General features: G+C 41.5%; 3 protein-coding genes across 4 annotated transcripts; 1 reads left to right on the top strand and 2 right to left on the bottom strand.

The window, feature by feature from the left end:
- Window positions 1-28,565: 28,565 nt before the first annotated feature.
- dntt (deoxynucleotidyltransferase, terminal) lies at window positions 28,566-109,241 on the bottom strand (the record flags this gene model as incomplete). Its single annotated transcript, XM_080036463.1, has 11 exons — window positions 28,566-28,652; window positions 60,806-60,889; window positions 61,346-61,594; window positions 69,685-69,787; window positions 77,828-77,960; window positions 80,540-80,663; window positions 80,866-80,937; window positions 85,112-85,282; window positions 99,707-99,808; window positions 103,733-103,907; window positions 109,048-109,241. The coding sequence occupies 11 exons, from the start codon at window positions 109,239-109,241 to the stop codon at window positions 28,566-28,568; spliced, it is 1,494 nt and encodes a 497-aa protein (XP_079892589.1).
- A 5,775-nt stretch (window positions 109,242-115,016) lies between these two features.
- blnk (B cell linker) lies at window positions 115,017-135,646 on the top strand. 2 transcript variants are annotated; one of them, XM_080036534.1, is made up of 23 exons: window positions 115,017-115,040; window positions 122,628-122,674; window positions 125,841-125,906; window positions 126,511-126,557; window positions 127,818-127,858; window positions 128,393-128,510; window positions 128,791-128,894; window positions 129,070-129,136; window positions 129,221-129,301; window positions 130,217-130,242; window positions 130,332-130,360; window positions 130,470-130,532; window positions 130,680-130,707; window positions 130,820-130,871; window positions 131,052-131,112; window positions 131,215-131,242; window positions 131,398-131,428; window positions 131,832-131,907; window positions 132,086-132,114; window positions 132,528-132,583; window positions 132,680-132,763; window positions 133,020-133,175; window positions 134,717-135,646. In XM_080036534.1, exons 2-23 carry the CDS (start codon window positions 122,646-122,648, stop codon window positions 134,831-134,833), a joined length of 1,389 nt encoding a protein of 462 aa, XP_079892660.1. In that variant the 5' UTR covers window positions 115,017-115,040; window positions 122,628-122,645; the 3' UTR covers window positions 134,834-135,646. The 2 variants fall into 2 exon arrangements, with proteins under 2 accessions (XP_079892660.1, XP_079892659.1); XM_080036533.1 differs by lacking the exons at window positions 115,017-115,040; window positions 122,628-122,674 and adding an exon at window positions 125,338-125,440.
- A 124-nt stretch (window positions 135,647-135,770) lies between these two features.
- On the bottom strand, window positions 135,771-141,958 carry znf518a (zinc finger protein 518A). Its single transcript, XM_080036532.1, has 3 exons — window positions 141,911-141,958; window positions 138,775-140,970; window positions 135,771-137,727 (listed from the first exon to the last, which is right to left on the bottom strand). The coding sequence occupies exons 2-3, from the start codon at window positions 140,954-140,956 to the stop codon at window positions 137,096-137,098; spliced, it is 2,814 nt and encodes a 937-aa protein (XP_079892658.1). The 5' UTR covers window positions 140,957-140,970; window positions 141,911-141,958; the 3' UTR covers window positions 135,771-137,095.
- Window positions 141,959-144,179: the final 2,221 nt, after the last annotated feature.

The raw sequence follows: 144,179 nt of genomic DNA, 5'->3' as shown, positions 1-144,179 counted from the left end.
AACAAAGATAGTTGGTGTACAGAAAAAAAATATTAAGGGACCAAGACAACGAAACCTCGAGGGACGCCAGTTGTGAGTGGACAGGGTTGTGACACAGATCCTCTACAAGTTCCCCGGTAGGTGCATTCTCTGAGGTCAAAGTGTAGAGTGCAGAGCCATGAGACACCCAGACCCTGGAGGGAATATGGAAATAAAGATCTGGTGATTCACAGTGTCAAACACAGCAGAAAGGTCCAGAAGGATGACCGCGGAGGAGAGAGAGGCTGCTCTACACGTGTGAGGTCGCTCAGTGATAGCAAAGAGGGCAGTGTCAATTGAACCTTAAAACCAGACTGGTTATGAGTACAATTAGTTCCAGTATAAACCATGAATTATAATATATTGGGAAAGAAAACTGCATTAGGGCCATTTCTTGACCTGTCTATTTTTAGGTTACAGTTTTAACAATCTGCTGTCTTCACATTTATTCTAAAACACTTCTAGCCATAAGCTGCCAATATTGCACAAAAAGTAGCTTAAATAAAGTGTATGATACTCCACCGTGACTTGACTGCACACTGACACACAAGCACACACGCTAAACAACAGGTTCCTGGGTTCCTGCATTTTTTAATTTTTCCCCGAGAAACAGGAGATGGCTTTGGCAAGAACTTGTGATAAATCCCAGGTAACTCGATCCCTGGTTCAACCCTGGCAAACAGGCTGCTTATAGACAGGCAAGGGTGGATGGACGGATACTTGGTGTCAGGAAGTCATCCTTTGAACCTAATTGGGCCCAAAAATCCCAGAAAAATGAGTGACAGCTGCTGTACAGTCGTGCCCCGGGGAACAGCTCGGGCAGAAAGCAACCTAGAAATGAGCCTTATTATCATTCATCACAGAAGTAGATACAGTAAGTAATCATGTGGTGGCGTCGCAATGCCTGAGCTGCTGCATTATTTACGAGTCCACCATGAGGTTCGGTAGTGGCTGTGTTTGTACACTCATGTGTGATTCATGTTTCTGCTAGTCACAGTAGTTCTGTCTTCATAAGGCGGACAGTTAACATGGAAATGGAGCTGATGGATTAATGGAATCATATCTTTTAACAGACTTTGTTCATCATGAAATCGACAGATTAAACTAATCTTAAAAATGTATTGAATGTAATGGAGACTAATAATATCACACTTATCTGTATTCACTGTGTGTAATATAAAGTTAATGTTTGATAATTGCATCACTACATGCCATCTGTTATTTCTCGTGGAAGTCAAAAGGGGTTATGAAATTCTTAGGCGAAATCATTCACACTTTAACTAACTACCTTGTAATCCACAAAAGCCTTGACTTGCTACAGCTCTTTTCAGACATGATACGTTTAGCCGGCAGAGGTGGGCTGATGTAATCATTACCAGAGCATGTCTGCAATTTCAGTCCCATCTGAATCTGCCATGGCATGTCATTTTTATGGACTGTTCAGTTAAATCGCTGTCCTCTCTTTACAACTTCTTCATGAAATCCAGCGGGAAAATAACCTGAGGAACTGTGAGTCCAGTTCAAACTGACGTCTAAGATTGTCTGTCAAATACTGGGTCATTTCCTTTGACAATGCACTCCTCCCGTATGGTACTGGACCATCTGCTCCACTGCAATTGGCAGCAGGGTTCAGGCCAAAAGAGAGTGCTGACCCCAAGTCTCGGATGTGACATTCTCTCAGCTTGTCATCCTCTGCAAATTGGACTTCTGATGTGCTGTTAACTGCTATTGTCCGGCAAACTCCAAATACGGGTAAAAGGTCTGTAAATACTTTAAGCAGCTGACAAAACTGAAGTTGTGTCTGGACATTTGAATGTGTGCATGTCATAAAAGTGGAATGTAATATCAATGAAAGGCCTATTATGTTTTCAATCTGTTTTCCCCCATTTGTACACTGGGAAGCGTACGCTCAGAAGAAAAATAATCACTTTAGGAATTGAAATGAGAATGTGATGGTAATTTGAATCATTCAAAGCAAACACGGGACCTTTCAGATGTGTTTAAGCTATTTACTCTCACAATGTGTGTTGCACAACATACTGTATGAATCTTCAGTAAACAGACATGCATGCTTACCAAACACACCATTACTTGCCATCTCCTTGCCTTAATTTGAGCCGTCATGGAGAGGCTCAGAAGCAGCCTAACAAATAGCTGTAAACAGTGTAATGCCTGTCAGCTTGAGAGCCAAATATGTGATTATTCCACTTACAAAGCATACTGCTGTTGTTGTAATTAAAGTCATAATAGACAGTGACTGCTGGAGAGGCCTTCCTGTCACGCATTAAGATCAGATAAATACACTGAGAGACAGCGCTGAAGAGGTTGGTGTTGTTTGTCAGTGTCTCTTCTGGGATGTCTGTGCTGGCAGTGAGAGAATTACAACAATTCTCCATATTACTGTCATACATGTTTATAATGCATGCTTTCATGCAATAAATGCATATCTTTGGTAAGGTCTTTTGTTGGGTATGTGCAGTGTTTTGTCCACTTTTATCTGTAAAAAATGCACTGACACGAAATACTTCCAATAAATCGAGGTAGCGATATAAATGTAATTTTTAGGAGACGGGGGTGATTGATGGTGAATTTTGCACAAAGCTTATAACATTCCCATTATCAATTGCGACCACACCAACCTCCGTATTTGACCTTGTCTTCCAAATATGATAACATCTACTTTATTGCTTTTACAGCACAACAACTAATGAGGAACGTCTGTTTTGTTCTTCCTCGAGTGCAGACAAAGCTAAAGTTCCCAGAATGTTTCATATTGGCATTGGAAAGTCTCAGTCTAGAATAGAATAGAATAGAATAGAATAGAATAGAATAGAATAGAATAGAATAGAATAGAATAGAATAGAATAGAATAGAATAGAATAGAATTTATTTTGGTTGGTTTTGCTCTGGTCCTATTTGTTTAGTAGACCTTAAGGTATATCCAATGTTTTATTATGAGACTTATGTCATCTCTGACTATTAAACATCAGGTTTATAAACCCAACCTCTGAGCAGGATGACCTTTTAAAGGGTCACATCCCTGTATCCAAAAGGTATCATTATGAAGAAGGGAAAAAAAGATAAATGATGTCCTCCAACCTATAATGACATTCAAAAAGCTCACCAATAATGGATGGCAAACATTAAAGCAGCAATTATCAGTCAGATGACTAAGTGCAATATGCAAGGGCAGTTTATTGTTATGAACCCACAGAGACCTTCTCCCAACTCTTCAGTTCCCCTGTTTCATTATGGCGTATATTTAATATTCCAGTCTAATAAGGGGCTTGCAGCGCTGAGAGTCTTATGTCATCTCTGACTGATAACGTTTTTTTTTAACATATCCATACCATCCGTCCTTTAATGTACTTCACACTAGAACACTTTTCTTTATTTGTGCAACGTTCTTTTTGCATAATTGCGTTGTTTATTTTATGAAATCTATTTTTTTAACATCAGCAGCCTAATGTAAACTTTTTCAAACTTGTTTTTCAACCTTTTATTTATACAGGTATATCCCATTGAGACCGAAGACTCTTTTGCAAGGGAGACCTGTTTTCCTTTCCCACGTTACCATTCACACACACATTCATACACCGATAGCAGGCTAACTAAAACATTCACACGAGGCAAGGTGGGTGAAGTGTCTTGCCCAAGTACACAACAACTATGACACAGGTGGCAGGGCGGGGATCGAACCTCCAACTCTTTGATGAGCGGCCGACCCGCTCTACCAACTGAGCCACAGTCGCCTCCTGTTTGACAAGGCCAAAACGTTTACAAAGTTTACATTAGGCTACAGTCAAGTACGGCAGCCAATTGTAATATGCCCAAACCAGATGTAACATATTCATCCAATTATATATACTAGCAACTTCTGGAACAGGATCTATGTAGTTTTACCTTTACATCGTGCTGCAAAGTCAACTCGATGTAAATTTCAATATCATGCTGTGTCTACGAAAGCTTGGGACCGTCCCTGTGCTCATGCCTTGATTACATTTTACAGCGTCATTATGACAGTACACTGAGTGAGACGGGTATCTACAGAGCTTTATGAACCTGATAAATGAAATACTTGGCAAATGGCTTACTAATGGCTCAGGACACACTAATTGCTTATCACACAAGATGACACAAAACATGATCGGATCATCTGATGAATGAAACTACAGTCCAATCTCCACTGACCTTTTACTACTTTAAACCTAAGAAGAAGAAAATATGCACACTGTTATTCCATGGTGTGTTTTAGGTGGTGGTAGATTATTATTAGATCCAGTTGAATTGAACTGACCTTCAAGTTATTAAACTTTATCGACAGTTCTCCCCGGTAATTTATTTATCCGCGGCAGTGTGCACACCGCTAGGAGCAGAGGCGTGGGGGTATCTGGGATAAATATTTGACTTTCTGAGTTTACACTGAGGATTATGAGTTTGAGAGACCAATCTGCGTGCGAGGCCTTGTCCTCCTCTGCCCCCCGGTTCTGCCCATAAAGCCACAAGCTTTCCTGACAATCCATCACTCTACCTCTCCGTGTGAGCTCCTATTTTAATAAACATGAACGTATAAATATACATCTGCATCCCTGAGATGTCATATTCACTGGGTGTATGTTCAAAGTGTGTGTCTGCGAGGTAAGACAGTAACATGAGAGTGGTTTTATTAACACACAAGAGGCAGATACTTGACATTCATTAGCACAGACACCACAGCAATATTAATTGGATACATGTAATCCCGGAGGAATCAGCCTGCATTAGCTCACCGGTTGTAAGTTGATGTTCACACAGTTGCAAATAAGTCTTTGCATATTGAGAGTGCTAAAGTATATCATGCTTTAAGTTAAAGCTGGGGTGGAGGATTTGGGGAGAAAATGGCAGTTGGGCTAGAGATTCGAATCCAAATACCTCAACCGCTCCACTTGTTCTCTTTGGTCCCTCCCCTATGGTCCCTCCCTGAAACGCTCTACACCAACAAAGTTGTGACAAAGTGAATAGACAGTCTCAACAGCCAATAAGAACAGAGAATCGGAGACTCGCTCTGATTGGTCAAAGTGTACAGCTCATGTTACCTTCAATCAGAAATCATATACCCCAGCTCTAAGTACAACGTAAAATCAGCACCATTGCTCTGTCTTTATTTTCCCATGTAGAAATTAATATATTGGACTTGAGAATACAGTTTTACAAAACAATCCCATTATGTCCACTTCTAGGAATTGTTTTTGGTTTAAAACTCTCATAAATAAATATTTCTTAAATTCAATCAGTTCCCTCCCTTGCAGCCTCAGTGCAATGTAAAAACTCCATCAGTCACAAGTTGCCATGATTCACCTAAGTGGACCCCCAGAAAGGTCAGGTGTTGCATTCATGTATGAATATTTGACAACTTAATTACAAAACCTCAACACGCAGAAATGCAAAAAGAAAATATATTTTACCCCCAATTTGCTGAGGCATTCGTGACCTCATTTTAATTGTATGGGCATTTTGTGAACTTGCCCTCTCTGCCCATTAACTTCTAGCCCTAGTCATAGGTCTTTAAACATCAGGTTTATAAACCCAATCTCTGAGCAGGATGACCTTTTAAAGGGTCACATCCCTGTATCCAAAAGGTATCATTATGAAGAAGGGAAAAAAAGATAAATGATGTCCTCCAACCTATAATGACATTCAAAAAGCTCACCAATAATGGATGGCAAACATTAAAGCAGCAATTATCAGTCAGATGACTATGTGTTTTGTGCAAGGGCAGTTTATTGTTCTGAACCCACAGAGACCTTCTCCCAACTCTTCAGTTCTGCTAGCTACACGTTGAATGTTGTCCTAACTGTTTTGATTGTACAGCCCGTAACTTCATTGTTTAGGTCTAGAATTAGTATCCCCATAAGAAATCCTGATAAAACCCATCTAACACGAAATGCCCAGCACAAAACAGCAGACAGGCAAAGTTAGCCACGAGCTGATGAACATCAGATATTACAGTCAGGAGTTAGTGGAGAGCAAAAACTGACGGACATAAAATGAATAGGGCTCAACAGTGCAGTTCCGGAAGTAAAAATCCCATTAATTTTTTACATTGTGGATTTGATTATTAGCCACAATATCAAAACCATCCAAGGCAGACTTACCGCGAGCTACCAGAGTGTAAAACAAGTTAACACAAGTTAACAGTGCTCATTTGCACTTGAACCAAAATTCAACTGACATAAAAAATACAAAGAAGTCTTCTGGAAAGATAAGACCACAACTATCAACTTTGGCAAATTAACCATTTTTGTGCAGAAAAATTATCCCGTTTGCCCTCTCAGGAAGGATACAAGGTCTTCAATGTACATGCTGTTCTAATGTGCAGAGTGCTGTTTATTATTAATATAATGACCCGTCATCAGACATGCGTTGCTGATGGTTTTATAGACTTGATCGCTCCATCAAGTAATTAAGTCAGAGCTTTTTGTATGGGCAGAGATCGTTATTTTAAGTGTCTTACTGTCTTTATAAAGTGTCTTGTTAAATGTTTCCTTATCACCAGACCGCCGAGTCCCGCTGTGTGTTGTTTTGGGTTCGTCTCAACCGCCGAGCGTAAAGGCAGCATTATTATAACAGCTGAAGAACTAGAGTAAACACAGCGGGCCTTAAGGCAGCAGTCAAGAATTCCTTTTTTTCTTTGCTTTATGCTGCTCTCGCCTTTTTATCACTTTCCCATTTTTTATTAGCCCCTAGGCCTACATACATGTTAATTCTCACACATTTTATGTTCAAGTCCAAGTGATGGGCAATTCTGGTGCCGACTAGTAAGACAGCGGACGTTTAAACGTTTAACAGTCAGGATCGCCGTCTGAGCGCTTGCTTGTGCTCTTGCTCGTGCGCGTGTCGTTTGACGAAATGGAAACTTTATAATTGTTGCAAGTGGCCGCATTGTCGCCTTTTCGCGTGAAATACAACCAAACTTCAGAGCACTTCTGCCTCGACGCGATGTTTGCTGCGTTCTGAAGCAAAACAAAGCAGCGCGGGTGTCGGAACCGATAAGCAGAATCGTTAAGCAGGCATGCTGACGATTCCAAGGAATTGATTCACTGGGCACCGGTTCTGAAGAAGAACCTGTTCTCAATTCCCATTCCTACTGTCATCAAGCTTTTGAGTTAATACTGCGGGTCAATGGTTGATAGACATAATACATTTGGAACCTGTTTCAGGACATTAAAGCCTCTAATGTGGCTTCTCGACTGCTGAGCTTTAAAAGTTTGAACTTGTTTTAGAAAAATGCCTGTTAAAAGCTGTTAACTCTCAAAATGTATACTCATGGTTGTTATATAGATGAAGAGGATAAATAAAGGTAAAAGCATTGTGTTTAGAAATACATTCTTGTCATTTCATGTATCATCAAAGCGTTCAATAAAAACTATTTGGCAGTCCGTTCTCTATGTTTTCTCCAGTGGCCTTGTTATCCACACACTCAACACTTTTAACAATATCCTCCACCCAAAAAAACTGTGACAGCGGTAAATGCAATCCACAGCGACGTCAGTGGAAGGACTGTTGTCATATTTGAATGCCATAAAAACATTTTTTTAAATTGGATGGGATATAAAATAATATAGTTGCCAAAAATATCAATATAAAAACAGCTCAATCCGTACTATGGTACAGTACTTATAGATGTGCTGTCTTGCTCTCCACCTCTGATCAAATGTTCCCTGGACTGTGTGCATCTGAACTAGGGGCAAACTGGACCTGTAGCCCTGGCAGAGAGTATAGATTACAAATGACTGGATTTTCTCTGCAGGATGCGGTCATAAAAAAAATACTAGTTTTCATTGGCTGTGGGTATCAACTGGGGAGGCCTGTCTTCTCCGATGATCAATAACAATATAACATGTCTGCTCTCCCCCGCTCTTAATAATGAGCCTCAAACAGAGCCAAATTCTCATTTTGTTTTGCGCTGAAAGAATAACAAGGTTGTTAACTACAAAGGTTACATTGATTAATATCCATTCTTGCCCATCAATGGATGAGTAATTCTTGGTAATGGAACATGCTTTGCTCAAATAATCGATCTTGGTTCATGGAGGTGGTGGGAAGAAAAATAACTGGCTGATATCAGAGAAATAAATTAGAGGACAAGCGCAAGGAGGAATGAGCTCCTGCCTTTAAAGGATATCTTCACTGGATGAGGTAGAAACAGAAATAACATGACAGAAAAAAATATGTACAGTATAGACACTTTGTATACAGTTTATATACAGAAGTCATGCATTTACAGTAGATACTTTCTGCCAAAACCTGCAATAAATCTTCACAACTAAATTCCTGCTTGTGGACAAATTCATAATGACTCATTTGAATTGTTGCCAGAAGTAATTATACATTTTGACGATGATGCATTGCTGTACCTTCAGATAAACCCCTCTACCACGCATTTTGTTTCAGCTGTATACATGAGGCATATTTATGAAACATTCTTTTTTGGCTTCCGTGTGGCACCCTTCCTGAGGTGAGCGGGAGATGCCATTCTGATCATCTAATCCCCACCTCCCTCCTCCCCCCCCCCGCTCTGTACGCCGCGCCTGCCTATCTCTGTGACTGAGGCAGACACCGGCGCAGGGCCAGATGGTGTGTGTTACACTTGTTTGGCTGTCATGCGACGGTTATTTATACGCCACGGAGGCAGCAGCAAGCAGCAGCGGGCCCCCTCGACGAAAGCTTTTGTTTCAGACCTTGAGGAGGAGAGAGGAGACGACAAAAACAAATGTTCCCTATTAGATTATCACCTCAGCCCCTGTGGAAGTACTCTCTCCTCCTGCATTGTGTGTGGATAGAAGTTATGCCGGCGTGGGTGTGCCCCCCCTTCCCCGCATTGCTGGCAGCTACAGAAAACATTGGTCTGATATGCCTCTATCGCTGGTATTAGCACAGGAAAGAGGCCATGGATCATATTAATGCCACCTCGTGTACAGGAAGCCCCGAGTGGCAGATCGATGATACATATCCCCAGGTAACGCGCGACACCTACCTGACTCATATATACACGCAGTCCTGGCTACATTCCTGCCTTTTTAACTCTGACTGACACACACACACACACACACACACACACACACACACACACACACACGCACACACACACACACAAACTCAATAAACTGTGAGAAAAAGCAATATCTCTCTTGAAGGCAGAGGAATATGATTAAAGCTTCCGAGCTGCCGTTATCATCCCATGAGCCGTTAACAGCGAGCAAAATGAAGCAAAGTGAATTACCTCCAGCTGTCACCATGTATGCCTGCAGACCGGGAGTCGAGGGCCTGTACTGTTCAAAGCATTGTTGGGGCTCATAATGACAGAAAAAAGTCAAGTAAAGCACATTGGGCCTTTGTAAAATAAACCTTGTTCTTCTGCTGAAGAGTTTCCACCAATGTTTTCATTGTTTTCAATTCGAACTAACAGTTTTACACAGGGTGTTTTCAAAGCACGAATTGTGCTAACATATTGACATAGAACAAATGTGGCCATAACCACCAACACCAGTGCAGAAAAGATTTACTTCACACACCATTATTTCTCAGATAATGGCTAGTGTTTTCATTTACAGATTACTTCCAATCACTTCACTTTCTGGTCTGGTCTATAAATTGTATTAACTCTATGGAAATGTGAATTGTTCTGGATTTCGTAATGATACACCCACTAATTCATTGTTTTACCCGGCCTTTTACCTTATTAGCAACAAGCATTGTTTAATTTAGTTTGGCCATGCTTGGTGACGTTTTACCTCTAACCCTAACCCTTTGGACACCAGCTTTGAATTTACAGACTAGGCATTACCCCAGGGTTTCCTACAAGTTCCTACAAGTTGGAATTTCTTGCTACCTCATGAAGGCACCTCAACCACCTCAACTGGCTCCTTTCAGCACAAACAGCAGCGTCTCTGTTCTGAGCTCCCTCTGGATGTCTGAGCTCCTTACCTTATCTCTTAGGCTGAGCTCAGCCCCCCTAAGGAGGAAACTTATTTCTGCAACTTGCGTCTCTGATCTCTTTCTTTTGCTACTTTTCTTCACTACCCCAAAGCTCATGAACATAGGAGAGGGTTGGAACGTATAGTTAGACGGGTAAATTGAAAGCTTTGCCTTCGGGCTAAGCTTTCTCTTCACCACAACAGTATTTTCCAACACCGACATTTCTGCTGATGCCGCACCAATCTGCCTGTCGATCTCATTCTCAATTTTACCTACACTTCTCGAACAAGACCCCAAGCTACTCCTTCATCTGGGGCAGCATCTAACTCCCAACCCAGAGGGATTCATACATTGTTTTCTGACAGAGAACCGTTGGCCTCAGACTTGGAGGTGAAAACTTTCATCCTGACTGCTTCACAATTGACTGCTGACCCCCTCAGTGTCTGCTGAAGGTCACAAGTCTGGGGAAGCCAACTTTGTAATTTACAAAGAGCAAGGAAGCAATTCTGAGGTCCCTGAACTGGACACTCTCCTCCCCATCTGCTGCGCCTCGAGATCCTGTCCAAGAAAATCACAAATGTAATCGATGACAAGGGATAACTCTGTCGGAGTCCAACACCCACTGACAAAGTGTTGGGGTTTTTGCCAGGAATATGGACCTAATGTAACTATCACTTCAGTTATCAAAGAATAGCGTGTAGCCGTGGCCCTGGTATCCCAAACTCCCCAGCATCCCCCACAAACTCCCTATGGTACAGCCTTCTAAACCAACGAAACATACAAAGACTAGATAAGCAAACTCGATGAGTGCTTAAAGCTGTAAAAGTTAGAATCTGGTCCACTGTTTTCTAAAACAGGATGGAATCCACATTGCTGCTAAAAACTGCTTGTGTTGGAGTGCACAATGATGTCTGCCTCTGGGCCCCTGTCTTTTGGGGACCCGTCCACAGCCCGCCAAACAACTGTAATACCAGGCTTGGCCACTGAGCACTGCTGGTTTAGGGAAGTATAGGCGCTGCTCCTGGGGGCCTGTTTACAGCTCACGTCTTTATTCTCCTTCCGTAGTTGTTGTTCTTCTGCAGCATTGAATGCTATTCGGCATCCGGGTCAGAGCCCCGAGCGAGGATACTATAGAGTATGCACAGACCGCCTAGGCCAGTCACAATCCGACCGTATACATGCAGAAGTAGCTTGGCTCCCAATCCCTTTATCTGGGTGTGTTAGCTTGACTTTGAGAAATTCAATTTAATATGATTTCAGTGGGACCAACATGGTTACATGTATTTTAACAGGTCCGGTTCCAGTCAGACGTACACAATATATCGATTTTCTCTAACATCATGGAAACGTGCTGGGTAAGTAAGATCTGGGTGTTCCATTCTACACACTGAAATGTCTGTACCACATGCTTCCTGTGATGTGTTGTTCCGCATGAAAAAAGACAGCAATTTAAGATGAAACCTTTTAGTAATTTCCGACCTGCCATTTGCTCAGTTAATCCCATTATCGGTTATCTTGGTTGGTATGTCCAGTGTGCACTCTACGTGATGGTGTTGAAATATTGCAGAGAGAGAGAGAGAAAGAGAGAGAGAGAGATTTTGAAATCCTTCAAAGATAACATTACATCTCTCCATCATAGAACAAATTGTCAGCTCTAGCTGCTACACTAGTCGTTAGCAGCAATGAAAAGAGAGGACACTCTGCAAAAAAGAAGGAAAATTAGATGGAATGGATTTGAAGAGTAAGGTGTGAGCAGAAGACTGATTGCAACTGGCTGGCTGATCTCTGTCGGTCTCCCTGTTTGATTGCAGCCTTTCACTATGCCATGGACAGTTTACTGTGTCAAACCTCGGGAAGCATTAGCATAAGAAGTAGTGTCTGAACAAATACAAATACAAAGGCTCTAATGCCAGTGAGCTCTCACGTGAATGGCAATATAACGTGTTGATAAATTGAGTCAAATAAATGAGGAAGGGGACTCATAGTGTGCCAGACTGACAATGAAAGATGTCTAGGGATTCACCCAGTGATAACATCCGACGAGCAATCATCTAGAGTGACACAATGAGTGCTTATGAAAAAAACAGGTCACATGATGTAACTGCTTTACTTTTCAGTTAAATGTGTAATAATCTAGTTTCCACTGTGTTGTGCTTCCCAAAGGAAAGACCATATGAGTTGTCCCAAATCCATATTAAGTTATGAGTACTTCTCAGCAGGTTTTGAGTTAAAGTTTATGTTCAGACAAGGAAAGTGGCTGAATTAGATATACTACAAATGTCAGTTTGCATACTAAACGCTTGATTTGTTAGTGCGCTTGTTGCAAATTATTGTTCCAAAATTCAGATCTCAAAATAAGTTGACGATTCACACCGGCTGTATATTTGACAGGTGCTGGTAAGGCAGCTCAAGGTGATTTTGAAAGGTTGATATTTTAAGAACAAAAAAATAGTACATATATTGATTTCTTATTGACTAATGGCATAAACTGTATTATATAAATATTACTATATAGTGCATGTGTATCTCATATTATTAGAATGTCATGGTAAAGCTATTAGTTCCTGTAATATAATTCAAACAGTGAAAGTTCCATTAATTCTTGATTCATTTGACATAAAGTGAAATATTCCAGGATTTGTTTTGTTTCATTTTGTGGATTACGGTTAACAGCTTGTGAAAAACAAAATATTTTGAAAGGCAGGTTCATTCAACCACTCAATACTTGGTCGGGGATCCTATTTTGCATGAACTATTGTATTAATGTATATGTCATGGATGTGATCCGCTGAAGCGTTATGAAGCCCAGGTTGCTTTGATAGCAGCCTTCAGCTCGTCTGTATTGTTGGGTCTGGTGTGTCTCATCTTCCTTGTGATAATAGCCCATAGAATGTCTGTGGGTTTCAGGTCAGGAGAGTTGTCTGTCCAATACCATGGTCGGACAACCAGTTACTAGTGGTTTTGGTACAGTGGGCAGGTGCCAAGTCTTGCTGAAAAAGTACATCGTCATCTCAATAAAGCTTGTCAGTAAACAGAAGCATGCAGTGCTCTAAAATCTCGGCTGAGTTGACTTGGGCCAGCCAACACTCCTGACCTGAACCCCATAGAGAAGCTATGTCAAGAGGAAGATGAGACACACCAGACCCAACAATTCAGATGAGCTGACGACTACTATCAAAGCAAAGCATGGGCTTAATAACACTGCTGACAGTGTAACAGGCTGATGTCACATTAATGCAATAATTCATGAAAATAAGATCCCAGACCAAGTATTGAGTGGAGGAATGAATATACTTTTCAAAAGGTCGACATTTCCTGTTTCATCAATTATATTTGTGATTGGCAATATGGAATATTCTAATATTTTGAGATGCTGGATTTTCATGAAATCAGGAAAATTAAAACAAAGAAGTCCTGAAATATATCACTTCATGTCTCATGAATCTAGAATATATGAAACATTCACTTTTTGGATTAAATTACAGAAAATGTTTTACTTTTCCATGATATGATAATAATATTTATTTATTTATTTTATTTATTTTTATTTAACTTTTATTTATCCTCGAGAGACCAATGAGGGGTGACCCTCATTTACAATTGCGTCGAGTTCAAACAAATTCAAAGGAAAAACAACAATACATAAACAATATTCAATGCAAATTCATCAAATGCACAACAACAGGTGAAGAGAAAAACAATTGAAACATTTACACAGTGGTGAAGAGTGGCAGCAATTAAAATGAAATGGGCAGCTGTATGTTGTTAGTATGTAAAATGAGTGGGACACATGATTTCTATGACACATGTTGTTGTGCCAGGTTTAAAGTCCTGTGCATTGACATTATGACACTACACCATAAAATGTGTGTATAACATTACACTGAATTTAAGTAAATGAAACATATTTCTTCAGTTTTCAGGCACTTTGGGATTATTTAGTTTCAAGTCTGATATATCAGAGTTTTTCCTTAAACATATCAGGGGATCTAAGATCATAGGGTGTTTTAGTCTTGACTTGACTTTCAGAAAAATTCCGATTTGTAATTATGACTTAGAAGTTGATGTGAACACTGTTTAAAAGTTGGAAATTCTCCGTAGGGTGGCAAGGCTCACCCTTAGATCTCAGACATCAGGGAGCTTAGAGTAGAAACCCGTAATTACGATAACTCCAATATGACAGGCTATTAGTATTCGTCTTCTGTTACTGTTTCCCCCCAATGTACAGTGTTGTATTTTGCACTAACATTGCACCAAAGTCAGAGGTTTGGGGGAGGTAGGGATATGAGTCTTCTGTCATGTATTTAAAAACTACTATATACTACTTACTATTACTGCATGAGTATGGCGAAATAAGAAAACGAGCGCTGGCCAACTGCATAGTTCCTAATTTGTGTTGGTTTTGGTAGTGGCCAGAGTATGTGCAGGTACACACTGTATGCTTTGAGCCTATATGTTGCTCTATGTTTTGTAACGTATGCATACTTATATAGGGTGCATCATTGTATTGACAGTTGACTTCAGAGGCCTGAGGGGGTTCAGGTTTATGTGGATTGACACCGATTCATACCTCTCAAACTCAGCATGTTAAATGAGAGCTCTTCTTGCTCCCTTGTTCTTGCATTTATGAATTGAATGAAGTACTGTTCCAGGTCAAAAATAGTAACTTGCTGTCTATCACCTAAGTCAACAAATATTATTCTACAACAAAAGAAAAACACATAAGGCGATAGTACACAGTCGTAAAAACAACTTTATGGACAGAAAAATATCCCCGGTTCATATTCAACAGTCCCTTCTTTACAACATATGTCGATATTCCCCCTCCCTCATCCATGAAATCTTTTCAAAAATTCTTCCAATTAAAAAAACAAGAGCAGGTTGACATTGCCTTCCAAAACAATCCATATGTGAGAGGATATTTTACATACTGTATAGGTACTACATCAAATTAATGCAAATGTTGCTTTTGTGTCTGCTCCATGTCTAAGTATCACGCATATGTTGTATGAACAGAATACCCCCCAGATGGTGGCTTTTCATTTGAAGGAAAATTCCAAGTGTTTGCGATCAAGCTGGCCATGACAACTTCATGAGGACATATCTCATTGTTTGGATTGCAGACTTTTCCACTGCCAGCAGGTGGTCAGAAATGACAGTACTGCTTTAAAGGCGTTACCATGTTTGAAAGAAAGAAACTAGTGCTTACTGTTGCTAGGAGACAGCCTGCCAACAGATGTCTCTTGTGTCAAAGTTGGACCCTTTTTACATCAAACCATCCACCACCCTCTGAGGATGTGTGGTGATAAATGCTTACATGCAACATATGTTAGATTACGCATAGCGAAAAGATTAAATAGCCGTTTAAATAGTGTTTGACTGAACGAGCATTGCTTTTTGTCTACTTCTGTTTTGGTAAGGACACTGTCTGTCTTACTATTTGTGATGAAGAGGGGATGGCGCTTCACAAGGGATTAATAGCAATTTTAAGCTTGAGTAAAAAATCAAAAGGATGCAATTATTATCGTGGAAATGAAACACTTTTACATTAATTGGAAAAATCCAAGCTGTTACCGTTCTGTGCTCTGCAGTAATCCATCAGATTTCACACCTAATGTCAGTCGATGGAGCAAAAATGGAATATTAACTGAAGAAAGGCCACCAATCATTTTAACAAAGGTTTACACTGAATACCCCAAAAAGGTAGCACTCCACAAAAAAGAAATGTAAGATGCTCACTTTTGAAAAAGGTGTACGCTTATCCAAAGAGGTTAAATGAAACACTTTACTGGACTACTGTCAACGTGCACTCAGAGATTGATGGTTGCCCGGCACTTAAATGTTTTGCTCAACCCATGGGGAGGGCATGTGGCTTGGCCCTGGAGGGTGGCCAGACGTGGGTGTTTATTCAGCATGAAATGAGGTGAGACCTAAAAATACATGGGGGTCGATGGGGGGGGGGGGAGGGTGGTGGTATGGGGGGGCGAGTGCTGGACGGAGGTTAAATGGTTGGTCCCTCATTCAAAGAACCACAGAATGAACAGCGCCGCCTCATTAGCGGCCTGATATGGAAGCAGGTCCATCTGGAATAACAGGCAGAGGAACCAAGACTCACAGCACATGAGAGAGAACGAGAGAGAGAGAGAGAGAGAGAGAGAGAGAGAGAGAGAGAGAGAGAGAGAGAGAGAGAGAAAGAAAGAGGGAACAGGGGGGTTGGTTGGAAATATATAAAATATTAACAGACACGCAAACAGACAACGATAAAGAGAAGCACAAACAATGTCAAAGTCAGGCATACAAATACACACAGCACAGTTTAAGACACGGATACACCATCCCACACTGAATTTTTTTGTTTTTGTTTTCTCAACTTGACTCACTCTTGTCATCTTGTTTCTTTGACTGAGCCAAGTTTGTCAAAATACAGTAAAGTGTCACGTCTACTACACTCAAAGAAACGGTTGATCTGAAATATATGTTTGTTTGTCTTAATTTGTCAAATAATCTGAAATAAAAAGGATAATTTAAGAGAACTATAAAATATCTTGGGTGAACTTAGATTATGTTTTTACAACTGGGAATCAAGTTGGCTCAGGATAAAATAATAATTATTTTCGGCTTATATTACAAAGTAACTTAAGTTTACATAAAAAAATGTTTCCAACTTATATTACCAAGTTAGTCTCGCACAGCCAGACCAAACTACAGCTAGAAGTAGTATGGTCTGGAACAAATATCGTTTCGAGTATAGTGGGAAAACTGGTCTGGCCTGTTTTCATTTCTTTCAACAAATCACAATCGTCTTGGGTGGCGCGAAACCCAGGATCGCTGCAACACATCCTTTCAAAATAGTACAATTTGGTGCCGACCATGGACCTATTATAAAAAGGTGCCTACCGAAACCGTTGATTACATGTGCCGTGCATGAGTGTGCACGTGTGTGTGCAGCAACATTATGAGCTGGATACTGTGAAACACAAACGCGCACTTTCTGTAGTCTCCCGTTCTGAGAGGAGCATGAACGGTAGGCTACAGCGGGGAAAAGGAAGGGGAGGAGTTTGAGTGTGCGCTACTTTGGCTCTTGCAGTTTTGTGTTTCGCCGTCTGCTCCGGTTTCATTCATGTCCCGCATACAACACTCTCTGATTGTCGAGGTGTTATAAGACGTATAGCCAATCAACACGCTGATGCGACTCAATGTCCAGCCCACAACACAATGCTAACTAATGTCCTGCTGTTGATTGAATGGATTATTGTAAGTTTTCTTTCTTCTGTCTGTCTTCAAGTTGAAGTCGGTTCACTTTGTTGTTACGGCCAATGAGTTCACTCAGCATGATACCACTAGTCCAGCACACACACACACACACACACACACAGATATGCAACAACATTTTCTCATAGATTTACTGCATTTGTCCACCTTACTTTCTCTGAAAATGTCATATTGTTTACTTCTGTTCAACCAATACAGTTGTGTCTGCAGGGTGTTGTAGGATGTCAGGTTTGTGATCCAAAGTCAAGTGAGTATATAGAGAGTATGAGTAAGCCTTGTTGCATCTTTAACATTTTAGCCCAGGAGACTGAGCAATTCCATATGTTTATAGCTGTAACATAACATAGAAAGACTAAAATGCAGTCTGACACATGCAATAACTTACCCAGCGGGCTCTGTCGTGCAATAGGACCGATGTGTTTTGTGCTGTACTCAGGTTGATCGGTTACCCAACCAAAGTCAGATTCAATTTGTAATCCATGTATATTTTAAAATCCCCACAGGGGAATGCATTAAATATGAATAGTATATATACAGTATGTGTACACACGCTTCTCTCTGAGTGTTAGAGAGTGGTCTTGTTTGCATTGGGAATATGCAAAACATCTCCCAAGTAAACATGTGGAAAGTTTGTGAGCATTGCTGCATATTGCTGCACTTTGTCAAGTTGGGGCACTCTGGCTCCGTAATGCATTGTGTAATGTATTAGTATATATTATTAAGGCCCTACTCAACTGGTAAACACCCATATCGCTCGAACTTAGTTTGAACCACAGGCTTCCTGCAATACATTTTCTGGGGCCTATTTCAGGAAGCAGGGTTGACAAACTCTGAGTTCAACCCTGCACTCTGAGTTGATCAACTCGGAGCTGAGCAACTCTGGGTTATCAGTTTCAGAACAGCGGGTCAGCGTTGGGTCAGTCAACTCTGATCCCGGAATTCCACTGGCACGCAACCAGTAATACTTATTGTTTTTGGTTATATTATAGGCCTACAAGACAGAACAAAGATGAGCACTCTAATAACAAACAACAACATGAACAATGACAATGGAAACTAAAGATAGGGCTGTAGTGGTATCAAATACAGACAATAAAACAAAAGAAAAAATAAACAAGATATGGTGCTCTGGAATTATTGGAATTGGGTAGAGAAGAAAATGAATAAATGCTCTTGACCGTAATTATATTACTGTTTCTGTTGGGCTACAAATTAAACAATTGCCCTTCTGCTGCTGTTGCCAGACTGCAGAGTAGTAGCAGGAGAAGGAGCCGGTATTGGATCCATCCATTAAACCAGCGCCGGCAGCAACAAGGGGATTTTTATCATCTTGTTGCTGACCTGCGACTGGACAGTCAATGTCATCAAAAATATTTCAGGATGAGTGCTGAAGAACTGGACGAGCTTCTGTCACTCATTGGCCAAGACCTCACCAGACAGTCGACAAACTACAGGGCTGATATCGAACCAAAGCAGAGACTGGCTGTTGCCCTTGGATGAGCTTGACATTTTATACAAAATAAATCTCTGACCACAAGCATAAGAGATTGTTTAATTAAAAAAAAATTATGAGAATGAAAATACAAATATGTAACCACAGCAAACATAAACAATTAATCTTGAAAATACAAAGGGGGGAGGAGGATATGGTTATAACACATGTTGGTTTAGGTTGTGAAAAGTTTAAAAAGTAAGCAAAAACAGGACGCAACATGCAATATGCTTCAAAAAAGAGGTTTATTCTTTCCAGAACAATAACTTAAAGCCATTTATTTTTTAGTGTTGTCCTTGTAAACAGGATGTGTTGTATCATAAATAATTATGTAGTTTTCCATCTCGATGATCAGCTTCTCCTCGTCTATTGTTTTCACCTCGCGAGACCTGTTGACTGCAGGCTCCCCCCATTTAACGTTTGGTTGATGTAGTTAAGAGAAATACTGTCGCCAACACGGAGTGTCTTATTTTGAAAATGTACCAGATGTTTTATTGTTTAGTCAGCGTCTGTGTTCCTGTCTCTCTCGATGTGTTCCGTTCTAAAGTGATGCGGCGAGCTCCGGCTGCAGCGTAAAGTGACAACAAACTCAGAGTAGGTCAAACCACCTAGCAAGCAGGTTAGACTCACCGCTTATGTTGCCACAGTAACAGACTCTGAGTTGTGCTGAACCTGCTTCCTGAAATGGAAAACCCAGAGTTTCCAGTAACTCAGAACGAACAAACTCTGAGTTGCCTCAAAAGCCGCTTCCTGAAACAGGCCCCTGCTCTCTAGACACGCGTCTAGCCTAACCCTGATGACATCACTGGAGTTTCACACTTGAAGAAGCTTCTCCAGGACCACGGAAGACATTATGCAACCGATTTCACAGGCTGAGTACTACTTTACTTGACCTAAATCTTGATTGAGGTCAAGTAAAGTTCCTTACAAAAATGTTTAATCATAAATAGACACATCCAGGTGAGCTTGTAGGCTAACTCCATTGGTCACACACAAATTGTTAATATTACTCCTCCTGTGGATTGAAATATACAACTGTCAAGAAAAGCTAATTCCATCATGGCTGCACCATTTAACAAAGAACATCTCAAGGTATTCTTTTTCATTGAGCGTTTTTGTTGATTGTTTCTGTTAACAAAACTTTGTTTCCTTATAGATTCTATAATATTTTAATGCTTAAACATTCAGCACACCACCGGCTGTGAAGACATCATCATGGGACATCACTTTGAGAACATGAAAGATGACGCCTTTGTGTGTAATATCGGGGAATTTTGGTTGTCTCTTACTGGTCAAGAAAATGTCCTATTGGGAACACTGTGGGCCTTGTGTCAGTGAACTCTTCACCCAACTGCACTAAATGAGCAATAAAGGGAAATAGAGAGGGGTTTCTTGAGTTTTGCCTTTGCCTTTTGTTGTTCATGAATTATTACATCCTGTAAGAGCATGTCTTGAGGTTTTGTACACACCCACAAATGTATACGCACACACATCTTTGTCCTATAAAGCTTCTGATATTCTGTTCATTCTTTGTCTCAATCATGTATGCTATGCATGTGTTGTTCCCTTGCTATAGCTGTGGCAAGTCAAAATCTATTCTGACATTGAAACTGCCTGACTCAGATTCTTCATTGAAACACTGGGGTTTTAATACATGAGCTATTTGAATTTCACTAACAGTTTCAATGAGGGGAGACAACCGAGAATAGTTCATCTATTCAAGTCACAGTGACCTTTTGCGGTTACAAAACTTCCGCCTGATTGCTTTATTGCTTGTTTGTGGAGAGGGCACAAGCAGTAGAGAGTGAGAAGAAATGTCTGGTGAAAGTGAACAAAAAGTAGAGTAGTTATGACAAATGGGAGCCTGAAAATGTATGTTGTGGTGTCTTTGTTCAAGGCAAATATAACAGGAATTATAATTATAAATGAATTGAATCAATAACACGATGCTCCTCATAGTTACAGTCAGGGACATAGATGTAGATTTTCACACTTTAAGTCACACACCATCAATGTGCTGTAGCTCCGTAGCTATTCCCCTCCACATGCTGTCTTTGTAATCATTATCCTTGTTGTTGTTTTCTCCCCGTTATCAAATAGAGCCGAATGCTGGGACTCAAAGGAGATGAGACGATCTGCCACGTTGAAGGTTGTATCTGTGACATTGTCAGCAACGCGCGTTTTGATTGGTCGGATATCTGAAAAATATCCTATATCGCGCAACGTAACTGATATGGAAGCTTGCATTGATTATATATATACGTTGAAAAATTGTTATTAAAAAAAAGGTGCAGTCTGTGAATCTGGAGAACGCTTGTTGTCAAAATCAGTTTGTCAAAATCAGTGAATATCTCCTCATGATCTGCTACTTGCATGTACTGTGTGTGCACTGAAAACAAATCTGGCGTTAATACACAGCCTATAGGCTCTGTTAACAAGTGTGTAAAACAAAGGGTATGTTAACAAAGGGGTCCCAACACGTAGCTAGCAAAAAAATTAAGACAGTATACTTAAAAAGGACAATTAGACACATGGACAGACTCACATGTGCACGTAGAAGTACATGCAAGCATTCAGACACACTGGTACAGACTTACTTGTTTGCACAGACAGCAGGAAGCTGAGAGCAGGAAGCTGAGGGAGTGTGAATGTGTTGCAGCAGATGGCTCATCTCCTCCTCCTTCTCCTCTCTTCTTCTCTCTCGTTACTCAGCCACCTGTGGAGGAGGACAGAGACTCTCCCACACTGTCCGCCCTCCCCAAAACCAGGGCTGTAGGTCATTTATCAGGGAAGGATGGGGTCACCTCATATCAACATTTGTGCTTTTTCCTGGCCACACACAGGTTCCACACATATCGCTCTGTACCCGTCAGACCAAATGAGTCTGAACGTCACAGTGACACGGAGAAGGTTGTTTGTGTTTGCGAGCAAATGATCCCCAAGATCTACTTCACGCAAATCTTCAATTTGATTTATATATTTTCTCTCCAGTGGAAGTTAAAAAATATATTCTTTCCATGATATGTATTATCTAAACGTTTATGTAATTTGCCGTTGTGTATGCCATGTGAGAAATGTCTCATCCTTCTCAAGACCCGACGTGATCTGAGCAAAAGCAGATCTTTGCAGAACTCGTGGGTGGTGACAGGGTCAAGATGAGAATTATTTTATTTTCTTTCAAATCCTTGAAAAGTCTTTTTTTCCTATATTCGTGGCAGACGCCTCCTCTCTTCTCTCTCTCTCTCTCCCTTTGTTTCAGAGCCCACCACACAGACACGCCATCGGCTTCACTTCTCTCCGGCTGAGTTGACGTTGTGACAGGCCTTGAGAGGCAAGGATACACAGTGTGTCCTTATTCTGTCACCTTACCCCCATTGGCTTTGAATGGGCCCCAACACATGCATTCAAACCCCTACAGCACAGCCAATAAATCACTGTCTTCCCGCCGGATACAAAGCGAGCAAAAAGTTTGCTCAAGGAGCTTGGCTCAGACATTATCAGTTGTCTGGTCCTGATCTATTTTAGGTCCTCTCCTTTTTCTAGACGCTGGCATGTCTGACATGAAAGGATAGACATGACGGTGAACTCTGTGATGTTCTATGGGCTGTCAGCTTACTCTTTCGGCATTTTCGTTTCACACAGATTCTTGCTTGCTCTCACCTCCGAGGAACGTGCCTACGCAATTATTCAAATTACACACTTAGTCGCTCATTGTTCGTGGTGACCTTTTGTCGCGTAACTGAGTGGAAAGTGACACTTCATATTCCGTCTCGATCCTCTGGAGAGACGCTATGGCTGATGCATGGTTCCCCTGGGAACGCGTGTCCTCCCTCAATGAGACACCCATTAATCTTTGAGCACTTCATATCAATGCACACCGCGCGTCAACATATCACAGCTCTTTCAATCACCCTCGTGATATCGGCACTGACAAACTGACAGAGCTGCGTAATGACCTCACGTCACTTCACATTGGAATGTATCTGTTGGTTGAATTACAATACAACAAGCCTCAATAGTCCCTTTGTAGTTGATTTATGTACAGTATGTTTGTCGGAATTTTTATTCTCTTACAAATTTCTATCTCTTTGTACTTGATTTTGAATTTCTTTTTGGTCATTTTATTATCTCTTCAGGATTATTTTGCATTTGTTTGTAGTTGTTTTGTGTGTTTGTGGTTATTTTCTATCTCCATGTGGTCACTTTGCAATACTTAGTTGTTCTTTTTTGACCATTTGTGATACATTTTCATCCGTTTGTGGTCATTTCACAACTCTTCTTGGCAGGCCTGTTCAGTATTGCGTAGCTTGATTGTGATTTAGTGCACATGCTTTCTTCAAAAGGTCAGGAGTGAAGCTGTGTTGCCAGACTGAGAATGAGTGAGACCTGGCTGGCACATACCATCAAGTTGTCAATATGAAGCTTCTCGGCCATGATGGATCTGGCTGAGTTAAAAGAATGGTTGTCAAGACTGCAAATGATTGAAAGCTTAAGGCACAAACATGGCACTGAGAGAAAACTGGAGGAATGAAAATGATTGCATAGGTAGAAATGAAAACTGATTGGATGGCAAAATGCTCTCTTTTTTCACAGAAAATCAAGCACTTTTATGTAAATTCTTGCAAGCGATTTTTCATATATTCACATCTGTCATCTCAGTCAAACCTCAGACATCGTGCATGCAAAAAGAAAAAAGGGAGTGTTTTCCAGACAGCCAAAGGCGATGATTTGCATAGAAAATGGCCACATGTGATTGGCTGAAAGTGATGGATAAACAAATAAGTTAGAGCAGAGGCTTTAGAGTTGGATCCAAGCAAAGACAATTCAACAAAGTGAGTTTGAAAAACGGACAGGAATGAGGTAATGGAAGTCATTGCTTCAGCTAGATAAGATAGCTGTTGCAGTTGCTGATTACTGCTAAGCACTCCCCTGAAACTCTGTGTTTTATGTTGAGGTCTTTTATTGTTTGTTTTTACTACCTGGTCCAGAGATTTGCAGTCAGACTATCAGCACAGTATTGTATGTGTGCACTTATGTCTCTGCTTCTTTCTTATAACACACACACACACACACACACACAGGCGGAAGTAGTTTTATTGTTCGAGCATGCTTTTTTTTGTATTTTATGATTTTAGTTTTAGTACTGGCTGTGTCGTTTTTAAAGTCCCATAGGCTCTATTCTTTACCCAGGTGGCGTTGTCAGGCATTTTACTGTTTTATTTAAACAGTACTTTTAACTGTATTTAAACTTTTACATTTGAATAGGTCATTTCATTTCTAAAGTCGCACATTGTTACGTTTTACCTGGTGCACCTTGGGTGTTGCAACTCCAGCCCGTTATACAGACTGGTATCAAGTTGCAGGGATTGCCAACTTAAAAGTGTGGGGCAAGGCAGAACTAGTTTTATTGTTCAAGTATAATTGTGTTTCTAGTTTTGTATGAGAGCTTCGAGCTCTCTCGTTTCCTGACTATTTTATGCCTTCATCAAGGTCGTTGTCACATCCTGATTGGAGGGAAAATGCGCCCAGCTGCTCCCAACTTCAATTAAGGAACCAGGCTCCACAGTTCACCACAGGTGATTAGAATCTCAGGCCAATCACTTCCGGAGCCAGCCATACTGAACACGCAAAACATGCAACACAAAATAAGACAATACCCAGAAAATGCTACAACACACGCACAGAGCAAGATTGTGAAACACTCACTTTTTTCTATTTGTATTTCATAATATAAAGCTTTCCTAAAACAGGACTTATAACATTTGGCGTTTAAGCGTAATTGATTATGCCCAGTCAGGGTGGCATTAAGCTAATACCAGCAGTTGTTCAGACAGTGATCTAGCTTGGCAAATATTTGCATTGTATAACATGAATTAATTAAGTACCACAAATTAATCATCATCATAGCTACAGTGTCCTATTACATTACAGCCATCAAAAAGACCTAGCAAAGCTTAACATCATAAAACAATGCCCATAAAGAGTGGAGAATGTCCCTCATCGTCTCCTGATGATTTGACCGAGGAAGTGAGGCCAAGTGAGTTCATATAGTGGCAATCATCTCTAGCAGTTTCAACTGAAATAAGCTTAGCAACTAGTATGTCAGACTATGAGCAGGTCAATAGGCTAATATCATTCCTGTGGGCTCCACACTTGTAGAGGGCTCTCTCCTTGTAGCAGATAGTGAGTGAGAAGATATAATATAGAGGGTGATGGGAGTGAAGAGAGCCAGGATAATGAAAGCTCCTACAAAGGGGAGAAGGGTGATGATAGGACATGCACTGTATTTTGAGAGAGGCATGTTGTAATGTGGTGAGATTTCAAACTGTGCTGACCTAAGCACATATCGCAGATTATTATTAGGTTTGAATGTGTGTGAGCTGTTCATTAGTGACTGCCCTTATATGACAGATTCAGAGTTTTCTGCTGCTTGGAAGTAACATTTTGAATGCAGGACTTTTATGCCTCGTTTCCACCGAGTAGAGCGGGTCGGGTCGGAGCGGCTCAGAGCGGGACAGCTCTTAAGAATCTCGGTGGTGTTTCCACCGCCGACTCTACCCTTACTGGTAGGGCGGGGTTTAGGCTGGACTGCGATAGCCGCCGCCAGAATATGGGTCAAACTATCGGGCTGTGGAACAACTGTGGTCAAACCAGTGGTCTCTCGTTTTTGCTTGCCCAAACTGGCCGCTTATGTATGTATTACCCCCCGTGTTGTGAGCGTATTACGCTGGTAAATTTATGCACTGAGACTGATCAGTGCAAGTCGACAGAGACAGTGAGCGACCCACTCTGCTTGGTGGAAACGAGGCATTACTTGTAATAAGAGTATTTTTACATTGTGGTATCAGTACTTTTCTCGTTATTAAACAACTTGAGAAATTGCCAGATAACCAGCTCAATCATCCCCTTCTTCTCACTCTTTCGATATCCATTCAAATATCCAAAGATTTGTTTTGGACCTTTGTTAATATTGTTTAATATTAGAAGCACAATTTAGCAAACACCTGAACAATTGTATGAACCCTGTTCCATCCATACCTACATCTACACCTGTGGTTTCACACATCCCACACACTAAAAGTTAAAGTATGTTATTCTAAAAGTCTTGAAGGTACTTTCCAGATGAATTTCCTGTACTACAGTTAATGATCACCTGAGTTCATTGGACTAAAGGGTCCACCAGTACAATTAGTTGTATTGTCAGGCATTCACAGCCATCTCCTACTATAGTCAGATAAAGTAACTATAAGGAAAGGAAGGGCTCATGAACTAATCTGTGATACCACGGTAATGTATTGCTCCCAAAGGGAATGAAATGGAGGCCTTTGGCGCCGAATGTGTTAGCACACTACACTTAATTATTTGCTTTTCCGCTACACAAACAGTTTTAAGACTCTTCTAAGACCAAAAAAAACAACAATGTGTGAATTCTTAAACTGAGCGCTACAGCCTTTAATCTCTTTACCCTGGTGAATATTTAATGTGAGAGTCGAGAGAGATCCCATTCGCACTTGGAAAACAAGTGGGGGGAAAAGACGTGCAGCACAAATGCAAATGTATTGAGGTCAGCTCGATTGTTTCTTCGTTTTATTACTCTGGAGATATGTATTTATTTATTTTTTTTGGTAGGAATTCATTAAGTGAAACACATTAGATAAACCCAGGAGACCGGGGTGCCACAGCTTGCGACATCATTTTGACACCGGGACTCCGTTTTAGAGAGAAAGACATGAGGCCAAGTGCAGGACTGTTCTACTTAAAGATCTTTAAATAGGGTGATTCACTAAAACACCGTGCTCTCATCTGTCTCTGCTCTCGTTGAGGCACCGTGGGACAAAGCGTGGAGGCTGAGCATCATGGTAAAGTGGGTTTGGGTGCAGACAGGTCGGGTCATCACTGGAGGAATGGGTCAGACACTTGACCCACATCGCCCCCATGGGAATCAATACAAGTGTATTTATCAGTGTATGGATCATTGTCCTACAGAAGCCGGTGTACATTTTGAAAAACAAGGACACAAATCTAAATAAAAAGGCATGCCATCATACATAAAACATGAGCCCGAGTTAAACCAATAAGATAATGGATGTTTTATGCACTGGAGCCGGAGTTGCTCTGAATGCCAATAGCCCATCATCCATACGGTGAGTGGACTCATTTACCTTCCGTCTGAATTCTTTCATGATTTCCCGGTGCAGCCAATTGCGTCTAATTTTCAATGCCGAGCATCTGGGGAGAAGAAGTATTCATTTTGGGACAAAAGGCGGAGACTAAACTATGGCACTTTGAGGAAGCGGCATGCCGGCTAAATGATCTCCAGTGGACGCGGTCTTTGAATGGAGGCTAAATAGCGACGTGGTAAGCGCTCCTCTATCTGAAGCTCATTAACCGCCTCTCATTCCCCCCGGCGACCTGGCTCAGCTTCACGTCCTACACTTTGCTGCCAGGAGGAGGGTGATTACAACATTTTGCTCGACAAAAGGCTCCCGTCCCCCTCCGTCTATCTCAATCGTTTCCTGTCTCCCTCTCTCCAGCACACTGCAAAAAATTCAGAATCCTACCAAGTTTACTGGTCCAATTTCTAGTCGAAATAGCTCATGATGATGCTTAAAGGTGGAGTCAGTCAGTGCGTTTACATGCAGACTCATAATCGGGTAAATAAACGAATAAGACTTCAACAGGACTTGTAAAATGCATGTAAACACCTTTACCCGATCTACTTTGCACATAAATCGGCACATTAACGGACAAGCGATGTCGGATAAGAACTCCTAGATAACTCGTTCATAGTCGGCATTCTACCTGCATGTATACAGGCATCGGATATCGCATATCGGAGTTTGCGTTCTGCGTTTGCTCGAGAATCACTGCCGGGGATTTCACAATGAAGTGGAAGGAGACGACATGATAAATAGTAGGGTTGTTGCCGGAAGGGAACTGGACGTGGCTCTAAAACCACTTGTCGAAAGGGCTACAGTGCCACCTAGCATAGTGGAGACAGCCATGCATCGGACATTTATCGAATATTTGAAAGGCCATGTATACTCAGACAAGTGACACGATCTGTTCGAGTGGCAAGTTCGGTATATGTGATAATCCAATCCAGTTGTCCCATGGAAACGCACTGAGTTCTGGAGAACGCTTGTTGTCAAACTCACTTTTTGACCAAATCTGTAAAAATGTCCTCCCGATCCCCTTCCAATGGCTGATTTTGACAAAAACATAATCACCTAACATTACAGGCTTATCAGGATACATAACACTTCCTGATACTAGTAAAACATACCTCAGAATGAGTTTTCCCAGCTAATTTGAAGATATCTTCTATCTCTAAAGACTTCAATAGTGCATCTTATTTGAATACATCTTATCAAATGAATTAACACTTCTTCTATTGCCAGATTTATTTTACTTATTACATGTAACATACACCTTGCTTTGCTGGCTGTTTTACTTATTTTCGAACAGGCCTTTTTTTTCCAGTGCAGCAACTCACAGAAACCCAAGGCAATTGAATTCACACTGACTGATTTGTGTTTGTGTGCCTGCCGGTGATTACAACACTTAGAGACAAGAAACGCCTCAAATGGTATAGGAGAGTGTTTACTCTTTTTACTGCTTTGTCTAAGAAACACTCAGCAGAAAGATGAGTCATATGCACCAGCGTGTAATCCAGACGAACAACAAAAACAACAACGGAACAAAACTGTATGGAATTCCAAAGCTGTTTGAAAGTGAATCACAGGAGAGCCGCAGAATGGCAAGCAGATGGGATAAACAGCGATGTATGCACAGGGTATCATCCAGCCAGGGAGGAGAGCAGGCCTTATGCGTTCCTCTGCCAAGGCTCAATGTACTCCAGACCCAGATGGGCAAAGATGTCCTTTTCAGTCGTAGCTGCCAGGAACTCTTTCTACAGAGAGGACAAACAAACGAGAAAGTCAGACAACTTCTTCAGACATGTGCAGGAATTTGTCTCCTCCTCTGTCACCAGAGCAGACCCATGAATTTTTTATTTTAAGTTTCACTATCACCTGAAAATAGGGTTGCACCCGAACGTAAATTCTTGGCGGAAACCGAAAATAATGAAACACTTGGCTGAAGACAGATTCCCCCCCCCCCCCCCCCCCCTATTTTCACCTATTCGGCCGAAGACCGAAAGTGCCAGTTTTGCTATTTCTGGCCGAATAATTTCAGTGGCTGAACAATACCTGAAAATGTCCTTGCCATGTGCTCCCAGCTCTAGCTGTCCTATCTCCACTACAAGCTGTCAATATCAATCTAGGGTTTTATATTCGGCCAGTTTGTGCCATGCACGCTCAAAACATGCCGTGGCTCTGCAGATTTACATTTGAGGGGTTCCACCACCCATCCAACCCATAAACACTCTAACCTTGCTCTAAGTGATTGCACCGTTCGGCAGATGAGTACTTTCCCTGACAAATCATGACAGGGCTATTAACTGCTAGCCGTCTACCCACGCCAAGCAATGGTCTATGTCTCTGTGCGAGCACTGACGAGGCCTGACTCACCTTGGGAGCGAGACAGCCCGGAGAGAGAGAGAGAGAGAGAGAGGGCTGTGATTCTGACACATGCCGGCCTCCAGTGCTAAAGTGGACTTGACACGTTGCGAAGCGATGGCAGCCAAACCAAGAGCACGTCAGCTCCCACTGCCAGCTGAGATAACCGAGAGCAGCTAGTAGGCCGCCAGCAGAGGTGAAAACACTACAAGCCACGTCTCCTAGCATCCTGCCTTGTTATTTATAATTCAAATGGCAGGTTAGCCGTGCGGCGGGGAGGTTTGGGTGAATGAAGGCTTCATATGTTCACATCAGGCTTCATTGATTTATCTTTAAAGCCTCATTCAAGGATGACCTGATTAGATTTTGAAAGTCATAGGTCTGAGGTCAATGGTACTGTGACCTGATGCCTCATGAACGTTATATCTCAAGAACCCTTTTTGCTTCAGAGTGTTGACTCTGACTCAAAGATGAACTGATTAGGTTTTGGAGGCAAAGGTAATTGCAACTTTACATATTGTGAAGTTCCAGTGACTTTGTATCATATTGTATCATTTGGGAGCATTACCTTCTTTATAGCATTGACTTCCACCGCTGTACTTTCACCATTCTACAAGTGTATGCCTAGCGGAGGCATTTAACCACCAGGCGGTAATTCTAGTTGAAATTTTTTTTATGGCATTAATACAATTTATATTTTGATATACAGGTTATGTGCATGCTTTGCTATTACTGTGTATTACGATGAGAAGTATAATATTGCCATGGTAAACTACTGAATTGCAGACAACACTTGATGACTTTTTATACTTAAAGGAGCTGTAAGCGGAATGGTTCTTTTAGCTAACTTCCTGTCAGTTACTGCAGTTAGCAGTCCCCTCGCTCGTCCCTACATCACCACATTAATGCACTGCAGTCTTCGAGCAGCAAGTTATCTAGCATCATCTCAGATCCATAAGTGTGATAAAACATGATAAAAACCATCAAAACAGACATTGGGAAGGATTTTTACCTGCTCCACCATTGTAGGCGCATAAACATTCACCCATGTGTCGCTCTGGCGTGCACCGGCAGTGAGACCATGAGTGAGACGGGTGCGGACGGGTGTCGGTTTGTAGCGTTCTCTCTTGTGATTGGATACATTTTCGGGATACTACATAAAGTTTAATTGCTCATTACATGCAGAGCAGCTGACTAAGAGATTGGCTTTATGAAACGCGCACATCGTGTAAGTGATTACTGTATGAATAAAGAGTGATTTAACATATATTAATATAAATAAACCGCTTACTTCACCTTTAAGAAAACACCTAAACATAATGAGGTAATATGGGAGGTCAAAAGTTGCAAATGGTGTCTTTCTTTGATTTTCCTGTGATTTATGAGCAGTTTTATGGGAGTCTATTGTGATGTATGTCATTGGCACCGCAATCTCTGAAAGGAGCATTAAGCAGATTCTGGCGTTTGTGTGTGATGTTTTTGAGGAGAATTGTGTAAACTATCTGGTTCAAAGAGTAAAACTTTATAATCGTTCCCGAATGTAATTACTCATCACATCCAGTGGACTCTGACACAAGAAGAATATTTGAGGTTAATACTGTTTCTAACTCTTTTCTCCTTGCACACAAAAACATGTAAGCAGTGCTGTCCAGAGAAATATCATCCCTCTTTTACAAAGAACAGTGTATTGTTGGTGAAAAGCTATTATATTTGAGGAAAGCTACCCCAAGACCTTTTTAAGTTGTCCACCACTGCCTGTATTTTTACTGTTCTCATAACCCTAAGCCCATGTATTGCTCCAACTCATGCAATGCAGACACACATCGCCGAGAATGTATGATGCGGTAAGCTATACTGTATTAACCATACAGGTGATGAAAAAAAGGGGAGGCAGGGATGGTAGGAGGGATGAAAGAAAACAGCAAAGAAACAAGTCTGCCGGACAAGGCTGGTGATTTGGAGTAAATCCGCATTCCCTACAACAAGGGCCAGGGCTTATTGTTCCCGAGCAACACAGTAGATCCAATTTAAGGGGGAAAACAGTGCACAGATGAGATTCTCAACATTACCAATTTAGCCCTGGATCGAGGGTCTCTCTCTCTCTCTCTCTCTCTCTCTCTCTCTCTCTCTCTCTCTCTCTCTCTCTCTCTCTCTCTCTCTCTCTCTCTCTCTCTCTCTCTCTCTCTCTCTCTCTCTCTCTCTCTCTCTCTCTCTCTCTCTCTCTCTCTCTCGGCTTCTCTGTCCACTTTCCTCAATTCCCTACAATCCTTACATGCCCCTCAGGGACAGAGACACTGCTTTATTTACTTTGTGGGCTCTCTGAGAGATATATCCACCGACCTAATGTACTTCTGAGTTCTCCCCCTTTGGGCATTCACAGGAAACCTATACCTGCAATGGCAAAAGCAGCGTTTATTCCTGACCTTCTTTGGTTTTCTTTTTGTTGGCATATCACTGGGAGCTTAAGAGTTTAAGAACAGTGCAGGGGTTAATTAGTGGGAGAGGTTTTCTGTATGAGGCACTTAGGTCCTAAGGGCAACACACGCCAGAATGGGAGCAAGCGGCGTGTGTTACTTTGGAGCCAGTGTCCTTGACTTAATAAGCCGCTTATCAGCTACATGTTTCTCTGTCCGACGCATAATGACATCCCTGGTGGAACGTGAACACATATCAGTTCCCCTCACAAACATCTGCCCCTTCTCTGCTGCCCGTCATCCTCTCTCTGCCACCCGGCCCCACTGCTTGATGGATGGGGCGGATGGACATGGCTGCCTGCCCAGCTCTGGCCCAGCTCAACTCACACATCAAAGAGAGAGAGAGAGAGAGAGAGAGAGAGAGAGAGAGAGAGAGAGAGAGAGAGAGAGAGAGAGAGAGAGAGAGAGAGAGAGAAAACCTGGACAGAAACATGGAGGAAGCTCGGTAAAAACCCAAATGAGCATAAACCCCAGAAAAACAAACAACAACTTAATATATAATGGTCTGTAATGATCATTGTGAGTCACTTACACTCATAGCTCCTCACATGAAGTCTTCTGAGTTGAAATGAATGAATGTCCTGCTGAGTGTGAACTAATCTCATAAAATGAACATAAAATGTGTTTGCACAAAAGCCTCAGTGAGTGTTGTCAACTCGTTTTCAGCGCTGACTGTCTGCTTGAACACAAGAGCAATGACCATATGTGCTAAGAACACAAGTGTCTTTTTTCCCCTGGTATAAAGAAAAGTTGCAAATGAATCTTCTCTATGCATGAATGAAAAACTTGTTGTTTGAAGGTTTACACCAAGTATGACAGACTTCTACTGTACTTTGAGAAGCTGGGTGTTGTTTTGTGTGGAAAGTGTAAATACTGCTATAGCCATGGGCCTCAAGTGGTGAAGACACATTTTCCTTGCACATGGGAACAAAACGCTGTAGGCCTACCAAAGTGGCTTCATTTGTCCTTACTCCAAAAGTAACCTGATTTCAAAGCCTGATTGGACGATTCCCACCCAAATGCACAACTGGGAATAATAGTTAAATGTTCTTGTAAAATCTTTATGTGGACACAAAATATACCTTTCACTATTTTAAATAAACTAGATTTTTTTTCTGTTCAAATGTACATAGTTGTACATATTTTCTACTAATGTTACAGCCAGGAGGGTTTCATGTACACCTGAGCCCGGAACTGACATTCAGCTATAACGTTGTATTGTCGAGGCAGATCAGGAATGACACTAATATTCCCAGAACTTGTCTGAAATAATTCCTCTTGCCATCCATCTCAATGCGGATCAACATACAGTCAGAGCCATTAGAACTGCTTGGCTATTTGTTAAAAGAGAAATAAATGACCTTGAATACTTTGAACAAGAAAACAAAGTTTACTTTGGCAGCAAAGGGATCTTTGTGTTTTTCTAGTTGAACTACCTTAAAAAGGTGCTCAAATTAGTGAAGAGCCCACAGAGTTTCCCTCAGCCCTACAGAGGCCTTTAGCTTCTTTTAGTTAATTATCATGTCCTACAAATATATTGCTGTGGCTCAGTATCCCTGCTCTTATCAACCACCATTTCCAGCCACAGCAGGCAGCTTATAAATAAGCTTTCTCCAATAATGCTGCATTATACAGCTAAAAGACACTATTAGACAAGGTCAGGAATCGTTGAAAAAAAAAGACTGAATATTGTGCTTAGACTCAACAGGTGGCCAGTCACATGACTCCAATTAAATAGAGATGTTGCTCTATTTCTGCATGGTGTGTAAAAGGCAACTGTTTGCTAACATGCTCACAGAACACTATACGTTGATAATATATCCTAATGTTTAATAGCTTGTTGTGCTGCCCCCTAGTGACCAAAAACAGATGAACGCAGACATAACATTTTTTACACTGTAGGTCGTGATTAACGAACCCAGCGTCCACTGACAATCACAGATGGCTTTTTTATATTTATACGGATTGTTGGCAGTTTACCGTATCCACGTTCGTTGACAGAATGTTGGCTTGACAATGTTAACTGTTAGTGAGTTTACAATCTAAACATGAGACTAAAAAACAGTATGTGAATGAATGATATTTTACAAACTGCAAACATATATGTTTTAGACAGGAGAGTGAACTCTTTAGAAAACCCAGTGCCTGCTAAGTCTGCTAAGGGAAGCAGGCTATAGGTCATGCGCAAAAGTATGCAAACCCAAGCTGAAATCTAGGCAAATTCCCTTGTACAAACTCTCTGGTAGGAAAATGTGTCTGCACAAAAGCCTCAGTGAGTGTTGTCAACTCATGTTCAGCGCTGTCTGTCTGCTTGAGCACAGGAGGAGCAATGACCATGTACTAAGAACACGAGTAGTATCGAGGTCAGGCACATGCAAATAAAGCTTTCGGAAGCACCACTTTCAACACGTATTTTTTCAATCAGTGTGAATAACATATTCAGATTGAAGTGTCTTATGTAAAAGGACATCCAGCTTTGTATAAAAGGTCCTGTGGACATTTCAGTCGGAGAAGGCAGAAAGAAATGTTATTCAAATCTTCTCTTTAGCCTCTTTATATTGTTTGGACTCTCTGCTTCTCACTGACAGGTAGAAATAGATTACTTTAATGCGAGTAGATCGGGGGTAAAAAAAAAATCCTTTGATTGCTTTTAAGTCTATTTGTCTTTATTGCAGCACAAAGGAAAAGGCTGAAATTGGCAAAAAAAGAGTGGGAAGTGGATTATGCCCCTGTGTCTTGCTCCTGCACACCCACACTTCCCCTGCGCTCCTGTCTGCCAGAGCTCGGTTCACAGGACAGCCGGAGCCCACCAAAGAGGGCACAGACACCTCACTAATCACAGCAGCAATTAGCGCAAGCATCATAAAGCAGCGCTGCCTATAAAACAGCTATCGAGTTTAGTGTTATCGCCATTACCTATCCTTTCCCCAGCTTGCTAATCAGCCCATGCACTGGGCAGAGAGGCACATACGGGTTGCGAATAAGGAAATCCTAAACAGTAACAATGGAATCCTCACTCCACTTCCCCCGACGCTATGGCTCTCTGCTCCCGCGGAGGAGTAAACATTTGCGAATCAACGTTGTTTAGTTGATTAGGCGGCCCAAAGGCAACGCACGCATACAGCTACCAGTCTGTGAGAGCGCTGTAATAAATCATATTTATATTTTTCCAGTGTCCTCGTAATGTTGCCAAAGCAGGTCTCTGACACTTCTCAATACATGCACACGTTTGCATATCATTGTCATTGAACAAAGGAATTGGAATAAAGCAAAGACAATTTATGATCTATTTCTCCAGTATGTTATGATGCTTGTTAAAGACATGGCAAAATTACATGTTACTTGTTAGCACATCACTTGTTAGTTCACACACCTATTTTTGTTTGTGATACTATGCAGTATATTAATTAATATTAATTAAAGTGCCTTCAAATGTTCTGTCCATAGTACAGATGGATATAAAGCCAATATACTTCAGTTCACTTCACAAGCAAGAATATGTTACCTTTAAAAGAAGAAACAACACAATAACTCTCTCACATTATGAAAAGTAGAATTCATGAGCAATAGAACTAGCCGTTCCTCAGTTCATTTCTTCCTATTCTAACTTGCTCTAGTAGTGACATATTGTGTCTAATGTTAGCTACGGTTAAAATAAAAAACCTAAGATATATGTTGCTGTATGTATGTATGAAAGACATCACAGAGTCAGTCTCATGCTACTGTTATGTAACAATCTATGTATTTATTTATCATTCCCAACAATTACCACATGCGGCCACAGTCAGCAAACGTTTCATACTATTGCTTTAAAGTCGGCTAACTTGATTTACATTAAACTATTATTGCCATGATACATAAACCAAATATGATCAATCCAATCATTTGTAATATTTTCTATATACACTCATCAAATGAAGTTTGGAAATAGGTGTTGGGTCGATCATTTCTTGGTTAGTTGTGATCGGTTTATATCATGTCCCAAACCATTGGAAAAATCTTGTTCATTTCCCTGTACAATGATGTCCCATTTGTCATGCTCACACATTTGTGGTATGAGCAGCCGGTTATGTGGCCGGGTCCCAAATTGAACGTGCCAATTTTGACATTATCAGTGCTCAACAGAACAACCAACTCTCTATAAGTAACAGGGAATAAACAAGAAATATTGGATTTTTTACACTTTTTTCATTGAACAAACAGCAATTAAGAGCCTCAGGGTCTGGCGGAAGAAACATGTGAATATTCTTGTTCATTCCTTGTGTTACTGATAGAGAGTTGGCCGTCTGTTGAGCACAGATAATGGCAAATTTGGCACATTTGGTTTGGGACCCACCCAAATAATATCAGCTGTGCCGCTCATCCCACTAATGCATGATCATTACAAATGGAACATCGTAAAGGGGAATAAACAGGATCTACAATTGTATAAATGTACAGGTCACATATAACTGAGACAGGATCTTCAGTTCCAAACACAAATCCCGCAATCAATTTGACAAGTTTATATATTCTAATACATTTGATTGTCTGACCACACTCAGCCGTGTGTGTGCGCTGAAACAAATCGGGTATTAATACACTGCCTAGGCTCTGTAAACGGGAAGTAAACAAACGGTATGTAAACACAGGGGTCCCACCCTAATTAGCAAAATGCCAGTTTACAGAGCATAGGCTGTGCTAACACTACATTTGCTTTCAGCGCATACATAGTACAGGTATCGTGAGGAGATATTCACCGATTTTAAGAAACCAGCATCCTGCACAACAGCTGACTCCACCTTGACCAATGGGTTTGATTAGCATGTTGTGTGTGTACTGTATATGTACTTTCTACACAACCATAACTGCAGTAAAGACGACAGTAACAAATGTTTTCATTGTGGAGGTAATGGAGATGGATGACTTGACATTTTCAACAAGAACAGTGAAAACCAACAAACTCCATCAACGTCCGTCTGTAGAGAGTTATGAGCACGTCAAACCACAGTAAATCAATCTACCATTATCGCTCCACACAAGAGACACATAGCATAACAATGTATGCATTTAAATGCATTACTTCAGGTTGAATTCCAGAAAGGACAGGTACCGTACTAAAGAAAGCCAATTTTTAAGTCGATCCAGTCACTTAATTAGTATTATTATTATTCCCCCTGACATTTGTTCTTGCAAGGTGTGTATTTGTTGCCCTCTACTTTTAATTTGCTTTTATGAAGTTCATTATACTGAAGTCTGGAGGCATCCTGTGAACCTGGAAAGTGCGAGTGTGCCGCAGTCGTATGAAGTTCTCTCTAATCTGTGGAGCCTGTAATTGTAGCTCGACTCTTCCTCATACGGACCCAAACAGAACACTCTTCTAATGATAACAATAAATTAACTTTTCTCTGCTCCACTGAAGCCCATACATAATTAATTGGTTTGTTGAAGAGGGGGGCTGGTTTTGCATGACCAATACACTTCCTGCTCCAGACAGCGTGATCGGATGCTGCTGCCTCAGCACTCCTTTTCATTCCGCTCAATTAAAGCGGCACATTGGCAAAATATGAGCTTTGTTTGGGCATTTAGACGACACATTTTCATACTGATCTGAGGGCACCATATTCAGAGTCATTCGACCGGTCGCACCACTTGAGGAGCAGCAGATCATGGGTTCAGGCAGGCATATACTTTGCCTGAAGGTTATAAAGGCAGGCAGAAAAATATTTTTACACAGTCACATTTGTTAATAAAAAAAGCTGACAGTACATATATTTGTTCTGCTTTCATGAATATAATATATGAATCTGGATTGAAGTCATCAGAACGCCTTTGGAATTCAGCTTAATTCATTAATAAAAACTAAATGACCAGAATCCTTTGGTTAGTTTTCAGACTAATGTCTGCTTGCAGTGGGCATCTGCAAGGTTGCCAGCTGGACCAGGTAAACTGCGAAGATTTCATGTTTCATGTGTGTAAGAATCTAATTAAGAATTTTTACATTCGGCATTTTGACAGATGTCCTGTGCAATAATGAATCTCCTATTGGGAAACCAAGGTTGCATTTTTTGTGTGAAAGCCCTGGAATGTGTGCATACAGAGAGACCCGGTCTGAGTTTCATGGCAGCAAAGAAAGCAGTCATGTTCTGTGCTATTTTCATGGCTTTACTAGGCAGTGCCCCGATCCTAAAACTTCTAAATAAAAGACATTTCTCATTCTTACTGCTTCATCCCAGCTGGCTGTGTTTCTAATGATTGTCATCCAACACGTAACTGCCAACATTCGTCATGATGCGCAGTGTTAAAGGGCTGGCAAATGCCATCGCTCTTTTTTCTGTATCATTGAACATGGGAAAATGGTTCTCTTTGGATCCTTGGGACATGTAACAAAAATGTGCTGTCTCCTCCTACGGCAATTTAATTTCAAGGTGCCATATATTTACTTCAGGGTCCCATTGGGAGAGGCTTTAGTGGCACACAATCCTTTGTGGTGGATTCTTTGCTCCGAAATGTTCTCTCCATCACTATACATGTCGGAGTGCAGTCGCTCAGAAACTGGTTTTAAAGGGAATGAAAAGAAGTTATCTGATGTGTCGTGACTCATGTCAGAGCCTTCGCTGGCTGATGAATGCATTGCTCCTAATCACACCCAGTTTTTAACACAGTGTCAGTGTGGCCAGAAGGTGACAAAATCTGTTGCCACATCCTGTGTTCCTGCAACATTGCAAACCTCTAGGCCTAGATGAACAGCAGCTTCTTATCTCTGCCTTGCCCTCTCATATTTTTTTTCATAACGAAACAGTTTGTTCTGCAAACAAGAAAATGCATCACCTCTGTGCGGGTGGGCTTGACAAGCGTTAAGAATAGCTCATGCCCATCCTTTCATGAACTTGGCACAGGCTGAGTCACGTACTGCATGGTATGACATCAGATAAACCTACAAGGAATATGATTGCTTCTGTTCTACAGTAGGGAATTGCAGATCGTTTTGTTGATTTAATTATTTTCATTTAGTCCAGGTTATACATATGTATAACTGTCTATATAGTACATCTGTGCCTCTGGCTATATAGGCTGGTCCCTTTTCAACACCTAAGCGATTGCATCACTATATACATACACTTCAGTAGCTACACATCTGTAAGTCAACGCATCCCCTTTCATAGCACTATGACATTTGGCACCTATTCTGTGTGTCTTCAACTTGTTTACACATTTATGCTGTTGCTGATTTGACCTGTTAAGTTTTGTTAGAAACCATACTTTATGTACATTTGGGATGGTCTCACTTTCTTTAAGTAGAGGCCCATACAGTATGCTTCCAATAGGACAGCTAGAGGACGCTGATGTGTGTTGATTTCTATCAAAGGTGGAAAGGTTAACCACATGCATTTGTCAAACAAATGAGTTACTCTGCATCCCTGAAGACTTTTCTCTTTAAAACAGCAGCACACTGGTTGGAAAAACATTGGATGAAGCACAAATCTCATCTTTGTATGGTTTGTCCTAGTGTGTGGGAATTCATTTTAAGTATGCAATTGTCTAATGTCTTTAAGATGGGGAAATAGTATAGATAGTATATAAAATAGCAAACACTACAACTGCAATTATCACTAACTGTATTCACAATGAGTGTTTCCTGCTCTGGAAATAAGTTGAAGAGGACGTCACACTGGAAAACCTCCTTGCATGAGCCACACAATGTTGATTCATGTTTGATTGGAAGAGTTTTCTATTGCTATATTCGCATTAGCAGCAATAAAAACAAGACTCTGGCACTGCATTCCAATTTGCTCCGTGCAGTAGGGAGTCTGTGGGGGCGAAGTCATTGACAATTATAGTAATTTGCAAAAACTCAATGTTTCCAACCATTTGCACTTTCTTTATCCCTCATGATCTCTTCTGATTACCAATTGAAATGACTTTTGCAAAGACCCACTGTTAAGACTTGTTAACAGCATTTTCCAAACAAAGCTTGTAATTCCAATGTCAAGCCTGACATTATGTGAATGTTTTCAGTTTGGTCGCACAAATGTGACTGCTTTGTAACAATATGGTTACATTTAGAAACATTTCTTATAAATGTTTTCTGTCCTCTATCGAGACACACACATCTCGCTACGGTCTGCACAGCTCTGGTCAGAGTTCAACAACTCTGTTCCAAGCACCACAGACATGGCTTTAAAATAACTGGTTAGTTTTCAAAATGTATACGTCTGGTTAAATATCCCAACTTTGTTAAAAAGCAATGCATCCAATAGGAAAGCCAGACCAATACAATACACGCACTGCTTATAGTATAAAGTTATCACGCCATGATTGTTTCTTTGGCTTTTTACTGACTTTTATTAAGATTTCAACCAACAAATCCCATCTGAGCTGACAACAGTACAGGTGAGCTCCACTGTTAAAAGCTACTGTTGCGTTCAGTGAAAAAGATGATTCAGTATAATCGTTTCAGTTTGAGGAGAGATTTGTTCATGCATGTCCCGCAGAGCTCTTGCAACATGACCCGCTCTCCTTCTCCCTGGTATTCTACAGTCCAACCAGCCATGCCTTTTTAGAGGGCACGGCAGTACAGAGACCACAGGATATAAGCCGGAAGCATCCTAATGATTGTTCAGTCGAGTGTCGCTGTAAATAAATCATGGTGCAAACTGAAACGGGAGCCCCCACAAAGGCCGTGTCAATTAATGTTTACACGACAAGCGGACGTGGCCCAACACCGGGGCCTTCCTTTAACCTTCTGCCGTTCACTTTCATCAATAATGGAGTGGGATCTGTCTCCCGAGTGAGTGGACGCCCTGGGTCAGCCCAATCCAATCCCCATTCAGCCCCCACCTCCTAGACCCACTTCTGCAAACGCCCATAATGTTCCCTTCTGTGTCCTCTTCTTCCATCTCACAAGTTCACAGAGTCAACTAATTTCTTCTCTCCGCACTGCAATTCCAGGAAAAGTGATTGCAGGAGGGGTTCCTAATAGCCAGCAAAGGATTTTCGTTTTTCTAGTCATGCAAAACACACACTCAATAGAATCTATAAATAGTACTTCCTTTTTTATTTCATTTTCATCTATCCATTAAGCTCTGTTAACCAGGAACTGTGTGTGTGGGTGGATGGGAAGATGGTAAAGTGTAAGGCAGAGGTGCAGCGGAAATGGGGACGATTATAAAAGAGGGGACAGGGGGGGGAATGAGGGTATGGCAGAATTCAAGAACAGTATCGCGAGAGACAATATTCATGCAATTATCCTAGATGTTCCTTTCTTTTTATAGCAATGTTCTTTCCTCTAAATGTGTCCATCACTCTTTCTTTTCCCCCCATTCATAGCCGGTAAATACCTGGTCTGTTCTTCAACAATCCCATATTCCCTGCTCTATCTTTACCTGGTGGTACAGCCTCGTCAGGGGTAATAGTCTGCAGGAATGGGCGAAAAAAAAACCTCCTTGTCTCTATCTGTGTCACACTATCTTTGGTTCTCTATCCCCACTTTTTGCATTCAAATAGAACATGCCCACACTCTTAAACCTGCACTATAGGCAACATTTTTTTTATTGAAACATTATACTCCTGTCAATATAAATCACAAATCTCTCAGCAGAAAGGGTCCCCTTCCCTGTGAGGTTGTAGATTTTTCCTATTTGCCCCAGTAAAACTGTGGTGTCAGGCATGAATAGACTCTTCTCCGCCTAAAGAAAGTGATGAATTGAAACATAAGACGTACAAGTGCAAGCCATTTGCCAAACAGCCGTGAGAAGCACTCAATCCACAGCGAGGGGAAGTCAGCACTTTTTTATTTTTATTTCTTTTTTTTTCTTCTATTTTATCCCATTGTGGATGACATTTTACATGACATTTGAACAATTTCAGTTTAAAAGCCATAATGTAACTGGCCAGATGCAGCATCATTATTGTTCATTTATTATTTTCTTTGTAATTATGAAGCCTTTTGTAGTAATATATTGTTTGGTTTTCCTTTATAATACATAAGTTTCCAATCAGTGAATAAATATGTTTAATTTGCCAACATTCATGGTACCAAAAAGATGACTCCTGCTCGGATAAAATATAAAACCAGGGACTTTTCCTCCAGAGCCACCATGATGCAGACATTTTTGGTTTTAATGAAATGTCTCTACAACATTTGGATAGACTACCATGGCATTTAGTACATAATATTCAGGCTATGAATCTGTAGGACTTTGGTGACCCTATTTTCACTTAAAGCAGCTACGAGTAACATTTAAATATCTTTTAAACAGCCTCATGTTTCCTCTGATAGTCATAAATTACCTTTAACAGCAAACAAGACCATCAGTGCAAAGAAAGACGTTTTTATATAGTTTTTATTACTGCTTTTGGTCTGGTCGCACACCCAGTCCGATTTTCGGTTTACGCGTGCAGGCTCTATGGTCACATCGTATTGGTCGCAGAATTCAGTGTGGTGCAGCAACGCGATTTTAGAAGCCTATCCCACCAGGTGAGGGAAGGGGAGCGGGAGCCTTATTTGAGACAGTTATTTGTCATCATAATGACTGATAACGGGGCTGAACCATCAAAGAAAAAGAGAATGCAATGAAGAAAAGCTAAAAGGGAGAGTGATAAAGGCTACGGGCGGGAGGAGGACGTTGCCAAGCAACATATACACAATGTCACGGGAGCGAACTAGACTGCAGTGTTTACTCCTGAGCGGTACTAAAACAAAGTTTGCTTTGCTTCACCATCATCAGATCACCATCATTCATCTGAAATAGTCATTATTTACAACAACATAAACACATTACCTCATCGTGATCCATACTAACTCCCGTCTCTCGTTCATTCGCTTTCTGTGAGGACACAGAGTCTTTCAGCTCCGTGAGACTAGTTAGGTGACACTGCTGCATCAACTCATTGCAATCAGGTGGGTGTGGCAGTGACTGGCATTAGTTGATGCGGTGTCACTAACCACTGTCACGGAGCCGAAAAGAGTCCGTGCTCTCACACTTTCAACACATGGACATTTCATTTCATTTCATTTATTGTTTATTTAGCAGGGACAGTGCACAATATACAATTGAGCCAGATTATAGCCACATGGCTCATTTTCGTCTGTAGTCCCTGGACAGGAATTGGTGTTAAGCTAAAAAACAAAAAGGATTAAAATGAATAATAATACAAGAATTTGATAATACAATTAAAAGGTGCCCAATGTGCAAATATAGGCTCACAATATTGCATGACCAAGAAGGCATATCTAGTTAAAAGAATACACCAAAACAAGATGTATAATAAAGTAAACATAAAACACCAAACATGAGATAAATGACTAAAAATGTTCACATCGCTGCCTTGTTTTTAGCCATTTCTTGAGACCTGATTTAAAACTACTGAGTGTGTTGCTTTGCCTAATACCTACAGGAATACTGTTCCATAGCCCTGTTGTTTTTACAGAAAAGGCACTTTGACCAAAAGTGGTCCTTCTAAACACACTTAATGAGTCCCCTCTAGATGATGCTCTTGTGTTGTTTTCTGCTCTACTCAGACTCACAAATTTCTTAAGTGGGGGGGGAGCAAGATCATTTACAATTTAAAAAAATAAACAGCAGTTTGAAAAAGAAATAAAATTGTCCAGACTAAATAAACCATACTTCTGTATGATGGGACAGTGATGGTATAAATTAGATTTTTTGTCCAGAATTTTAAGAGCCTTTTTATAGGATTTGCGAATCAGTGACAGGGCAGTTGTATTTGCTTGGGACCAGGTGGTCAAGCAATATGAGATGTGAGTTAAAAAATCATTGAGTGGAAGTAAAGTTTCGCTGCCTCTGTGGTCAACTGATTCCTTATTATCTTAAAATGTACGAGGTTCATTTTAACTCGACCATTGACCTTTTTAATATGTTTTTTAAAACTTAAATGGGAGTCAACAATGACCCCTAAGTATTTAAAATCCTCTACTACCTTGAGCCTTTCTCCCTTAACAAATATGTCTGGCTCTTGAGTGGTCTTTTTGCGTATAGTGAAATACATGCAAACTGTTTTTGACGTATTAAGTGTCAAACAAGAATTATCCAACCAGTCCGCTATCTTACTCAATGCTGCATTGAGTTTGTATGCTGCGTGTTGTTTTGTTTTTGCATATGCGTATATCACTGTGTCATCAGCATACATTTGAATGTTTACATCAGGACAAACTAAGGGAAGATCATTTATATACATACTGAACAATAGAGGGCCCAAAATGGAACCCTGGGGAACCCCTATTGAGCATGTATTTTCAGTGGACAGTATATCATTAATTCTGGTGCAATTCTTCCTACCTGATAGATATGATGAAAACCATTTAATTGTGTCAGTAGAGATGTTATGTGAAGACAGTTTAGAAACTAAAACATTATGGTTTACAGTGTCAAAGCTTTTTTCAAATCCAGGAAAATTGCTCCAACTACTCCACCCTTATCTAAATTGGATTTCAATTCTTCCACAAAGTAGCAAAGAGCAGTATCTGTGGAGTGATTTGCCCTGAATCCAAATTGCATTGCATGCAGGGGAGCATGGCACAAATTAAGATGTTTGGTGAGTTGTTGTGTGACAACCCTCTCAGCTACCTTAGAAATAATAGGGAGAATACTTATAGGCCTGTAGTTTGCCACGTCAGTTGTCTCCCCGGCTTTGAAAATCGGAATTATCACTGCTGTTTTCCAAGCATCAGGAAACAGGCACTGTTTGATGGACATGTTTACAAGATGCGTAATGGGTTCGCAAAGCGCATTTGCATTATTCTTAAACGAGGAGGAATCAAAACCATAAATATCTTGGGCCTTAGACCCTTTAAGATTAGTTAAAATTGTATATATCTCTTCTTCATTTACCTCTTGAAGATTAAAAACTGGATGTTCATAGTTAAGTGTGGAGATAAGTACATTCCGATGACCAAAAGTTTTTGCTAATTGCTCAACTGACTCCTTAAAGAAGGTGTTAAAAGCCAGTGCAATTTCTCTATCATCACTTGAGATACTTCCATTAATATTTAGCTCAAGTGCATGGTTTCCTTTTGGCTGTTTTCTGGCCATTGTATTAAGGTGTTTCCATATCTGTTGGCCATTACCTCTTGCCTGGTTAATAAGGCCAATGAAATAGTTTGCTTTAGATTTCCGGAGCATGCTTGTTACTTTATTCCTCAGCCCTTTAAATATCCTATAATCACTATTCAATTTACTTTTTAGGGCAGTTTTAAGTGCATGATCCCTTTTCCTCATTAGGCTCCATAACTCATCATTTAACCAAGGTAGATTAGCTTTTTTATGCCCATGTATACATTTCTTAACGAATGTATCCTTCACACCACTAATAATGCTAGAGAAGAGTGTGCACTTGTCATTTGCACTATATTGCGCGGCGCCCTAACCATTTGACACTCGCACGCCTGGCACGAGCTAGAAAACAGCTTTACGACAGCGGGCGTCGGAAAAATACTACCACTTTTGGTGGCCGCCAACGGACAAAGTTGCTCGTAGTGGCCTTAACACCATTCCACCAACAGGTTAGCACTTTTATTTATCAAGTGAAATATACCAACATTTTCTGGCTCACTTGGAACAGAACAGGATGTATCTACTGGGAACTATGAATGCTATAACCAGCCCTGAATTTATCACTTGTGGCACACTCTCTGGGTCAGTGGCTGTCAGTTGGGTTTCATGCTATTTAGCACATCTTAACATGCTAACATGCTAAACTAAGCTAGTGGACATTGTAGATATATCTGCTTAACATCAGATAGTACAGCTTTATAGAGACACTATCATGGCTGTGCACTCTTAGCCTCGTTAAGGTCTCTGCTATTTTCTGATGTATGTGTATTACTGAAAAGTCCAATAGAATATTTTGGAACATTCCTGACCACAACTCAGTTAAACGCTAAATGTGTCTCCTATAATAAAAAATCTAGCGAAATACCTGAAAAATGAATAAAGACTATCCTCATACCAAACAAATGAAGCTGTAAACGCAATGCTGGTGGACCACTTATTAAGTGGCACTGAATGTCCATGCTTACTCTTATCATTGTGCACCATTATTGCAGGGGCCCTCCCACTCCACATTCTCATCAAAGTCCCTTAATTGTTTCCCTGACCTCAATGTGGAACGACCTAATCACATGGCAACTGTATCCCTGAATTGAATGTCCATATTTGCATTGTTCACCTGTCAGAGGGGCATCATTACTTGGGTGGATGGAGCGGACAGGCTTCATCTTCAAGGGGAGGGAGGACACAAGAAGGGTCCCCACACAATTGTGCTCATGAATATCTTGATTGTTCACATGGAAAGACATGTGGCCAACTGATTTATTTTCCAGGTGGCTTACACAAACTATTGCTTGAGTTTTGCTGAAGTCAAATTTGACAATGTTCCTGAAAGAAATATATTAAATAATTAATCAATGTATTACATTTGAAGTCTATCTATATTTGTCCTTTATCAAACACATCCTTTATTTGCCTAGGATGATTTTTAATTGTTTTGGTCAAAAACAACAGTAAAGCCTAAAATGCTTAGTCCTGACTAACGATCGGTCAGAAGACCTCAGGATTGGAATGAGTTTTCACTGGAGCAAACACCTTCCTATTACAGTCAATGCATGCTGTCACCGTATAATCCATCATACATCCACACTGATTTACCTGTCTGCAATCATACAGTAACAGCCTTTCCAGATCAACTCAGGGACATAGCAGAGAAAACGTCCAAACTGGCGTGATCAAAGCAAATCCCTGGAGTGAAAACATCCTTGAACCCTTTTTGACTGACACTAAAAGAGTAAAAGGGAAACGGGAAATGGGCATGTGTTTTTGGCAGACCAATAAACTCCTGTCACCTGTAATGCTGAGTGGCAGCTACTTCAGAGGAAAACAGGCGTTTTTTAATCAGAATGAATGCAAGAAAAAAATCTTGGACAGGGAATATACAGAGAGCTTCCAGTCACGTAGAGGAGATCAAGATAATGGCATCTACGCGCAGACTGGAGACACATGACTCAAAGATAAGAACTAAGGCCAAAGTACAGCGATAAATGATCAAACCAGGCATTTTCAGATGTGTTCAGGGATTGTATGGGCTTGAATGATAACTAAAATAAAAGTGGTGCTGTTCTCTTTAACAAGCTACTGCAGAAGTGGTTTTAATCACAGCCTTAGTTTTCCAATGGTAGTGCTATCTTGGAAAGTACACAAATACCTCATTTACACCTTGTAATGTAATCTGGGCCTGGATATACTATCCAGATAATTACCAATCTAATGGTATTTGCTGTTATCTGTATTGATTACATTATAATATAGATGAACACTGCGCAAGGCAAGTGAAAAGGTGAAACAGGGGTCATTAAAGATAAACAGTGGTACACGTTACACATATTTTTCTTAGAAAGGTTATTTGGTTCTTTAACTAACATTCTAGCCATTCCCCAATATAGCCATTATACCTTGAAGAAAGTTACGTTTAGATGTGATGTGATGTTGATGTGTGATTGTCATTGCAGTAAATAAGTCTCAAATCCATTTTTCTCATGTGTGGATTGTATGATAAGCACTGTGTGACCAGATAAAAGAGAATGGTGTTCAGCGACACTTATGACCTCTTTTGGCCCAGACATCTATACTGCCACACAGCAAGACAGTCACTCAGAAAGGAACCTGGTGTGTCCCATTGTTTAAACCAATTATTCAGACATCATAAGTTGATAGGTGGATGCTATAGCCTACAGTTGCTTGATTCAAGTTCATCCCAAGGTGTGCAAGGGATTAACACCATGGGATGGGATTGTGGTGGCCGGGTCAAATTGGTTGCTGTATCCCACAACTATATTGTGATGTTATCTCACTTCTTTTAAGCTGAGACATACGAAAGCTATCACGTTGATCTCCCAAGGACAGCCACCCACATATCCACTCTACAGTGTTGTGACACTCTGACAAACCTTTTTGGCACAAACAATCAAGTCTTTATCTGGAAGTTCCGGCTTTAAACCCATTCACAGTAGTCTTTTGTTTACTAGTGTGTGGCAGTTGCAGACATTGTAGCAGGTATGAGGTATCTTAGAAACACATGCAAATGGTAAAAAAGGGCTCACTTATTGTCCACGGTTGGGTTTAATTTACCAACAATGCTAAGCTAAATTCAAAGGCTTGCTCACATGCTCACGATGGCAATGCTAACATGCTGATGATTAACAGGTGTAATGTTTATGATGTTCACCTTCTTATTTTGGCATGCTAACATTAGCTGATTGGTACTAAACACAAAGCACAGCTGGGGCTGTTGGAATGTCAGTTTTGCAGTGGTGTAGATATTTAACTCAGTACAAAAAATGTCAACTTCATAGTGGTACAACACAGTATTTCAACCATACCAAAGGCTAAAGAAAAGTGAAGGTATCCAAAAACTTTAAATAAATGTAACACCAACAAAGGTGAACACTATCTATGACAGAGAAAAGTTCAATACAAAGAATGCTTTCAGCTGTGAACAAACTAAAAGCTCTCAGTTCAACAACTGCACAGCCAATCTTTCATCCACATGAGCTTTTCACTCCACTGCTGGCCGGATCCGTGCCTGTTTCCAATGTGTGTCTCCACACATGAATGCATGAATGCACATGTTTGCAATATTCAAGATGGTTCAATTTTCAAAATCCTATTTACAAATCCGAAATGAATCTGGTAATCTGTCATTTTCCTGTCCTTATCTCACGGCTAGGTGTGAGCTTATCTTGGACTTTAGGACAAGGTGCTATGAGGGAAATGGGGAGCAGATGGCCTGTGAATATGAGATATGTTGAGATTCTTTATATCCTGCTGTCTGATTCCAGCTTAAGGAGCCACTTCTCAGCGCTGCTCTGTGAGATTTCTTGCTGCATCATATTGGTGTATTTTTTATAACTGCCCGTTTCTTTTCTTTGACAGTGCTGTCACATCACCGTCCAATGTTTTTGTGAGTTTCTTGTTGGCGCCAAGGATGATAATCGCCAATTTTCTGATATATGACCAGGAGTTGGGGACCTACTATGTTATTACCCAAGATGACGTGTCTACCTGTAGTGATGACATTGTTACCCACAGTGATGACATTTCTTTCGACAGTGGTAATGTTTGCACCCACAGTGATTCTCTTCTCTACCCATGGTGAGGATATGTCCAGCAAACATTATGAGAGTTTTAGATTACACCCCATGGCAATGATGATCCCCGTCCTCCCACCTGTGTCATAGTTGTTGTGTCCTTGGGCAAGACACTTAACCCACCTTGCCTTGTGTGAATGTCGATAGTTAGCCTGCTATCGGTGTACGAATGTGTGTGTGAATGGTAACGTGGGAAAGGAAAACAGGTCTCCCTTGCAAAAGAGTCTTCGGTCTCAATGGGATATACCTGTATAAATAAAGGTTTAAAAAAAATGGCGTGTTTTTTGCTAAATTGATGACTTGTAGTATTAAAGCTATAGTGCGTATCTTATGTCGCTCCCATGAGGAATTCTGAGTAATTACAGAAACACAGTTGGCGTATCTATATGAAGTAAGCCTTCGGTAATCTCACATGGATGTTGTGCCTTTTACTGTACATCCAGGTTTTTTCTTAGCAGTAGAATCAACAACTGAAAAAAAATGTTGGTACTTCTTGAGATTTTTCTGAGCTCCTGCACCAGCTTCAGAGAGGCGACACCAGTTTGTATATGCTGCCATACTGAGAATTATAAAGAGAGTTTTGTGGAGCTGATAAACTATGTTTTAATTAATTTGGCAATAGCTTGTATGTAACCGACGTTCATGAAAAAATTACCCACAATAGCTTGAGGTTTCTCCTCAGAACAGTGATGTATGTATACTGACTGAAACACTATGAATTGCTTTTATAAAGACTCGTAACATTGGCATGCCCTTCAAACTTGAGGGGGCAACTTCAAGTTTTTTCAAGATTTGATGGCTTTAGAAAATAGCTTTTTCAACCATCCCAGAAACCCTTCTCCATGGACAGGGTATTTGGTTTCTTATAAGGCTAGAGCAGCGCAGTTTAGAGTGTGAGTTGGGAATAACCATGTCAAATCATTAATATAATATGACTTGACTTCATTGGACTAAATATATCAGTTAATGATAGCTCCAGAAATAACTTCCCTGTTAATGTGACATGAGTACCACGTGAGTGCCTTTTGCCATGCTTGTGACGTGGCAATGTCGGTTTGTCCATTGGTTCAGACTGAAGTATCTATCTAACATCTATGGATTACCATGAAATTTAGTGCAGACATCCCTGGTCCCCCAGAGGGTGAATATCATCAATATGACGCTGGTGATCCCCTGACTTCTCTTCTAGCCCCATCAACAGGTCAAACTTTTCCTTTGTCCTGTGAAATGTCTCAATATCTACTGAATCAACTGCATTGATTCATGACATTTGGTTCAGATATTTGTGTCCAACTCAGGATGAATTGGAAGTTACTTTTTATTTACTACCATCACCAGGTTCAGTTAGTCCAGCTATTTGCTCTGTGACCAAATGCCTGCTAAACTAATGCAATTCCAATCGACCATAGCCTTGCATAGTGCTGATCCATAATATGATCTAATCAATACAGACACAGAGCAGATGACAGCAAATAGCATTAGATATAAACATGCTCACGTGCTTAACTGAGATGATAAACATGGTACAGTATATTATACCTGGTTAGATCCAGCATCTTAGAATTGTCACTGAATGTATTCGCATGCTGTCAAAAGCATTTAGCTCACAGCCATGCTGTGCTGAAGTACAGCCTGAAGGCAACAAGCATGCTGAAGTTGTTGTTGTTACCTGTTTAATGCACATCTAATAAGTGTTAGCTTTTGTTGTCTTTAGCTCTCATTAACCAACAATTTTGCAGCACTGAAATGAGACACTAAAAAATGGACATACTGACCTACATGTTGATATGTCTCCATTCAAATGACACCAACAAGCTTAAAGTCAGCGCTTCTGGAGAATGTTTGTTGTCAGGTTCACTTTTTGTCAAAACTAGTCAATATTTCCTTACGGTCCACCACTACCTGTCCATACCGTGTGTGCACTGTAAAACAAAATCCAGTGTTAATACAGAACATGGGCTATGTAAACAGGCATGTTGCTAGCTACAGTGGCCCCACTTTGTTTTAATGTGCTTTGTTTACATAACAGTTTACATAGCCTAGACTATGTATCAACACCAACATTTTATTTCGGGAACCCACACAGTCTGGACAGGTAGCAGATCGTTAGAGGTATTCACTAGTTTTGACAGAAAGGGATTTTGACAACAAACATTATCCAGAGCCCATCATTTATTCAGACCTCAAAATCTAATCTCAGATCAAAATGATTCTATTTTATCTAGTAAAATAATTTATCTGACGATTTAGAAAGCAGTACGGTGATGAGCTGTGTCCGCACATAAAACCTCTGGCTAGCAGTGATCTGATCGCCACTACACCTTGAACATCCTATCCACAGACTGAATTTTGATTCAAGGCATCAATGAGCTAAAGACCTAGGCTGCAACACCCACACACATGAACTAACTAACCTTTATACTCCATGCTGCACAAAGTTCTAGACCAATTTATGTGTTAAAAGCAAAAGGGAGCAAAATCCAATAATGAGTGCAAATCCACCACCAACACACAGCAACTTTAAATCAATTTATGTTCCTGAAAATAGAACGCCCAGTGAAGCAATTAGCACTGTAATGTTGCTGGCATGCTCCACTTCCGCCACAATAATAAACAGTGTCTATGCTTCCACCAGTGTGCCAAATGAAATGCTACAGTACATATTGTTTGTACAAATGAAACACTAGGGAAAACATAAGCATTCCCTCTCACTTCCTTGCCTACACTAAGTCATATTTTATATGAATAGTATGAGGATAAAGAGCAGAAAATGGGTCTGTGGCTTATTTTAGCAATGTGATCCTTGCACTCCTTGCTTTTGGTTGCTTCAAAATGTGGGCAAAGAACAGCAATCATTTGAGTTTTTTTTTGTCTTGCTTCATTATAAGCATGCCTTGGATTAAACCTGCTTGCCAAGGGTTTATAATGGGAAACGGAAATGAACATGAAGTAGCATGAAATTGATGCATGCTTTTAATCGGTATGGTATCATATTTGTTATACCATAATCACTGGCAGCTGGTGGTTAGGATGCTATAGCTTCTGTGTGAAATATGTCAGTCTCATTTATCCTGGAGAATGGTGCGACAGCCTGAGAACGAGAATTGTATGTGATTAAATAAGTGTGTGCTTTAGAGCCTGTGTGTGTGTGCATAATTGTGTCTGTGCATAGAAGTGTATTCGCTTCAATTATCAATTGTCCTGTCCATTCCCATGGAGTTGTATTTTTCTAAACCATGTAGTGTCTACATATCACCACCATAAAAAGAGTATTTTTACCATTGCACCAAATACAAATCCATTAACTTGGGTTGAAAGCTTGGAGCCGTGCACACACACTGAGCACTGAACGAACTGGATCAACTTCTGACCTTGAAACAAGAAAAAACATCACAGTGTGTCCCTGTGCGTTCAAACGCCGCTACACACCAGCTCTATTCATCTACTTCTGTTAATTAAAATTCATAAGAACAGACGTGTGGGCAAGGTCAAGAAGAAATGTTCGCACATGTGAATGGTACGTGAACCACCGCCCCACCCAACACCTACTCCAGACATCGCTCCATTTAGAAACGGCATATTTCCCCTGCCCTCCCAGCTTGCCGTCGGGATATTTAGAGGACAGAGACCGCAGACTTCCTCGGCTCACTTGTCTGTCAAAACTCTATGCTCAGGTATGTGTGTGTGTATGTGTGTCTGTGTGTGTGTGTCCTACAGTATGTGACGTCCTGAGGGGGTCCCTGTGCCGTCATCCGCTAAATTAAAGCTCTCCTCCCCTTCCTTTTGCTCTCTGAGAGGGGCCTCCCTCCACTTGCAAACACACTGCCTGTGTGAGCAGCATAGCCAGCCAACCAGTCAGTCAACCAGTCTCAAACGGCCGATCCCCAAAGCCCAGCGCAATTGCCCTGTTATTGTCCACTCATCCACTGCACAGAGGATGGAGGAGGTTGGGGTGTGTAGGGGGGGGTGTCGAAAAAGCTGTGAGCGCTCTACATCCAAGATATCCTAATTTGACAGTGAGCTTGCTTATAAAGCATTAAATTCTGCTTTTGCCTTTGTTATGTGGACAGAGAGAGAGAGAGAGGAGGTAGTGGTACTGGAAACACAGAACTATCTGCAGAGAGCAAACTGGGGAATGAGGTTTTAATAGTTATGTATTTCAATTGCTTTTAAATGACTCTCCCGTGGACCTTCATCCTACTGTGTGCCCAAGTGTGTGAACAAAAGCTCCAACAGATTTGCCCTTTTTTATACACATAAAAAAATGAATTATTATTTTACTCGATCCCAATGAAAATACACTTTATGTGCGGCTTTAATTACAAAAAGATTGGATATATCCAAACACCTATGATGGAAAATCATGTAATCTTACATTATAGCATAAAATAATTTTCAATTTAGTTTTTAATAATATTGTAAGGTCAGATGAGAACTATATTGAATAACTAAATATAGATTAAAAAGAAATATCCATCCAATCTGTTAAGGTATGGGCCTGCAATAATTCTTCACCTTTACTCCTACTCATAAACTTGCGTACTGCTCCTGTTACATTGCTTCAGAGTAGATGAGTGCAGTACAGAAACAGAGGTGTAAAAAAATATTGTATTTTCTTATGAATATGTATCATCTGAAGCCAAATGTATTGTTCTGACTGGAGTTATAGTAGCCTATTAATTGCCTTCAACTAGAACATTTGATGTAATGTTAAATCACCTTCTATAAGAAGTGCAAACACCAGGCTGAAGCTGGCATTGTTTTTGTTTGTATTCACATTTTATGTAATCGCACTTGTCAATGGGGTACTACATTCTCCTCATTAGATGATTTCTCACAAGTTTAATACATAAAGGCCCTTATTGCTTTGATATAAGTTGTTCTTGTATTACTCATTAGGAAAATGTAACTTTTTATTGAAGTCTTCAGTAGAACATAGTATTCTAAGCAACCTACAGTCCTACAAGTTTCTTCTTGTTAACAACTGATAATAAACTGGCAGTACGTTACTTATACAACATTTGGTAACTGGAACACCACATCAGTGGGGGGGGGGGGTGTAGATCCAGAGGGGTGTGAGGTCAGGAATATGAAGGGTCCTCTCATATCAGTAACAGTGCTTCAGGACCTAATCCAGGAGATCTATGCCCACAGCCTTTTGACCAGGACCTCATTAATCACACTGCTACACATGACATAGAGTAATTACCCTCTGAGAGAGACACATACTGGTCTGATACACCCACAGTATATCACACACTTTATTGCACACCGTACGCAAAAGTATGCATAACTTGGCAGAACAAACGACATCGGATTGCATTTACATGAACACATTTTTTTAACAGGTGTACTTCAATTTGCAGCTTGGGAAAACCTGCGCTGCACCGGTGAGTATTGGCACACACACACACACACACACACACACACACACACACACACACACACACACACACACACACACACACACAGTTTCAAGGGTAGATCTTGCCACACATAGAGGGGTGTGTTAGGCAGGTCATGGATCCCTCCTGCCCAGAGAGGGAGTCAGTCTGTCTAGGCATGATGAAATCCTCCACCTGTCCTCATTCATCAAACCCACTACACATATTAATTATCACAAACCTTCAGACTTACAGCAGAGGACACACACTCACACACACTTATACACACGGAGCCCCTCCCCCCTCCCCCCCTCACCCCCCCAAGTGAACAGCATTGCCTTACACCTACACTTCAGGTAAAATTCAACTGTGGAGGCCAGATACTGATGCTGCTTGTAAATGCCTCTGGCACTACAAGTCAGTGGAGTATTTCTAGAGGACGCCTGGATGTCAGTAATTGCTAGCAGGGCGTCCCCCAACCCAAAGCTGAGTGGAGGTGGACTCATATCGATCACAAGGGTGCAAAGGTTTTCCTCTTTTCAATCTGGCATTTAGTACATTTCAGTTAACGGAGACCAATTACAAGTAAACCCAACTGATAATACAAATGTATTTTGGGGCAGGAACCTTCCCAGGGCACCCACGGGAACCAAGATATGAATTTGGTTCCTGGTCCACAAAATGTTCATGCATCAGGGTCGGTACATCCTGATTACCCACAAACTGTGATAATGGAGGTCATTTTCATATGACATTTTGACATGACATAGTAAGAATGAAACAGGTGTAATATAAAAATAAAGTATGGCTGATTTCCAATTAGATGGTTCAGTTCCAGGGTCCCGGTCGTAGTGCGTGCAAGCTCACTGGCACACTGTCACGACTTACTGGCACACTCGAATAGTACAGAGCCATGTTAATGTTATCAGTAAAAACCTTTGCTCTTTTGGCTGCTGGGGAAAAGTCATATTGGTCTACTCATCATACAGTAGACAAACATTGCCAGTATGGCTAGGAGGTGGAAATAGAGCTTCTACTTATCACTATTTTCATTGTCGATGACAAAGTATCATTACATAATGACAATTGGACAATGTGTTGCCAAATGACCATGTGACATCAACGTGACCATTTGAGAGGAGTTCCTTGCAACAAGAATTATCACCGGACTCTGCAGCTCCCCTAGGCTTTGCGAAGCTTTAATAGTGAGTCTTAGGGGGCTTTCACACCTAATAGTCCGCACCAAGATCTGAACCAAGGGCTATTTTTGAATCCCCTGAATATATTTGATCAGTTTTTTGGTTTCACGTTGCAGTTTTGCCAGCACACTAAAGAACTTACCATGACATACATACCCACGTCCTGTGGGTATGTTTATCACTTACATGGGCTGTATCCTCCTCTGCTGGACATTGATTGGTTCGTAGATGGACTTGTGTCTGACGCCTGCGTTTTTATTCGGCTGTATAGTATTCATCAATTTGAATGAATGAATTAAGAAACATTTATAAATAGGTTCATTTCCTGCAGCGCTGTTTATTTCATGCAGCCGGCCAGACAACGCACGACTCATGCTTTGGCTACAATTGAATTAAAAAAAATCGCCCGTCTCCCTACAGCAACCCCCCGCCCCCGCTCCTACAGTTCCCCCGTCAGCGGCTCATTTCTCCTCTTTGTGACTGGAGATAGCCAGCCAGGACTATGCCCTCACACTGGACACTGACCGAACCATGGTTCAGTATAATCCAGATGGAGACCACCTCTTTAGGTCGGACCAAGGTCCGCCTGTTTAGATCAAATGGAAAAGTAAGAAAGTCCAGACCAAACAAGGTAGGTGTGAAAGCCCCCTTAGCTCATTGTTACACTGTCCACACACAACTTTCAGCATTGATTTCAGTTGCATAAGGCAGACTGTTTGCAGCCAAAACCTCTAAAAAAGTAACTGTCCACTGCCTGAAGAGCAAAAGAAAGCAGACAGACAGTTAGTGGTGATCATCACGACTCAGACATTTCTGCTGAAAGAGAGAAGTTATCAGACTTACATTCAGGGGCCCGAAAAACGCAAAACCAAAGGAATGATAATGATGCTCCATAATAGCTTGATGTGTAAATGAGTAACTTGTTCACAAGTCTGAAGGAATAACATGTGATATGAATGTGTCAATGATGTGTCTCTTCGTGCGGCACCAAAGTGGCAGAAAGCTTTGCTAGTATGAAACAAACTAAGTTTAGAATCTCAATATGGCTGAGTTTTTCTTTGGATGAACTAAACACTGTGCTGCTTGGCCCATATGCTCAACGTGGGTTATGGTCTGTTCATTTTGTTATGCGGCAGGCTTCATGAGCACCAGGAACTCCCAGCTGTCAACACACATCTCCTGATACCCATAAAGCTTTATGTTGTGGGGTCATTCCCCGTAATTGGTTTGGATTGTTTTCCCACTGTGGACCAGATTCTGCACTTTTAGCAATTTCACCGCTGTTGCTTTGGTGACACCTGCGTTCAAATGACATCATTTTCACCTGTTCCAGCAAAATTATTTACAGTAAATGCCTCCAACATGTTTGGGTTGTGCATGAAGTCACTGTGTCTGTGTGTGACAGTTGTCCAACCCCTCCCACAGCGATTCCAGGATTTCCCCTGAGCCTTGCCTTAATTGGGAGGAGATCATTAGCTTGAGTACGGCTCTCTAATCTTTTTTTAAGCATTTTATAATAAGATGGAGACCAGCTTGTTTCCGTCGAGAGCCTCTTTAAAGCCCACAAGATTAAAGTCCTCTAAATGACCGCCTTTGGTCCTTTAGCTGGGATGTCTCCCCCTTTAATCAGACATCAGTCCTCATCACTCCCATGTCTCTGTGACACCAGTTAGCACATGAGCAGCGCCCGATCTCCCCCAAAACCACCAGGCCAATTAAAAGGGACACGGAAAAAGATGAAAGTGCCATTATCGCGCCGTCCCTCAGCCATACGTCCAAGCAATTAACGGACAGTGAGCGCGGTCAGAAATGGGGTGACGCTTCTCCTCTTCTAACACTCCAGTCAGCGCTATGTGCAGGCAGTGACAGCACAGACAGCGGGAGAAGTTAATTGATCTTTATTACGTTAATTAGGGCTCTGATGTGGCGCGGGGAATGAAGGACGGGTCTCACTGTTGTGCCCTTTAATCGGAGTGTACCCCATTAAGCTTTTCTGCTGACCTTGAAACTAGCCAGGGAAGTGCTGGCGCTGCTTAAGTGAGCGAGTGCGAGTGCATTAATAATTTCACTGCCCTGTTAAAGCTATAGTGCGTAACTTTTTCATATAATCGAATGTCGGATACAATTCAAGCCATCGGCAAACGAGTAGACACAAAGTTGATAAAGCCTATCAGCTCGACAAAACTATCTCTGTATGTCCCAGTATGGCAGCATGTACAAACTGGTGTCACCCCGTGACATGTGGTGCAGGAGCTCAAGAAGTGCCCACGAATTATTTCAGTTGTTGATTCTACAGCTAAGAAAAAGCCTGGACGTATACAGCAGAAGGTATAAAATACATGCGCGAACACCGGATGTTTACCTAATGTAGATGCGCTGACAGTCTTGTTAGAATTCCTCATAGGGACACACTATAGCTTTAAGTGAGCGAGTGAGCTTGCTTAAATAGTTTCACTGATTTCCAAGAGACAAAGCACTCGATGTATACCTTCTGAACTCATCAGGCTCAAAACAAACCCGTGCTTTGGTTTTTCGTAGGAATGAGCGTGAATCTCGTGTGTGATTTTGTCCCTGTCCACTCCAGTGCACGCATGGCTGCACTGTCAGCGAGCCTCTGCCTCTGCACCCCTCTGCATTTAAATAAACACCATCTTGAGTTGGCTGCTTTGTGTATAATATCTGTCAGATAGCTGCCACCCAGTGATCCTGGAGACTCTGACCCCTGTCCCCTTGGGGAGCGGCTGACGGGACATTGCGGTGACAGGGTGTCTCCCACTCTCGATCGGTGCGCTGATATGCCTTACACCCCTTGTCCCGCTTCGCTCGCAACTCAAAACGCCTTGCCGCTCCGACTTATGCATTGGAAATGAGCATGGGGCTGCTTTACAGGAGGCAATGAATAGTCGCGGGGATGTAGGATAAACATTGGCTTTTTCGGAGAGGCCTGTCACAAAGATTGATGGTTCCCTGGATTATTTGTTGTTTTCTCATCGGTACTATAAACTTTTCCCTGCTGAATAATTGAGTCTTTCAGCTGAAGAGTCCCGTCAATCCTTTTCCTTCTTTTTTTTTTAGTTTACACTCACACACTTGTGCCTTCAGGGGTGTGTGTACCTCACCATCTGACAGCAGTACATCAGAGAGCAGTGTGCATAAAAGAAAGCTGAGGTGGTGACAAATGACTTGGATCTAATAGAAAGACGGCTCGTATAGCTTTACTGATCGACACGTTTCAAACAACCTGTTCGTTTGGTTTCAGTTAACTTAATCCTAATTGCATTACGCGCCACTTCTTTCTCACCTCTCGCTGTCTGCGTGGAAAATATAGAAATCGCTGTCATCTGTCACCTCTCAGCTCATCACACCTGTTATCAAAACTGATTGTCACATGTGGAAAATGACTTTCTCTGCGGGACTAGATTCAACACGAGCCATGATTGAAGGTCTGACTTTATCATACGATACCAATTATGGCAGTCTATCTTCACTACAGAAGGTGTTAAAACCACTGTGTGACATTTGAATTATGTGATGAAAGCACGCTTCCCCACTGTTTTGCCCACTTTTGAAGCCAATTTAGCACAAGATACCAACGAAGACAATGTGTTTCCACACAAACCTAAGTAGCTGTTGCGTTGTAGGCAAGTAAAGAGATAATTGTTTTTTTAAATTGCACGAGTTATGCTGTAAATAGATTTGTCTCTCTTTTCCCTGTGTGCCTTTATGTCGCTGTGTAAGAGAAGATGGTGGTTTATTTCATTCGGAAGTGTGTGAGTGCACCTTTAACTCCCTAATGTAATTAGCTTTAAGTTAACAAGCTTGAGCTCACCAATATTAAAACAGGAGGATGTGTGTTGTTCACTTAGCTCGCCCTGGTGTAGTCATGTTTACGGTGCATTCGTCAGCTGTGAGTGTGTGCGGTGGACCATGGCACGGCGTCAAGCCCACCAAAACCCTCCCACCAAGCTCTCTGCTATAATTAAAAATGGTTGTCCTCACTCCAGTTTTACAGTTATGCTCGCTCAAAATGGCAACACATATTGCCCTGAATAATTTGAGATAATTTGTCAAAAGTGTTTTCATGCTGTGGTGTTCCAAAAAACCTTAAAGGACTGAGGCTTTGGCAGTGATTCAATATCCAGAGTCATATGTCCACACACTCAGGGGAGATGTCTGTGACTAAACATAGTGGAAAACACTGATCTGGATTCTCTCTTTAGTTTATCAACAGTTGAAGAAGAGATTGTGATTTTAAAGTATAAAATTGAGATTTGATAAAATGGTAGTCAGATATACAGTAGGCTGCCCTTAGCCTGGAAATCCAGACCCATATCTAGAACGATATAGGGTCTGGCCATGATCAATAGACCTTTTCAACTCAAGGGGCGGCACCTAGGCATGCATTTCAAATACCACTGCACGCAATTGGATAGCACTATTACCAATCAGAGCAATGAACAAGGTGACATATTAAGCCCTGTTCGATTAGCAAACAGCGTTAACTGGTAAATTATACTTTTGCCGTGGTCGGTCGGCAAAACAGAACATTCCTCTTTCTTGCTAATGAAAGATTTGAAAGCCGTCTTTCAAATCGTTAAGTGTCGAGGCCAAAGCCGCCTCAAACTCAAACAACATAACCGCAGCCATCTCTGTTGTTTCTTATCACGGCTTCGACGGCGCATGTTCAGCACTGTCGGCATCCGGTTACGTCCGCCCCAGAGCACCATACATAGGGCTCTGTCCCGGCCAAATCAGATAGAACCAATTGAAACGTAGCTCAGAATGTTCTGACATATTTAATGAGCTTCAATGGAGCATGCCAAACATGTATTCTCAGCAAAAGCATTTGGGTAAATATTCTGCTTGTATGGTGAGCTGTTTATATATAATGCATTTTCTTTTGTTTGTCTTTTGCTCAAAATATCAGAGTTTAAAAGGTATTAGGCATATGGATGGAAAGCAGTGAAGTGGAGCATGCTGCAGAAATCATTGCAATGGTTCATAAGGATGTGTTGATACTTTTTCTCTTGTGTGAAAAACTTGCAGCTCGGAGAGAATTTAAAACACGAGTCAACCGCAGACACTACTCTCTGTGAATGACTAAATTGCTAAATTGCCGCATTTTGAAAACATTTTAAACGGAAATCTCATCTCAAGTGATTTTGTCCCTGTGTTGAAGTATGTCACACTGGAGAAATGATTTGAATCAATTCTAGCATACCATATTGTGGCTCAACCCTAGCATCATATACATAAATATATCTTCCTACTTTGCATGTTATCCGCTCGACAAAAAAAAAAAAAACTTTCCAGTTGGGGAGAATCTATTGTTGCACCATGAAGTACCTTGGTTTTGTCGTACAGGGCGTGATTGTCCAGAAGCATCCGCCGCTCCATTCGAGCAAACCTCCTTAGATCTCTCCCAAACTGCTGTGGAAGAAAGAATCAATAGTCTGAAACCAGATATCTGTTTGCTTGTCTGATCTATGGCCCTGAAAGGAAATAGTGATGTCTGAATGCATTTTTTTTTTGTTCCCTAAGGACTGAATACCTATTCATCCCACAAGAAAAAAGGTATTTTATATCAGAAATGACTGTTATTTGTATATAATATCGGATGCTTGCTGCCTGCATATGACTTGACTTTGTGTTCATTATTCATACCTTTAGAGTTTATTTGGACTCTTAATGAAAAAAAGACCTTGACCTTGACATAATTCCAGTGTCTCACCATTATTTTTATTGTATGATGTTGGTAGACATAACAATTCCTTTATTCATGAAATAGGATTAAAAAAAAATAAATAAATGTTTTTAAGCCATGGATTCTACATACAACTACTGATCAACTTTATACCATTGTATGCCATTGTTAATCATTCATACCCTGGAGCCGGACCAGCCCAGGAGAGCAAATGCATAGCGGTCCATCGGCGGTGACACCAGGTCCATGCGCACTGCCCTCCAGCCCCTGCTGTCCCCCTGGGCCACGTGGAGACCCCCTTCCACCTGGCTGTCATCCAGGCGCAGAATCAGGAAGCACTTTGCAAAGTGGTCCATGGCGTCATAGCTGTGGTTGGGGAGCCTCGCCATATCAAAGGTAGAGGCCTGGTATTCACAATAGAGCATTATGCCCTGGGGAAGAGAGAGACGTATAAAGTATTGTTGCATATGAGAAACCCATTAGTGTTTAATAGATGAAGACGAGCTTCTTTATAAAGTGCCGGCTTCTGCTATCAGCTGTGTATGTTTGTCATGCAAACCAGTCCATAACCATGGTTTGTAACAATTAGGCTACATACTGTATAAACCTTAAGGCTAGACACTGCAAGTGTATAGGGTAACATTTTTAATATATTTAAGAGAAATAAACATACTCAAACAGACAAGGTTTAGTCAAATAAACACCTTAATGTATACTTTGGACCTTATGTTTAGTATGAAGGAAGACATGTTATAGAAGCTAAATAGGCAGAAATCTCAAAACTGGCCAGTGCATGGAAAACTGATATTTTTGCATTCAGGGTTTCACCTTGTATCCACTAAACGTTTACCAATTTAAATAGTGAAAAGCTTTTTGGCATGTGTTTTGGCGTGTGAGACTATAAGGAGGACAGCCAATATGTTTTCTTGGTCACCTTTTATCTTGAGCCCAGACTTCTGAGATAGAGCCAAAAAGACCTGATGCTCTTTGAATCTTGGGACCAGAGCCTGGCTCATAGAAGATTAAAAGAGCTGGGGTATAATCTGTACGGAAGGTGTTGACCGGCCTAAAATGTTTCAAATTGACTCTATTTGTCAGATCCAAAGCTAAAACCAGAGTAAAGAGGCCACATTTGAAGCGTCTAATTTCTTTGAATTGAAATGTCTTTACAAAAAGGACTCAGTTGCTGTGATACTGCTCAAGTTTTAAAGCTAGATCAAAAAGCATGTACACATATGATATGAACAAATGCTTCCGTAATAACCTTCAGAACAGCACAAGTACAAATGAACAAATACAGCCAACTGTTTCATTTAATTTCAATGCAAAACCATTTTTCCAAGCAGCAAGACGTTTTGATGAGATTCAGTTAACATCTGCCACAAAGGGATGTTGTTATTTAATATTTTTTTGTAAGAAAAAGCTTTTACTGGAAGAATGGGTTGAATGTCAGTGGAGCAATGATTGCCAGTCCAGCAGGTAAGGACGACTCCTGCTCCCACTGTCTGACCCAGACTTAAGCCTTAAAGTACACCAGAGTCACTTCATTCTGATAGTTGACAGGTAGTTTGAGAGCCCAGCAATAGATAAAACCAGACTCTTATTTGAAACCTACTAACAACTATGTGATCATTTGTAGGCCAATGCTGTAATAAAATGCAGCAGGAGCTATCACAGAGCACACCTCCCTGTTTCTGGATTCATCATAAACTAATTTCATATCTCAACAGTTTCAGGGCTGTGGAAACATGACTGCAATTCTCCCAAAATATTATTTATTTCCATGAGCACTGAAACTTTTCTCGAAAGCCGGATTCATCTTAATCTTGGAGATAAAAATGGCGGCTTAGATACAGCCTGGTGGGTATTAAAAATGGCTGAGTTAAGAGTTATGTGTTGAAATAGTGAATGGAGGGAATGAGGGGATTTTGTGAAGAAGATGTGTAGTGGATGGACCTGATTTGTACTGCAGGTTTGATTGTTTAAGTCTTTTGAAACATTGTGCCCATCTTTCGACACATTTCCACTTCTGTACACATGATTTACATAACCATTCTAGTACTGTCACTGTGAGCATGTTATCACTCTGACATTAGCACCTACACCTATAGTTCAACCTAGCGTAAATCTATGTATTGATAAAAAAATCAAGAGCCAAGTCATCTTGACTGATTAAATTAAGCTTGAAAGACAGTAAGTTTTGCCATGGCTTAGAATAGAGGTAGCCATGGGGATATACGGATGCCAGTAACAGGACATGGACCACTGTGTGAACATCTGCTCAGACTTCTCATCAGTGTGCCTGCAGTGGTGAATAACGGGGGGTGGCTGAGTGTGAGATCACATTGAGAGATGAGCCTGCAGCCGCCCGTATTAGATGGCTGAAGCCCATTCCCTGATAAAATTGATCCACTCCTTAGATAATGGAAATCTCTGCCAAGTAATATGTCAGTGTGTCGCAGAGAGAGGGGCCGCTGATGACAAGCAAAGCTGTGAGTGTAGACAACTGAGGAATTGAGCGAGTGCAAGACAGTTGGAGAATGAAGTGTTCAACCCGTTAGAGAAAGTACGAAACAGGTGGACAAAGGAGACGGAAAAGGAGAGCGAGAAAACTGACAGAGAGTCAGTGAATTGATTTCCTCCGGGCCTCGCCCTGCTGGCTGATTATGCCTCTCCTCCCTGGATGCAGGAGCGTTAAGGCGATTAAGATTACAAATTGTCAATTTAATTCCAGTGGCCCGGTCGTAATTGTTGGGATACGGGCTCCCCACTCGCCGGCAATAAATCTGCCGCGCTCTCCTTAAAGAGCAATAATTGTGGGAGCGGGTGCAGCAAGCAGCCACTCAAGCTGCCCAGCCAATGACCGGGGTTAATCACAAAACCATTAAACACCTAGTTGTCAGCATAGTGGGAGCCAAACAGTTCCTGCGCGATCATGGAAATGCACAAAAGGTATCAGATGAGGACAGTTTCTTTTCAAAGGAGGGGATGCTGAGTGAGAAAGACCAGTGGTGAGGATCCATAGGTTGGGATGGTGAGTGACACATGGGTAGACCTAAGACAAACTGTCTAGCTGTTCCTCCTCTAATTATCTTCTGGGGTGGGCTCATTAGTCATGCAACTGCAGGCAGAAAAAATCCTGATGTCACCCTTTCGCTGCACCCCTGGACCGCTCTCCCTCTGCAATTACAGATAACCATTCACCTTCCAATGATAGGCAGGGAGAGGGAGCCTTTAAAAGTTCCCTATATGTTCAGTAATAGCTACGCTTTCAATGATAGCTTAGCTAAAGGCAGTGGCAGTTCCCACTTAGATAATGAGGCCAGAATGACAGCATAAAAAGCACTTAAACACTGACTAATCTGAAATTAAATTCCCCGCGAGCCACACACTTGAGACACGGCATGGGAGAAGGTCTGGAACCCTCATCTCATCCATGGGGCCCCGAATGTAGGGCGCTGCTTAGTCTGGCTTAGATAGCTCTGAATCATTCTGATGCCTTCTGAGAGAAGTGTTAATGAGTTATGGTGAGGAAAATCAATGTTTATTCAAGCACTGGTTAATTTTGAGAATTGTGTCTATTTTGCTTCCATAGCGTGTCTTCTTTTATACTAGTATAAATCGAGGTGTTTTTTTGTATAACTATTTTTTTCAGAAACAAAGTACCTGAATATGGATGCCCATCGTTGGATAAGGTTTGCGGCCCTCCTGCCTACACTCACACTGCAGCCGCCCAGCCACCTCTCAGTCCCCCCCCCCCCCCCCATTCTGTCTGACACACATATGCTCAGAAATCCGCCATAAGGGCAGGATGTCATGATGTCCCCCCCTGCCTCAGCATCGCCGGGGGCTATTTAGCCCAATAGCGCTCTGTAATAATCTCCCACGCAGCAGGTAATGTCAGCGAGCATCTGAGAGTATAGGAGCTTATTCCACCACAACTGTTTACAGAGGGAATTACAGAGGAGGACAGCGGGAAGATAATCTTTTCCCCATGAAGCTTCGCCTCTGAGCGCAGGAGAAAAAAAAGAGTCAAGAGAACATGACTTCTGAAATTGTGATCTAAAAACTGAGCGTTTAGTTTTTTCTATTTGACAATTTGCTCTGTGTTGTTTTTCTTGATAGAGTGATAGTGGTCTCGGCAGCGGGAGCAGCCATCTACCGCTACATCCAGGAGAAACATGATGTTTTCAGGGATGCCACGCTCTCTAATCTAATCTCTCTCATTCTCTCTGACTCACAGAAGGAGACTTCAAAAACCTGCAGATTACAGCGTGTTAGCCAGAAACAGTTTGAACCGCACTTTGACTTTGATTACCGAGCTTCGCCGCAGCCAACGAGAAAGATTGCTGAAATTAAAGTGCAGCAGTTCGTCTGTCTGAATATATGTGGCAGTCAACGTAGCCCTTCAGTGCTGAGATTTTATTTAGATTTAAAGTGAAAAACTCGGTGTGACTGCAAAATAACCTGAGGCGTACGGGCCAGCTCTGCCTAAACCACTTATTCAGCCAGAGGGGGGAAACTCTCCGATCCCTAACCGCATTGACTCGGGCCAAATGTGAAAAACTAAAGCCTGAGCTGAATGACATTATAATGGTGGCAAATGCATACAGAGCTCAGCCTTGGGTAAGCAACACTTATGCAGTATTCAGAGACAGAGATGATGGATGGATGGAGGATGAAACATGGCCGCTCTCTCCGGCTCTCCGTTGCCATTACCGGGGCCAAGCTGAATCTCATCTGTCTGCGGCTGAAGCTGGTGGCTGACCTTGCCTCTGCCCCCAAGTTATGCTTTCAGAATATCGGCACGAGGAAGTGTGTGTGTGTGTGTGTGTGTGTGTGTGTGTGTGTGTGTGTGTGTGTGTGCGTGCGTGCGTGCGTGCGTGCGTGCGTGCGTGCGTGCGTGCGTGCGTGCGTGCGTGCGTGCGTGCGTGCGTGCGTGCGTGCGTGCGTGCGTGCGTGCGTGCGTGCGTGCGTGTGCGTGCGTGCGTGCGTGTGTGCGAAGGAAGGATGCTAGAGGAAAAATGATGAACCCGTTTTTACAAGGACATTTCCAGATAGATGTATTTTTAACTCCCTGCAGGCTGAAGAGGGTTGGGGAGGTTGTGGTTTGGGGGGGTGGTGGGGGGGTTTACAGGGACTGCCCATGATATTAGGCCGGAGTGAAGACACGTGGGCCCCCGCGGGCTTGATTGCAGATGACAAGGTTACACGACTTAGAGCCAACCTCTGCTACCGCCACTTAATCACTGTCTCCTGTGTCCTCGTCCCTGAAGACCGGTCCCCTCTGCATCCCCAATTCCATCCAGCCCGCTGAGTGAAAGAAAGCATCCCGCTCTCATCACACTGTCCCAAATTCATAAGCTCCTAAAGCCTTTTTTACACCTGCCCAGCCCGCCTAATTCACTGTCTCACATCCACACTTTTTCATTTATATTTATAGCAAACATCTATGAGGCCCCCCCCCCCTCAAATAATATCCTTAGAAGCAGGTAGGAGCAAGTAGGAGATAATTATGGTCAGGATGGAAGGCTGAAAAAGGGGAGGCATGCGGAGGTGTGGATGGAAAAGGGGACGGAGGGATTTATTTTCTTAAACCTGGTGATGACAAAAAGAAAGTAGCAGACAGCTAAACGAAGTGAGAGCATTTATCTGAAGGGGGAAAAAAAGTTTTTTTGACAAAAGAAAAAGTCCTTGAATGTCAGGTGCTTTACTTTTTTCTTTCTTTGACAGAGATATTGTTGTCAATGTGTTTGCAATGGCCTTTGGAGATCCAGCTCGGCTTTTCTTTTGTAGTGTTGGGGCTCGAGTCTCTTCATGACGTTGGTTAGCACTCTAACTTTACAGACATTTCTCCAAGGTAAAGCTGCACTGTTAGCAGAAATAATCTCATTGCTAACCTTGTCTTTTTGCATCTGCATATTTCTCCCATACGACCATCTTTAACGGACATTATCAAATTAGTTTTTTTCAATACGCTGAACCAAAAATCTCAACTTCTAAAGCACCTACGTCAAGTAAACTTTCCATAACCATTCTTTGCAATATTCTGAGGGTTATTACAGACGGATGTGTTCATCTGTTGTTAATTGTCTGATTTATGATACTGTTTGTTCTTAAAAACATGAGTAAAATGTATTGTTCAGACCTGTACATAGTGTTCTTTGATTTATAAAATGAAAAAGGGGCTCCTTCCCAAATCTGTTCTGTAAAAAATTTACAAATGTACAAAGATTTTTACAACTTCTAGATTTTTGGTCTTTACAGAGATGCAAATGTAAACATATAAGATATTGGAAAATATGTTCTATAATATTGGCCTATTCACCTGCAGTTTCTCAACTTAAAGGATTGGTTAAAGATTTGATTTAAGCTGTCAACTGTAACTATATATATATATATATATATATATATATATATATATATATATATATATATATATATACAGTATATATATATATATATATATATATATATATATCAATTGAAGGGAGTTCATGGCTGCTGTCATCATTCCTCTCAACCATAGAAACCCTGACATAGGCCAGCAGCACATACTGTATTTGATTTGCAGACGCGGCGCCTTTGCCAGATGACATGGAGCCTGTTGGGGTTAAACCTTAATGCCAGACGACCCTGTTTGACCCCTGCACTGGAACACATTCTTTTGAAGAAATATCTGAGTCAGGCTGCTGAAGACTCATCCTACCTTCGGCTTAGCTTTACAATGACTTCTTACACAAAGAATCATTTTTCCCCAAAGTCCCACATCAATAGCCACTCTACAAAGGTTCAAGGCCAGTACCGAGAGGAGAAATGACCCAGAACTATTTCAATGTATGGGCCACAGTCATAGGAAATATTGTGAATTTTGAACATATTTGAAAAAAACAGCTCTCAGCTTTGAGTAAATGCATTTCCAGATGAGGTAATGCAATGTGCAGTGGAAGTGTAGTTGAATAGACATTCTAGAACCGTCTCTTATGTTATTCGTTCCACTTGTGCTTTTCCTGGCATGACAATAGAACAATTCTGATCGCTCATCTGTCTGCGGCAGAAGCTGGTGGCTGACCTTGCCTCTACCCCCACGTTATGCTTTCAGAATATCGGCACAAGAAAGTGTGTGTGTGTGGGTGTCTGTCTGTCTGTCTGTCTGTCTGTCTGTCTGTCTGTCTGTCTGTCTGTCTGTCTGTCTGTCTGTCTGTCTGTCTGTCTGTGTCTGTGTGTGTGTGTGTGTGTGTGTGTGTGTGTGTGTGCGCATGTGTTTTCGTGTCTGTGTGTGTTATATTTGCTAGCCACGTTAAATACAAAATAGGCAAAAGTGTTATTGATATTTGCTTTCTCAATTAACGTCCTTAAAGCCGGAAGAGGTCAAAACCAATAGGTGTTCATTTAAGCATGCTGGAATTTTTGTTTGTGATTACGACCTCATGTTTACGTATATTGAGTTTTAATTGGACACTTCTGGTGCATGTTGATATCTGCAACATTACTGTGATTTTTAGCGGCAAATAATTGTCCTCATTTGAGAAGACGATAATTAAAACATCATGCGTATGTAAACAAAGCCTGTAATTAACATTATCTGGCTCTCTCTCTCTCTCTCTCTCTCCATTGTAACTCTCACTCACATATTTATTCGCTATTCTCACTTACCACTGACTTTCCTTTTGCCTTAATCAGCTGCTATTTGTCTGTCTCTCTTTCACTCTTCCACATTCATCCACTCTCCTTCTCCTCTCCTCTCTACCACCTGTCTTTTTTTGGCCCATTTTACATTAAAGGAACCATTTTCTATTAAGAGGACTCCATAGTCGCTGATAGTCCTTGAAAAGCACCAGGCAGAAGTTCTTGAGGTAGCCTGCTAAATTGTACGATTTCTCTTTTACTTGATTCGCTCACCTTTTTTCACAATAACTTTTCCATTAAAGGCAACTAAATTGGTGGAACTTCAGAGCGCCATTACCTCTAAGTTACTCTAACTGTGTCTCTCTGCTGTAAGTATCCAGAGACACAGTTCTGAATCATGGAAAAGTGCCTTCCATAGCACAGCAGCCAGAAAGATGTCCTCCAGACAAGTGGAACTGCACATTATATTCACATCTCACAGTGACCTTGGTTATGAATTTAAAGCTCCCATATTATACACTTTTCGGTACTATTATACACCATATTATATGGTCTTAGTGGTCCCTAATACGTTTTTCTTTAATTGTTTGCTGAAAAAAAGAAAGGGGGAGAGTGATAAAAGGAGAGATTGTTATTTTTTTTATATTTTGGCAGTCTCTAGGCACACCGTGGACCCATGGATATGTTAGAACACATTTAAAAAGTGCATTTAGCATAATATGTGACCTTTAAGACCAACTTATGGATTCATGAGTTGTTGTTTTTTCATCACATTTCTAAGTAGTGCCATCAATTCCAAATTCCATAACATAACATGTCATATCCTTCCACAGCCATCTCCTCCACTTTGTCATTCATTCATTAAATGTATTAATGGGAAAAACACACTTACATTGTTGGTCAGTGCGTCAATAATGTTGGGCAGCAGAGTCTCCTGCTTCTGCTGCTCAGGTGTGGTTATGATGAAATCCACGTCATGGCCAAACTCCTTCCCCCTGGAGATGAAGACATAGCACTAGTTACCTCACACACCGTGTCGAGGAAATAATGAGAAGCATTATCTTTGAGTCACAGCCCCCTAACTGATGAAGAGGGAACATGGCAGACGGCGCTATAAAAAGCACAGGCCTTTACTAATGGCACAGACTTTCTTTCATTTTTCATTATTAAAACAAATAACTAAGCAAAGTATAAAAGCACATTGTTTTGTTTGTCTCAGCTGTCAGAGCCTTTAGCTTTTATGAGTATCATCATTTTCTACTTGGAATCAGTGTCATAAGGCAGACCCATATGGAGCCTGACTGTGCTTACACAATGCATTATTTTCTCCGTCAGCACAAGCGTCGGCATAGCGGTGTTTCACTGGTGTAAGTCATTATAGGAGGATCGGGCAGGAACAGATGCAACGAAAGGCTCAGCATCAAATCCCCCTGCGCGTGCATGTCTGCTTCTAAAGGCATATCAAAGCCTTTTCACACCGCTCCTGTTATTCAGGACAGTGGTGACTCCATCTCTGAAGATGCAGCTTGAGATAATTGATGTCTATCTATTGACTATCTATCAGTAGCCCCCTTTCACACCGCCTGGATGATAAAGACTTGGGGAAAGCATTTTGTGGTTTCAGGATATACATTTTTTATGTTACAATAAGAAAACATATATTATCTCTTGAATTCATGTTGTACAGAGTCTTTACATGTTAAATTAAGGCTGGTTATATTGTGCCACCTTGACATACCCTCCCTGAATATGACCTAAATATGTTTGCTAAATTGCAATTTCACTGTTCAATTTGACAGCAAAGGTTAGGCAGCTATTAAGAAAAGCTAAAGCAATGTGTGCCCTGTCGGTTAGCGTGTTACAGCTACAGCAGATTTTGTTTTTACTTTACTACCACAGATTACATTAGGCCTATGTACAACAGGTAAATAATAATAATAATAATAATAATACATTTCATTTGGAGGCGCATTTCAAGACTCTCAAGGTCGCCGTACATTTAAAAACATAGATTATAAAAAGCAAGGCAGGTACACAAATAGATTTAAAAACTATTTAAAACAAGTAGACAATGGGTGATGTGGTGATGAGAAAGGGAAGGTCAGGGGGGGGGGCATGCAGATTTGAAGAGGTGGGTTTTGAGTTTGGATTTCAACAGGGATATGGAGTCAGTGTTGCGGATGTCGGGGGGTAGTGCATTCCAGAGCAGGGGAGCAGAGCGGCTGAAGGCTCTGCTCCCCATCGTGGTGAGACGGGCAGAGGGGACAGTGAGGTGAACAGAGGAGGAGGAGCGGAGTGCACGGGAGGGAGTGGCGATTTGGATGAGGTCTGTTAGGTATGTGGGTGCAAGGTTATGGATGGTTTTGAAGGTGTAGAGGAGGACCTTTGAATTGAATGCGGAATTGAACCGGGAGCCAATGAAGCTGGTGAAGGACAGCGGTGATGTGGTGAGAGGAGGGGGTTCTGGTAATGATTCTTGCTGCTGAGTTTTGGACCAGTTGCAGTTTGTGGAGGGTTTTTTGGGGGAGACCGAAGAGGAGGGAGTTGCAGTAGTCGAGCCTTGATGTGACCAGACTGTGGACAAGGATGGTGGCAGTGTGGGGGGTAAGGGACGGGCGAAGGCGGTTGATGTTTCGAAGGTGGAAGTAGTCAGTCCAGGTAATGTTATTGATGTGGGGTTGAAATGATAGTGTGGTGTCGAGGATGACACCCAGACTCTTAACCTGGGGGGAGGGGGAAACAGTGGAGTCCTCAATGGTGACAGAAAAGCTGTCGGTTTTAGGTAGAACTCATGTAGAACCAAAAGGACAGTGCAGTAGCTGACCCGGCCCTGTGAGTAGCCATATGTCACCGAGCTCCACCAACCTCCTAAACCTTTTTAGTTGCTTTAGTACACTACTTGTAACCCACAAAGCAGAAACTCTTGATTTTACCAATACAGGTTTAGTTGCAAAAACACCATGACTTTCATGAAATGGAAATTCAATAAACATTGTGCGCACAGGGGACACCAGCTGTCCTTGAAAGCACATGTGTGTATGTATGTTTGTGCTGTGAAGGTCACCAGAGGAGCTGATTTGATTAGCTTTTACTGATGCCCTGGAGCTTCGGCTTCACCTGCTGATAATGTATTCCTCCTACTCGCATAATATTCATCCTGCTGCAGCCAGGCTCTCCAGATTCATCCAGGCGGGGCCACAGCTGCATGTGCACCTCCAGTCAACACAATTACAAAACCAGTTGGCCACACCCACATGCGTCTACCCTGTGAGCTTCTGAGGGTATGTGTATCTGTTTAAAGATACTGGGGAAATACAGTAATGCATGTTGCTTTCAGTATTTTAGGAAAGTCACAAAGGTTCAAATGATCAAAGAAAAGACGACACATGGAGAAAATGGTGGCCTAAAGGCCCGGACACACCGGCCCGATAATCGCCGAGTCGGAGAGTCTGGAGGGGGCGGGGACACAAATCTGTTTGGTGTGTGCCATGAAATCGGTCGTCGTAGATGTCGTCGGGCTTCTTTTGAGCCGATTGAACATGTGGCGGGCAGTCTTTCAGTTGGAGCGATTTGATTGGTGGAGGGCTAGCGAATCAGTGAAGCCCGGAAGTGAGGCGGGTAGCACAAACAGCTAACAACAGCTAGCCATTGTTTTAATGTGTTTGTTTGTTTGTTTGTTTGTTTCGTTCAGCGAGTACTCACATGCATTAACCCTTGTTGACTGCTCGACACTCTCTGCTAAAAATGGTGCTCTTTATGGTCCATAAATATAAATACGTATTTCTATCTATGTTTATGGTCTAGAGAGCTTTCCCATCATTTCCGGCTTCCGTATTTTTTTGGGCCACAATACAGATTAGCGCCGCCTGCTGTTATGGAGACATTACGTCCCGCGCAAGCGCAGAGCGTACGGAAAGTCAGCAGTCGGCTCGGTGTGTTCTTGGCACTTTTTTGGCCGCGACGGGAAGACTGGAGCTGCCTGAATCGGCAGTCTCCATTTTCGGGTAGTCGGACCGGTGTGTCCTGGCCTTAAAACATAGTGATGAACTCAACAGAATTGAAAAAATCTTTAAATATGAGATTGGATGCCTTGTTCTGTGTGTGAGTCCGACTGGCCTACTATGAAAGTGAGAACAATGCAGACACTAACATACTGCAAACACCATCCTCAAAGCCTGAAACTTCATCCTACCAGCCTGTGATCCACTTCAGTTGGCTAACGACTATAGCTGCTAGAAGGCCAGGCATCACTTAAACTGATCTATCGCCCCAACACCCACTGACAGACACTCACCAACCTTTGTGTGGAACAGTGAGCAAAATCATTCGGATTTTAACTGCAAAGCAAAGTGACAACAAAAGTCAGGAGGTTGATACTGTATGTCTCTATGGTCTCCAAGGTCTCCAATAGAGTTACCCAAGGCATTTCAACATGAATGGTCAGGGTTAGAGGCAGAGAGCATGTGCCTCTGTGGCATCAACAGAAGAAGTTCCTGGCTTACAGGTTCACTCAGTAGATGCTACCTTATGCTGGGCTCACACTAGAGGACTTTTACAGTAAAAGACTTTGAAAAGACTGAAGACTGAAACCCTCTTACATAAAGACAATCAACTCACACCTGAAGACAACTAGTCATTAGTTTTCAGTCACAGAGTGGGATTTTGAAAAGACACAGGGTCTCATATTGCAAGACTACAACTAGATTCCTTTTTAGATTAATATTATTTCCGCAAACGCGATAGTGATTATTTAATTAAAAAAAGGTTAATTCAATATTCCGAGTGGGGGACTTCCTTTAGTTATTTGACCATCTTTATTTGCTGATTTCGTCCCCCAATAACTTTAACTCCTAACCCTGTATTTGACGGTAAAGTGTTAAGGTTGCGCGGCTGTCAGCCTGGTTCTCCCACCGAGGCTTCAAGGAAAAAGTGTCCGAAATAAGTGCCTGCACAGGCGGACACAGGTTGCGACTAATGCCGCTCCTCCTTTGTCGTGCTTGGTGCATGTGAGAGTGTGACAGTGTTTACGTAATTTCGCTTTACACCAAACGACTGAGATTATGTGCGCGCTCCACAACTCCAGCACGACTTCTGTGATTTCAGTCCAACATTGGAAGATTGTCTGCGACTGTCAAATCGCGTGAAAAGTTGTGTAGTGTAAGCCCAGCATTAGTCGCAGTTATCTCATCTGAACTGCAACTGTATGTAATTCATCCTATTTGTAAAATAACAGAGAGATGTGGGGAGGACTCACAATTACACTTGTGTTTCTATACTCAGCGTTATTCATGTTGGCCTATGTGTGAATAGCTGACACTCCTCTAATGAGTGGACTGGTAGCACACAGCTGTTTAAGACTGCATCCCCGAATCCCATCTGCTGAATTAGCAACTTTCCCCCCGAAACTTTTGCTTTTCCAAAGCTCCTAATTGGCAACACTGAGATTTCCGCAACACTTCTAGCTCGACGGGGGCACTGTAGTTGTGTGAATCTCACGGCTGGCCTCTGCTGCGCCGGCAAAACTCGCTGGAGTGCACTGCATAAATGTGTGCCATGAATAGCAACAACAACAAAAAAAGAAAAGGAGGAGATCATCAGCGTAAATTCAGTTTACCTCCAATCAGGGCTTAAAAACAACCTGATTCCGGATGTGTGTGTGTGTGTGTGTGTGTGTGTGTGTGTGTGTGTGTGTGTGTGTGTGTGTGTGTGTGTGTGTGTGTGTGTGTGTGTGTGTGTGTGTGTGTGTGTGTGTGTGTGTGTGTGTGTGTGTGTGTGTGTGTGTGTATCTTGATGGGCTGAAGTGAAAATTGGTGGTTCTTGGAGGAGAAGACACTGTGGCATATTATACTTTTCAGCCGTTCCCTGATTGCATTGGGGCATTAGTAACCTTTGTGTCGGTTCTGTGAAGATACCTCCTCTAGTTAAACCCCATTCAGCAGAAAAAGTATATAACAGCATGTCAGGCACATTCTCTCGCCTTAGCAAATGAGGAGTGTTAGTATTGTGATTCTATCAGCTCCTCTTCTTCTTCTTTACCTCTAATAGTGCATCTTCAGAGCCCTGTTTGCGTTCAGAATTAGGAATACACTGCTACTCAGCTTGTCAGATCCTGCTGAAAATCTAAACTTTGTATGATGGACTGTCAACATTCTATCCTCAGCAACTCCGCCGGAGTTTATTTTCAATTCAGTGCAACACGGTGTAAAGCAGTTAACTATTTGTATGGCGTGAGAATAAATGCTCAATTATTAATTCCATCTGCACAAAAGCCTATGAAATATACATGGTTATTTACAAATGTGCGGACGACAGGGTGACATGTATAAATAATCCAGATGTGGGAAGTGTGGCTGCGGCTGCAAGTATCCAGTAATGCTGGACGTAGAGAGAGAGCCCAGTTGAAAGCGGCCGGTTTCGTGCACACTTTCACGCTAACCCAGAAAAAACAAGGTAGTAATAAGGCAGATATTTCATTAAAAAAAGTTAAAAAGCAGTAAATGCGAAGTGTACGTGGGCTATTCCTCAAGATCAGACAGCTTGTTTTGCCCTATCCGCCTGTAAGCTGATAATGGAGTTGGTTTTAAAAAATGGTGACACCCTGAACCAAACCGATAAGGATAACTTATCTCGGTTGTTGTTGGAGGGGAAACAATGCAGCGGGACTCAGCCCCTGTTGTAGGGTTTTAGGAGCAGACACCAGTGGCTCACTCATCAGTCTCATTCCAGACCATCTGATGTTAAATAAGATCCACAGCGGGGACTTGCTGGCTTCACACTGAAATGAATACTTGCACTCCTCTGACACTGCTCGAGTCTTTCACACGCAGCGATGCAAGACGCTTTCAAGCCTAATCTATTTCTAATCCTCCCCTCCGAACAAAAAGGAGCTGGGAGTCTTCACCCGCCTACAGCAGCTGTCCTTTCAATAAGGCTAATGTCAGTGGCATCAACAAATCCTCTCCACGCTGTTTTCCCTCTGAAGTGAATGACAGCTGGAGTTTGCAGGAGCACGGCACTTATTCTGTGCAACTTTTGGGAGCCAAGGTGGTGCGTGTGTTTGTGTATGTTATACAGAGATATGAAAGAATATCTATTTAAGAGGACGTATATAGTGTACGCACGCTTCGATTTTTGACAAGGGCTATCGACTGGAAAGATGAAGCAAACGAGAGTCTCTCTCACAGACATCACGCTGAAAAATTATAGGTCATTCAATCAAGCTTTGACAGGACTTGAGAAAGGAATATTTTCAAATATGTCCCACTGAAGATAATTAGTTGGTTATTAGTAATGCTGCTGGCCTCTTAAAGAGCATACGCCTTCCTGCTGTGTTTGAACCATGTCTGGAGAATCTGCTTTTCTTTGGACAAGATAAATGTAAATGACTTACTTACAGACAGATAATGTACAAGTCATCGCTTTTCAATTACGGCTCTGCATGATTCCAATTAGGGCCTCACGTAATCCTCCCCACGCATGCACCGAATATGAGATGAACTAAACGGGTTCTATAAATCCCTTTGAGTTTGGAGCCATAAAAGCTCTCTAAAAGGCCCCCTCTACGCTTTGCAGCAGACTCCTCGCCCATAAATCCTGCACCGTTCCTCCCCTTCATTCTTGATGCTAACTATCCATGATGCGCTAATCACTTTCCTCATCTCCTTTAGCACATTTTCCCCTTGAGGAACAGTTATTTACATAATCAGATAACGTTCCAGATGTCATTTATCCTTTTGAAGATAAGTGATTTTGAATTTCCTTTTTTTTTTTTCTCTCGAACAGTTTGATGCTATCTTTATTTAGTTGAGTTGGGAACCCATAGCGACCGAGACAAATCAAATATACGCCCAGCTCAACGCACTCAAGGTGTACTATGCAGTTTCAGAGCAGAGGGGTCTGTTTACATTTGCAGAGCCTGCAGTAAGTTGACAAAACATATTTTCACTTTGTGTTATTCTCAGCATGGAATAATTATATCGTCATAAATCAGAACTAAATTATTTTGAAGCCCCTGAAACCAGACATATTATTAGAAAAATCTTCTTTTTTTTAAACCCTGTGGGCCCTGCTGCTCTGAACAATGACAGTGAGACTGTCAGGTAGCTTTCTAACTTTAAACAATGTTCCAGACACCCAATTTTCCTGTGTGGAAAGTTTGTTTATTTGGTTATGAGAATATATCTTAGAAAATGTTCACTTCTCTGACACACTCAAAGTTACTTGGTGCACCTTTAAAGCAAGACTTTCATCAATGAACGTTTTGTGGGGAAACATGTTAGAATATAACAATCACTCCTAAGGTTACGAGAAAAAAAACTGTCCCCTGTCCACATGTGATGTTTCTATATTTAATACCATCAGTTAAGCGTCGCCAGCTAGGTCACCCCTGTTGAGAAGCAAGCGCCTTTCCTGTGCTGCCAGAATGCTTTTCCATTATTTACCGCGCAAACCACTGGTCATGAACTGAATTTTTATAACACCACAGAGCGGAGTGCTCCACTCTTACTCCGGCAGAAAGCACAGCACATAAAAAAAGAGCAGCACAAAGAGGTGACGATGGCAGGATGAGGCACCCATTGTGTGCAAATAGTTGGTAGCTTTACAAGAGCACGCACTGTGCCCTCTGAGATTGTACACCTAATGCATTTCAACATCTTGACGTAAAGGCCATGCTATGTTGGGAATGGGATGGGCACTAAAGGTTCTTTTTTTTATGATGAAGAACAAAGAGGTTGTGATCATGTGCTGTCAAACCAGCATATCTGCTCTATAAATTCATCAGCCGTGGGATGCATTTTAGCACCAGCAGCCCTAATGCTTCCACCCACACGCTGTTAATGTTTTGTGTGACAGTAGTGAGAAAAAAGGATTAGGTTTCAAGCAGGCCTCTTTAGACGTTTCTAATCTATTTGCATTCCCCTGTGCACAACCAAAACAAGGTTAACGGTAGTGAAAAAGTAATGGGAAAAATGCCTGATAGGGAGCGCTGTTTCAACTACCACATCAACACTGAAAGGAGCAGACAAGTCTTGTACCTGCGAAAGCCACCTGTCAGTGCAAGTACGGCGTCCGGCGCGATCGCATGGACAGCTTCGTCAATAATGTTCCTCAGGGCTCGGGCTTCTGCTTTGCTGACAGCCCTGGAGATGTCTCCATAATACAGGAAGCCTGCAGGGAAAAGACCACGTGGTTATTAGTCTGGCAGCAAGCCATCAATCAAGCCCATTTGCTCTGGGGAAACTGGGCAGTCAGGCTGAATTAAAAGTGAGGTAAAATGTGATATGTTCCGCTGGCTGAGAGAAAGCGGCAAGCGGAGCACGCCTGCTGCTGAAGACACAAGAGGATTACAGCCACTGTACAGTATAAACTGGGACAATTTATCATTGATGGATTGATGGGTAACTTGTTGATTTCATGCGTCTCACTTTGGATTTTTTATTTTTTCTGTGCTAAAGAAAACGTAGTTATTCTCATTTCCCTACCTATAGAACAGACGGTGCTACACCGTCAAGTAAATACTTAAATTATTTATTTATTCCTGTACTGTACTGCAATACAATAAATGGGATAGCCTGTTTATCTGCTCAATTCAGAGGTTCACAGTGCAGTGGCGAGATCGGGGTTCAAATACATTTTCCATTTCAAAAACCCGCTCTACTTCTCTGCCTGGTGCGGAGACTGCAGTGTTCCTGATGATCGATTATGACCAGTTTGATGACGATGTCTGTCGCCATAACACATTATCGGAATGAGATTCAAACTGAATGGGAACCTGCGAGCAGTGTGATAGAATGTTTTGAATGACCACCTCATGCAGTGCTACGGTAGATGCATCCAGCCGAGATGCAGAGAAGCAGAAGAAGCAGTGAAATGATGCACACAAATGAAAAGCTGCATATCAGTATTTCCCTTTGGGACATTAAACCGCGTACATTAAATGCTCCGTGGGATTTCTATCAACGACAGCAATTGAGGCTGATGCTATCTACATGTTTGGATGCATCCTGTGTTGCTGTATTTGTGTTCACTCAGCTATTTCTTTCAGACTGGAGCGTCGCTTTACCACGGGGAATAACCACTGCATATGTGCACTAAACTGTAACTTGCTGTATTGAACATACTTCAGTTTCCATCCCGTTTTTGGAATGTCTCTGAGGTTTGCAATATCAGTCTGATGCCTAGTCCACCACTTTAGAACAGATTGAAACACATATCTAATAGATTGCCATAACGCTTTCAAAGACTTTCAGGGTTTTACAGAAGATTAAATGGTTAAAAAATTCTGGTACATTAATGACATTTCTAAACATCTATTTGACAGATGCAATTGCGGTGCTCCATTCACTGTCTTTGTGGATTTCTGAGGTTTCAACAAGAACCATCATCATGACGAAATACCTTCAAAGCCAATGACGATCACATCAGCCCGTGCTGTTCTTCAGTCCGAATTAGCAATTTCTTCTATAGTTGAGATTTCTCAATGAATTGATGGACCAGCCAACAGAACGGCATCGCGATCCCTAAAGCTACGCCTGGCATGGCTAAAAAACAGACTGCATCTCTTACATCCCTGAAGCTTATTTTGTAAATCCTGGCTTGTCCAACTCCAGCAATTATATCACAACATCTCAACATGGGGATCTTTCTGCTCAGAGCACTCGAGCAAACTTTGTAAGACGGCCTCAAACATCTCTTAAATCTTTCATGTTCCCAACATGATAAACCTTTTTGATATTCGGTTGGACGAAGATCTTTATTCCAACATCACTCTCTGGACAGATACTTTTTATGTAAAAAAAAAAAACTGCAAAAGATCAAAAAGAATTTGAACCTCAATGTTTATCCAACAGTTTTGGCTTCTATTACCAGGGGCGTTACATCATCAAAGAGCTGCTAGCATGGCTGTAGGCCATTACTTCTTCAAATATGTTCAAGTGCCAAATTCGTTTAGGACTGGTTAGGACTTCAGAAAATGTCCATAGACCTAAAAACCTCAAATCTAACAGGCAAATCCATCTGTAAGTAGATTAAAACACCAAAAGCAATGCACGAATCCCCACAGAAATATGAACTGAAAATCTTCCTTAAAAAAACATACCACTAACGTCAAACACACCCTAAAGGCCTTTGCACACCAGGCATGTTTTATTTGTGCGATTAATTTGCCTGTTAACAATTTCTATCAAGTTGCATATCAGCCACATTAATTCGCTGATATGAAATTGCAGCACTTATTTAGGATGTTGCTTCGGGTTGTGAGACGCGTCAAAATTCACATTCCAAATGATTCGCTTTTTCGTGACGTGTACTCCCGTCGCTCCCGGTGTGCAATGGCCTTAACTCTGCCATTGTAAGTAAGCAACCTCTCGTTGCCTTTGCCTTGATGGTGTTCCCTGCCCGGCTGATTGATGAGAGCCCATAGTAATTCTACAGCAAGCGTTCCCCTTCACAGTCACCATCCATTGATTTTTATTAAAAATACCCCTGCTGCCTTTTCCATTGTGTTTCCACTCTAAACTCCCTGCTGATCTCACTTTAGAGAAAACACATTACATCAGGAGCCTCACATAAGGAGCCTGCTATGGGACCAGAGAGGACAGAATTAATCCCAAATGGCATGCAGCCCCCACCGCCCCACCCCAGGAGAAATGTAACGATTGGGTCTTTGAGCCTTTCCGGGAAGCAAATTGGACTTGGTATTTGCAGTGTATAATTTGTGAAGTGGTAGGGTGGAGACTGTGTGTTACCGCTCTGTTGCATCCGGTTGAGATGAATGCCGGGGTCTGCCAGAATGTCTCCTAGCGAGCGCAGGCCTCGGCGGTACCACTTCTCAGCTGTCTTAGGTCCAACCCCAAACACACTTGTGAACAGCTGGCAGGAAACGAGGTAAGGACGTAATCAAGAAGACATGCACTGAAATGACAGGCTCTTCGCAGAAAGGCTTTAGCATTCAAAGTGTTTTTGAAGAGATCTGTGTCCTTAAGAGAAAATAACTTTCACAGGCAATTTAGAAAAAAGAGATGAAATGGAGACAGCGATGGAATGTTTGAGTCGTCGTTTTTCTTCTACTGACCTTGAGCGTTTGATACCTTTCGTCGGAGAGTACTTTCTCGGCTTCCATCGAACGGCCATATTGAAGGATGTCCTGAAAAAGATAGAAAGGGAGAAACACTGTTGGTGTGTGAGGGGACATTCCCCTCTGGTTTCTGTTATATCAGCAATTAACAAATGGCCCCAAATTGCTGCCCATTGGGAGAAAGTTTCCACTTAGAAATGGGTGCTCCGCGTGTCCTCAATTCCATTTCTGCTCAAGTAATAACGACTTTGTTGTTGTAAAACCTGGGATTAATACCGCTCTTTATGGCATTCATAAAAAAAAAACAAGGTAATGTTTTCCCCGGCTTCCATTGTTCGCTTCTGAAACAACTTTTGTTCTGCATTTAATTGTGTGCTCAGCACAGCTCCAATAATTAGCTTGTCACATTTGAACCGTCTTCATTTTACGAAGGCATTAAAATCAGGCAGCGGTTATCTGGTCAATTTCGGGCCATTGTACAGGAGAAAACAGTAAACGTTATTAGTGTTAAAGATGAGCCTGTGCGTTTGTGTTTTACAAGAAAAATGTTGGTTTCTTTTTAGGCTTGTGCATGAAGCGATTAGGCTACGTCTAGTGTCAATGAACCAGTGTGAATATAAGATCCACATTGTGAGTACAGCGCAAGTTTAAATCAGCCTTCACTGCTCAACGGTGCATCCACCCGTTCACCTCTGCTTTTCAAGCCTCAAGCTAAGGCCAACCTCAAACGCAAAAGATAATGCTTCAACACACTCCGTGCTTCGGGACACACATACACAAACACACACACACACACACACAGTAAACACATACTGACTATTCATCCCCCGACTCTGCCTCAGTGCTCCCAGACTTTCATGTCAGTAGGTTTATATCTTTCTCCCACTTTAGATGTTCAGTCGGTAGAGAGCGGTTGGGTCGCCGCTGACAAAAGTGTCACTCCGATGTTCACGGGCACATCAAGCGTTTTGTTTTTACTCTGTTTGGTTTCACTTTGGTTTGCGTGTCATGTCATTTTCTTGTTTTGAGCCTCGGTCTTTTTTTCTTTTATTTTTTAAGAGACAGCCTAGCGGGGGGAAGATAAGCCTTACCGCTGGTGTAGGTCTGAATCGTGTAGGGATAACAGCAGGGAGAGGGTCATTCACACGGCGGTCTAATTTTGTCTCCCGGGACATTATTTGTTATTTTGTTTAATGAGTCTTGCCTTGGCGCCGACAGCTTTGACAGATTCTTGAACTTGCCCTGAGACCTGTCGGGTGTATGTTAGGTTTAATGTGTCAGAGAGTTGGACTGCAGGGCTCACCCTGATCTCCTACGGGGACTCTGTGTCCTCTCAAAGCAAACATTTTCTCGACACTTTCCCTGACAACTTGCCACGATGTCTGCCCCGAGCACGACTCTAGGTGAGGGGATGATTGCCAAGTGGCCCGATAGTGCTTTTTCCCTCCCCAGACGAGATAAATTGGTGCGACATCTGTATGTGGGTGTGTGTGTGTGTGTGTGTGTGTGTGTGTGTGTGTGTGTGTGTGTGTGTGTGTGTGTGTGTGTGTGTGTGTGTGTGTGTGTGTGTGTGTGTGTGTGTGTGTGTGTGTGTGTGAGTGTGTCTGTGTGTGTGTGTGTGTGTGTGTGTGTGTGTGTGTGTGTGTGCGTGTGTGTGTGTGTGTGTGTGTGTGTGTGTGTGTGTGTGTGTGTGTGTGTGTGTTTTCTCAGCCGTGAAGCAAGCTTTTGCTAGCGTGTCTGTGTGGAAATTACAAACCCTTTTTTTGACATCTTTTTTCGAAAAAAGATTGAACTCGACGTGATCGGATTTTTGCAACCTTCAATAACTCAGCAAATGTGTTGTGCAAAGTGAAACTCAAAACTTAGATGTGAACAAATGAACAGTGTTCTTGTGATGATGGGTAATGTTAGAAGACGAGAGATTCAGTTACATAATTCCTGACCGCAAACTAACAAAGTACAAAATCAGTATGAACTGAGGAACTAAAAGTTTATATGTTGCTCTTTCAAGCTCGTGGTGAGTGTAAAATGTATGGTAATAATTATGTAGTTTACTGCCGAGTAATAATTGCCGAATTTCCCATTTGTGCAAACTTTGAAGAAGACCCCTCCGAGCATTCATGAGATATTGTATTCACAATATGCGATGTCACAGTGATCTTGACTTTTTACCTACATTTAATGAGTTTAACCGCTAATCAAAGTGTGGGTTTGTTACAAATGTGAATAAATAACCTCAAAAGCATATTCTTGAAATATCGCATTCATAAGGCATGAGGCCACAGTGACCTTGACCTTTGACATTTGACCTAAGTATAATCAGTTCATCTTTGAATTAGAGTTCAAGAGTTGGCATCTGTGCAAAGTTTGAAGAAATTAAAGCTTTCATGAGATATTGAGCTCACAAGAATGGACTGGATGAATACACTGCCAGATCACCATATTTAGAGACAAACTGCTTTTGTATATTTTTCCTAAATCATCTGTGGTGCCAAGTCCATTGGTCCTGAATAAGGATGTACATTTTTTTGACAAGCAAGTGGAAACACTTAGTTTAATTTGAAGACATTCAGCATGCAGCAGGGCGATTTCTGAGGGACTGACTCCAAATAAACTACAGAGCCCATTGTATTAATTATCATGTCGCCCAGTGCAACAATGTGGCTCACGGATGTGTTATTAATAGTTTTGGGACAATAATGTAGCTTTGTGGCATTAAGACGTGCTGTGGTCTTGGAAAAGAAGTAACTCTGTTCCAGAAGGGTGAAATTATTGGCCTGCATAAAACAAAGAAAACTACTCAGGAGAAGATGAAACTACTAAAATCATGTTAAGACCTGTCCAACGCATTATTCAAATAATGGATAGATAGCGGTGAACCGTCATCTTTGAGGAAGAAATGGTGGTTCGGAAAAGGGTTAGGGGGGCAGTATACAGTATGATTTGGGGTTGATTCAGTTGCTCAGGTTTAGGCTCAGCAACCTCATGTGCCATAAATCGTATCAAAATGGGTTACGGCGAATATGTGCCTTAATCAAAGCTAAAGATGGTCCAACAATATATTTGAGTGTGTGACTTGTTTTTGGGCCGGACAGTGTATATCAGCAGACAGTACTAAGTAGGATCACTGATCTGTTAGTTTTGGTTATATAACGGGATTTGTTGACTTAAAAAAATATTGTATTGGTGAAGCCAAGATGGTTTTAAGCTTCTGGGACACAGACCAGCAGCAGGGACGTGGAACATTTAGTCAAGAAACTAAAAATAATATTTTTTTATATGCTTTGACATTTTATTTTAACTACAGCTCTACAGCACCTCGGTTCTCCAAAGTGTTTAGAAGACTGACACTTTCCCTTCAAGGCAGCCTGTGATTTGAGGTTATTTCACAACAGTATGGAAATGAAGTTCAAGAGAACGAGAGTTGCATGCTGCGAGAGCTAATCCATCACAGTAAGCGTTGCATTATTTATTACGTGCACACAGACCGATTTGAAAACTCTCCTTGTCTGAGAATTTGCGAGTCAGCTCCTGAAAACTTTGTACTGACGAGCTGTGTTGTCAGGAAAACAAATCCAGGAGACGAAAAAAGGAGTGGTCGTGGACGTTTTGAAGAATGTAGTGCTTTGAAGCATTCAAATGTTTGCTGGCCTTTTTCATTTTGTATGGTTACCCAAAATTAAAGAGTGTTGATTCATGCCACTCCCAATACATAAAACAGATGGACTGGCTGAGGGGTGAGTCCATATAGTCGACAATCGACAATTTGATGAAAAGAGCCCGATTCGAGTGCGAATCTCACTGTCTAATAGTCCCAAAAAGTGCAAAAGGACTTGGTTTCTCCCATTTAATCATGTTAGATCGCCTATTGTGCTACAAATATAAGCCTATTTCACTGTTCATACAATTTTGAAAATAACTCATGAACTTTTTTGATCAATCTCCTTAATGTGCGTGAATGGTAGACTAAGTTACCATAAAATACCGTAAATGATTGCTAAATCAAGAAGACAAGCTGTAATGGGGCGTTTCAGTCCCTTTGTCTGGTCCGAGAAAAAAAAAATGTAATCCAATGTCGTAAATAAGAAAATGGATCAATGAGCAGAAAAAAAGAAACCTGATTTGACTATTGCTCGACTTAAAGTCAAAACTTGAGCAATTAAGATTCGACTATGAAAATTCTCAGTCTGGGACACCCCTAGACTGGCTGTTAGCTTGACTCTGAGTGGACTCTGGGCCTTACCTCGATGACTGCCTTACTGTGCTTCCCCAGACAGGGCAGGTCCTCAGTGGCCTGGAGGCTCTGCAGTGTCCAGGGCAGGCTCTTCAGGACTGATGCAGCCCTCCTGAAGGCCAGGCATGGACCCTCCAACTGCTTCAATTCATAGCTCTCTGCCAACACTTCCAATGCATCCTAGAGGGACAGGACGGCACAGACAAGTCAAGGGAAAGGAGAAGAACATAGGAGAAAGGATAAGATTGAGAAAAAAATACAGATTTCACACTGCAAGGTATTGTTTAGGGAAGGCGTATTGCAAAAATCATCGACGATTTAAAGCATTCTAAGTGTTTGGAGCTAGTTTGCTTCCATAACATGTCTTCTTTCGTTCTTCATTATAAACAGGTCTCTGTATATTTTTCAGATACAACCATCTATAACTGCCATGATCGCAACATCAGGTTTTTTACAATACTCTAAACCAAGAATCTCAACTTGTAAAGCACTTACTGTACATCCACTTAACTTTCCCCAATCATTCCTAGCACTTTTCTGAGGGTTAGCACAGAAGGATTTGTACATATGTTGTTGATTGTCTGATTTATGATACATTTTGTTCTTTAAAACCTGCTTTGAAATTAATTCTTAAGACCTGTACACATGTACATTTCTAAATGAAAAAACCACTGTATCGCAAATCTGTTCTGTAAAAGCTTTGGAAATACGTTGTAAAATTGAAATAAAGATTTTAACTCTGGCTATATCCAACGTCTACATTTTTAGTTTTTAAAAAGATGCACATTTACGCATAATTAGTTCCCAAATGTTGCATATTTATTCAAACATATCTTTTTTTAAATAACACAAAAATAATAAGTTTAATGTAAGTAATCAACTGGCAAAGTGTTTTATGATGATTTCTTTAAGTTAATTTTTTTTTCCCTATTTACCTGCAGTGTTTCACCTTACAAATCCCAGGAAAAAAATTGAGGCCAAGCAAAGATGTTCATTCACATGTGAGAAGAAGGGAGCTCCCTACAGTGCCTTCCTCCTTCCTTTATCCCTCCTCTTTGGACCCCTGTCCCTGTCACTGTATAGTAGGACATGCTGCATGTTGGCTCTCTTCTGGGTGAGTGGACAGACACATTAGAGGCTGGCCGACACCAGACACAGACCCGTCATTTTCCACTTGTTCACAATGGGCCCCCCTGAGGGGGCGGCTTTGACTTTCCCATTACAAAGGCAACATGTTCAAACACTCAAATAGGCTGCATTCAGGATCAAGCAATGAATGCATCCTCTGTAGAGCGTACAGAGAGCACACACTTCAGCCAGCTCACACAAGTTGTATTATTTAAAGCCGCTGTAATTTTATATTAATTATGGAATGAAATAACTACATATAGGTGAAGGGGGTCGCTAGTATTGAGAAACCGATAGATCAATAGACCAATAGAGCCTACAGCCATGCTAGCAGCGTTGTGACTGAGGCTGTAATTAGGTAAAGAGTGGTGCTTTGAGCTAAATGCTAAGGTGCATACATGTTTTTGGTCATAAATGTTGATCTTATGATGGTTGACCTCAACGCTTTGATATGAATGTCTGTAGTCCTACATGAGTTTATCCATAAATCTAAGTGTGGTTGAGATGTGAACCAAAGTGGACTTAATAACAGATCGACCTCTGGTATCAAATGTTTCGCCAAAAAATTCAAAATAGCTGAGTGGGTGAAAGTGAGTGTGGCCTTTATTCAAATATTCCAACACGTTGAGTGTTTTGTCAATGTGGTGGCGCTATCCTCACCAAATCCTAATCATTTCTCAGTCCAAAGCTTAACCCTCCACTTCACTTAATGTGTTCTGTAATGCTTTGATTTCTTATGCCTTGTTTCCACCGAGCATAGCGGCTCGGGACGGCTTGGACCGGGATAGCTCGGTTACGCTAAATCTGGCTGGCGTCACCACCGCCGACACTACCCTGTAGGGTTGATACCGGACGGTGATAGCCGCCAGAATATGGGTCAGAGTATCGGGTTGTGGAACGACTGCAGTCAAGTAAGCCCTCTCTTGTTTTGGCTTGGTCAAACCAGCCGCTCCGCTGACTACACACAGCGTTTTAACGTGGGAATGATTATTTCGACCAATCAACGGACTGCAGTGTGTAGCTCCACTCTTTCAGAAGGGTTGGTACCCCAACGGAGGAGTACCAAAAATAGGAGCAGCTCAGCTCGCTTATGTTGGGACCCTACCCAACTTTTGGCAATGGAAATGCAAATAAAAGCGGGCTGAGCCGAACCGAGCCGCTCCGCTCGGTGGAAACAAGGCTAATCCCAGTAACCACCACATAAACTGACTTACATTTTTAAATGTCAGCGGTAAAAGAACAAAACTTTTTGAAACAACTTCACTGTCACACTTTCTGATATTGGCATGCAGCTGAACATTTGGCAACGTGTTTTTTCCCACTGCTGCTGTGATGAGCTACTGTAGCGGAACCAAGTGGAGGAAAACATGTCACTGCAGGAGAGAGCTGGATCAACAGCACAGCCATTCATTTGCCAAACAGGTAATATTTGTATGTGAGCTGTGACCAAATGAGATTGCAGATTGCTGCCTGAATGTGTCAGAGAGGGAATGGCTCGGAGCAGTGAGGAATAAAGAGCGGCAGGTGGGTTTTGTGCCTGATAATATGAGAACTCCTATTATTTCTAATAGGCAGCACTTTCCTGAAGGAAAAAAGAATAGATAGTTCTTTATAGAAGCACTGGTAATGGTCCTAAAAACTTCAGATCAATGGTGTATGTGAACATTTATTCAAAAAAACAACTCAAAAAAGATTATGATACAATTATCAAATTTTCTCTCATTTATCGAGGCTCATAACACAACATGCTAATGTCTCACTGAATGGAAACCCCTCAGAGTGTTCCTCTCACCAAAGCCACACATTTTGTGTTATGTGTTTTTTTTTTTATGAGGAAAAGGAGATAATTGCGTTGTCGTTTTGGGGAGGTTGCGGTGCCATCTCACTATGTAGCTTTAATTTGATGTGTTCTCACAGATTTTATTATAAGCTTCGATGGAGAAACTGCTAAAGTACCTCGTCACTTATCTTTTTTTTTAGAAAACCTGACAAAAATCCTCTACCTTTGCTCTGCTTTCTTTCTTCAAATTCTGTTAATTGATGTGGATTAGTGTGTCCGATCTGTTCATTTATGTCACGATAAATGATGGCTAAATCAATCAATCAATCAATCAAACTTTATTTATAGAGCACTTTTCATACAAGTCAATGTAACACAAAGTGCTAAACACCTTGCTAAGCTGCTGCATAGAAAATGCTGATGCATCTGTAAAGTCTGGCACCTGATCTCATATCTGTATCGTTTGAAATATATTAACCAATACGGCTGCCAACACTGGCCCCCGGAAGAGTTCTTATACAGTTATCTCACAGTTTACAGGTGAAACTATGACTGAGAGCATTTTAGGGGGCAACAACTGTGAGCACTGTTTTAAGTACAGTAAAGACTGGTCGCAGGTGCTACCCATAACCTTTTGCCACTATGGCGCCATAGTAGACGATGTTTGAGATAACAATTTATTTTAATGGTACATGAATCATCATGAATTCTATACTACATTCATGTTGTACTTCATGAACTATCGGTAATTCACTAGGATTAATGGTATCTCATGCATGACTTAACACAGGAACACTACATTAATTAATACATAAGTTAAAGGGACTCTTACCGATCCTGCAATTGAGAACTACAGCACTATCATACCATCCCGCCTCCCTCCAATAGTTGAGAATGCGCAATACAGAAGCAGACGTCAAACAGACAGGTCTGTTGGCCAATCAAATCGTTCGGTCCGAATAATATCATTGGTTGAAGTTTTCACAAAATATTATGAGATTGAAATCATTGTTTGTTTTTACTCCTGGTGGGTCTGTCTTGCATTTTAGAGTGTCATTACCTTATTAATACCATTTTAACCTAATCCAAAAAAAGTGTAAAAATGCAACAAAGGTAAGGGTAGCTTTAAGGTATGTTAATCATCATGATCTTATTATTACTGATGATCATGTCTGACTAGTCACAGAAATGGTGTTTTTTTCTTTTAAATACAAGTGTTGAAATCATGATGAACTAAGCATTCATTTCTCATGACTTCACGTTTGTGGCCCTTCAAATAAAATGGTGACATGGTTGGTCTTATTCAAACCATTTAATTGAATTCAAGGTCACCGCTATCTCAAGGTCACCACTTTATAACGTGATGACCTTGAAATACTAGGTCACCACTTTATTTGAAGGGCCACAAACTTGATGAAGTCATGGAAGGTTAATGCTTAGTTCATCATGATTTCAACACTTGGCATATAACAACACACATGTGTATTGGTGTGACTAGTCAGACATGATCATCAGTTATAACTCAATTATAATGGTGAATCACATACTTAAGCTAACACACATTAACTCAGGCATGAATTCATAATGATGCATGTACCATTAATATAAAGTGTTATCATGTTTGATATGCCTGCTCATTGCAATGTAAAGTAAACCTTTGAATTTGATTCAACATTAATAACAACAATATTGCTTTGTGACTCTCTCTAAAACCTCAGAGAGCACAAGGAGTGTAGAACATAGTCTGTAATAACTCGTGACATTTGGGTCAGCATTTCATATTATGGTATTTCTGGCATGGTGCTGTGATTTAACCTTTATGTGATGCATAATTCAGTTGTGTTTAAGAGGGAGACAATAATAGAAAAACACATCTGTGAAATCGTATATACGGCTGAGAGAGGCGGCAGGGCACAGCGCCTGAAAAGACAATAACTGGAAGCCACTACTTCTGCCGAAAAAAAAAACAATTCAAAATTCAGGACCTGGTGTGTGGATGCAGCCCCAGTGTGACCATGCAGAGCTCGGGACAGAGTGTGGGCCATACTCCTGCCTCCGTTTCCCCCTCTCTCTCCTCCAGCCAAACCCTGCTGTTCTGAGGTCAGTGCACCGCCCGCAGCTCAGTGAGCAAGCTAAACTTTAGCCCAGCTCACCCAGAGAGACGCACTGACCCCTTTACTACATGGAATGAGAACCACCCTTTATATCCCAGCAAACACACACACACACACACACACACACACACACACAGAGCTGGACTCTCCCCACAGCATGTGACAAATAGAGGAATGAAGCTTGTAATTGGATCGGTGACAGGCCACGCTTGTGTTGTTGTGCAAGTGTTTTAAGCTTGCGGGATGTGTTGCAGGCAGTTTGTCTTTTGGCTTGTCTTGCATTGTTGTTTTTTCAGCCCAAAATTACCTCTTCCTTTAAGGAGGTTTATACACAACGGTTTACACACGCTCGCTGGTTTAACAGCTGTAAACCATGGGTATACGCCGGTACTTAGTGCAAATTCGCTGGACGCTGTGCTAAATCGGAGCAGATTGCGGGCTCTATTTTGCCGCAATTCATGGAGCTATCAGCGTGCGCAATCCATTCTTAGTGGATGTGGCCCATAGTCATTACATCAACTATGTCAGGGTTGTGCTATCAGCGGCCAAAACATTATTACGTTAAGTGTAACTCCTGGGAGCCAAGAAGTGAATTTTCATAAATGATGGTGGTCATTTTCTTTAGATCAGATCATTTCTCGATACTAGTTGAGTTGCATAATTGCAATATTGCTTGTTGTTGCTAAAACCACACTCAAGCTGAACACTCAATTATAATTATCTAACGATTAGAAGACCTTCCACGCAGACACAGTCGGTCTGTCAACTGTCATGTTGTCGTAGCAGCCACACGGAGTCGGCGCTGCGGGCACAGAAAGCCACCCTGTATATATGTGTTCATCTAATTAATGAGGAGTTAAGGCTGGTGGGGGAAGTTGGTACGCGAGGGGACGTTGATGTAGCACCCCGATTTACCCCCCACCACCGGATATCACGGACATGCCTGTGAGTCATGTTCGCACATCAGCCCGCCTAGCTGCATGGGCACAAAGAAAAACCATGAAAGGAGGTCAGAGAACCCGCTGAGAAGAGGTTTAACACCATTACCAGCCAGGAGATGGATTTTTATCTATCAGACATATCTAATGATGAAGTAGGCTAAAGGCGACATAATCCATTTAACTCAGTTGGAGTAAGGTATTTGCTCAACTTGCTTTCAACAAAAGCATTCGAATGGAGGTTGAAGAGGCATTCTTCAAGTTGAATCTAGCAATTTGTTTGTCATGACAAAAGCATTAAACTTTTTTTTAAATTCAATTCAACCCTTTAACCCAAAATAGAACTGAGAAAGCACCCTGTTGTTGTTTGAACCATTTTGGATCTACTTTATTTGTTAGCTCTCTAAGTTGTAAATGTTATCTCCACTGGATGGAAGGAATCAATTTGATGCATTTAAGGTCCAGTACGCCCATACGCCCATCACCCATCTCCTCATCCGTGGCCTCGCTCCTGATATATCGGCCTGATGTTGAAAGGAGACATATTCAGGATGTTAGCCTTTGCATCTCTCTCTCTCTCTCTCTCTCTCTCTCTCTCTCTCTCTCTCTCTTCTCTCTCTCTCTCTCTCTCTCTCTCTCTCTCTCTCACTAAAAGTGTGTGTGTGTTTATTTGTTTGTTTGTTTTTATGTGTGTATGCGTGTGTTGCCATCAGAGAAGAGGCATTCGATGCTGTGTGTCAATCATCCGAGACACAAATGTCAATTTCTGTGTCGTCGTATACGGCAGGCTTATGGTGAACGTATGACAGCTGAAGACTCATGGCTAAGCCGATTAAAAAAAAAGGGTGCAAGAGACAGAGAGTGTGTGTGCGTGTGTGTGTGTGTGTGTGTGTGTGTGTGTGTGTGTGTGTGTGTGTGTGTGTGTGTGTGTGTGTGTGTGTGTGTGCGTTTGTGCGTTTGTGCGTGCATGTGTGTGTGTGTGTGTGTGTGTGTGTGTGTGTGTGTGTGTGTGTGTGTGTGTGTGCGGCACAAAAGCGATGTGGATTTTCCCAGTCACAGCGTGAGCAAGACAGCACGAGACGAAATGAAAAACACAGTAGGTATGGGCATGCAGGGGGTGGGAGTTAGTCATGAAACAGGGCAGGGAGAAGTGATATGAGTTGTGAGAGGAAGGCAGAGATAGTGATGGATAAAGAGGGAGTAAGGGATGAATAAATCAATAGTGCATGGCTTGTAGAATGAAAGGCTGGTTGCTACCTCTGTGTGATTGACACCTCACTGGGGTGCTGTTGCTGAGAGGATGCTCATCCCTTCTTCCTGATCCTCACACCTCTCCACACCACCTACTTCCTCCTCCCACTCCCTTCCTTCCTGAAAATCTTCCTAGGTTGTTTGCTGCGCTTCCTCTCTCTCTCACACACACACACACAAACACACACACAAACACACACACACACACACACACAAACACGCAGTGCTCATACAATCACATACACACAAATGAACGCCCCCGGGGAACTTGCGTCACTACATTGTCATCATTGGCAAACAATCCGGCTGGGTTGGTACAAAGAAGTTGATTTTTATTGTTTGTTCTTGGGTGAGACTGCAACAGCAAGCAAGGTTTTTTTTCCATTAGAGGTGTCCCTCACATACAAATACACAAACGCGTTATATGTGTGCCTCTTCATCTACTCGTAATAGTACACGTCGCCGAAGGAGTTGACACAAATTTGATTAAAGTGGCTACGAGGAACTTTTCAGTATTTTTAATTGTTCCCTGATGATCATAAATGACCCTTACTGCAAACAATACCATCAGTGCAAAGAAAGCAGTTTTTATATAGTTTTTATTAATTGCCTTTGGTCTGGTCGGACATCCAGTCCAATTTACGGCTTGCGCATGCAGGCTCTATAGTAACATATTCGTATGGCTCGCAGATTTCAGTGTAGCGCAGCAACGCAATTTGAGTAGCCTATCCCTCCAGGTAAGGGAAGGGGACAGTTATTTGTCGTCATAATGGCTGATACCGGGGCCAGGACCATCAAAGAATAAACGAAAATTCAATAAAGAACAACTAAAAGCTAAAAGGGAGAGTGATAGACAGGCAAAAACAAGAGTTATCCTCTGTCAGGCTTTCACCAAGCGGAGAGAATTACGGGATCGTAAAAGCTTCAATATCGACCCTGAATTGGCCCTCTTCCTACTAGGCAGGTTTGTCATATGTCAGTTTAATTCGATGTTTAAGCAATATCACACTCGAGGTCGCAGTGTTGTCTCTCTATATCAGCTGCTGTGATTTGGTCATAGGTACGAGTGCCGAAGACAAACACAGCAGCGCTGATATAGCGACAACATTGCGACCTCGAGTGTGATACTGTTTTTATACAGCAGTTGTACAACTTAAATTCATAAGTTAACTTTAAAAATTGATCTTTGATAATTTTAGAATGTGTTGGCTTCCGCCATCACAAATAGTCCGGCTACAGTAGTCGGAGCGGAGGGCATTGCCAAGCAACATGTAAACAACTTAACAGGAGTGAACTAGTCATGCAGTGTTTACTCCTAGGTGAACGAACGGCACTAACACAAAGTTAACTTTGCTTCATCATCATCAAATGACCATTATTTACCTGAAATAATCATAAAAACATAAACACATAACCTCATCGTGATCCATCCTGCCGTCTCTCGTTCATCCACTTTCTGTGAGGGCAAGGAATCGTTCAGCTCTGTGAGAATAGTTAGTTGACACTGCATCAACTCATTGCAATCAGGTGTGTGTGGCACTGACTGGCATTGAGTTGATGCAGTGTCACTAACCACTCTCACAGAGCTGAAAAGATTCTGTGCCCTCAAAACTTTCAACATGACATGGCCTATATTGCGTCCTAATCGTTTGACACTGGCACCAGCCGGCACGCGGTAGAAAAGAGCTTTACGACAGCTGGCGTCCTAAAAATTTGGTCCAAAGGGGCCGCTAGTTTACAAAGTTCCTCGTAGCACCTTTAAGCCTATAAGCTCCATAAAACTCTCTCTGTATTTCTCAGTATGGCAGCATTTACAAACTGTCGCCACCTAACACAGGCGCAATAGTATATAAAAATCACAATATATTTATATACTATATACAGTCATATGAAAAAGTTTGGGAACCCCTCTCAGCCGGCATTATAATTGACTCTGCTTTCACAAAAAATATATAAAAGTGGTATGTCTTTAATTTACCAGGAACAGCTAAGTACTGGGATGTTTTCCAAACAAAGATTTTTTGAAAAGCAGTATTTGGTTGTATGAAATAAAATAAAATGTGAAAAACTGGCTGTGCAAAAATATAGGAACCCTTGTGGTTTTGTTGATTTTAATGCCTGTAACAGCATGTAAAACTGAGGACTTTAAACACAAAGTTGGTTGGATTATGTTGTTAAGCCTTGAACCTCATAGAAATGTCTGTTTAATCATGAGAAAATGTATTTTAGGTGCCTAAATGCAAGTTGCACTTCTCTTTGACTCTCTGCTGAAGTGAGACAGAATGGGATCATCAAAACAGCTCCCAAAATATCTGAAAAACAAAGATTGTTCATTGTCATGGTTTAGGGGAAGGCTACAAGAAGCTTTCCCAAAGGTTTCAATTGTCAATTTCGACTGTAGGGAACGTTGTCAGGTAATGGAAGGACACAGGCACAGTGGCAGTTAAACCCAGGCATGGCAGACCAAGAAAAAAACAGGAGCGGCATAGGTGGAGGATTGTGAGAATGGTTGCACACAACCCACAGATCACCTCCAAAGACCTGCAAGAACATCTGGCTGCAGATTGTGTATCTGTACATCGTTCAACAATTCAGCGCAATTTGCACCAAAACATCTGCTTTTTATAAAGACCAAATAACTTATTTTTTGTCTCATCAGTCCAAAGCATTTTCTTCCAATATGAATCTGGCTTGTCTAAATGAGCTTTTGCATACTCCATGCAACTGTATCTGTGGCGTGGGCGCAGAAAGGGCTTCCTTCTCATCACCTGGCCATACAGATGTTTTGGTGCAAATTGCACTGATTTGTTGAACCATGTACAGATACACAATCTGCAGCCAGATGTTCTTGCAGGTCTTTGGAGGTGATCTTTGGGTTGTGTGCAACCATTCTCACAATCCGCCGCATATGCCGCTCTTGTACTTTTCTTGGTCTGCTAGACCTGGGTTTAACTGCAACTGTGCCTGTGTCCTTCCATTCCCTGACAACGTTCCTTACAGTAGAAATTGACAATTGAAACCTTTGGGAAAGCTTCTTGTAGCCTTCCCCTAAACCATGATAATGAATAATCTTTGTTTTTAAGATCGTTTGGGAGCAGTTTTGATGATCCCATTCTGTCTCACTTCAGCAGAGAGTCAAAGAGAAGTGCAACTTGCATTTAGGCACCTAAAATACATTTTCTCATGATTAAACAGACATTTCTATGAGGTTCAAGGCTTAACAACATAATCCAACCAACTTTGTGTTTAAATTCATCAGTTTTACATGCTGTTACAGGCATTAAAATCAACAAAACCACAAGGGTACCCATATTTTTGCACAGCCAGTTTTTCACATTTTATTTTATTTCATACAACCAAATACTGCTTTTCAAAAAATCTTTGTTTGGAAAACATCCCAGTACTTAGCTGTTCCTGGTAAATTAAAGACATACCACCTTTATATATTTTTTGTGAAAGCAGAGTCAATTATAATGCCGGCTGAGAGGGGTTCCCAAACTTTTTCATATGATTGTATATAATACATATACTGTATATGTATGCATGTTGCTTGGTTTCTGCTTTTAAGTCCAGTATATCTATCCACACTCTCTTCCAATGTCAGTGTTAGCTGTTAGAGCAGCTGCCTTGCTAAATGTAGCTGTATTTTTGTAGGAGCTGCTTTGTTGGTACCGGGATTATTACACACACTGTGATGTGTGAAGGAAATACACTTTTTTGTCTGTTCTTTTTTGTGTGACTCATCTAAGCCACTGTTCTTGTAAAGTAATGAAAAACTGGAGTCAAGAGAGCTTCATTTAATTGAGCTGAGAGATTCCAATTTGACTGACTGACCTTTTTTCTTTTGCCATGTATGGGAAAAATAATGATCCTTCAGTTCTTACAGATTGGTTATAACGGATAGTTTAAGGTCCCCTGTTATGGGAGTTATGCAAATCTGTATTCAAATTCACTAGAGTGCACCAGTTGGAAATTGTACTGGTAGAAAATTGAAGCTGGATTCTTTATCTTGAATCACATTATGTTCAGTACCAGCTGTTGCCTTGCATGTTATGTATATACAAAGCTTTGGAACGTATATAAATATCCAATCACTGTGAACCTACTTCCACAGTGGGGTCCATATTGTATGAGTCAGGTGCAAAAGTTGGATCGGCAGGGTCTTTTTTTTTTTTTTTTTTTTTTTCTCTCAAAAATGTTAAGGATGGCCAAATGAGTAATGAAAAAAAATGACTTTTGAAGACAAACTCATATGGTTTTGGTTGCTAGGTGACAGTGGCACCAGCTGGCCATGGAACCCAGCAGTGCATGGACCCAAAATAAATATTGCTTTGCCATATTCTGGTGGAGTCTATGAATACATTGCCACATAGCAGCTCAGAAATGAACTGAATGTGAATTTGTAACAGAGTGTTTTTGCTGTGAGTTTGCTGTGTACCAACATCCTTTCTTGATCTCCCTGTTCACTGCTGCCTTTAAGCTTCTCCTCCGACACCACTCATCACTGCAATGCTGTCAAACCACATCTGATTTGCTAATGAGTGTGAATGCACTTTTGAAGCGCATGTTATTGATGTAATAATGAAGGAGCGCTGGTAATCCATATATGGCCGCTTGCCAAGACTGTGACATGTGAGTTCACGACAAGGAAACCCACCAACTAACTGGCAGTATAATTGCAGTATATCTGAAGATTCCTATTTATATACATTACCTACAGTCACATTTCCAATAACCTTTTTTATTATACGGGTAAATCCCATTGAGACCGGAGACTCTTTTTAAGGGAGACTTGTTCCCATTCCCACGTTACCATTCAAACACAATAATACACCCGTAGCAGGCTAACTATCGGTAGCAATTTAGGGTTCAGTGTCTTGCTCAGTCACAGACAGACACGTGGCCGGGGGACGGGGGATCGAACCAACGACTCTGTAGTTGAGGGTCGACCGCCCTACCCCCTATGCCACAGCCGCCCAATAACTGAGATTGAGTAAATATTCCGCCAAAAAGCTTTTGTTTATAGAATAACTATTTTTGTTTCCATCTGTTATTATTTGCCTCATGAATGTCGAAGAAATCGAGTAAAATATCAACCTTTTTCCAGATACACACAAGCACACACTGTACAAACATTCACAAGCATTCACAATATTCACATACTGTACACAAATCAAAACACATACAAGATGCATTTACTCCTGTATGCCCTCAAAAGCTTTTTCTTAACCTATGTATTCTCCTTGGGATTGCGAATTTCAAGGCAAGGCACAGTAATGATTGTGCCCTGCAATCAAGCAGACAGTGGGACAGGTCAAGGATAGCTTTACTATTGTGGATCAATAGCTGGCCCCTCATTAGCTCTGTCTGCTACAACACCGCAGATCATATCCAGTGTCTGCTGCTGAGCATTTCTTAACAGGGACTTGGTTTGCAGTCAAAGGACGAGAAGGCAAGACATTTATTTGATTATTATTTCTGTGTAACTGACACATTTCAAATAAGTGGATTCCGTCTGCTTCAGTGGAATGTTTTACCTGTGGCTTTCCCAAGACCACATAGAGAACAACCCTTTTTACCCTATTATCAGAGAGTCTTCTTAGAATTGGATTTTATGTGAGGATAATGAGTTGATCATGGGGATTGGGAAATTGAGTGGGATTGCTAATTATGGAGTTAATGCTGTGGAACGAAACAGGGGATAGTGAGCGGCAGCTCTCCCAAGGTGAGAGCTGTGTGGGTGTGCACATCTGTACGAGTCCGTCCATGAGGATAACACATGCATGCGGGCGCACGTTGTTGAATTTCCGTATGCGGGTGTTCCACTGTTATGTACATTTACCGTGACTGGGAGGGAAATAAAAACATTATGAAACAGATGCCTCACAGGCCCCAGGTAAGCTGTGCTTTCTAGGTCTTATGGAAACTCATCAGCAGGAATCCAATCTCCCACACAAGCACACGCATATGTTTGCCAGTCACTTCACAGCGACCTCCAATTTCTTATTTTGTGCCAAAAATGTGCAATAATACACCAAGACAGTGGCACAGAGAAGGCAAAATGAAAGAGTCCACAAATATTTACAGCATGTTTTTTGGAACAATTGGTAATTTTCTTTATGTCACAGCAGTCCTATTAATCTTACAAGTAATTATTATTATTATTATTATTATTATTATTATTATTATTATTATTATTATTATTATTATTATTATTATTATTATTATTATATATTTTTTTTTTTTTTTTTTTTTTTTTTAGATTAATTGTTTACTCTATTGAGCGTCTGAAAAAATGTCCCAGGGGCCAAAACATGGTCTTCAAGTTGGCTTATATTTTTCAACACACATTTTAGAATCCAAAGATATGCCATTGACAGTAATTAAAAAAGGGGCAGCCTCATATTTGTGAAGCTCATAACATGATTAATCATTTATCAAAAATTAGGTGTAATTGATGTAGTTCTTAATGTTTTCTACTTTACGTCAACTAATTATTTTTCCACTGTGGTTTGTCTGGTTAAAGCTATAGTCCGTAACTTTTTCATATAAGTGCCAAACGAGTTGACACCAAGTTGACTAAGCCTATCAGCTCCACAAGACTCTCTCTTTATTTCTCGGTATGGCAGCATTAACAAACTGGTGTCGTCGTCCCCCCCCCCCCCCCCCCCCCCCCCCCACCGCTGAGAAAAAACCTGGACGTACAGGGGAAGGTATAAAATCCATGCGCGGTCACTAAAGGCTTACCTCATGTAGATGCACAAACAGTGTTGTCGTAATTACTCAGAATTCCTCATGGGGGCGACAGAAGTGACGTACTATAGCTTTAACACATTTGGCCGCATGTCAATTCTGCCTTGTTCCTATTTTCTGACTTGTTTCTCACTCTGCACCTGTGGCCATTATCTGAACTCTTCATCATTTCCCCTTTCATTCCACTCTCATCAACACTTAAACCCATCAGCCGACGAAGCACTTCCCTATTCTAACCTGAGCGCCCCTCCCTCACTGCCCACCAGATGGCAGAAGGACTGATCCATCACTGTTTGTGAAGAGTGTCACGTTGGGCACGCCTATCCTGGCATATCGCGCGGTGCCTGGGGTGTGTCCCCTGTGCCAGGGATGGTAAGGCATGTCAGCTGTTGTGCCTCCAGCGTGCCGCAGCTGCAGATGCTTCCCATTTGCAGGTTAATATATTGGGGGGAAGAGTTGTGTCAAAGCGCCGGTGAGTGAAGCAAGCAAGCCAGCCATCCAATTAAAGCCGAACAGATTAGTGCAGGCTTTTTCTACAACGCAAGGTCAGAGTGACAGCCCCCAGGTTGGTGCGCGAAACATTTACAAAGCGCAAGTAGTTGTGTGTCCATGAGTGGGTTGGGGTTTACAATGTTCTTACTGTGAAAATCCTGTTGTTGTTTTCTGTGGTTGTCCGTCTCTGGCAGGCGTATGGGGAGATGCTGGCCACAGGAGGGGGTGTAGAAACTTCTGGCAATGTTTCCTGTGTACAAAGATTTAAAAAAAGAGACACAGATGAACTCACACATTGGCTACACAAACACTCACACACTGTATCCCCTTTGTTCCTGAGCGTTTTGCACATGGTTAAAAGGCTAAATGTGACTAAGGCTAAATGTGACTAAGGCTACTTCTGACTATAGCACAGAGCCAAGAGTTCAAATTGAATTACTTAAGCAATGTAGCCGTTTGCCTTGGAGAAGTTATTTTTACGACTGTGCGTCTCCAGGGCAACGGGGGCTAATGACACTCATCTCACAGTCTGGTGGCATCCAAATCCATTACACTACCTAACCCGTGGCATTACAAATCTGCGTGCCATCATCCAATTTGCCTCCTGTAAATTGCCTTTTCATTCTACGAAGAACCGGTTCCCCCCATTTGTAATGTATGCGTCGAAAGGATTACCAAAGTAATGTTAATATTCATGCAGACAATTAGACGTCACAAAAGGGAACATGGTGTCCTCAATATTTCCCATGGATTGAGTTGGAGAATGATACGGGGAAGGGAAGAAAAGGAGAGGAAGATGGAGAGATTGTCCCAATGCCCACAGTGTTGACTGGGACCAAACTTGGAGAAGGAAAAGGGTGTTGGGGTGTGTGTGTGTGTGTGTGGGGGGTGGGGGAGGGTGGGGGGTCTCAAAAAGATAATGAAAAGAGCTACCAGCTCCTCACACTGCTGGGCTGAATCAATCAGAAAGGGATGCAAAAAGAAAAAAATATGTTCATCATTTATTCTCTGCCAGCCAGGAGCCTTTCCCGTTCGAATCACTTATGAATATATTTCACGGCACACTTTTTCTGCCAATCAAAAGTATAAACTATCATAGAAATTCCCCAACTGAGGCGCTCGTGGTGTAGGTGTTAGAGCGCTCCCCCCCCCCCCCCCCCCACCCCCCCTCATAGAGGCTCAGTCCTCAACGTAGCAGGCACGTGTTGGAACACCCCCCCCCCCACACACACACACACACACACACAAAAAAAATTATTCCCCAACTGCCCTTTTCATAAATACAACAGAGGGTTCTTTTCCATAACTTCTTTTTACCGCCTCCGCTGCAGTTTGTTTAATCCAATATGGGACTGTGGGTCCATGGAGACAAGCGTGTGTGTGCATCAGCATGCAGAGGTTGGTTTTCCCCCCCATCTGTGCTCTGTTATTACACAGGCCTTTAACTGTGTGGAAGGTAAAGCTCTCAGACTGATCTCAGAGGCAGCGTTTCTCCCTCCTGGCCTTGTCCCCAGTGTCCTCTCCACCTTTAGCTGTGTGGCTCAGATGTAACTAAGCTAATGTGTGGAGTCGGCACGCTGCACCATGCCATCTGCTGGAATGAATAGGCATGTTAGCATCGAAGGACCTTTTCCCCACTCACGTGCACCTCCTCTGAACCGTAAAGACACTTCCATGATGTTCCTGAATCCATGTTAACGCCTGTCACAAAGTGCACTCTCAGGTGGGCTGAGGATACCTGTCAAGTCTAGGGTCACAGAGGTTCCAGAGGCTCTTAAGGGAGGCTGCTTTCCCCTACACCCACACCCCTATCTCCTCCTCCATAGAATAAGACTTTTATGTAGTCTTCAGGTTGATGTAATCTTATGTTGTGCTTATTTTTTTATATAATTTTTTTCTTAATGTTTTTTATTATGCAATTGTATTAGTGTCAAACTGTTTTAAAGCTAAAGTAGGTAACTTTTGTTGCCCCCATTGATTTTACTCCTTCTGCTGTACCACCAGGGTTTTTTTTCTCAGCAGTAGAACCAACAACTGAAACATTTCTTGGGGACTTCTCCGGAATTTTTTCAGAGCACCTGCGCCAGTTTCGGGGTGGGGGGAGGGGGGGGGGGGGTCGCCACCAGTTTGTAAACCATACAAACCATACTGAGAAATAGAGACTTTTGTGGAGCTGATAGGCTCAATCAACTGTGTCAACTCATTTGGCAATGGCTTGAATGTCACCAACATTCATTCATATGAAAAGTTTACGCACTGTAGCTTTAAGTAAAGTTTTATTTTTGGTATTGTATTATTGTTGTAATGTTTATTATTATCATCATTGTTATTGTTGCTGTTTGTTATTCTTTTATCATTTTAATTACTCGTATCTTATTGCTTTGCATGCATTTGTCTCCACATCCATTGCATGTGACTTCTCTGAAAGGTGCTATATAAATACACTTTGATTGATTAATGGGTTGATAGATGCCCAGCCCACCTGTCTCCTTTCTAGGGAAGGCAGACATGTTCACAAGCAAGATGCCAACTAAATTCCTGGCAATTATTTCCATTTGCGCTCTTTTCAAGCTATTAGTCTTTAACACCTCACTGCTTAAATATGCTTAAACAGCTTATATGACAGTCAGCAACTAATGTTACATTATAGATACAAATATTACATTTCAACGGGTTTAATACTTGAGAAAATGCCTCCCTGACTTGCCGTAGAATATTTATATGAGCGTAAAATACGTCGCCTTTTCACACTATCAAAAAGAGCTGCAGGCAAATGCCCAAGAAGTATCCTGTTCGGGGGAATATTTTATCCCTACACGGTGGCTCCTTAAATGGATTTATGACTCATAAAAACAAACTACTGCATGCGCCGCCACGCGCGTAAAGGCCACCGAGCGTTTCCTCGTTCGCTTCAGAGGGGAATCACAAAACAAGGGGAGAAGTTGGCGTTTCCTGGGGAGATGGGTCAATAAATGTCAGCATGGCATCATTAGCCCCCGTCACTTAATGGTTTCATGCGGCAAGGAGTGTGTGCCATTGCATGTGCCACACTCTCTTAGAACAAGACAAAAAGCATTTATTTATTTATTTATTTATTTATTTATTTATTTATTTATTTATTTATTTATTTATTTATTTATTTATTTATTTATTTATTTATTTATTTATTTATTTATTTATTTATTTATTTATTTATTTATTTATTTATTTATTTTTATGGAGGCACAAAAGCAGTGAATGTCAGTGTGACCGTCAAAAGAGGAGTCAGCGATTCTGGACACACTGTCAAAATCACTTGTCTGGTTTTAATACAGCCCAGGCTCTGTAAACTGGTATGTTGCTAGCTACGGTGGGTCACCATTGTTTACATACCCTTTGTCTACATACCAGATTTAAGAACCTTTTTTTTTTCAGAGCATTCAATGTACGGACAGGTAGCGGATCATGTGTAGATCTACCCTGGCTTTGACAAAAAGTGATTTTGACAACAAGCATTCTCCAGAATGGCTGACTTCACCTTTCACGCCGTCATAGGCTCCACAGGCTTAGGAGCAAAACATAGATGGAGCTTGGCAAACGTGACTTCAGGAGTCAAGGGTTTCCATATTTATTTATCCTGGATCCATATGCTGCTAAGCCAAAGCCCATCATAACAAGCTCCACAAGGGGGAATGTTTCCGTGTGTATTCAGTCTGTGAGCTGCCCTGAGCTCCTGCCATCCAGCTGATGGGTCTGTTTGACAGGTGAAGAGTGGTGATACGAGCAGAGGCAGAGGGAACTTAGATGTGTTGTCTTAAGTGTGAGCTCCCTGTCTGGAGCTTGACATTGTAGATTTGCAGGGAGGAGAAGAAGAAGCTCTCCACGTCCCTGTTAGTACTGTAGAAGGAAAGCCTTTTTTACTGATTTCCATACCTAAAAATCACCACCGGATGTAGAAGGTCATTCAGATATTTTTCAGCATGCTGCAGCTGACGTTGGGACATCATAAACATGTTTTCTGTCATACTCAATAGCAGGGACGTATTGGTAGTTGAACGCAGCCTATGTTTCTATTCTCTTCAGTATTTATGTTCTCCTGTGGTAACATACTCGATCTTAGAGCCATGTAGTGCTCAACCTATACTGTATGTATCTTGACATTTCTGTGCGTTGCGACACACACACACACACTAACCTGAATGCGGTGTCTGGTCTCCACATCAACTGGCCTCCCCTCTCTCATACTGTCAGTGAACCAGCTGATGTCCAACATGTGTACGTTGCGTAGAATTTTAGGAGTGCACTGCTTTAGCCACTGCCACACCGATGGAGCCTGGATGTCCTCCGAGACCACGTGAGTGACCTCGTCGCTGTAGAGGAAAAAGGAGGGGGGTCATGATTCAGTTCATGGTTTGATTCCATCCTGCCAGAGCTCGTGAGCAGTGGTAATGTGATAGTTGATTCAGTCTAAAACTGAGTGAAAGTACTAACAGTTGAAAGCTTCTTTGTAGGAACCAAACTAATCGTTGCAATGGAATTGTTGCAACAAGGCACTCTCAGTTTAAAAACACAAATATTTCACATTACAAATAGCCAATGCAAAATTTAAATTATGAATATTCAGTGCACATCCTTATGATGTCATAAGGGGAGAAGCCACACACCTCATTGCCAACCTAATTTAGCACTCAACCTGTGATAAGCACACACCCAGATTACCCTAAATCTAACTGGCAGTTTGATTCAAAGGGGGCTTTTTGGAAGGTGGGGCTTAAAGGGAAAGGCCCTAAAACAGAGTGTTTCAGAAAGAGGCTGAAAATAGGAGGTTCAACAATGGCACTGTGAGAAATATAAAGGTTCTTTTGTACAGTACACCATGAAAGCAGTTTTTAGTAAAAACCCAAATGACAATGTTGAACCTGAAAATTGACATAAAAGGTCACCTTCAATACAAAAAAATGTGCAGACAAGAGCCTGTATTCATGGATTACACGGATTCCCAGAATACTTTGAATCGTTTTATTGAAATATTCCCTTCAGTGCTTGATGTAACAAAAAATAACTCTCCTGCCTTGGTCTCAGTGGCCTTTGGAGATCGCAGAGGTTCAAGTGAAGCTTTTTGAAATGCTGCTCAGATCCCGGCATCACGGTCTCGCCCGTGCTGTTCTGGGATCAGCACTGGGGAAACAACAATCAGCTCCGGCCCTCAGAGCTTTCCCTCACACTGTTTGAAAGCTGAACCCATTCAAGCAATGCCTCCCCACAGCTCCACAGAGACTTTCTCAACAGACTTTTTATCATCGCCTCCTCCCCTCTGCATCCTGCCACCGAGTCTAACTAACATACCCAATCAGGGCGCCCAGCCGTGCATGATTACCCTCCTCAGCATGCTCCTCCTCCTCCACTCTCATGCCGTGGCTAAATCAATGGATAGACTCCTTAAGAGATGGCCCAGCAGAGCCCAGGCTGAGGCCTAATTGGCCAAATCACTGGCGAAACTAATCCTCTGTCTATCTGCTCGGCATACCAGTACGGCCACAGAAGGTCCGTGTTTCAAATAAAAACCCTTTCCAGCTCAAAGGCATGGACAAAATACCCATTGGAGGCATTTAAAGGAGAACAGCAGTGATCACCAAAAGCTTAAAGTCATTTGCAGTGAACAGTTGTAATAGAGATTTGGCTCTTAGGGTTGATTTCCCTCTAAAATCACAAGAGGTTGAGTCGCTATGTTGGAAGATTGAAGACGGTAAAGGGGGAAAAAAAACTCTCTCCACGTGCCATGTTTACCTAGATTAAATCCAACCCCCTGAATTTGGATCCTTATTTTATGCGTAGCCGCACAGAATGTAGAACAGAAGATTGACATGCAAATGAGCAAGAACACAAAACCCAGCAACAGATTGTGCTTCCCAGAAACAGTGGGACCGAGCCCAGACAAAAGGACGGGCTAAAGTCAACGGGCTTTGATATGGAGAACTCTCCCCAGTCGTCTCTCTGTGCCTCTGTTCATGTCAGCAGCTTCCCTCACATTCTTTCAGTCAAAACCAACAGGCAGATCAAAGAATACAGTTTGTCCATAACAGATTTTTTTTTTACCATGGCAACATTTGCTTTTATAGTAACAGCCACTCCCATGAGAGATCTTCAATGACATATACATTACCATTATCAGCAGGACATTTTTACTTTTGCAACTCACTCAAGAAAATACTATTAGAACATTTGATTTTTTTGTTCAGTGTATTGTATTTTTTTTTTAAATAATGGCTGTTAAAGATGGTTGTTTAGGAGAAATATATAGACTCAAACAGACAAGGTTTAGTAAAATTAACCACTTAATGCACATGTTGTACATTTTTATAAAATCTAAAGAATTGACCAGTGCTTGGAAAAACAATGTTTTTGCCTGCAGTGTCTGGCATTACAGTTTTAATTTGTATTGCTAACCCACAGTGGGCACAACTGGAGCTAAACGTTCAAAAGTCTAACTACAGTCTGGACAGCAGCGGTTCATATGGACCAAACTGTATCTCTTAAGTGAAAACAGTTTTCAAAACTCTACACACTTATCCCATGGCTTAACCACAGCCTGCACAACACTGCGGATTTCCAGCACTTTGTTCAAATGCTAACACATTGCTGTCAAAAGACACATTCAAAACAGAATGGATTTCAGCCTGGTGCATTTCAAACAGTGCAGATGGCAATTTCTACTGAAACACTAAGAAGGGTGTATTGTTTTAGACTTGTTGGATAATATATACTTTACAGTATATCTGGGAAACTGAGAAATACTTTTTGTGTGGAAATGGACCAATGAAGACAGGTTGTTGGAGGGAGAAGAGTGGCAGGGAGAGTGTGAATACTTGGAGGAAGACCTATAAGACATAGAGCTGTATTTTCTGAAGAAATACAGGAAGGGCTACACAGAGACCCTGTTGTGAATTATGGTGTCTCTGAGAGAGGCAGAGTTGAGGGTGCAACCCAATCTGCAAAGATCTAAAGTTGCATCTGTAATGCAAATTTTTCACCGAACAAACAGGTGAGAGTTGCATCCTTACAGAAAATGACAACATTACAGGAATTGATTTTTGTATTGCAATTATAGAATATTTACGCAGATCTATACTAAAAGTTTTACGGTAAATTATATATTTACAATAGGACCCAAAGGCTGCACCCAGCAGGAGGAAGAGGAAGGATATTTTCAGATTAGCATTCACAGGGAAATGCTATTGATGCAATAAAACAAAGAGATTACTGTAAAGATAGTGTGCTGGCTGATAATGATACGTATATTTGGAAAAGTTATAAATAACATTTCAAATATAAAAAAATAGTGTTACAAAATACAGATACTCATAAGAAAGAATATAACTCTTTTCTTTCTAACCTTAACGTTACTTATGGACCCAGATGGTATTGTAAAAAATTGGTATTGTGTCATGTCAACAGTAATTTATTGATGGTCCCTAAGTCGACTCACTCCAAGGCCCCCAAGCCCCAAGCTGAGGGTGGGGAGGTGAACTTGAAACTTACTTCAGCGCGGCCATTCTTGAAAGAGCGTTTATTGCAGCTCATCAATCAGCCAGGACAAACAAGTCGATATTTGGATCCATGTCCATGTGCATCAGACATGAAATTAGGTCGAGGGGAGACTGGTGTGTTTTGTGTGTGTGTGTATGCGTGTGTGTGTGTGTGTGTGTGTGTGTGTGTGTGTGTGTGTGTGTGTGTGTGTGTGTGTGTGTATGTGTGTGTGTGTGTGTGTGTGTGTGTGTGTGTGTGTGTGCATGTCTGTGTGTGCATTTCTGTGTGTGTATGTGTGTGCACTTTCCTTTATGTCCAGCGGAATGCACACTGTGTTTCAGACCATATGCTCAAGGCAATGTACCTATAAGACCACAGACACAGGAGGTGTTGCTATCGAACTGCAGCTGATATCAGTTGTGTCGGCTTGCAGAATTAATGTCAGTTTGAGGCAGGCACGCTCTACTTCCTGTCGTTGGTTTCAAACAATTATATCAAGCCAAGTGTAACCGTAGGAGCGCTCAAGCTGCGTTTCTGGGAATGCTGCCATGGCCAAGCCGGCGAGCGGCTGGCATGCACACTTAAACGCGCATTTAAACACTCACATACACACACACACACACACACACCCTGTGTTGGTTATACTATGACCGTGAGGACCTTGAATTTACCTAAATCACATACTAACTTTTTTTTTTTAAATTAAACTTAAGGGTACTTAAATTTGGAAAAACTCAAATCGATTTTTGCAAAAGTTAGAGGCAGAGCAAGTCAAACACAACTTCTCACCATAGAAGCTCAAAGTCTGAATTTGAGCTGCCCAGTCCCCCTGAAAAACAAAGCCGGCTTTTGAAAATGGAAGGTTGCATCAACAGTATCCCTAGGCGTCAAAGGAACCTGACTTTGTAGCCTTGTGGGTTTCACGCAGAGGGCCTCTGCTGTGTTCACAGTTTGCGATTTAAAAGATACTTTCAATTACTGACCGAAGAAAGAAAGACGGCACGCTGCTTCTGTAATTATCGCACAATAGATGAATCATCATCGCAAGCTCAGAAGCTCCCAGAACATGTCTCCTTGCAGTGTGTTTCAAAGAAAGAACAAAAAAAAACATTTGCCAAACTCATTAAAAAAGTTTGTGTTTGCTCTCTTATCTTTCTGCCAGTGTTTCAAGTCTTCTCACTCTGCCAACCAAATGTAGCAGGGTTAGCCAATTTCTTCCCCTTCCTAAACGTATTTATGTAGGCACTGTGAGTTATGGCTCACGGGGGATAAATCCACTAAGGTGTAGGGCAGACAGGATGGATGCCCCACACTTGCCCATTAAGTATTCATGAGACAATAGTGGCCCTCTAATTAGTTAATTGGACCATAGCTTTTCAAAGAAATCGTGTTTTTGAATGGCACAAAGTCATAGTGACTATTTCAACAGCGTTCTTCTCTTTACGATAATGTCAGTTTAAAGGTGGAGTCAGCAAATCTGGAGAATGCTTGTCAAAATCGATTTCTGTCACACATACGTACAAGTAAGCGATCGTGAGGAGATATTCACTGAGTTTGACAAAAAGCATTCTCCAGAATTGTCGACTCCGTTAACTGCCTGATCTGTCTTTTTTCTTAAAAAATCTTAGGCCTGAAGGTTGGAATTCAAGATGCTGCACAAAGAATGATGATTGATGAGCTGGGCTGCTAGACAGTGAAACCATGCTCCACAAGGCCTTTAAATAGTATTGGGACCTTCCATTTCATCAGGGTTACAATAGAGGCCGCCAAAGCCAAACCCACAAGGTCAAAACACTCTGGATGGATCATAAGCGAACACATCCCAGAAAATACTCCAACAGTCATCTGGCATCCCTCTGAGCTCAAAGTTATAGCGCGTTCCCCTGAGCTTCACATTATTGGGAAAAGCTTTTAGGGGGCACAGAGAGAGCCTTGTGTAGCCACTCAGTGAACAACAAAATGGAAAACTATTTTCTTTCCAACCTGAGGACGTCTTCCACAATAAAGCCCTTGGACCTGGCCAGCTGGGTCAGAAAGCTTCTCCTGCTGTGGCCCATCTTCCTCTCCACCAGGTACATCCTGACATCCTCAAACTTCACCCCCTCACGCCCGGGTACCACGGCTTCCGCTGGCCTCGACCTCTTCCTCACACCAGGCACAGCAGCAGCATGCAACATCTCTTTTCTTCTGCAACTCTAGGAATTTCTGAAGCATTTTTTGGTTTGTTGTGCACCACTTATATTTCCATCCAGGAATAACACCCACTTTGGCAATGCCACAGTTTTTTGTTTTGTTATTGACAGTTGTGGCTGTTTGTTTATGACAGTGTGTCAGTTAGAGAAGGGTTGGTGAGAGTTGGGCAGACAGGAAAAGCCTCTGGCAACAGGTGTTGAAGATTTGGTGTTTACCATGAAACCACCTGCCAAGATTGAATGATTGATGATGGGAGAAAATAAAGATAAAAACACACTTTTGGCATGGCATCCCATCACTTCCAGTAAAAAAGTTGCTCTGCAAACACATGCTAAATAGAGGAAGTAAACACTTCACCGATTCCAGTTTCTTCTAAAAGCTAAAGTACAACACTTATGTCGCCCCCATGAGGAATTCTGAGTAAATACAACAACACTGTCTTAATAGACCCCAGGTGTATTGGCTGAAGCTGTGATGTAGCAATCAATACACACTGTATGTGTATGTGTTTTTGTCTGCACAGATAACTGGCACAACAAAGCCTCCACCCTGAAACATGAATAATTTTCAGAAAATCCTTATTGAGCAGACTTTAGGGCAGATAAGCCTGGGAGATATTGAGGAAATATTTCCATGATGCAATATTCCTCCTAAAATGGAATCAGTTCATGGTCAGTGAATAATGAATAGCCGAGTGGATCGTTGATCTCATTTGTTAACGTAGCAAGAAAGGTATATAAATGGCCTCTGAGAAGATGCATATGAATAAATGCTTCTGTAGGCATGCCAATGTGCCGGAGGTATTGCAGAAGTATTAGACTCCTAAAAATAGAAAATAATAGGAAGTTATTAACCCATGCTTCAGCTATTTGCATAAAATCCTCTTTTAGCGAGCAATTACAACAACACTGTCGACACATCTATGAGGTAAGCCTTCGTGATCTCGCACGGATTTTATACCTTCTGCTGGCCATGCCAGCTTTGAAAACAAAGCCGGTGAGTGTTGACGGACGTGGGCGCACGGAGCAAAACCGTAAGACAACGCACGCACAGCCAGTGGAATTCCGGAGTCAGGGGACTGACACCAGTTTGTAAACTATGCCATACTGAGAAATACAGAGAGAGTTTTGTGGAGCTGATAGGCTTATTCAACTTTGGGTCAACTCGTTTGCCGATGGCTTGAACGTAACCGACATTCATTTATGTGGGAAAAGTTATGCACTATAGCTTTAAGAAAGCTGCTCAAAAGTTTCCACGCACTTGTAGAACTCCACTCTCTTGGCCGAAGTAGAAGCCTCACTCCTGGGATACGCCTGAATTCCGGTCACCTCAGAAACCCCTCACAGCTGTCCTGCCATTTCCGCTCGGTCTCGCCACTCACCGTCTTATTATGTCCGCACCAAGTCTGCACCATCTGCTCCACCGCTTTAATTAGCTCAACGCCTCCAACCAGAGCTTTTGTGGGCCATTTCCCCTGAGGTCCCACTATAGCTCACACTCGGCCCATGCACACACACGAGTACTGTACTGTATATGAAAGCCACTGATGATAAGGAACATTTATCCGGGGAGGGGAACTGCATATGCAGTGGTCAACTCATACATTAATCCTTCTGTTCCCAAAGAGCTGATTAACGAGGAGCCATTGTGCTCTCTACTACACAGGTCAACAATGTGAAAAAAATTGGTTAAAATCTCTGTCTCTTCAGTAATTACCTACAACAATGTGTCCGCATCAGTAGAACCCAATAGGATGATTTGTTGATTAAGGTGAATCATTACATTCCTTGAATTTAAAATGCAATTACCAGAAGCCTCTGTTCATTTCTTCCCTTTGCTAAGCACACCTTGGCCCTGTCTGTCTAGACAGGATTTATTACGCTGCTCTCATTAGCACGCAGTTCCGAGGGTTAACAGGTGTCGCCGGGCACTCGTGACTAATTGTTTGACTATTTACCCCGGCCAATCACTCAGCTGTATATGAGGGTGCTGCTGGCCTCCATCCAGACTGAGACCGATGGAAGTCTAACCATCACCAAGACAAATGGCTTTGGCGCTGCCGGTAGCCATCACTGCCAGAGCATTGAACCCAATTTGTCATCTCCAGCTTTTCTTAAGTGGCTCCGTGGGTCCGCAATAAAATAGAGTCAGATAGTTGTTTAGACTCTTCGTACATGGTCAGTTGGGTATAGAAAGGACAATGTGACAGAACGGGAGACTGTGAACCAGATATGGTAGGCTACTCCTAAACATACTAAACATGTCAGGTTGAATTTGGGGGAACTATAACACAATGCAAAATACATGATTGGTAAATAAATAATGAGTACATTTACTCCAAAAGAGTAGTGCTCTGTTCTGACTCCAGCACACCTGTAGAAAATAACAAACACACACACACACACACACACACACACATACTGTATATAGGGAGAGCCACTGAGAGAGTGGCATTAATTAGCACGGCATAGAATTAGAGCCTGAATGCTTATCACCTGGTTCTCAAATTAATGGTGTAAAACAATGGGGCGAGGGAGTCATTATTGCAGTAAATACCCAACACTGAATAGAGAGGCTAAAAATTGTTCCACCTCAAAGTTGCAACACTAAACTACTACTACTACAATATTATGTCAGTAATACTGATAAACTAATATGTCATAACACTCTGAAGAGCTCAAGTCTGCTTGCTACTTCTGCTTCAAGACTACTTCTGTACCTTGAATGGTGGACTTTTTTTTTTTTTTTTTTAGATATTTTTCGGCATGTTTATGCTTTATTGATAGTGTAGAGACTGAGTTGAAATGGGGCAGAGAGGGGAGTGACATGCAGAGAACGACCGCGGGCTGGAATCGAACCCGGGTCCGCTGCTGGCCAAGGCCCATGGGGGGGACGCCCTACCAACTGAACTAAGGGCGCCCCCTGAATGGTGGACTTTTACTTGCAAAGGAGTCGTTTTATTTTTGTTTGCTTGTACCTTTTGCCGAAGTAAGTACATTTTCCTGATATGCTCACATACTTTTAATAAAGCTTTTCAATAGAGGAATTTTTCTCATTGTCGTATGAGCACTTTTTCTTTTCTAAAATGGTCTGAATAGCCTTCCTCCTACACCACTGTCCAGCAAACACAGAGAATCATTAGTATTCATTTATGTTCGTGTTTCTGGCAACTTGACAAATGTGGGTGTCAAGGGCAGCTTTTAAACAACTTAAGGGGAAAGGCATGGGTAAAAAACTGGAGGATTAGGGCTTAATAAGTGTCTTTCTGTATTGATGTAGATAGATAGATAGATAGATAGATAGATAGATAGATAGATAGATAGATAGATAGATAGATAGATAGATATATAGATAGATAGATAGATAGATAGATAGATAGATAGATAGATAGATAGATAGATAGATAGATAGATAGATAGATAGATAGATAGATAGATAGATAGATAGATAGATAGATAGATAGATAGATAGATAGATAGATAGATAGATAGATAGATAGATAGATAGATAGATAGATAGATAGATAGATAGATAGATAGATAGATAGATAGATAGATAGATAGATAGATAGATAGATAGATAGATAGATAGATAGATAGATAGATAGATAGAATAGAATGTTTCAGGTTGAGAGGGCTTCCTCGACAAAGCTAAACTGTGCTGGAGAAATACCCTGCTAACAAAACAAAGTGACATGAAGAGAAGTAATGGTTTCACTGGATGTACTTTCTCATTGATTTGCATGCGTTGAGGAACTGTAGTCTGGCTGTGGTTTAAAGTTAGATTCTTTATTCGTGGGAGTTTTCAATTTGCTGTTGGCTAATGAGAGGATCAAACACTTTACTCACCCCATTACTGAAAATAATTGGAAAACGTAGAAAATGAAGAAAATGCAATCTTCCATCTAGAAAAATTACGACTCTGTAGTTTAAATATACAAACACTGTTTCAGACCACAAAGGCTCCCATTCATCATAATAATCTTTAGTTTCTGGCTTAATAGGATAAGTTCAACATTTTGTGAAATATGCTTATTTAACCTACTGTAATGTATGGAGCTAGTGCCAGGAAAGCCACTGTAATAGAAGAAACAGTTAACCCTAAAGTGTAGTCTCCGCACCGGTTCGTAAATGTGCTATATAAATAAAGTTGACTTGACTTGAATTGACTTCATCACATAGGCCTATGTATGTGCTTATGACTACCGTATACAGTAGGTGTCAGGAAGGGGGGAAATGATTATGTTGGCACCTACCTGACATACCACCATGCCATCAAGCAATTGTGAATGTCGCACTTTGGTTGCTGGGTACTTTGAACACAATGGAGCTCTTAAGAAAAGACCGCTTTTCTCTCCTGCATTACAGCTAACAGTTATCATACTGACTGCTTCTGTCAGAAAGAGGCATTTTAAATGTGGTAGCTTACAAACCGGGACAATTTGGTAATGAATGATTAAAACTGGGGACTCGGGACACCAAGCTTGAAACCGGGAGCATTCTGGAAAAACTGTGATGTATGTTCAACACAGGCTAATGGTGAAGTCATATTTAGTTTTCAATCACATATCAGGTAGAATATTGTCCTGCTCATTATGATTCATATTTTGAAAAGGCCTACTAATTGATATCCAAAAATAATATTTATAAATTCTCCAATTTGGCTGCAGTAGTGGTTTCTCATATCCAATACTACATGACTTGATTGTGATAAAACAGGGGGAACACATTTAACATTAACACAGTTCATCATATGTTTCTCTCTTTCTTCTGGCATGCCCCGTCACAGTCACATTTCTTGAATCGGAAATGCCTGTCGATAAAAAAAGAAAATAAATTTCCCAGCTTACTCAAAATTTTGAATAGTTAAATGAAAACACTTGCTTCATTTGACTGTCATTAGATGAAGATAGCACAGCTTCAACAATATATCCTCCTATACATAAAGACTCCTCTTGGAAACAAAAATAACTGTACATTATTCATATTAATTCATGCACTCTGCCTGCCTGTAAAATGAAACCACATTATTATGAAACGTTTGTTTCACAAGGCTTCAACTGTGAGGAAGTCCCAGCTTCCCTTTTGTGGATGCCTCAGTGCAATCTTGGGAACAAGGTCAGATTTGAATTTTTTTGTTGAAAATACCACGAATAGTCACATTACTTATGGATGAGGGAGACGGAGAACATGTGTGGGGTTTCAATGAGGGGACCTCGTGTGTGCTTCTCTTTCCGTTGAAGCCGACTGCCTGTGTTGGAGCGTGACGGGTCAGGCTATTACTGTCCCTCCAATAGCACACTGCTGATCAGAGGTTCACCGTTGAGACCAAAAGAAATGAACCTGCCGTCCAGAGAGGAATGCGAGGGGTGGGACCAGGCACAGGTGGCCTTCCTCATGTCCAAGGTGAGTTAAAAAAAAAAAAAAAAAAACTGAGAGACAACGTCAGGCTCTATCAGAAAAACCGTCGGATGCTAAATTGTCATTTTTTGAAAGTTCAAAGTTTCATACTGTAGGTATATGTGGAGCATGATGTGCAATCTCATGTTTCACCATTTCTCTTCATACCTGCAGTACATACACAGCTCACACTAGTGTACAAAAATAAAATAAACAGGCAGTGGCATTAGACAGCAGGGAGACAAGTGTGGTGGCATTAAATTCAGTTAATCCATGCAGGTAATTCATGCAACGTAATCAATATGTGCTTGCTACCCTCAGAACAAAATGCACGACTGCGTTCCCACCGTCAACAGACTAAGGATTAATGGACACAGACTTCTGGTGAGTCGATCTCTCACATTTTTGTCTTCTCTTAACTGTATATTATTTTTATTTTTATTCAGAAAGTGGATGCTCTGTCCTCTCTTGCAGTTACATAATCTACTAATCCGTTCAGGACTGTATCTGAGTTAAAGTTGTGGTCAGTATGTTATTTTTAATTACATCAAAATTTCCAAATCCTCCCAAGCAATTAGTTTTATGATTGTGTGGTATTACAAACAGCAAAATAATAACACTTCCCTGAGCTGTTTGTGCTTGCTCTGCTTTAAAATATATATATAAATAAATAAATAAATAAATAAATAAATAAATAAATAAATAAATAAATAAATAAATAAATAAATAAATAAATAAATAAATAAATAAATAAATAAATAAAAATAAAAAAACAGCTATAAAACTTGTCCAGAAGTCAGAAAAGTCAAGTGTGATTGCAGGTGTTTTTCTTGTTAAAATGTAGCTTAATCTTAACCCTTTTAAAATGTGGTTTCTTGGGTTCATTGAATAATAAACTTTACAATGAATATTAAGCTGCATCACTGCAGGGAGGAAGGCAGAGGAGAGTTTAAAGGATATGAAACATGACTGTTGTAAACTCACTCCCGTGTATTACGTCTCACACTCTGGTGCTCTATAATCGCTGGCCCTCAAAATGGAAGTGAGTAAATAAGTTGCGACTTCTGCTTTTATAACGCTCTCATGGCTACGTCTCTGGGGGAACCTTGGCTGGCTGTGCGCTGACCCAATGATTGCAGGTATAAACTGTCAGTGTGTCAGGCTGTCTGCATGAGAGAGTAAGAGCTGGGAAATAAAGCTGTAATCCCTACTCATTTAAAGCTGTAGTGTGTAACGTTTTCATACAAATGAATGTCCGTTACATTCCAGCCATTGCCGAATGGGTTGACAGAAAGCTGATTAAGCCTATCAGCTCCACAAAACTCTCTCTGTATTTCTCAGTATGGCAGTGTATCCAAACTGGTTTCGCCCACCGGCACTGGTGCAGGAGATCAGAAAAAAATTTCAGTTGTTGATTCTTCTGCTGACAAAAACCTGGATGTACAGCAGAAGGTATAAAAATCTGTGCGAGATTATGAAGGCTTACCTCACATAGATCCGACGACAGGGTTGATTTAATTACACTGAATTCCTTATGGGAGGGGGGGGGGGCAGAAGTTAAGCATTATAGCTTTAAGTATGTAAGTAAGTAATCTGTTTCAGTCATAAGGGGGTAAAAGAGGATTTTATGCAAATAGCTGAAGCATGGGTTAATAACTTCCTATTATTTTCTATTTTTAGGAGTCTAATACTTCTGCAATACCTCCGGCACATTGGCATGCCTCCAGAAGCATTTATTCATATGCATCTTCTCAGAGGCCATTTATATACCTTTCTTGCTACGTTAACAAATGAGATCAACGATCCACTCGGCTATTCATTATTCAATGACCATGAACTGATTCCATTTTAGGAGGAATATTGCATCATGGAAATATTTCCTCAATATCTCCCAAGCTTATCTGCCCTAAAGTCTGCTCAATAAGGATTTTCTGAAAATGATTCATGTTTCAGGGTGGAGGCTTTGTTGTGCAAATTACCTGTGCAGACAAAAACACATCAATACACAGTGTGTATTGACTTTCATATAGATCACGTAGCCACAGAGTTGGCCATTACACCTGGGGTCTATTAAGGTTGGGTCAGCCTGATCTGGTATTGAACCGCAGTATTTCAGCATGGCTGCTTCGCTGGCTACAAACACCTTCAATTTAACTAGCATCAAAGCTACAAAGTCTGAAAAATATTCATCCACCATCAGTTCGAATTGTTGTTCCTACTTCTGTGAGCTTTGTATTGTTTACTGTACTTGTTTTGTTTTATCCTCGCTAGCGGCATGGCTCCACAGCAATGCCACTCCCTCAGTCCAATACTTGATGAAAACACATTTGGTGGGTGCCAAAGTACATGCATGTACGTGTTCACAAACGTATGTTCATTTGAGGGTTCCTCTTAGAAGGCATGAAAATGTGATCACCCTACCAAAGGATAGAGTCAGCTGCCCCTGACTTTCATTCAGCACCACCATTGGGTACAGGACATAGACAGTCATGGTTATGCATTTCAATGACTTCGGTGATCCCTTAACTTTAATGATTCCTTCATCAGGTGCTTACCTAAAACCTTTTGTGTATTTCATTCAAATTCAAAATGGCACGTTCTACTTGTAGTGACTTAGTGATGAAGGGTTTTTATTGATTTATTTTCTTTGCGTCTGAAGGGGAGCATGACAGAAAAAGTTTGAGAACCTGATGGATCACAAGTGTAATGAGAGTCTTCTGTGTTTATACTGTATATAGACAGTGATATATATCATTCTCCCTGTGTGTCCTTGGACCTTGTCCTCACTTCCCCATGTCTGTTAGACAGAACTGTGTTAATAATTAATCTGCTATCTACATCCTCGTAGATCTTTGTTTTGATCTTCTCTTCTGACAGCTCTTAAAAGTCTTTACTTGAAAAGCATTTGTCAGTTTTAGAAATGTTTCATGTCAATGCAGTGGCTTTCAGTAGGTGGCACTCTTTACCTCTTAAGTTATGCCCTTCTTAGCTCATTGTAACTATCCAGTTCCTCTTCTATTTTTGACAAGGAAGCCGCTGTTGCCTCTGGCAGTGAAATGTCACTTCCTGTTGCAAGAGGATTTTACAACTGCAGCAGTGCGCTTTGATGCCTTTGTGAGGGTTGAATCACATTTGGGTTTTTAAATGAAAGTGACACGAGCCAGACTAACCTAACCCAGATGTCTGCAAGAACTTAAAGAGCTCCTTCACTCAACATCTGAGATGTGCAGGATGATGTCTGAGCAGACTGCGACTCTAAAAGGCCTTTTATGACTTAATATCATCTCAAGGGGAAAATCTTTGTCTGTCTTTGTCACATTAAAACATAGTTTCAGACGAGAAACCAATCATGACCAAGTACATTACTTACACAAGCGCGACGTGGAAACCCCCATCCCAGTACAGTCAAGCAGAAAACATGTTCAAAAAATGATATCATTAACAAATTATATTCTTCATGATGATAATATTTATGTGTCTTAAAACATGTTTGGAGGTGATTTATACATGTAAATGTATAATACAGATTTGAATTAAACTTGAATAGTGCAGCATGTTGCCTTAACTACATTCGGATACATGCTGGAAGTGCAGCAGAAAAGGAGGAATAATTGTAGATGAGGAGTTCTGTTTGAATCAGCAGTACCTCAGCATGTGTCTAAGTGCACTGAGGGGCCATACGGTGGGCTCTGTATGTTATTCAGCGAGTGTGCTGCCACCGAGCATAGGCCTGGGCTTTTCTAATTAGGTTTGTACTGCATATTGGAGCAAAGGTCACAAAATCCTTAAGTAAGTAGTAACTCAGGTTTAAACTGCAATCATAAGATAACATTAAGTTCTGCCTGGAATGAACCTTCATCCCAATACACCTACAACTTCATTATCATCTTCATCGCGAAAGAGCTGACGAGCCTATTAATGCTGGTGGACACATTTATCGAGTGCTACTAATGTTAGTTTGATAAAACAACATGATGTTTAATGTAGGCTAATCTTTAATCTTGATGTATTTTCTTAGTTTTTATTTCTTTAATGCAATTTCTAATTTCTAATCTTGATGTTTTGTATGCCCCTGTAAAGCACTTTGAATGGCCTTAATCATTTAGCGGTTAGAAGGAAAGAAAATACAAATGTTATCAGAGGATGGATGGCTGCCGACTCACAGTACATTGTGGCGAGAATGACAGTCAGTCAGTGCAGCATAGATAAAGGTAATCTCCATCTTTTTGATGCCAGGTTCGCTCGCACAGGTAGACGGGTTAAGAGAGATATGTAGTAGATCAAGGGAGCTGTCAGCCTCTATCACTGTGACGCTGCTCGTGTGTGTGTATGTGTGTGTGTGTGTGTGTGTGTGTGGGTGTGCACACGCGCGGGTGTGTGTGCCGTGTAAGGAAGCCACTGTCACATCAACTCTTCAAACAAACGGCACAGCTTGTGCACTCGTATTTGGCTAAACCTATATCGCATGATTACTTTGTTTGTATCAGCCACAGTGGCGTGCTGAAATACAGATGATATGTGCTAAACAAAGAATTAAAAAAAAATGTTATATAGGCTTTAGTTATAGAGAGTTAACACATATCATTTCAACAGAAATCAAGTGCTGATGTGGTCCAATTGTAGCCTCTGTATTTCATTTGAATAATGTTGACACGGTCCAACTGTCATGGATAATAGAGGAACCAAGGCGAGGCGTTAGTGTCTTAAAGGAGAAAAACACCTTTTTATCCAGAATGAGGTTGTTACACTTGTGATTTTGGAACACTTAGCGTAGCTTTGTGAAAGTCTGTCATCTAATGGCAGCCATGAGACCCCGCACAGCTGCTGTGAAAGAAGCAAAGGTAATTGTGTGGGCATGTACCTGCGAAGCTGTTCTCTCTATCGTGAAATGAAGCTCATTTCAAAAGAAAACCATTAACAAATGTTTCCATGCGTCGACCCCCCCCCCCCCCCCCCCCGCTCGCCCATTTGCCAGACAGCCACATGTGAACAGAAAACAAACAGTGACCAGCCATGTGCTCCATTAGATTCGATTGTTTTTAGATTGAACTGACCTCTCTTCACAGACAGAACTCATACTTAGGATCTGTAAAATGTGCGTAGGCCTACTTATCAGGTTATGTGCTTTAGTCTTTGGCAACTGTGTGCTAAGAGCATTTTGAGTGTTTGAGCCTTCCATCTGTACAACTGCAGGGATGGCAAACAGCAAAGAGCTCTCGGAATTTACCTGAGATAGACCTAGACCTAGTGCGGATGAATTAATGTTAAGAAAGCAGAGAATAAAAGGTGTGTGATACGAAGCTGCTGTAGACAAATGTTATATTTACAATTACATGGATGACCTAATTTTAGATAAAAGAAACAAAGTCTGTATGGTAGCAATGGTCTCTAGTTGGCTGGCCAAAACCTTTAGTCTTCAATCTGACGGAAATAGCTCCACAATTAGCCTACTGGATGGATTGCAATATAGTGTGTGGATTGGTGCTGAAATTCATGATGCCCATAGGATGAATCCTAGACTGACTTTGGTGACATGTTGACTTTTCATCTTAGCACCATGTGAAATATCTGCTAATTATTGTCACTTTGCCTCAGCTGTGCTTTGTCTGAATGGATTGACAGTAACATACAAAACTAAACACACAGCCCGTCACACTGATGGTACAACAACAACAACAACAACAACAACAACAACAACATGGTCCAGCTTTGCCAATAGACAGATGTAGGCCTACACTGTGTAACCAGCGGCAGTATATGGCACAAATAGCATTAAAACAGCATGAAGACGCACCCCGTTCGCAAATACACACACATTAACAGCAATTCAGCAACATACTAAACACATTAACAACAGCATTGTGTGCTCAGCGGCAAAAAATAAAGGCAGAGACATCAGCCGAAAAATTCAAGCTCCTACTCAAATGAGGCTATGTTCAACTTTCTGTGTTCGCCGCGCCGCAAATGAAGCGCGGCAGATGGAGCGCGCCAATATGATGCGCGTCACGCCCGCCGCTCCACACGCTTGTACATTGACTTTGTATGAAATCTTGACCCGCGTCAGTGTGCAGTGTGTTCGTACCTTCACAGCATGGTATCATTTAGTTTCAATTGCCTATGGCCTCTAGCTAATACCACAACCAGGTAGCACCAGTGTCAGAAATTGTAATATTATAATATATGCTTAAGAGGAAATAAGAGAACACATATATCAGTGCTACATTTCACATGCTTTTACTAGTCACTCAAATCAACATCATTGCAAGCATTAATTCAAGCTAGAGACAGATTGGACTATGGAGACAGTAGTTCCTCTTCACGTATGCTTATTGAACTGTATGTAATTAAACAAATATATATTGAGATGTGATTGAGCAGAGGTTCCCTGTCTACAGTAGGCTACCATGCAGCTTGTAGAGCTATTGTGTTTCATTGAACAGGCACAGACACCCCTATGAATAATTCATTGTGGGAGCAGTGCCTGGGAGTATACACTGGGGCGGACTATTTGATATTTTATTCTGTGTCAAAAGGCTAAGTCTGATTTTATACCGATACATTTCTTTTTTTTCCCCCAAAGCCTGTGGGATGATCAAGTGTGTGTCTGTGAGGCCAAGGTTCAGCTCTTTGAAGGAGGTAAAGCCTTTCATATTAAGTGATCTCACTCTCTGATTTACAAATGATTAAATCACAAGCTGTGCTTAAAGAGCTTCCACTATACTATGGGCTTATTCCTAGAGGTGATACCTGCTTTTTGTGGCACCAAGGTTCCCATACTCACACACATAGGTAATGTGAGCTGCATTATGAAGCCCCTCCCTGTGAGAAATCTCATATAAATATAACAGCTTTTGTAAAAACTATTATATATTGGACTGTTGGCATTTTAACATTATCACACTTGTTTCACAGGTGACTCTGCATATAAAGGGCATACATTCATATCTAAATGAACCACATTAACCTCTTATCAAATAGACCATCTTTATTTGTTCATTTGAAGAATCACCCAACCCACTTACAAATCAGAAACGCACAATATCCAAACGTTCCCAAATAGTTTTTGTCACAGATTGTCCTACACAACGAGAAAGATAGAACTGAAATGACACAGAGCGAGTAACAACCTGGAGCAATGAATTATGAATGAGGAGGGGAATACATCATTTATGTGTGATATGTTGCATATTTTATTTTATATAATAATTTTCTTTCATTTAAGAATCACAATAGCCTTACTGCAAAGCAGACACACAAACGCAACACAAAAAATAACAGTCAGCAGTTTTCATTTACAAAACCGGGGAAACTAGGTATCGGCGTACAAAATGCATCTCTCTACCTTTGCCTTATCTTTTACAGATTGCTTCATGTTTCCTTCGCGATGTCGGTTCAAGAACTGTGTTTGCTGCGTAAAATAAGTCACAGACAGACAGTACATCCAATTGATTCAATTATATTATTTGAATCTGTCATCCGTGAGCATTACTATATTTGAGCACTTTATCAAGCCATCAAAATCCCAGCAACGAACTGACCAACAATTGTAAGATTGAAGTGCCTGAATGTATGCATTTATTCTAATGTGTGTAACCATCTCTGATCCCACATCTCCCATGCTGTTTGTACTAATAAATACATTTCTTCCTATTTTTGGTTTTGTTTTAAAATAACAGGAGTTACATTAGAAAAACAAGTCATTGTTGCAATGGCCTTTAACGTAATGCTGCCATCTCCTGTTAGCTAAGAGGGGCTGCATGACCATCAAGCTATTAGTATCGCAGCCCTCAACAGTAATACAACGACTGCTCAATGACAAATATCAAACTCGTGCATTTAGTGGATTGGCAAAATACTTGCACTATCATCTCTGCTTTAGGGCATCACTGTCATTTGTAAACTCTGTAGTCTGTCATCTTTCCCCAAGGCCTCACCATGTGTTCATATTTCATCTCTCTGTTGCTTCCACAGAACCTGTCTGACAGTGACATGAGCAAGTTTAGTCTCATCCACCAACCGTAAGTGACACTATCACCCCACTGTCGTCACACACCTTTCTTCTATACCTCCCTCTTTCCATCCTTCACTTCACTCTCACTTCCTCTTTTTGTTGAAATGAGGAAAAAACCTTTATGGGACACTGAAGTTATTTATAACATGTAAAATTTGCTTACAATATGCCTCAAGCCTGAGTGTAATATAAAAACCTATACTAACTTGATAATAAGATGATACTTTTCAACGTGTTTAATCTGTATTTGTGTGTGTGTGTGTGTGTGTGTGTGTGTGTGTGTGTGTGTGTGTGTGTGTGTGTGTGTGTGTGTGTGTCTGTGCGTGCGTGCGTGCGTGTGTGTGTGTGTGTGTGTGTGTGTGTGTGTGTGTGTGTGTGTGTGTGTGTGTGTGTGTATGCAGATGTGCGTAGAGAGGTCTAGTGTGTCTGCCTGACTGCACCTGCACATGTGTTGTCTGAATGTTTGTTCTTGTTTTCAGAGAAATGTTCCTGTTGTATGTATTCCCACGTGGAAGCTTGTGTGCACATAAACACATCTGACAATACTAAAGTCAGTCAGTCAAACTGAAACGTCATTTGTAATATATGTGTACCAATTTTTAACTTGTGTTTATGAATAATTATTAATAATTTGATATGTAGAATTGATATTCAAATGATTTACTGCTAAAAAAACTATATAAATAAATATAATTTTTAAAAAAACACATACAAAATCCAAATCCATTTCCAGGGTTTGTTTGTTTGTTTGTTTGTTTGTTTGTTTGTTTGTTTGTTTGTTTGTTTGTCTATAAGCAATTGCATTTACATTTACAAATGTTGTGCACTCTGTTCATATGTGTCATATTAAGTTGAAGTGTGGTAATGTCAGTCGTCCTGGGCTTCCATACTTTCCTCTTTGAGTTCCTGTTTTGATGTGGTAAATCATTTAGTTGTTGAGTCGGTAAGTTGCACTTCATTGCTGCAGCCAAGTATCCAGTTTTCCACTCAAACTCTGTCAAAATGAATTTATAAAATCACACATATACATAAAAGGTCAGAATGCAACATCTTCTACTATCTCTCATAGTCAGGATTACACCAAAGGTAATTCCATAATCCCAGATATATCCTTTCACCCAGTCTCTGGCAGAGCAAGGCAGCACAGTGCATCTCCGCGTAGAAAGGGAACTGGAAAAACACTAAGTGAGGTGACAGGAGTTAAAATTTCCCTTGAGCATATGAGCGTCCCCTGTGGTTTAACATTATTTTCCAGTTGAGCACCTCCAAATCGAACGGGCGACTACTAGGCTTTTCTCTTTGTGAATTATAGTTCAAACATATGTTTTATTAAAAATCCCAAATTGGCTGTTTCAATTCTGTCTATTCTTCAACTGTATGGAGTGGACGTTTCTGACGGCCAGACAGCTTCTTTGTTTCTCCTTCTCTTCTGTGGTCGGAAAAGGCTGCCCACTCATTTTTACTTTCCCAGACATATATAGAACGCACTGAGGATTACGACATGGTACTTTCCATGACACACCGCCATCATGACCTTCCACACAGACCTGTTTAAAAGCTGCCAATTCTGACGGAGTGACATGTAACCACCTAACATTTTTATTTTTTTTATTTTATTAAAAAGGGTGCCTAACAATGCCATAAGAGTTTATCTTCTTAAGGAACAACGGCACGGTTCTTTGCAGATGATGCAATGTTAATGTTGATAGATAGATAGATAGATAGATAGATAGATAGATAGATAGATAGATAGATAGATAGATAGATAGATAGATAGATAGATAGATAGATAGATAGATAGATAGATAGATAGATAGATAGATAGATAGATAGATAGATAGATAGATAGATAGATAGATAGATAGATAGATAGATAGATAGATAGATAGATAGATAGATAGATAGATAGATAGATGGATGGATGGATGGATGGATGGATGGATGGATGGATGGATGGATGGATGGATGGATGGATGGATGGATGGATGGATGGATGGATGGATGGATGGATGGATGGATGGATGGATGGATGGATGGATGGATGGATGGATGGATGGATGGATAGATAGATAGATAGATAGATAGATAGATAGATAGATAGATAGATAGATAGATAGATAGATAGATAGATAGATAGATAGATAGATAGATAGATAGATAGATAGATAGATAGATAGATAGATAGATAGATAGATAGATAGATAGATAGATAGATAGATAGATAGATAGATAGATAGATAGATAGATAGATAGATAGATAGATAGATAGATAGATACGTGGATAGATAGAATAATCTTAGCTCCCTCGAAGAAGTAAAGTCTGTTCTGCCTGTACACAGCCTCCATGTTACACAGATAATGGAAAAGTGCACATTACTTTTCTTAAACTGTTCCGAAACATGTTTCCACCACCTTGACCACCTCCTTCCAGTGACCTGATTCAGGTGTTTGCATGTGTTGGCATGGGCATCAGTTAGTCTATAGGGATGTGGTGTAAGAGGTTGTTTTTTTTTCTAAGTGGGTTTAATGAAATGTGTTTTTGAGTAAGTGTGAGACGAGGAGCGAAAAAAAGAGAAGTGATGTTTCTTGCCACAGCTGGCTAGAATGAACTCCCTCCCCTCCGTGACAAAAGACCTGACTTGTGACCAAACACAAGCAGTGTCCATTTACATTTCTGCAACAAGTCTGGGAGCACACGCTCAATGGAACTAATCATGAATATGAATATGGATACGTTAAGTAATCTTGTTGCTCCCGCTACAGCTAAGTTTCGGTAAGAGCTTCAGTGTTATTTGATATTTTGCTTCCAAGTAGACCATGGCACTGTATGGAGAAAAAAACAAACCCAGACTTTTCAAACATATTTGTAGTGTTTTGACAGAATAACTATGTTGTTACATTCACATTCCTCCGCCAACAGTAAGGGGGTAAAAACTTGAGCATATGAGATTGTGTCATTTTCATGTCATTAAGCTTTTAGTCTTTAAAAAATAAGACAAAGAAAATTGTCTTTTTTGAAGAAAAAAAATCTTTTAACATTATACATGAATAAACTGCTTTATATAATCCCTTTCAGAAAATATAGAGGAATTACAAGTCCAACAATTTTGCTCAGCTCCTAATACTGCAAAGACTTCTCTCTGAATGACCAAACCAATTGATGTGTTTTCCAGGCAGCTTCAGAAGATTGTCCAAGACATCAAGAAAAATGACGGCAGCTTGCTCAATAAACTAAGAAGGTCGGTGTCTAGAATTTCAAGATCTCTACCGTAACACTAATATGTTGGATGAAACAGCACAGTGGAGAAATATATATTAATCTAAATTCATGTATATTGTGAAGTAGCAGACTGATCTGTGAGAAATGTGTCGATCTTGAAAAACCCTCTGTGTGCTGAAGACACATGTATGCTGCAGTAGAAATGTCAATTCCTCTTTCACAACCATTGGAATAAGAGAGAGAGAGAGAGGCAGCAAAAATAACTCAAACAGGTGGCTGTTCTCTCACTTTCCTTTCCTTACATGAGTCCCCCATGAGACACGTAAGGATAGATACTACGATGACACGTGCGGTACAGGTCCCATTTATTCTCACCCTGTCTGGTAAACATGCGTCAACTGACGAGTATATTTATAGATATATATAGACCTTTCACAGATGGTGTCCGTGTCTGAAATGGGTCTTGCATTTAGACAAAGAATCATTAGTCAATTAGTCCCAGTTTAATTAGACAAACCTGAATTCATGTCTGAAGTGTTGTTGCATTGTTCAATGTTATTCTCAAGTCACTGTTATAATCATTAATGACCTGCTGATGATGTCAGTATCTCTCTACATGGCAGACTGAAAAGCAAACCACTTCCAAAAGTACCTGCGAGAGATTACAGAGGTAAGAACTGAGCCGTTATCCCTGGCTATAGCTCCCTATTGAAATGGGTTGAGGGGCGCATCACAGTAACACACTGTGGTACAAAGTCAGAGGTGGAAGAAGTACTCACATCTTTAAGAATGCTATGCAGAATTGACCTTTTTAGATAACGTATTTATTTCAATGAGTGTAATAATAATTGATGCATTGATGTGTACAGTACCCTAATGTTAAGGCTGCTAACATCAGGGCTTCCTTAATTTCTTTATAGATTAGATTTCGTATGAATTAATTGTACAAAGTAACTCACAAATCTATGAATGTACAACATAATATCTAATAGAGGAAAAAATGCAATAACTGTCTCTGAAATGTTACAGAATAGAAGCAGAAAAAGAAAGGAGAATGGACTAAAAAATGGACATTCAAGTAAAATACAAGATTGCCCTCACAGTAATAGAATAACAGTACTTAGTTATTTTAGTTACTTTGCAAAGCAAGCTGTCACTAAAAGCTTTAAGTCATGCTGAAAAAGAGAGTTGTTCTGTATCTTTGATGCGCAGATACCCAGAAGAGCTTTATTCAAGTTTGGCTAGTCTGTTCTAACAATGCTCCAATGCCAATATGTACATTGGATGGAATCTGGATGTCCATATGGCTGTGAAGACATCCCTGATGAGTTTCCAATGTGAGCAATTCACAGTTTTCATTCTGGGAGTTTGAGTATAAGGCAAACCAAGTGAATGTTTTCCAAGTTACACTGAAAGATGGAAATAAAGAGAAAATATTATACTTAATAAAAGCAGTGTAAGATACCCAATAATGAAGCCTCATAGCTGATCCCGGTGGGTATTGCATGTTTTTCAGCCATCACTTTTACTGGAATCAGGTTACTGTAACGACTAAGCAAAATGTAATACAAGTACCGGTGGTAGAACTCACCCATACATACAGTACCAATAACCTGTTTCCAGTTGTTGAAAAACACACAGTCTCATTATGTCTGTTCAATTCGCATCATAAAAGCAATTATTTAAGGACATGTTGAGATATTTTCTCAGATATTTGAGGTGAGGAGACACGCCCCACTGGTTCCTCCGTTCTAAAATGAGAACATTCCACACCTGCTCAGACGAATTTGATGCTGGTATTTCTATTTAGCTAGCTAGGGACAGTTTTAAATACACAATTCAAACGTTCTTTTTAACATATTATGGGACTATCTCACACTCATTTCTCCCTTCTTTGTAATGAGAACCCTTTAAATGTCTGTGTCCACAGGTGAAAACAACGGCGATGACCAGCTGTCTGAACCTGATTATGTAAGTTGGGGGAAAGAAATGTGAATGTGAAGTCATTTAAAGGTCACTTATAATACTCATTTTCAGGTTCAAAATCGTAATTTGGATTTCTGCTAGAAACTGTTTACATGGTGTAGTATCCAAAAAAAACTTCATATATCTCACAGTGCTATTGCTGAAACTCCTCTTTTCGGATTCTGTTCTAATCTCTCCGTTTTTAGAGCCTGTCTCTTTAAGCCCGGCCTTCTAAAAAGCACAGTCTGTTCTGACTGGCCCACAATCTAACTGCTGGTTTGAATCTAATGGCCATTAGATTCAGGGGGATCTGGGGTTGTGTTTATCACTGGTGGAGGTAGTGCTAATCTGATTTTAATATAATCTGAAATGTTCAGATAGATCCGAGGGGTTGTTTTGCTCGTACTTTGGGAGTTTGTAGGCATACTGGGGACCCATATTAATGTTGAAAACAGTGCATTTAAGCATTATAAGTGATCTATAAACATTTTTGAAACTGTTGATATTTTGTGTGAAACATTGCGGGTGTGTTGTTGCCAGGACAATGAGACGTATGACGAACCTCGTGAGGACCACGATGACAGCTACGAGCCGCCTCCCAGCCACAGAGCCTTCACCACAACTCCCTCTGCTTCCTTCCAAAGAGGGGAGTATCTGGGTCGGTACAGTCAAACGAAAAATAAACTTGCCTTATTTCTCACCACCAATGGCAATGTCATCAATTCGCCTGATGTTGAAATTCAAAATTCACACGAGCTTTGATTTTCTGTACACGCTCAGTTTCTCTTTCTTCGATAACTTCTCCTTTGCATCGCTATCTTCCCTGATGAGGTTGCGTTGGTTTCATTTATTCCCCTTACGATAGACAGGGCTTTTCAGAACGCCACTTCATGCAAAATGCTGATATCCTGTTCTCTGCTTATGCTTCTGCTTTCCAGACAGCCGCCGAAACCGACCCAGCCGGCCGCCCAGGAAGCCCCTCCGCCCAGGCAAAGCATCCAAACAGCTGCCCCCCGAACCCACCCATGCAGAGAGCGATGAAGTAAAGCAAGCCTGAACTCATGAACTCCAGTTTGCAAAATACTTCCACCTACATTTTACTGTGTCTTGGAGAGTTTCTCCATATCCCACGGGTTGGCAAATACCTTCCAGTGAGTGTGGACTGCTGATGTGTAGCCTCCTTTTTACACAATATTCTATCTGTGTTGTTTTGGTAGGACGACTACATCGATCCAGACGGCGGTAACGACGATGACAACTACATAGAACCTGAAGAGCCTTCCAGTAAGATACACTGGAGAATAGAGAGGACAAAGACAAATATGAAAAGATTATATTAATATTAATTATCTCCATGACTCTCCTTAGGTCCTTTGCATGGTGGGAGCAGAGCAGGGAGGGACCACACCAAGTTGCCTAAACCTTTACCAGAGTGTCCCTCCAGTCCTGGTAGGTACAACATAAACCTGCTTGTTCCAATTCATCCAAGGATCTATCCAAGTACAGAACTGTGCATAAGTCTTTAGGCAGGTGTGAAACATGTTGTAAACTAAGAGTGCTTTCAAAAACGGAAGTTTTAACAGTTCCAGGTTGAAGTGGCAGAGTAGGAGAATGTCCTTTAACTAAATGGTAAATGGACTTGACTTATATAGCGCTTTCTAGCCGATTTTCTCAGCCCCAAAGCGCTTTACATATCTTACCACATTCACCCATTCACACACTCACTCATACACCGATGGTAGAAGCTGCCATGCAAGGCGCTCTCTGAACCATCGGGAGCAATTTGGGGTTCAGTGTCTTGCTCAGGGACACTTCGACATGTGGCGGGGAGACGGGGGATCGAACCTCCGACCCTGCACTCCAGAGGCGATCTCCCTACCTACTTCGCCACTGCTGCCCATAAAAACTAAGCTCTGTGCAGACTGTGGGGACAGACAGAGTGATGATGACGTTCTGAGAGCGTGGTCCATAGCTGCACTGTTTATGTGATGTGTGATGTGTGATGTGATATGTAAGTGGATATGTAGATGGGCAGTAGACGAAGCATACTGTATATTTATAGATGAATTTGTACCAGTGTAGAGTTCTGCCCAGATGGCAGTTACTAGCATTAGTGGAAAAACATGCCTTGTACCTAAGAAAGAAGCACCGGTTTTCATTTACATTTCCTTAAAAGATTTTCAATTTGGTTTTTAAAACAAAGCTTAGCCTAAACTGTGATGCCTTAGTGTGTGTAGGTGGTAACAGACTCAATGAGAGTAGCCTTCTTTGTGCAGACAAATTGCAGATGCAGCAGCGAAGCGAAGCGAGGCTTTTGTGTTTCCACTGTGTGGCTAATTTTGTCTTTCTAATTCTATTTCACAGACGTTTATGAGGTTCCGAACAATGAGGTGAGAGGCTTATGTAACACCAATTACAAGTTGCTGCTTTCTTTGGACGTGCATTTTAATGTGGGACTCATGTGATGGTGTCTTTACAGGAGGACTCGTTATCTCTTCCAGGCAGCAGGTCAGTTTTGAAACGGTCTCTACTGGGATTGTGGTTGGGCCTAATATGTTTCTTTATTTTTTTTTTAATGATTTAGACGCTAAACATTCCCTTGCGTCTTATGTTGCAGACTGTTTCCATTCCCCACATCACAGTCAAATCCTTTACCCCCTAAACCCAGCCCCAGCCCCAGGTACAGTAGGAGCGACAACATTTCATTTAGAGAGCCTGGCAAATGAATCAGAGCTTTATAAAATGCAACTCAATCCGTCTGTTGGGATGTTACGATGCTGCTTTCCTATTTTCTACACTGATAATGACTTGTCTTCCATTTCCTTAGAGTGGATAGGAGGGGATCTCCGTCTGTTGTGAGTGTTGACCAATGTGCAAGGTTTCATTTACAAAGAAGTGTATAACAGAGATTTGCCATATGGTAGGATGACGGCGCTAACTCACAGTATCTGCGTTGTGATTTTCCAGGTCCAGGAGCCCACAGACGACGATGAATATGAAGTTTGTGATCAGAATGATAGTGAGTATTCACTATTCAGTATTGTTTTCCCTGCTGATGTGAATCCTTCTTGCACGTTGCGCCGTCTAGGGGATGGCCAGTGGAAGGACAAAAATATAATTCCCCAACAGTGATGTTTTTTTTACAAAAACTCATAATAGTTAGAAGAAATAGCTTAAATTGCACTGTATGCTCCTCAAGGTTCCAGTGATAAACCTGCAGAGGGTCCTCCTCTACCCTTACCCAAACCTTTGCCAAGACAGTAAGCATCACTTTCTATACATACAGCATTATTTATATACTGTAAACTGTTAAAGATGAAAGAAGGGAATAACTGTTTGTCTAATTTTATTTCTTTTTTCAGGAGGTCACCAAAACCACCCTCTAAGCCGGTAGGAATATATATTTAGAAAATAAATAAATAAATCCAAATGACACATTCAATCCCTGTAACTTGCCATTGTATTGTATGTGATCCACATTAGGCTACAGTACGTAGCTTTGTTTATGATGCTGGAAATCATTAAGTATATTGTGTTTTCCGCAGAGGCCAGATTTAAAACCTAGGGAATTTGAAAGTAAGTGTTTTTATTTATATATATATATAATGCTTTTATTAAACGCTGTAAAAGCAGCCACTTAGTGCCAGTCCGAACACTGTTTAACACAAGCTGAAATGTTACCTTACTTCTTCCTGCAAAGGTGATAACGTGATGATTTAATTAAGAAGATTCAAATGCTGCACATACATGACAGTGTTTGCTGATGTACCCTGAGGAGTTCAATTGAGGGGCAAACCATTATCACTTGCAGATTTTACACAGTTGATCCATTCCAGTTCAAATGGAGTGTAGAAAAGGCATAGAAATGGGTTGAAAAAGTATAACTTGAGCCTTGAAACAAACTGAAGAACATAGAATTCATCTCTGATTTCTTCTTATTACTAAATAATCACCATATAGTATGTGTGGGTTTCCTCAGGTCGGACGCTGCCTGCGATGCCAACTGAGCAGAAGCCTTCGCTCAGAGCTTTGACACTGGACTCCAAACGACCAAAGTACGACTGGCAACATGCATTTGATCTGCACTGATAATAAGCATTTGGAGGAATCTCAGCTGCCTTTTAATCTTAGCCCTTGTGCTGTGTACTTACTGCTGTGTGTGTGTGTGTGTGTGTGTGTGTGTGTGTGTGTGCGTGCGTGCGTGCGTGCGTGTGTGTGTGGTCTTTTTTACAGGATTCCTCTTCCAAATGTTTCCTCCTCCAGTAAGTACAGTCCCTGCATGAGTCTCACAGCAAGTAAACAGCCAGATTTTACTACTTTAAGGTGGAGTCAGAGATTCTGAAGGACGCTTTCTGCCGAGCTGCTAATCTGTCCGTACTGTGTGTGTGTGCAAAAATCCAGTGGTAATATACAGCCTAGGCTCTGTAAATGGGTATGTAAACAAAAGGTATGTTAACAAAGGGGGCCCTCCATAGCTAACAACATGCCTGTTTACAGAGCCTAGGCTGTGTATTAACACCAGATGTTTTGTCAGCAGGTAGCAGATCGTGAGGAGATATTTACTGATTTTGAAGCGTTGTCCAGAATCACTGACTCTACCTTTAACCTATGCCTTTAACATGGAAGTGGAAGAACTGTCGATTTGTTGTTATGTTTGTGTCTTCTGTTGAACCAGAACCGGCTAACAGAGGAAGTTTTGCTGCTGAAGATCGCTCTGCAGATCAAAATACGGTGTGCTCTTGAATGATTTTATAAAGTTGAATAAATAACCTTAACAACTGCATTCTATTTAGGGCCACGTTTTTAATTCTCATCGTCTTATTCTAGGACATGGACGTCTATAGGAAATCCTGGTATGCCAATGACTGCGATCGCAGGACAGCTGACGACACCTTGCTCCGCGCTAATAAAGTCAGAGTCTTATTATTATTGAGTCATCCAAATGTGCAGCATGTGGTTTCTTTTTGGACCAGGCCTTAAATAGGTTTAATAATGCTGTGAAAACGACATATTTAACATGGGAGTCGATGAGTCGAAATTGCTCTGATTTGAAACCTGCCCTCAGTGGCCACTCTGTGAACTTAAATTTGTGTCAATTCCACATTGGATGCTGGTAGAACTCGCTGTGGTTGGGGCTTGGTTTGACTGTGAGAGCTTTGTGTTTCAGGACGGGGCGTTCATGGTGAGGAAGAGCTCGGGCCAGGACACACAGCAGCCCTATACGTTGGTGGTGCTTTACAAGGGCCGAGTGTACAACATCCCCATCCGCTTCATACCAGCCACCCAGCAGTTTGCTCTGGGGAGGGAGAAGAAAGGAGAGGAGGTACGGTGGAGGACTGTGTATATGGCATGATGGTCAAATGGAGTTTGTGGGTGTTTAAGCTGGAGCCAGCGATTCTGGAGAATGAATTGTTTTCAAAATAACTTATTGTCAAAACTAGTAATAATATCTCCTCACGTACCGTGTGTGTGCTGAAAAGGATCTGGTGTAAATACACAGCATAGGCTCTTAAAACGTGTATGTAAACAAAGGGCCCCACCTGTAGCTAGCAACATGCCTGTTTACAAAGCCTAGGCTGTGTAATAACAGCTGGGGTTTTTTTTTCAGCACACAGTACACACAGTTCGTTGGGTAGCAGACTGTGAGGAGATATTCACAGATTTTGATAATGAATGATTTTGACAACAAGCGTTCTCCAGAATTGCTGACTCCACCTTTATTGTAGGAGCATGTAGATCTTAGCTTTTTGTCAAGAGTAATGTGATATCATGCAGCAGTTGCAGCTAAAGTCTGGTCCAATAAGTCCAATAATGACACTTTGATTGAAAGACTGAAGCAATTCAACCATAGTGATATTGTAATGTTTAAAACGTTCAGAATTACATTAGACAAGCAAGGCTTATGAAAGAACAGCTAGACCTTACCACACCCAATCTCATACTCCACATTCACAGGTTGTAAAGTTTTACAGGTTCTAAAATCCTATCCTCACATGCGTCATACTGTGCCAGTACTGCTGAGATACATTGACTTGCCGGCAGGCCGTTTTCACTGCAGTCGTTTTGACTTGTCACAATAGGAAAAAGGTGTCGTCAATCACATTGATGCGTCTTGGTTTTGTTATTCAAGTGTGCCGGTGAGCCATGACAGTATGACAATGGAGGAACACTCATGAATCATCCACACTGACTGCTGTACAGTCGCATAATGGACGCATGGCATTGTGGGAAATTTAGTACCTGTCAATTTTTTTTTTCCCATTGTGTGAATTTTTTATAGGCACCTTATCAAGCATAAATCTGGCCACTCAAATAAAATGTGTGAATATAATTATATATCTAGTGAGCAAGCATGCACACTATACCAGGACCCTTACACAGAAGCAGCTAAATGGAATTCAGCCATCATTAATTTTAACATTTAGCCCTGTGCTTTTCCTACTGTGACATACCAACATGTCATATGTTCAAAAGGCCTGCGTCTGATTTCTATAGAAAGGCCAAACCTGATGACAAGACTCCCTGTTAGTGTCTGTGGCAGCTGCTAGTGTAAACGACCTTGTTCAGAGTTGAATTATATTTCTACTTCTCATGCTGGCGATAGGAAAATATTGCAGCTTTGGTGCAGAGCAAACACCGCATACAGGCAGAATGCTAATTGTTTTTCCTTATACCAATTATTGCACACGCACAATCACAATCATTAATCATCGCCTCAACCATTTCCTCTAAATCAGCTTTAAATCATTTAAAAGGGGTTTGGGACACCATAAGGAAAATGTCAAATTCTGGCTTGATTGATTTCAAGGATATTAAAACCTTTCATTCTAATGTCCTCCTCTTCGTTGTATTTTGTTTTTGCAGTATTTCAGCAGTGTTTCCCACATCATTGAGAACCACCAAAGGAACCAACTGATGCTGATAGACAGTCAGAGTAACACCAAGGACGCCACAAAACTGTGTTACCCTGTGAAGCCCTAGAAAAAAGGTCAAGAGACTGGGCTGGTGCATCTCACCTGTTTACGGAACTCATTATCTGATGCCTTTCCCTGCGTTCCAATACCCATACTTTCTGCTATTTAGTATGGTACAAACAAGATTTAGGATGTCTCAATTCTTGTGGTCAGATTTAGTATGCTTAAAAATGCCTACTACCTCCAGTCGAGATGTCTGTAGAAATCAGCATGCTATTTGAGCAATTCTGACCCACAATCCACTGCGCACCGGAAGTGACAACACATCAACGGAGCCTTCGTATGAAAACAACCAGGGATTCGATGGACATATAAGCAAGAAGCAGTTTTGTCATATGCCAACGATTTTGTAAATTAAAAATATATATATATTGAAATTGCAAAAAAAAAAGAAGGTGCACTGTTATGATGAAATAAAAAAGTATGTCCCAATTGTGTGCCTACTGCATGCTTACTATATTCTTTTTATGGTCAGATGTATTGTGTAGAATAGAAAAAAGAGGGTATGCAATTTTGGTCTTCCTTCACTGTTTATTTGTGGTCCTGTCAGCAGGACTGTGTGCCGGACCCACCATCACTGCTGGCCATGCAGAGCTAAAGTAGCACCGACTCACAAGACTTTTTAAATTGTTTTTTATTAAGATTTTTTTAAATTGTTGTAATGCTCTGTCAGTTAACAGTTTATTTAAATGAATGCAAGGAATGACACAGTGTCGCTGTAGCTGAAAGAAGCAGGATAGACAAAGATGTTCATGACAGCAATAGTTTGGGAAACCAAATGTATAAGGTTGCATTGCTTTAATAAAAATATTTTTCTCGTGTCGTACAGTTCCACTCACATCTTCAGTCATCACAAAATGCCACCAGGAACTGACAAACTGGTTCATTTATTTATTTTTCCAGTCAACAAGTAATGCTATATCAGACTCATGCACATTTGTTGCATTAACGAATATTCCTAGTAGGCACTTGGTGAAAATTCTCAGGTAATATTTTACAGTACCTCTCTATCTGTGGACTATATACACAATTATAAATCTTTTATCTAAATTGGAAAAGGTATGTACATGGAGTAAGCTACTGACAACGGAAGTGTGCACCGCAGAAACAGGTATACATGCGCTGTATCAGTATATAGCACAGGTGCATCCAATGGTCCTCGACTTACACAAACGTGCACACGCGCACGCACACACAAACACTTACACCGAAGCCAGTGTTTGCTAGCTGAGAATACTGAGGGACAACGGCTGCATAAGGAAATGTTAAGTCACAGTAGGACACTGGCTGAGATTGTCGAAGGCTTAGGCCTAATAAGGTGAGGTAATGGGGAAATAGAAACCCTCCTTTCATAGTGCAATTAAAAGATAAGATTATCATTTCAAGTCAAAAGAGAGTAAAAACTCCTTAGGGGGGAAAAAAACATGATCAAATCAGATTTAAAAAGATACATTATTTTGCTTGTATTTCACCAACAAAAGGTTTACGTTTGTGTCTTTCAGGATATCTGCTTCCACTGAATGAATGCAGGAATATATACACCTCTTACAGGTAACTCTATATTTGGACATGATTTGGTGTTTATACATAAATTTGTTTCACAAACACATAAGATTCTTCCAATGGCCCCAGAAAGCAAGAAGAGAAAAAGCATATAAAGGCTGAACCTGTGAGAGTCATAAATAAATGTAGAATAAAACAGCTTATTGTCTTCTTTTTTTTCTACTTAAACAGTTTTGGTATATCTGAGTAACGTGTGGGTCTCGGCGTCCCACTCCACAAACATAAATATGATAGCTACCACTGTATAGCCTACCCGTACATAAACTGATTCGTAAAACTCAGATAGATGGTATGGGAAATATACATATTACAGTGTTCTAAAAAAAGTTTTCCATACGACAGTGTACTTAAATCACCTTAAATAAAGCTATTGCGTGGACAAAATAAAAAAAACAATAGAAAGAACTGAATTATCAACTCCACATCCTTTCACAAATGATCACTCACTCTACAATGAGTTTGCGTGGAGCTGCACAAACTGGGAGGGCCTGACAGGTAAATGTTTTAAATTACCCTGAGATTGTGAACCCTTCCAGGAGGGGTGATCATTTTAAAACTCCTCAAAAACCATCCAATCGTAATTAAGACTTTAAAAAAACTGAGAATAGACTAGCAGTCACTGTTTTTTTTCTTTTGTCGTATTGCAATGTCCTGTTTTTCCAGACAGTTTTTTTTTTCTTCTTTTAAATCCAGTGTGTTTGACATTTTAAGAGTTTTCACAGTTTGGTCTGTTCCACTCGGCCAGGTGCCTCTGCCGATGGAGCATCCATGTCTCCTGGCTGGTGAACACCCGGCCGCAATACCAGCAGCGGAACGTCGTCTGGGCGTCCCTGCCCTGAGAATCCACGCCGACCACTTCGTACTTTTTCCTGGTCAACCTACGAAGTTTCAATTTCAACATGAACCTCTCCTGTACGGAGCTTTGACCGCGTTTCCCCATCATGGAATCGGGCTGATTCGGAGTCTCAACTTTGGTGGAGGAGAGAGCGTCTGCAGTTCTCCTGGACAGCACCACCCTCTTGGCGTCTCCTTTGTACCTGTTGACCACCTCCATGATCCGGCCCACCTCGGGGATGTCTGCGTCCGGGTGATTTAGCACCACCACGGGCTGGTCTAATGCCGGACGCTTCACCGGCTGAGAGGGGTTTATGGGCACCAGCTTCAGGGTCCTCTCCAGGGTTTTTGGGACCGGCTGCCACTGATGCCCAGGGGCCGGTGAGGGCTCCTGTTGGATGGGAGCTTCCTCTGTGGGCAAGTTGGCGTCGCTAAGGAGATCTGGGTACGGGGAGTCTCTCTCTCTCCTCCCCTCAAGGCTTGAATCTTCAGAGTTTATTTGACCTGCGAGACAAAAAAAAAGGAGAAAATAAATAAGTAATTTTAAAGCTCCCATATTATACACTTTTCGGTTCTATTATACACCATATTATATGGTCTTAGTGGTCCCTAATACGTTTTTCTTTAATTGTTTGCTGAAAAAAACTTTCAGGTGATTTATTGTACTATGCTGATGTTCAGCTAATCTCACAATGGCCTATTTTTTAAAAAGAGCTGCAGCTCCACTCGTAAATATACAATCTTTGAGCTGCCCCCGCCCCCTGTCCGGAAGCAAAGCCAGATACGCCTCGCCCTCTGTCTGTCAGGGCCGTGGACCAATAGGGGTGTGGGCTGCACAGTGGAAGCTTCTGGCTTTCCAGTTTGTGAGGTCAGAAAAGGGGAAAATTCTGACTGGAGTATATTGGGGGGGAGGGGTGGGGGTTTCAGAAAGGGGGAGAGTGAGAACAGGAGAGATTGTTATTTTTTTTTTATATTTTGGCAGTCTCTAGGCACACCGTGGACCCATGGATATGTTAGAACACATTTAAAAAGTGCATTTAGCATAATATGTGACCTTTAAGTCCTGTCTGAACAAGTTTGGTGTGAACAGGGAAAAGACTGATTTAGCTTCAATGCCCCTGACTGCTGCAAACAATTACAGCATCAAATTAAAATCAATACATTCATACCCTTTAATCAATTCAGACATGTTATCTTAAACTTATCTTTATTATCTAATTGTTTTATAAATGATATCCTTATGTCCTAAGGTTTTTTAGTAATCTGAATGTTATTTAACATTTTAAAATGTAATGTTCTTATCTCCTATTCCATGTTTCAATGGATTTGGAATTTTTTTGTCAGCTTGTTGTGGGCCTTTACTTTGTTGTTTTCACTTTGCTTTTTTTTTACTGGTGTCATTGTAAATGAGGTCACCCCTCAATGATCTCTCCAGTTGAATGGTTGAATGATTGAATAAAACACATTCAAATTTAGTTCATGAAAATGCCACTGACACTGTTAAACCCTTAACCATCATGTCTACGTAGAAACTATAATTTACCGTCTTACCATGTGGTGTAATAACAGGTGGGGTAGACTTGGTGTGAGGAGTCGCCCCATCATCAGCAGCAGAGCTCATGGTATCGTCCGACACATGGCTGTCCATGCTGCAGCCTGGTGTGAGCAGGTTCTGAGCGGACACCTCTGCTTGAGCCACCTCTGCGTCCCTCACATCTGACTGGCCTGTCCTACCGGCCCAATCGCCCTCGCCAACTTCCGCTTCCAACAACTGCTCTGGTTTCTGTGCGTCGGCTCCAATTTCTCGATGCGTCGACGGCGAGCCTCCTAGCTGGATAGGCGCTTGGTTCCCCTCTACGTGTTCAGTCCCCGTTGGCTCTTCCCCTGGCATTGACTGTGGAATCGTAGCGATGGCTTCAGAGGCGTGTTGCACATCGCTCTCTGAAACTTTGGTCGGTTTCGACTGGTGTACGTCTTCTAGCTGCACTTTCTGGAGAATCTGCTCCGTCTGATCCTCCACTGTTCTTTGAGAGGTTGGTGGTGGCAGCCCATGACAGTCTCCTCCTGTGGGAGACAGAGAGCTTTGTGACACCCACTGCTTCTCCTTCACTGGATTCTTCTTCAACACTAGCTTCAAGGCCACTCCTGATGTTTTAACCACTTTTTTAGATGCTGCCTTGGTTTTTCGTCGTCTTTTTCGTCTCTTAGTTTTCGGTGCAACCCTTTGAACAGATGTCTGCTCGTCGCTCTTGTTTGTCAAATTCAGCTCACTAGGGATATCAGCCCCTTCGTCGTGCAGAGGCTCCTCGTGTCTTTTACAATCTTCCTTGGTTTCCAGATCGGCCTTTACTTCCCGATTCTCTCGGTTTTCCTGCATTTGAGCGTGCTGAGACGGCTCCTCCTGGGCCGGCAATGGGACCTCATTATCTAGTTTGGTTTCAGTCTGTGGACATGATGTAGGATCATTTAAATTTGACTGACATCCCTTTTGGTCGACTACACAACAAGCATGGTCAGCGGCACTTTCAGGGGAAACAGTATCCGATGACGTCATCATTTTCAACCTTTTAGCGTACGTGGCGCCGTTCTGAGCGACAGTTATCTTGTTCTTGACCGTGAGGACAGTCAGATCCGACGAGTTGGACATGACTCCGTTCTCCGACTTGGGGTGGAGATGAATGTCTTGGGGGACGTTTGACAAAACGCTTTTAAGAGCCTTGGTCCACTTCTGGTCGCCCGTTTCCCCGGCGACAGATTTCATGAGAAACTTCTGAGTCTCCTCCAGCGTAGTCTGTGGATCTGACAGATGGCAGTATTTATCCAGGAATTCTCTGCCTGGCAGAGAGAGGCAGTCCTGTGTCAGCCAGCACATTTCCCTAACTGCACTTCTTGTTAATCTAGGCTTAATTTTGGGGACTGGGTCATTTGGTTTCACTGCTATGGAATCAACCTCCTTCTTCTTCTTGCGAACGTGGGCAGCTTTAATGTGCTTAGCAATCAACCATTTCTGAGATGCCTCGTAGCCACAGTGCTGACAGCGCAACGTTAGATTGGGGGTTTTAGGCCCAGACTTGTTCTTGTCTCTCGTGCGCAGGGATCGGTCCTCGTTAGCTCCAGTCGGGCCCAAGTTATGTCCATGCACGTGCTCTAGAAATCCTCGGACGTCGCTTGTGGAGAACTGGTGACACGTTTCACAAGAAAATTTGCCATTTTTGCAGTGATGCATGGTCAGGTGCGTGCTGAATTCCGGCCATGTGCGCTGCACGTTGTCGTTACAGACGCCGCAACTAGAAAAAGTGTCATTGTGGCTCAATAGGTGAACCTGAAGGTAGGAGAACTCGTGTGCACTGAAAGCACACACGTGACAGGAAAAGACCGGCGGGCTCCCTTTGTGCTTGTCCTCAAAGTGGCGCACTAAGTCTTTGGGAACGTATTCCGAGTCGTCCCCACATTGGGAGCATGTGAACCTGAGTGTATTCCCACTGTCTATTGCCCTGTTCCGACCCTGCTGTGCTCCCCGGGGGGGCTTCTTTGATGAAGGCCACACCGTGCTTTTCTTCCACCCCTCTACTATCTTCTTTGGTCCACGGCGCTTATCTTCACTTTGCATAGTGGGGGGCTGAACGGCAGTCTTCCTGAGGTGGGGCCGTTTGTGCCGATCTCTATTCTTCTTTTTGACACGCCGTTTATTATCCCCTGTGGAGGTGGCTGCTCTCAATCCCGCTGAATCCATGGTCTTAAAGGCTCCTGGAAGTGCACACAAAACCAAAGAAATCAACAATAACAATAATACATATTCAAAGCTTATGCAAAAAAACATGAATAGCCTACTTGATTTGAATGTACTACAGTAGGCCTTTGTAGGCTCCCTTTGTTTGTTTGGCTATGAAATGCTGAAAAAAAACCAGCTCGTTCTGTGTGTTGAGACTGCCATTTCATAATTTCACAGCAAACCCATAACAAGAAGTTGCATTGACAGTCCTTCTTTGCCTGTTATTCACAATGTCCAGTCCACCTGTTGCAGGATATGGCTCAGAATGCCTCTGCATGCATGGATATTAATTAAATCAGGTTTTAAACACACTTACATTCTTATAGAGCCCCAGGTGCAGGAAACTGCACTGAAACTCACCTGCTCACACGATAGTTCTGAACTTCATGTCCAATTTTCTACAGTGTGGGAGGCAATTAAAAACTCCCAAAACCGACGAATGCACGAGTAAAATCACTCTATCAGCTCGAGGCAGCGTTTCTTACGAGCAGATTAATCGCTGAATCGTGCGGCCATTGTGCAGTTTGACTTGACCACAACAAACTGATGAGCCTGCCTTTGTGACGAGCAACGACCGCCTAGGGAATAGTGAAGTTACGATAAAACTATCCCACAGCGGCGCCATGAAAGCCTTTTGTCTTCTCGCGTAGAGAAGGACGCGCTGTTATGAGGCGTCGGTTGAAGATAACTGTTGTAAAGGTTTTCTAGAAAATAGCGTTCGAGTGATTTGAATTTACGTGACGCGTCAGGAGCTTACAAAGACGAAATAACTTGAAGAATAAAAAGCGTGGCAACAAAGTTACGCCCGACGAGTTTCCCTAACCTGACGTCGAGTTATTACCGCGGTTAAAGCCACCGGATGGTGCAGACTAAGAGTAAAACTGTAGTTGTGTGTGTAGTTGTATCGGTTTTTACCTTTTCTTTTGTGGAGAGCTTGACAGCTCAGCGAGTGGCAGCCATGATGGTTTCATACGGGGATTACAGCCAGCCCTCTGAGCTGCTTTAGCCTTTAGCCCAGTGCCTCCGACAGACAGACAGAGAACTGTACTGTCCAAGGCCTAAACACAAAGCTGTTTTAAAAGCAAACATTGCTTTTGGTCCGTTAATGTGGTGTTTAATTTACATGGTGGTGACTCTCCTCTGTCGGCATACGGTAACATCAACAACAAAAAATGTCAGTCAAGCATAAGCCCCGTTCCCCCAATAAAGGATGTATTCGCCAAGCTATAGGCCTACGTCTGTCAAATTCATTCGTCCCCAGTTTAAGTGAACTGCAACCATCGTCCCCGGGCTGTAGCCTAGATGTTGCGTGTGCAGGGTGATAGGCTTCTTAAATAGGCTACGCGTAGGATAGTTCTTCGTGTCATTGTAGATTAGGCTACAAAAGTCATACAATGTATCTGTAAATTGTAGGCTATAATAGCCTATGAATTTCACAGCCCACACAGGTGGACTATGACATTCCAATTAGACAAAATACTGCTGCTGCCTGCACATTTTGAGGGGGGAAAAACTTACTTTAAATGCTGTCTTTGGAAATAACACATTTATCAACCTTTTCACACTGTAGGAGACTGCTGTTCAAAGGATTCTGTGTAATTGGAATGAACTGCATTGTGAATGTGCAGCCTACAGAACAATGCATTGACAGGGAGAATAGTGAAAAGAAAAACATTTATGAATTTTCAAATTTCAATAATATCTTATCAGTGTGCTGTTCTTATGCCTATATTGTTTAACAAACAAGAATTGTAAGCTACAATCAAACAGGTTACTTATAAACAAATGTTCAGAGAAAAAAACAGATAGAGTTTTTGTTCACTACAATTAGTTCAAAGAAGCATTATGATTCATCCTTTTCAGGTTGAGGTAAGTCCACTCTTGCTCGTTCAGTAGTTGTGTAGTTATTCTGGGCAGGTGAAGTTAAGGTCACGTAATGCCCATTATCTGCCAAACATGCACCTATGGAATTAGACTAAAGGTTACATCTGCCAGAAGCCCATCGCCATTCGGGTCTGCCCGGCACTTCACAAATCACATTAACGCACAATGAAGGGCTACTCCCCGTAGTTCAATAACAGCCATAAAAATAGCCCACTGGGCCTGTGTTCAGTACAGCTGTGAGGTGCTTTGTCGCACAGAGGGGATAGGCTGTAGATGAAGTCACACCGGTGACCTTTTAGTGATCTTTAAACAGACTTTACTATTGTTTTACAGACTTGCAGCAAGTCATTTTAATATGTGGCTTCATGATGTCCTACTGAGTTTTATGTTTTGGACCAACTGAAAATTGTTACTTCACACAGTGTGCATGACCCTGCAGGTAGCCTGTACATGTATCTTTTGGAATTTAATTGTGAACTTTACCAGAAATGACTCTACATAAAAAAAACTCCATTGTTCCGACGTGACTACTCTAGGTGTGTCATTAAATCTTATGTGAATGAGTCTCCATAGGCAGAGTGACCTTTGTGCTGCCATGCAGCTACTTGGAACAGTGCACTCAAAAGGGCAAGATGAACATTTGTGTTTCAAAGGAACTTCGGATGTACAGAAAAATAAATATCAATGGTTCAGATTTAGAAACTCAACAACACCCCCACACGGAATATTACGGATGTAAAAGAGGAGGATGCACACGGCCAGTACGGATCCAGTGTAATATCATTAAATTAAAGAGTGCCTACAGCCATTTACTCTTTATTTATGTGTGCCTTGAGAAGAAGAGCAGTGGGTGTGTGGTTCTCCAGCAGGCCAGTGGCTGTCAGCCGGACCTACACCAAAGCACTGCATGACTCTGGGGGAGGAAGAGAAGCACAGAAAGGATGGCCACCAGCTCCCTCCACTCAGGATGCCAATTGTTTCCTCTGTGAAGCATGTTGCACCTCAATTTACTACAAGGCAACCCACCACCTAAACCACACAGAGAAGCTATAAGCATTACCAATCCTCTTAAGACTCCCCTGCATGAAGCCACAAGCTATGGGTCACTCTTTTTATTGAACTATCATAGAATTGAAGCTCAATGTGGAACCGCTGTGACTTCTTTGTCAGTTAATCTTTATTGAATGTGCCCTTCTGCTCCCTATAGACCATATAAAGAATCAGAAAGCATGTGTGGTTACTTCCAGCACAGTATAACTACTGAAATGTAATGTAAGCATGACAATACAGTACAGTATCA

The sequence above is a fragment of the Ammodytes marinus genome (assembly GCF_949987685.1).
Source record: "Ammodytes marinus genome assembly, chromosome: 11".
In the NCBI taxonomy this organism is placed as follows: Eukaryota; Metazoa; Chordata; class Actinopteri; order Uranoscopiformes; family Ammodytidae; genus Ammodytes; species Ammodytes marinus.
Note: the sequence above shows the minus strand (reverse complement) of the source record. Positions and strands in the feature narration are given on the sequence as shown.

What these genes read in the sequence shown, in the direction of transcription:
- blnk (XM_080036533.1), top strand. Translation starts at nt 125,370, where the DNA reads ATGGAACTAATCATGAATATGAATATGGATACGTTAAGTAATCTTGTT. An exon ending in CCCATGCAGAGAGCGATGAA is followed by an intron (nt 128,895 to 129,069) that starts GTAAAGCAAGCC and finishes TTGTTTTGGTAG; the next exon opens with GACGACTACATCGATCCAGA. An exon ending in TTATCTCTTCCAGGCAGCAG is followed by an intron (nt 130,361 to 130,469) that starts GTCAGTTTTGAA and finishes CTTATGTTGCAG; the next exon opens with ACTGTTTCCATTCCCCACAT.
- znf518a (XM_080036532.1), bottom strand. Translation starts at nt 140,956, where the DNA reads ATGGATTCAGCGGGATTGAGAGCAGCCACCTCCACAGGGGATAATAAA. An exon ending in ACCTGTTATTACACCACATG is followed by an intron (nt 137,728 to 138,774) that starts GTAAGACGGTAA and finishes TTTGTCTCGCAG; the next exon opens with GTCAAATAAACTCTGAAGAT.